The 144,179-nt window shown below is 41.7% G+C and overlaps 2 protein-coding genes and 4 non-coding genes across 7 annotated transcripts; 2 read left to right on the forward strand and 4 right to left on the reverse strand.

Annotated features, from left to right (window-relative positions):
- The first annotated feature begins 15,420 nt into the window (after nt 1-15,420).
- LOC141580725 (protein FRG2-like) lies at nt 15,421-17,023 on the forward strand. 2 transcript variants are annotated; one of them, XM_074383186.1, is made up of 4 exons: nt 15,421-15,598; nt 15,858-15,935; nt 16,152-16,229; nt 16,524-17,023. In XM_074383186.1, exons 1-4 carry the CDS (start codon nt 15,421-15,423, stop codon nt 17,021-17,023), a joined length of 834 nt encoding a protein of 277 aa, XP_074239287.1. The 2 variants fall into 2 exon arrangements, with proteins under 2 accessions (XP_074239287.1, XP_074239288.1); XM_074383187.1 differs by having other exon boundaries at nt 15,861-15,935.
- An 18,877-nt stretch (nt 17,024-35,900) lies between these two features.
- Nucleotides 35,901-108,089, reverse strand: LOC141580508 (uncharacterized). Its single transcript, XM_074381577.1, has 8 exons — nt 107,791-108,089; nt 102,826-102,940; nt 102,492-102,665; nt 98,331-98,437; nt 96,577-96,714; nt 93,347-93,432; nt 36,347-36,465; nt 35,901-36,059 (listed from the first exon to the last, which is right to left on the reverse strand). The coding sequence occupies exons 1-8, from the start codon at nt 108,087-108,089 to the stop codon at nt 35,901-35,903; spliced, it is 1,197 nt and encodes a 398-aa protein (XP_074237678.1).
- Nucleotides 55,734-55,840, reverse strand: LOC141580749 (U6 spliceosomal RNA). The gene has a single exon (XR_012513042.1). It is a non-coding gene; the product is annotated as a U6 spliceosomal RNA (small nuclear RNA).
- On the reverse strand, nt 77,762-77,868 carry LOC141580752 (U6 spliceosomal RNA). Its single transcript, XR_012513045.1, has one exon. It is a non-coding gene; the product is annotated as a U6 spliceosomal RNA (small nuclear RNA).
- On the reverse strand, nt 94,520-94,623 carry LOC120363131 (U6 spliceosomal RNA). The gene has a single exon (XR_005578813.2). It is a non-coding gene; the product is annotated as a U6 spliceosomal RNA (small nuclear RNA).
- A 22,619-nt stretch (nt 108,090-130,708) lies between the features above and the next one.
- On the forward strand, nt 130,709-130,815 carry LOC141580750 (U6 spliceosomal RNA). The gene has a single exon (XR_012513043.1). It is a non-coding gene; the product is annotated as a U6 spliceosomal RNA (small nuclear RNA).
- The last annotated feature ends 13,364 nt before the right edge of the window (nt 130,816-144,179 follow it).

Below are 144,179 nucleotides of genomic sequence, written 5' to 3' on the forward strand. Positions count from 1 at the left end.
ATGGGTGACTGCATATGCAATGGAGACCCATTGAGGTCTTTGTTTGTTTTGACAGAGGGTCTCACTCTGTCACTCAGGATGGAGTGCGGTGGTGTGAACATGGCTCACTGTAGCCTCGACCTCCTGGGCTTGAGTAATCCTCCTGCCTAGGACTCTGAAGTAGCTGGGACTTACAGGTGTGTACCAGCTGTAATTTAAAAAACATTTTCTGTGGCTCATGCCTGTAATCCCAGCACCTTAGGAGACTGAGGTGGGCAGATCACCTGAAGTCAGAAGTTCAAGACCAGCCTGGTCAACATGGTGAAACCCTGTCTCTACTAAAAATCTAAGATTAGCTGGGTATGGTGGTGGGTGCCTGTAATCTCAGCTACTGAGGAGGCTGAGGCAGAATTGCTTGAACCTAGGAGATGAGGGTTGCATCGAGCCAACATGGTCCCACTGCACTCCAGCCTGGGCAACAAAGTGAGACTCCATATCAAAAAAGAAAACTATAGTAAGAAAAAAAAGGCTAGGTGTGATGGCCTGCCCCTGTAATCCCAGCTACTTGGGAGGCTGAGGCAGGAGAATCGCCTGAACCCAGGCGGTGGAGGTTGCAGTGAGCCGAGATCACACTGCTGCACTCCAGTCTGGGTAACAGAGTAAGACTCTGTCATAAAAGAAAAAAAAAATATGCGCCTAGATAGAGCAGCAACAACAAACAAAACTCCCGAAACTGTAAGAACAATGGTTTCCAAGACGTTTCCTCATTAATTAGTTAATCAATAATTTTTTTGAGACCAAGTTTTCCTCTTGTTGCACAGGCTAGAGTGCAGTGGTGCAATCTCGGTCCACTGCAACCTCCATCTCCCGGGTTCAAGCAATTTTTTCGCTTTGGCCTCCCAATTAGCTGGGATTAGTGGCACACCCCACCACGCCAGACTATTTTTGTATTTTTAGTAGAGACGGGGATTCTCCATGTTGGCCAGGCTGCTCTCCAACTCCTGACCTCAGGTGATCTGTCCACCTTGGCCTCCCAAAGTGCTGGGATTACAGGTGTGAGCCACCGTGCCCGGCCGCAGCACGCACCTTCTTATGGACAGTTTCTTTGTGGATTCTTCCTAAGCTTCTGATTTCTAATCCTTCCTAACCCAGCTCACTGCCCCCAACCCTGCGCCCTCTATTCTGCCCCACTTTCTCCTTTCCTGATGCCCTCCATTTCCCACAATCAGTCCTGGCCTCAGATTCCCGCCCTTCGGGTTCCAGTGTTCCTTGGGTCCTCCCTCTCCCCTGACCCTCTCTGCCTGGGGTGGGGGTGTGAGCTTTAATTAAAGCCAGCCTTTACGGGAGCTCTGGGCCTGATTCCGCATTGTGCTCCGCTGTGTCATTGCACCTTCTGGTTTCTGCTTTTTCTGCTGCTTCATCCTCTTCATGCTCTAACCCCGCCAGCGGATGCCGACCCCGCCCGTGAAGCGTGCTCCTTCCCCGCTGCTGCTTCTCCATCTCCATCTCTCCATCTTCTGCTCCTGGCCTTTCCTGGCATGGGACCCGAGCTCTGAGCGCTTGCACTTTTCTACGGTGCCATCCCGCTCCTCCTCATTAGCTGCGGGCAGTGGCTGTGGGCTTGTTCTCCGGCTGCCTGGGTCAGTGTGGCGGGCCGACAGCACAGTTCCTGCACCAGTGTGGTGCGGGCAGGTGCAGCCCTGTAGGCTGGTGTGGGCGCCCCCTGGAGGCTGGTGTGGGCGCCTCCTGGAGGCTGGTGTGGGTGCTGCCTGGAGGCTGGTGTGGGCGCCCCCTGGAGGCTGGTGTGGGCGCCGCCTGGAGGCTGGTGTGGGCGCCCCCTGGAGGCTGGTGTGGGTGCCGCCTGGAGGCTGGTGCGGGGCCTCCTGGCGGTTGGTGCGGCGACCCCTGTAGGCTGGTGTGGGTGCCGCCTGTAGGCTGGTGTGGGCGCCCCCTGGAGGCTGGTGTGGGCGCCGCCTGGAGGCTGGTGTGGGTGCCGCCTGGAGGCTGGTGCGGCGCCCCCTGGAGGCTGGTGTGGGCGCCGCCTGTAGGCTGGTGCGGCGCGTCCTGGTGGTTCGTGCGGCGCCCCCTGTAGGCTGGTGTGGGTGCCGCCTGTAGGCTGGTGTGGGTGCCCCCTGGAGGCTGATGTGGGTGCTGCCTGGCAGTTGGTGCGGCACCTCCTGGAGTCTGTGGGCGCCCCCTGGAGGCTGGTGTTGGTGCTGCCTGGCAGTTGGTGCAGTGCCCCCTGGAGGCTGGTGTGGGCGCCACCTGGAGGCTGGTGTGGGTGCCCCCTGGAGGCTGATGTGGGTGCCGCCTGGAACCTGGTGTGGGCGCCGCCTGGAGGCTGGCGTGGGTGCCGCCTGGTGGTTGGTGCGGCGCCCCCTGGAGGCTGTGGGCGCCTCCTGGAGGCTGGTGTGGGTGCCACCTGGAGGTTGGTGCGGCGCCCCTGGAGGCTGGTGTGGGCGCCCCCTGGAGGCTGGTGTTGGTGCCGCCTGGAGGCTGGTGCGGCGCCCCCTGGAGGCTGGTGTGAGCGCCCCCTGGAGGCTGCTGTGGGTGCCACCTGGAGGTTGGTGTGGCGCCCCCTGGAGGCTGGTGTGAGCGCCCCCTGGAGGCTGGTGTGGGTGCCGCCTGGAGGTTGGTGTGGCGCCCCCTGGAGGCTGGTGTGAGCGCCCCCTGGAGGCTGGTGTGGGCGCCCCCTGGAGGCTGCTGTGGGTGCCGCCTGGAGGCTGGTGTGGGTGCCCCCTGGAGGCTGGTGTGGGTGCCCCCTGGAGGCTGGTGTGGGTGCCGCCTGGCGGTTGGTGTGGCGCCTCCTGGAGTCTGTGGGCGCTCCCTGGAGGCTGGTGTTGGTGCTGCCTGGCGGTTGGTGCGGCGCCCCCTGGAGGCTGGCGCGGCGCCCCCTGGAGGCTGGCGTGGGCGCCGCCTGGAGGCTGGTGTGGGCGCCCCCTGGAGGCCGGTGTGGGTGCCGCCTGGAGGTTGGTGTGGCGCTGCCTGGAGGCTGGTGTGGGCGCCCCCTGGAGGCTGGTGTTGGTGCCGCCTGGCGGTTGGTGCGGCGCCCCCTGGAGGCTGGTGTGGGTGCCGCCTGGAGGTTGGTGCGGCGCCCCCTGGAGGCTGGTGTGGGTGCCGCCTGGAGGTTGGTGCGGCGCCTTCTGGAGGCTGGTGTGGGTGCCGTCTGGAGATTGGTATGGCGCCCCCTGGAGGCTGGTGTTGGTGTCACCTGGAGGTTGGTGTGGCGCCCCCTGGAGGCTGGTGTTGGTGCCGCCTGGCGGTTGGTGCGGCGCCCCATGGAGGCTGGTGTGGGTGCCGCCTGGAGGTTGGTGCGGCGCCCCCTGGAGGCTGGTGTGGGTGCCGCCTGGGGGTTGGTGCGGCGCCCCCTGGAGGCTGGTGTGGGTGCCGTCTGGAGATTGGTGTGGCGCCCCCTGGAGGCTGGTGTGGGTGCCGTCTGGAGGTTGGTGTGGCGCCGCCTGGAGGCTGGTGTTGGTGCCGCCTGGCAGTTGGTGCGGCGCCCCCTGGAGGTTGGCGTGGGCGCCGCCTGGAGGCTGGCGTGGCAGTCGATGGTGCCCAGCGCGCTGCCCGGGGCTTCCTGGCTGCGTCGCTGCTGCTCCCTCCCGGGGATGCGGGGCCCTGTTCCACTGGCTGCATCTTCTCGGGAGGCGCCTTTGCTCCTCCGGAAGTGAGCGGAGCAGCTGCGGCGGCCTCTGCTGCTCAGGTCGCCACGTTCCCCGCGGGGAGCAGCCTAGCGCTCCCCTCGGGTCCCCCACCTCGCTCTGGCCGCCGCGGCCTCTCCCTTCCCACGGCGGGAGGAGGCGATGGAGCGACTTCCAGGCACGGGGCAGCCGGCGCTCCCGCTGCGGTCGGCAGGGCAGAGGAGAAAGACGCCGGGAAGCAGGAGGCCCTCGCCGGCAGGAGGGTCGCCCCAGGGCTGCGCCCGTGTGTCCTGCCCGCAAGCAGCCGCCGGGTCCCTCCCTGCCATGCTGCTCCCCGGACAGCGCTCTGGCTCTCGGACCCGCGGGGAGGGACGCTCTCCTCCTCCTGTGAGTCTGCAAACTCGGGGCCGGGCCTTTCCCGCATAGTCTTAGACAGGAGGCTTCGGCCACAGGTGGACGACGGAACCACTTACGGATCATCGCCTGAGGATAATGAGAACATATGAGCAGAAAACAAGAAATTCATGAATAGGTTCCACACTTAGGAGGGATCAAGTAGGGAGAAAAAACAAACGCTTCCATCCACCTCTGTTCACAAGAGCTTGCTTTGCTAAATCAGTGTAAATTATAGATAACATGAAAAAAATTCCTTAAATCTAGAAAACAAAACAAGTAAAGGGTGGGCACGGTGGCTCACACCTGTGATCCCAGCACTGCGGGAGTCCCCGGCGTGGGGAGGGACGGAGGGAGGGAGGGGTGGGAATCGCCTGAAATCAGGAGCTTTCAACCAGCCTGGCTGACGAGGTGAAACCCCATCTCTATTAAAAATACCAAAATTAGCTCGGCGTGGTGGTGAGTGCCTGCAGTCCCAGCTGCTTGGAAGGCTGAGGCAGGAGAATCACTTTAACTCAGGAGGTGGAGGTTGCAGTGAGCCAAGATTGCGCCACTGCACTCCAGCCTGTGTGACGAAGTGAGACTCCATCTCAAAAAATAAAAAATAAAAGTAATAAATCAACATTGTTTTAACTACGTGTTATAAAGACATTATCTTAATTTTTTTTTTTTTTTTTTTTTTTTTGAGACGGAGTTTCGCTCCTGTTACCCAGGCTGGAGTGCAATGGCGCGATCTCGGCTCACCGCAACCTCCGCCTCCTGGGTTCAGGCAATTCTCCTGCCTCAGCCTCCTGAGTAGCTGGGATTACAGGCATGCGCCACCATGCCCGGCTTTTTTTTTTGTTTGTTTGTTTGTTTGTTTGTTTGTTTGTTTTTTAGTAGAGACGGGGTTTCACCATGTTGACCAGGATGGTCTCGATCTCTTCACCTCATATCCACCCACCTCGGCCTCCCAAAGTGCTGGGATTACAGGCATGAGCCACCGGGCCCGGCTGACATTATCTTAATTTTATGGATTTTTTTGTTTTGCTTCATCTTGCTTAGCAGTTTTTTGAACAGTTAAGTTTCCTTATTAGAGTTCTAGAAATTTTTTTGTTTATTTACTTTTATTTTTATTTTTGAGATAGTGTCTCACTTTGTCACCCAGACCGGAGTGCAGTGGCACAGTTTTGGCTCACTGCAAACTCTGACTCCCAGGTTCAAGCAATTGTCATGCCTCGACCTCCCTAGTAGCTGGGATTACAGGCATGCACCACCATGCCTGGTTAATTTTTGTATTTTTAGTAGAGATGGGGTTTCACCGTATTGGCCAGGCTTGTCCTGAACCCCTGACCATAGTGATCTACCCGCCTTGGCCTCCCAAAGTGCTGGGATTACAGGCATGAGTCACTGGACCTGGGCCTTTTTTTTTTTTTTTTTTAATTTATTTTTAATGTATTAAGAGGGTGCATGTGTGAGTTTCTGACATGCTTATATCACATAGTGGTGATGTCTGGGTAGTTCATTGTTATGAGTTATCAGAAACCTGTGTTCAAGAGGACTTGGTAGGCTGGGTGCAGTGGCTCACGCCTGTAATCCCAGCACTTTGGAAGGCCAAGGCGGGTGGATCACGAGGTCAAGAGATCAAGACCATCCTGGTCAACATGGTGAAACCGGTCTCTACTAAAAACACAAAAAATTAGCTGGGCATGGTGGCACGTGCCTGTAATCCCAGCTACTCAGGAGGCTGAGGCAGGAGAATTGCCTGAACCCAGGAGGCAGAGGTTGCTGTGAGCTGAGATCGTACCATTGCACTCCAGCCTGGATAACGAGTGAAACTCCATCTCGAAAAAAAAGAAAAAAAAAAGAACTTGGTAGAGTTTTATTCTATGAAAAGCAGATTTGGGAGCTAGGCATGCTGGCTCACAGCTGTAATCCCAGTGCTTCGGAAGGCTGAGGTGGATGGCGGATCATGAGGTCATGAGTTGGAGACCAGCTTGGACAACATGGTGAAACCCTGTCTCAACTGCCACCAATTAGCTGGGCGTGGTGGGGGATGCCTTTAGTCCCAGCTACTTGGGAGGCTGAGGCAGGAAAATCACTTGAACCCAGTGAGCAGAGATGGCAAAACTGCACTCCAGCATAATTGACAGAGCGAGATTCCATCTTAAAAAAAAAAAAAAGAAAATTTGAATTTGGACTGTTGCTGATTACAGATATTTTTAGAGACGAATTCAAAACAGTAAATGTGAATGATGGAATCAATAGTTATGATGAAAATCTGCTGAACATTCCCAATTCACAAGGAAATGTAGTTAGTAGTCTTATGTGCAGCATTTTAAGAGAGTAACCAGAATCCTGACTGACAGCATCACATCAGGACCACCAGACTTTTATAAATTTCATATAATCCTCCGAATACATTAATAACTTATTTTGATGTTCTTTTTTGAGATGGAGTCTTGCTCTGTTGCCCAAGGTGGAATGCAGTGGCACAATCTCACCTTACTGCAACCTCCACCTCCTGGGTTCAAGAAGTTCTCCCATCTCAGCCTCCCAAGTAGCTGGGTCTGCAGGCATATGCCACCATGCCAGGCTAACTTTTGTACTCTTTGTTTTTGTGATGGAATTTCACTCTTGTTGCCCAGGCTGGAGTGCAATGGGCATGATCTCAGACCACTGCAACCTCCGCCTCTTGGGATCAAGTGATTCTTCTGTTTCAACTTCCCAAGTAGCTGGGATTATAGGTTCCTGACACCACGCCTGGCTAATTTTTGTATTGTTAATAGAGATGGGGTTTCACCGTGTTGGTGAGGCTGGTGTTGAACTCCTGATCTCAGTTGATCCACCTGTCTTCATCTCCCAGCATGCTGGGATTACAGGAGTGAGTGACCATGCCCAGACATCAATAACGTGTTTATACAAATAGAACTTTAGCAGATATTTAGCATAACAATCAAACTTGTAAATCATAACAATCAATTTGTATAAATGTATATAATTTTTGGAACATGTATATCAACAACACACCCATTAACATAACTGAGATGAGATTTAATGTCACCTCATTAGACGATGCCTTCCCACGCAGTATCACCACATTTGGCCATGCCCACCCATACAATCTACCAACTACATTGAATCGTTTAATGTCTTTTACAAGATGACAGACACATTAGACTCCCTGAGGGACCCAGCTGAAAAATTCCTTAATTTTAAGCCAAAAAACTCGATTTAGGAGTTTGATACTGGAGAAACCCCTCAAAGATGACAAGTTTGAAAACACTTGATCAAAATAAAATCACAGGTCACTATTTTTTTTTTTAGTTTTTTTAATTTTATTTTTCATTGTATTTTAGGTTTGGGGGTACATGTGAAGAACGTGCAAGATTGTTGCATAGGTACACACATGGCAGTGTGATTTGCTGCCTTCCTCTCCATCACCTATATCTGGCATTTCTCCCCATGCTATCTCTCCCCAACTCCCCACCCTCTGCTGTCCCTCCCTTATTTCCCCCTGACAGACCCCAGTGTGTGATGCTCCCCTCCCTGTGTCCATGTATTCTCATTGTTTAACACCCGTTTATGAGTGAGAACATGTGGTGTCTGATGTTCTGTTCTTGTGTCAGTTTGCTGAGAATGATGGTTTCCAGGTTCATCCATGACCAGGGTCACTATTAGAAGAATATTCATTTAACTAGAGACTTCAAAAGCAATACAGAAAGTTCCATGGATATAAAAACCTTAACCCTTTATATACATATCACACATGCACACACCCACACACACATGCACACACACATGCACACGCACACACACACACGTGTGCACACACACGTGTGCACGCGCACACACACACACACATATACATACATACATACATAGATATGCACAGAGTCTTGCTCTGTCACCAGGCTGGAGTGCAGTGGGATAACCTCAGCTCACTACAACCTCTGCATCCATGGTTCAAGCAATTCTCCTGCCTCAGCCTCCTGAGTAGTTAGGAACACCGGAAAGCACCACCACACCCAGCTAATTTTTGTATTTTTAGTAGAGATGGGGTTTCACCATGTTGGCCAGGATGGTCTCAATCTCTTGACTTCGTGATCCACCCACCTCAGCCTCCCAAAGTGCTGGGATTACAGGCATGAGCCACCACACCCAGCAAAACCTTAACTCTTTTAAAGCTCGGTTTTGCTAAGTAATCAAAAAGGGTACTTGAATTTCATCAGAAAAAGGAGGAGTGTGTATGGTTTATGGGTGTACACACATGATGACATTGGTCATATCTCCACTGGCCACATGATTACACATTAGAATGGCATCTTTAGTGCCCAGAAAGCCAGTGTTATAGAAGGCATAGGAGGCACTCTTGGACTTGAGACAAGAACGTTGTTGTGTAGAAATGTCATTGGTTGTGTTAAAATTATTCTCCATGGGCCGGAGAATAACATAGCATGGCCTTTAGAATGAGATGGGCTTTGATTGGATGCAAGGTCTCAACACTTACTAGCTGAGTCACATTGGACAAAGTGCTTCATCATTCTGAGACTCAGTTTTTTTGCTTGTTTTTTGAAATGGAGTTTTGCTCTTGTTGCCCAGGCTGGAGTGCAATGGCATGATAGCTCACTGCAACCTCCGCCTCCCAGGTTTAAGTGATTCTCCTGCCTCAGCCTCTTAAGTAGCTGGAATTACAGTGATGTGCCACCATGCCCGGCCAATTTTGTATTTTTAGTAGAGACAGAGTTTCTCCTTGTTGGTCAGGCTGGTCTCTAACCCCTGACCTCAGGTGATCCACCCACCTTAGCCTCCCAAAGTGCTGAGATTACAGGCATAAGCCACCATGCCCAGCCTAAATAACATGTTTTTAAAAGTCACATTGTTCTACAATATTCATTTCTCTTGCATATTTAGGAAATTGATTTTTTTTTTGTTTTTACTAAAACATGCTGACATATGGGAAATAGGATGCAAAATGTGCAGAATGTTTTAGACACAGTTCGAGGTTTCCAAAAGATTTTGTGCTAGGAAGGCTGCTTGCTACAAGCTCCCAAAGCTCTGGGAGGACATAGTATTCATCCTCCCTTAGCAGAGGCCGTGAGGTGAGAAGCCCTGGGGAGTACCCAAGCCTTGGGCTTTTAGCATAGTGTTCAGGTCTTTGTAGTTTGAACCTGTGACACAGAGAGATCACGGGTCTCTGGCTTCCTGTGAGTTTTGCCTTCCTTGCCAAAAGAAAATGTGATTCTCCAAAGCAAGAAACGAGGGTATGGGTCACCCCACCCCTGGCATCTACCCAGAACATGAGAAGGAAGGAACAGTGGTCCTCCAGCGACGTCACAGGGCTGGCACAGGTGGTCATTGCCCTGTGTGGATCACCCTCTGTGTTGGGCACCCTGAACCCCATCTGCGGTAGTGTGAGGAGAAAAATACAAAAGTCTTTATGTGAGCACTGAGAAGGCAGATGCAGCAGAAACCTCCAGGAGGTAACTACTCAGTCTTGGACCTGTGGTGAAGGGAGAGCATATTGGTGATCATGTGTATTTACACTTTAGGGTCAACAGGAGGCACTATGACCTCATCTGTGGCTCTGAAAAGGACGCTTTGGAAGGAGTTCATCACAGCTAATATTTAACAAGCCCCTACTATTTGCCAAATTACTCACCCCCGGCAACAACCTAAGGAGCTGGGGATTCTTATTATATATCTTTTATAGAGAAGGACACGAAGACATAAAGACATGAATTATCTTGCTCACATCACCTGAGTGGTAGAGGCCGAGGAGAACCTAAACAGTGTGGCTGCAGAGCCCACATGCATTGATTGAACAAGTGTTTGTTGAGCACCTGCCATGCACAAGGCCTTGTGGATTAAACACAGTTATGATTAATAATATAACGATGATAAATCACTGACACTTTTTAGACGTAAGATTTTCTTTTTTGTAGGTTTCAGGCACAGAACTGTGTATCCAATAATAGTGAAATTGATCCCACTAGTTATGACAGAAATGATGATACATTTAAATGAGTTGGGTGTTTTAGAATCCTTGACAGAAACTGAATGAGGAATGCAATTGTTTCCATTTCACACAAAAGGAAACTCAGGTGAAGAGGGGTAAATTAATTTTCCATGGCATGAAATAGAAATTCAAAGTACAGGAATTTGAATTTGGTTCTGACCTTTTCTGAGGCCCCCATGCTCTTGACCACTATAGACTCAAGCATCCCCTTGTTTTTCCACTCAAGAAACTTTTTAAAACATTTAATTATCTAATAGGTTGGCCCTCATCATGAGCTTCTGTTCCCATTCTGCAGGTGGTGAAGCCCTCTATTGTTCTGACCCCACAGTTCCTGTTCCATGACCAGGGCCAGCTCACCAAGGAGTTGCAGCAACAGGTAAAGTCGGTGCCATCCCCCGCCATGCGAGTACCCGAGGAAGGAAAGTGAGCGCAGACAGACGGGACCTGGTGCCCTTGAACAGTTCCTGGTCTCGGCTGCCCCACGTCTCACAGGGGGCCATGCTGGGGGAAGCATAGGCAGTCACAGTACTGGCTTTTTCCTCCTTTTTCCTTCCATGCAAGTAGCTTAGGGATGGAGTAGAGTAGTTGAATTATTTGGATAAAAACCACTTTTTAATCCAAATAATTTTTGTCAGGAAGTCAAAAGGAATAATTGCTGGCATGTTATCCTAAACAAAAACAACCAGACAAATGTCCTGTGATACTTCAAAAGGCTATTTCTTTTTTTTTTTTTAATTGCATTTTAGGTTGGGGGTACATGTGAAGAACATGCAAGATTGTTGCATAGGTACACACATGGCAGTGTGGTTTGCTGCCTTCCTTCCCCTCATCTGTATCTGTCATTTCTCCCCATGCTATCTCTTCCCACCTCCCCACCTCCCCGTCCTTCCCCCATTTCCCTCCAACGGACCCCAGCGTGTAGTGCTCCCTTCCCTGTGTCCATGTGTTCTCATTGTTCAACACCCGCCTATGAGTAAGAACATGCGGTGTTTGATTTTCTGCTCTTGTGTCAGTTTGCTGAGAATGATGGTTTCCAGGTTCATCCATGTCCCTACAAAGGACGCAAACTCATCATTTTTGATGGCTGTGTAATATTCCATGGTGTATATGTACCACATTTTCCCTATCCAGTCTATCACCGTTGGGCATTTGTGTTGGTTCCAGGTCTTGGCTATTGTAAACAGTGCTGCAATGAACATTCGTGTGCATGTGTCCTTATAGTAGAATGATTTATAATCCTTTGGATATATACCCAGTAATGGGATTGCTGGGTCAAATGGGATTTCTATTTTTAGGTCCTTGAGGAATCGCCACACTGTCTTCCACAATGGTTGAATTAATTTACACTCCCATCAACAATGTAAAAGTGTTCCTATTTCTCCAGATCCTCTCCAGCATCTGTTGTCTCCAGATTTTTTAATGATCGCCATTCTAACTGGTTGAGATGCTATCTCAATGTGGTTTTGATTTGCATTTCTCTAATGACCACTGAGGATGAGCATTTTTTCATATTTTTGTTGGCCTCCTGTATGTCTTCTTTTGTAAAGTGTCTGTTCATATCCTTCACCCATTTTTGAATGGGCTTGTTTGTTTGTTTGTTTGTTTTCTTGTAGATCTGTTTTAGTTCTTTGTAAATTCTGGATATCAACCCCTTGTCAGATGGGTAGACTGCAAAAATTTTTTCCCATTCTGTTGGTTGCCGATTCATTCTACTGACTGTTTCTTTTGCCGTGCAGAAGCTTTGGAGTTTGATTAGGTCCCATTTATCTATTTTGGCTTTTGTTGCCATTGCTTTTGGCATTTTGGTCATGAAGCACTTGCCTACGCCTATGTCCTGAATGGTTTTGCCTAGATTTTCTTCTAGGGTTTTTATAGTGTTAGGTCTGATTTTAAGTCTTTAATCCATCTGGAGTTAATTTTGGTGTAAGGTGTCAGGAAGGGGTCCTGTTTCTGCTTTTTGCACATGGCTAGCCAGTTTTCCCAACACCATTTATTAAACAGGGAATCCTTTCCCCATTGCTTGTTTTTGTCAGGCTTGTCGAAGACCGGTTGGTTGTAGATGCGTTGTATTTCCTCTGAGGCCTCTGTTCTGTTCCATTGGTCTATATCTCTGTTTTGGTACCAGTACCATGCTGTTTTGATTACTGTAGCCTTGTAGTATAGTTTGAAGTCCGGTAGTGTGATGCCTCCTGCTTTGTTCTTTATTTTGTGCATGTGTGTGTGTGTGTGTGTGTGTGTGTGTGTGTGATATAAGATGCGTGCTCATTGAAGGTAAAATCTCGGCTGAGCACAATGGCTTAAGTCTGTGTAATTCCATCACTTTGGAAAGACAAGGCAGGAGGATCATTTGAGGTTAGGAGTTTGAGAACAGCCTGGGCAACATAGTGAGATCACATCTTTACTAAAATTTTTTAAATTAATCAGGCATGGTGGTACATGCCTATATTTCCAGCTACTTGGGATGTTGACCTAGCAGGATACCTTGATCCTTAGAGTTTGAGGCTTCAGTGAGTTGTGATTGTGCCACAACACATCAGCCTGGGTAACAGAGTGAGACTGTTTCTAAAAAAGGAGAAGTGTTCAATCTTAACTAGGTTTTTACAAAGAAACACACCCATATAAACAATCCCTCTTTTAACAGAAGTAGTACAAAAATTAAAAATCATTAATGTGAATCCACTTCTAACTCAGACTTTATCTTTTAATTAGTTTTTTTATTTTTTTGAGATAAGATATGCACTCATTGAAAGGTCTAATCTTGGCTGGGCTCACATTCGTAACCCCATCACTTTGAGAGCCAGAGCTCAGGAGTTTGAGACCAGCCTGGACAATATAACAAGACCTCACTGGGGCAACATAGTTAGACCTCATCTCTACAACGATTTTTAAAAAATTAGTTGGACATGGTGGTGCACATTTGTAGTCCCAGCTGTTTGGGAGGTTGACATGGGAGGATCACTGGAGTCTGGGAGGTCAAAGCTGTCACTTGAGTGACAGTGTGAGGCTCTGTAAAAAAAAAAAAAAGGTACAGTCTTAACTGTATGTGTTTGACACATCAGCACATCCATATAAACAATCCCTCTCTAAAAAGTGAAAGTACCCAATTTCACAATTATTAATATGCATGAGAATTATCTAGAAATTTTTTGTTTGTTTTGATTATTTGAAATCTAGATTTTGATAAAAATAGGTCTGAGTTTTTTTCTCTTTTCAAGACAGAGTTTTGCTCTGTCACCGAGGTTAGAGTGCAGTGGTGTGATCTTGGCTCACTGAAACCTCCTCTTCCCAGGTTCAAGTGATCCTCCTGCCTCAACCTTCTGAGTAGCTGGGATTACAGACATGCACCACCACACCCAGGTTTTTAAATGTATTTTTAGTACAGACTTGGTTTCCTTATGTTGGCCAGGCTGGTCTCAAACTCCTGACCTCAGGTGATCTACCCAACTTGCTCTTGCAAAGTGCTGAGATTATAGGTGTGAACCACCATGACTGGCCAGGCCTGAATTTTGCCTGATAATTTGTCTTTCTAACACAGTACAGCATATGACAGCTACAGGGTCTCTTTTATCTAAAATAAATAGAATTTAATAAATAAAAATTGAAGAAATTGACTTAGCTAAGGTTAAAGGACAAATCAAAACACCGAATTTATGTGTTATCTGTAGAAGTATATTTTAACAATGACAAACTATTAATAAACAATAAATGTTATAATAAAATTTATTAACTAAAATAAAATTCTAATGATATCTATGAAAATGGTTTCTTTCAGTAAAATATTCTCATATCTTGAGAGGGCATTGATTAAAAACAGCAAAGATTTGGAAGTTGATGTCTCATTAAGTAAGTAGCAGACCTCTCTTCACACCTTTTACAGAGTTAGCTAAAAAGCAGTCATTTACACAAGAGCAGATAATTTCCCTAGCTTTCTATCAAGTTTATACATTAATGTTGTTACAAAATTTGACTCAATTTTTAAATAAAATTACCTGACAACATTTTATATAATGTTATATTGTAATCTTTCAAAAGGCATTTATAGGTCAAATAAATTTTATATATCATATTATAATACATAATGTTGCTATGATATGTTCCATTTACATTCAGACAATTTCATTAGGTAGTGTCTGTCTACCACTAATTTTTTTTTTTTTTTTTTTTTTTTTTTTTGTTCTACTACTTGCACAGCTGGGAAAACAGAGACTCACCCAACACAGTCTCTTCCCCTGTCTTTCTCCTCCTCAGAGAATCAGTTCATCAGTCAATCAAGTCATTTGGGACTGGAGGCTGAGTACTCCCTAACATAGAATGTCTCAGAGAGGGGGAGACAAGAAGGTCCTTTTAGGGAACACTTGCTGGGACATAGACTAAGCCTTCTATAGTTCGAGGGCTCTGACCAGCAGAGGCAGACTCTGCAGTAGGAAGTGATGCAGCAGCTGTTCTGAACCTGGAGCTCCACCACACCTTGTCCTGTCTCGCTGAGGCAGTTTTGAGAGGCTGCTCTGGAGTGTACATTGAAGGTGGATATTAAGAAACAATGTGGGCTCTGATGGGATTCAGGTGGTGTCTGCTGTGTGAAAACAGAAGCTGAATGTTTTTCTTGTGATCAGTTGAGTTACCATTAGGAACCAAGCCCGTTTATACCAGGGAGGCTGAATAAATTCCACAGAACACAGTGGTGCTCCCGGGGGGACCGAAGAAGGGTGAGAAAGGGGGCAAGATTTTCCACATAGACTTTTTGCTACCTCAGAAATCAGGGGCTGATTAGGTTAGCTTTGGCTCTAACCTAATTATTCAATTTTCTTGCATGTAATCTAATTATCTTCCTCATTTTTAAGGTAGGTAGGGTCATTTTGTTTGGTATTTAGTTTTTCTCTGCATTTGCATTTTATCACGTTTGTGTGAATCTAATACAATCAACCAAAATTTGACATTTGTTGTTTCCAAGCATTAAAGAAATGATAACATCCAAGTATATAATTTTAACACTATGTATAATAAATTCTCTTTCTGTGCAAAATATATAACATGTGTCAATATAAGTATGTCTAATTCTGCATTTTGAATGATGAACAGGGTCATAAATACTTGCAATAGGAACTGAGACAGAAATCAGAAGGAATAATTCCCCGATCTTGTGATCCCTGTGCTCCTGGTTCTTTGTTTTCTTGACACTATGACAGGATTCTGAAAATGTCTCCCTTTAACTGTGTCTAGGTCCCCTGCAGAACTACAGTAAGAAACTTCTTATTGAGGCTCTAATAAGTAATAGAAAGGAGAAAACTGTTCAGCCAATAAGAGTAAGCCACGCCCAGCCGAGGGAGGTATAAAAGGCAAGTTCAGTCAGCTAACCCACACTCCGCATTTGGACGTGTAAGAGAGAGCACCTTTCACTTGAGCTTCAACATGGGAAGGGGAAATGAAGACTCTGATCTCCACTGCTCCTCTATCCAAAGCTCCACAGTCCAGCCCCATTTCCAGCAGGTCTCCTTTACAGAAAAGGGCTCAGATGAGAAGAAACCATTCAAAAGAAAAGACAACACCGCCTCCTCTCAATCCAATGAGAAGCACATACAAACGCAAGGTAAGCCCTTGGGCTGTTTCTATGGAGGCTGGAAGGAGGGCTGGAATCAGAGATACTGAGCTGTGTGTCTTTGTTAGGGTTTTATTTTTAGATTGGGGATGGGAAATGGTTTAGTATCCTCAGAGGGCTTTGAGAAATGTGTTCATTCATGACATTGGCAGAAGAGCTTCACTTGGAAGACTGTCCGTACACATGCATCAGAGATAGACTATGGGACTCTGTCTAGGGAGAGGTGAGTTACTTAAACTTTCTTTTGCAGTAGAATCGGAGCCCAATCCAAATGAGGAGAATTCTGAGAAAACCACGCTGAAAGCCGGAAACAACACTGCTGGATCAGGTAAGATCTGACTCTTTCAAGGTGGGAAGGGACAGGGCAGCACCACAGGCTTCCCTGGCAAGGAAACAGGGAGCTCCTTGGCAGCCAGAGCCGGACAGATTTACTGAAGAACAGTGGGGTTTGGTGGTAACCTGAGCTCCTGAGTGTCCAGGATGGACTATGAATTTCAGGGTGTTCAGTTGGAGGCACTTTCTCAAACTCTCATTGTATCCACAGAACCAGAGTCCAGCTCATGTCAGGGAAATTGCAGGAAAAGAACAATCAGTTCCAAGGAGAGCTGCCAAGACAGAGCAGGTAGGATCCTGGTGTTTTTTGTTGGTGGTGGTGTTTGTTTTGTTTTATTTTTCCCCAATGGGCAAATAATTAGAAAACTTTTATACGAGGCTTGAGCAGGAAGGGAATTACTTAGTGACAAGAAAATTTTTGAGATCTTAGCATCCAGAATATATCTGGGGACTCAGAAGGGGTTCAGCCTCACTTTATTCCAGGGGGAGAGACAAGTGGGGTTTACCTGAGCACACAGGAGTTTCCAGAAATGAGGGTCTGTGGGAACTGTTCTGGCGAGTCTCTCACATGCTTTCTCTGTAGGGAACTGTCCAGAAGAGGAGTGCAGCTCAACAATGAAAAAAAAGTCAAAGTCCTCCACTGCTGTGCACAACAGTGAAATCCAGGAGACCTGTCATACCCACCATAGGAGACATTCGAGGGCTCGCACTGGACACAGCAAGTGGCACAGGTCTCAGGCACTAGGAGTTCAACCACCGTCACTTCAAAAAAGCTTGGTGACCTCCGTGCGAGCTATATCGGAGGCTATTTATCAAGACCTAGCCCAGGTGTGGGCACAGCTCGTCCATTCTCCACTGACCTGGGAGCAGTTCACATGGCTCACTCAGCTCCGGGGGGCTCTGTGTGCTCATGTGCAGACCTTCTATGCCATGGCCATGCAGGCAGCTTATGCCTTCCCTGCTGAGGACTGGCTTGTCCCAGACACACTGCCTGATCCTGGGGATTCATCCCTAGATAGAGAAGTCCACCCTGTCCCTGGCCAGGAGATAACTGAGCCTGTCAGTGGATCAGATGAGGCTTGAGCTGCAAGCACCCTGACCCTGTTCAGGAGAGGATGCAGCTCTGGGAATGAGAACAAGGACCTGCTACTTCTGACTCTTCCAGATGACCAGCAGTGGCGATTTTAGATGCACGGTGTTAATACATGACAGAACCTGAAGCAGTCACAGAAAAGAAACTTGAACAATATACTCATAATGGTAAGCCCTGCATTTTGCAGAGGGCTAAGGCTGCAGACTGATATTATACTTCATGTTAGACATTTGGTGCCTTTTGGATATCTGATGACAGTCATGCATTTATATGTAATCAGGAAAATATGATAATGTAATCATATTATTTGCATATTTTAGATTTTAGGAAAGTAAATATAAAATTATATGCCTTCTTTTTTGAGACGGTGTCTTGCTATGTTACTCAGGCTGAAGTGCAGTGGCACAATCTTAGCTCACTGCAACCTTCGTTTCCTAGGTTCAAACAATTCTCATGCCTCAGCCTCCCAAGTTGCTAGAACTAAAGGCATATATATATATATATATATATATATATATATATATATATATATATGTATATTCTTGTATTGCTAGTAAAGACAGAGTTTTGGCTAATTTTTTTCCTTATATTGTTAGCAGAGACAGAATTTTGTCATGTGGGCCAGGTTGGTCTTCAACACAAGTGATCCGCCAGCCTTGGCCTCCCAAAGTGCTGGGACTACAGGCACAAACTGCCTTACCAAGAAATTGCTCCTCTTTTAATTCAGAAATGGTTGTAGGTTCTTACTCCTCCAGCCTGAACCCAAGGAGTCCTAATATCCCCAAACCAAGACTAGCATTACCTGTGGGAAAATGTTTATACATTTTTAGTTTGATATAATTGTAGTAAAATTACTATGTAATTGGTTTACTTTTAATATTTTATGTACAATTTAAGTCAAGATATATTAAACGGTAAATGGTTGTATTTATTTTTTCACCTGCCTCATGTATTTTTATTTTAAACATCCTAAATTTAAATTAAATTGTATTTTACACATTTCAATTGATCATACTGTGTTACAGAGTATGAAGACTTCATAATATACTTCAATACAGTATATTTTGTTGTATTTGACATATATTGTACTTGTATTTTACACTGACATACAATCTTTCACTGTGTAAGTGTATTATTTGGTTGCTTTATAACTTTCATTTAAATGTAATAATGAAATAAACATTAATGTTGTTTGGAATTTTAGATTTTAAGATAATTTGTCTCTCTTCCATATGGAATTTGTATTTACCATAGATGTGAAAATGAGACTGTCTTATCTTCACTTTTGCATCATCCTAACCCTGACCTCCCCACAGCCCACAGCTCTCAGGGAATAGTATTCTATCCCTCCTGTAAATGGGGCCAATTCAGTGATAATACACAGATATCAATTGGAGATATAGGGCTTTTGTTCTTCACCACTGCAATAGAAAAGAATCACAGTAATGTGACTCACGCAATTTTTGGGTTGACACTGCTTGTAAAAGTTATGCTTACACTATGCTGTAGAATAAATAATAAACAAATGCACACACATAAATAAGGTGTCTAAATAACAATGTACATACATTAATGAAAATAAACTTTATTGCTAAAAAAGTTGACACACACGATTGGATCATATAATGTTGAAAAAATAGAGATAGAGTAACAGAGACAGAGAAAGGTAGGGAAGGAGAGAGAAAAGGACAGAGGGACAATGGAAAGAAGAAAAGGGGGAGAGAGGAAGAAAGGGTGGCAGCGAGAGAGGGAGGAAGGGGAGGACAGAGGGAGAAAAACAGCAAGAGACAGCGGGAGGAAGGCAGAGAGAAATCCATCCTCAGGCTGTGATGCAGGAGACTTTTCTTTGTGGTTTCACTCTCGCTTCTGCGTGAAAATGAGCAAGACCCACGCACCTGGAGTGTGAGACTATCACGGCAAACGCGACACCAGTAACCATTGCTGCCTTCCTGGAGAGAGGACCTGAAAAACTCAAGACTGTCTTGGAGGTTCATTTCCGCATTCCACACTTCCAGGGTGCTTTCTCCCTGCAAGCGTGTGTGAGCCCAGAGAGAGGCTTCCAGTTTCCGTGGAGTCCCTGGAGAACCACAGAGAGCCAGCCCCGGAAGCGCCCCTTCCCCTTCGTCTCTGACCCCACCTTCACCCACCCCACTGGCCCTGGTCCCTGTGGTTTTCCGCTTCAGAGGCAGGGCTACCTGGGCCCCCAGGGTCTCGGAGTTCATGTATATTCATGAATGCGGGGAGCCGGTAAGTCTTTATAGGAGCCGCTGGAGGTGCCAGCCTCCTGGCTGGACCTGTGTGCAGTGCCAAGGTTGACTGAGGGGCAACGAAGCCCGCCAGCGTCTCTCTACTGGTGTCTGACCGTGAAATTCTGGCCAAGTCTCCCCGCGATGGCTCTCCCCACGCCTGCAGACAGCCCTGTCCCCGTGGAAGCCCGAGAATGGCGGAGAGACTCCTTTGGACCCAGAGCCGAAGGGATGCCCTGCGAAGGTGCTTGGAGCGGAGCCCTACCCAGGCAACTCCACCAGAGAACAGTGGCCCAAGCGACAGGCACTCCGGAGCCCAGGGTCCAGATTTGGTTTCAGAATGAGAGAGCAGGCCAGCTGAAGCAGCGGTGGCGGGCATCTGGTCCCCGACCTGTAAAACGCAGCGCAGAAGAAGGCAGTGAATGCGGACGGCAGTCGCCCAATCCCAGACCGCCAGGCTCCTCCGAACCCTTGAGAACGGTCGCTTTCCAGGCATTCGCCACCGGAAAGGAACTGGCCAGAGAGATCGGCCTTTCAGAGTCCGGGATTCGCACAGGGGACTTTCGTGACCAGGGAGCAAAGGCGGTCCCTCTGCTCCAGCCCAGTCAGGCTTCGCAGGCAGAAGAAATCTCCCAACCTCCCCCGGCACCGGGGACTTTTCGGTTCGCTGCGCTGGCTCCTCCGGAAGTGGCGTTCGCACCCTAAGACTCCTCAGTGAGCTCCGCACCCGAACAGATTTGGGGAACCAGGACCCGCAGTACGGCGGCCTGCTGGGCTCGGGCTCAGTGGGACAACTTGGGCCCGCTCAAGCTGAGTCACAGGGCTCCACAGACAGAAGGCCAGGCTTCCCGACCAGCCCAGGCAGAGGACTCGTCCCTTTTTCCGCGGCGGTCTTCAGTGGGGTGGACGGAGACGCCAGTCCCGCGAAACACCAAGACCCCGCAGCAGCCTGGCTTGCTCTTTTTTCCGCAGCTCGCCTTCTCTGCCTTCCCTCTCCACCGTCACTCTCCCCGCAGTGTCCCACCAGCCTACTCGCCATCACCGTGAAGCGCCTGGCAGCAAAACGTAGACCCTGAGACCCCGCGCAAACCCGGGTGCAGCCCTTTCCAGGCGGGAGGGAAGGCAGGCAGAGATGGGGAAAGGAAGAGAAATGGAGAGGGAGGGAGGGGTGGAGAGAGGAAAGGACGGATGAATAGAGGGACCCTGAGACGGAGAGAGGGAGGGAAAGAAAAAGTGGGGACTGAGGGAGGGAAGGAGGAAGAGAGGGAGGGAGAAAGTGAGGAAGTGAGGGAGGGAAGAACTGAGGGAGGAAGGGAAGGAAAGAGGGAAGGAGAAAGGGAAGGAAGGAGGGAAGGAGGGAAGGAGGAAGGGAAGGAGGGAGGGAAGGAGAGAAGAAGCGATCCTGTGGACTATTTCCCCGAGCTCTGTGGGGACACAGAGACTTCCAGGGAAGCGTGGAAAATCAGCATTGTGCCAGTGCTCCCTTTTCCTGTTTCCAAACAGGCCATATTGGAAACTCCCCGTGCTGCAGGGAAACAGTATTCATTCTCTGTGGTTTCACTCTAATTTCCTACATGAAAATTAAAGAGATCCACACGCCGGCGTGTGTGAGACTATCACCGCAACTTCGATGCCAGCTCTGGCAATAGAGCAGGCAGCCTGATCTTGGGAAAAGGGGACTGATGGACATCCAGACACCCCCCACTCCCCACCACCACCGCGAGCAAACCCTCCTCCCCCCACACACAGACACACACAGGTGCACACGCAGACACAAAGACAAAGACACAGACAAAGCTTGAAAGAGAGTAAGGGAGAGAGGGATGGAGAGATAAAAATGGAGGGAGAGAGAGAGACAGCGATAGAGAAAGAAAGAGAGGGAAGAGAGAGAGGGAGATGCCACAGAGTGTGCCAGATGGAGAGGGAAGAAAAAGAGAGAAGGTGAGGAGCCAGAGAGCCAGAGCATAGAGTCTTGGAGAAGGAGCGCTCTGCCTTGGTAGACAGAGCCTCTTTGAGCAGGCTGGGTAGGGTGGAAGGTGCTTGGGCCGGGCCGGAACAGAGTGGCAGGGCTGCCCACGCAGGACGACCAAGGGAGCCCCGAGATATGCTTTTTCTTGGATTGATTGGTTGCTTTGGTAGTGCGTTTTATAGATCCTTGCTTTATTGGCTCCTCCTTGCCGTCTTGGTGCAGTGGGCCCCGAGATTTGCAGAGTGTGACAGTCCTCGTGAGAGCCACGGTGCAGAGCATGACCACGGGCCCTGAGGCCTGGTTGTCTCTTGTGTCTTCAAGACTGAAGTTTACACGAAGCCGGTGGCAATGGGAATTCGGGTGCACAGGGAGGGTTTTTCATGGTGGCTGGCTAAGGCAGTAATCTTTCCCCGGGGAAAGCAGCCCATGCGTTCTGGAGCGGAGGTCTTGGCTGGCATCTGTGGAAACTGCTGCCCCTGCCCGCCCCTTTACCCGGCTTGAATGGTTGCAGTGGCGCCAGATGAGTGAATTGAACTGCCTGGGCATCCCAGGAACAGGTAAACACCAGGAGTGGCTGGGAATCTGCGCCTGCACTTTCTTCATCGGGTCCCAGCCTGCCCCGCCAAGTCCAGGCTGGTGCTGAACTTCTGGTGGGGCTGCGGCAAGGCGGAAGAAGTTGGATGCTGCTGCCTGGCGGCCAGTTAGCAGCGGACCCCCACTAAGAGGTCCTGGGCTGAGGCGGGGGAGCAGGCGGGTGGAAAAGGGGTAGCAGAGTCAAGGGGCGGTTGGAAGCCAGACGACAAAAGGGGAAAGGAAGGAGGCAGTGGGAAGCCAAAATCCAACAGCACCCGGTTTTCCCAGGTGGCCTCCCAAGCCAAGTGCTAATCAGGCCGAACACTGCTTAGCTTCAGAGATCAGAGAAGATCCGGCACCTTTAGGGTGGTCTGGCCAGAGATGCCAGCTGTGCACCGTGGCAGCCACAAGAGCCCCACGTGGCCATGCCCACCATACTCCAAGTGTCACTGCCACCCCAAAGCCTCGAGGCTCGGATCAGGGACCTTCCAGCTCTCCCCGCGGCCGGGCTGCTCTCCCCTCCTACAACCTGAGCACTGCCAGCACCCCACTGCGCCTTCTGGCGATCTCCAGGAGCCTCCAGCGGTCGCTGGCAGGCAGAAGGAGCAGGCGGCCACCGCTGTGCAGCCCTGTTGCCGTGCCAAGATGCCAAAGGCCTCCGTCTCCTGCCCAGGCTCTGGCTTCTCCGGGAGGTTTTTTTTCTGTAGACCCTTCAGGCCTTCTTCCCGCTCCCGAGCTCCCGAGCTTCCACCACATGGGGCGCTCAGGACGGGTTGTGCTCTGAGCTCAGGGCTCACGGTCCTTGGATCCCCTCGGGTCTCCTGCCTTGCCGCGGAGGAATTTAGATCCCCCCCAACCCTCCTGCAAGGCCCTCTTTTGCCCCATTCACCCAGATCTGCCAGGGCTGCCCAGGGGGAACAGCCTGTCCAGCCCAGCAGGCCCTTTTCCTCACAACGCCCCCACCACTGTCGCTTGTCTCTAGGAGAACCCGGCCCCTGGGCACCTGGGTGGCTGGGCTCTGCTTTTCGTGGCGCTAGCTAGAGCCTGATTCCGGAAGAGGGGCTGATGGACACCCAGACACACGCCACCACAACCAGGAGCAAACCCACCCCCGACACACACACAGACCCACAGGGGCACGCGAGCGCAGGCGTCTGTTGGGCCCTCTGCCCCTGCCTGTCCCTTCACCTGGCTTGGACGGTTACCGTGGCACAGATGAGAGAATTGAATTGCTGGGCGTCTCGAGAGCGGGTACACACCCAGGACGGCAGGACACTCGCCCTTGTGCCTTTGGATGGGCTCTCGGCCCGTCCCGACCCGCTAGGCCGGGCTCCTGGTGGGGCATCAAGGAGGTGGAAGAGGTGGGATGCTGCTGCCTGGTGGAGCTGTAGCTCTGGACCCCCACCAGGTTTCGGTCTGCGGCGGGGGATGCCCGTGACGAAAAAGGCGGAGCAGAGTCAGGGGTAGGTTAGAAGGCATGGGGAAAAAGGAGGGAGAGAAAAGCCAAAAGCCTACAGCACCCAGCATTCCCAGGCGATCTCCCACACAAGGACTACCCAGGCTCAACTCTGCTTGGCTTCCGGGATCAGACGCGATCTGGTGCACTGGGGCGTGGTCCGGGTGGTGTGGCGCTGGAAAATGGCAGGGGCTCCTAGCTGCCGCAAGAACGTGGCCCAGCCACAGCCGCCGGACTCCAGGCATGGCCGCCGTTCCCGGGGCCCAGGGGCTTGGATTGGCGACCCCGGAGCCACTGGCCCCCCGAGGGGCTGGGCTGTTCTCCTCCCCTAGGCCGGAGCACTTCCGGCGGCTGTCCTGCCCTTAGGTTGGCTTCGCCCATCCTCCTACCATTGCTGGAGGCCAGGCCAGAGACGGACCTGCTGCGCGCGGGGTGCCAGAGACCTCAGTCCCAGGCCCAGGCTCGGCGCTCTCTGGGCCTCCCTTTTGCGGAGGCTCCGGCTCTTCCCTCTGGCATCTGTGCTCTGGAGCACGCACCACATCAGCCCACTAAGGACGGGGTGTGATTTGGAGCGCCAGGGCCCAGTGCCCGCGGTCGTGATCCGGTCCTCCGCCATGCCGCGGAGGGATTGTTTTGGATCCAACGCCGCCCCTCCTGCAAAACCCCCATTTTGACCCAACTGCCCAGAGCTGCCAGGGCTGCCCAGGGGCGAACAGCTGGCTCAGCACCGTGGGCCTTTTTTTTTTTTTTTTTTTTTTTTTTTCCCCCCCACAACGCCCCTACCACTGTCGCTTGTCCTGATGAGGACCCGGGCAGTGGACAAGGGGGCGTAGGGGTGGGGACCTCCTTTGCCAGGAGCTGGCACTACAGCCTGCAGCCTAGTCCCGGGAGGGAGGGGCTGAGCGACACCCAGACACACCCCACCACCACCACGAGCAAACCCATTCCCACACACAGCCACACACGGGTGTATGTGCGCAGGCAGACACACACAGACAAAAACACAGACACAGCTTGAAGGAGAGCAAGGGAGAGAGATGGAGAGATGGAAACGGAGGGAGAGAGAGAGAGAGCAATAGAGAGACAGAGGGAGGTGGAAGAGAGAAGGGGACAGAAAGAGCTCGAGGTGGAACAAGAAGACGTGAAAGAGGGAGGGTGAGGGAGCTAGAGAATGAGAGCCTTAGAGCCTTGCAGAGGGAGGCTGTGCTCTGGCAGACAGGGCCCCTGTGAGAAGGCTGGGGCAGGGTGAAGGTGCTTGGGCCAGGCCAAGATGGAGGAGAGGGTTGCCTAATGTGGGAGGACCAATGGAGTCCTAAGAAACGTATTTTCTTGGTTTGGTTGGTGGCCTTGGGAGTGCGTTTCCTAGGGCTCTTTCTTGGTTGGTTCCTCTCTGCCCTCTTGCTGCCCTGGGCCCCGAGATTTGTAGAGTGTGCCCTTCTGTCTGGCGGGGGCAGTGGCTCCTAGCCTGCGCACCGGCTGAGGCTGAGGCCTGGGTCTCTCTCTAGTCCTTGGGACTGGAGTTTACACGAAGTCGGTGGCATCGGGAATCCATGTACACAGAGTCGGTTTTCCCGTTGGCTAAGAAGGCAATTTCCTTCCCCCAGAGAAAGCAGCCCATGCATTCTGGAGTGGAGATTATGGCTGGCCTCTGTACGACCCGCTGCCCCTGCCCGCTCCTTCTCTGGTCTTGGACAGTTGCGGAGGCGCCGCATGGGTGAATTGAATTGCCTGGGCCTTTCAGGAGCGGGAAGACCCCCGAGACTGCAGGAAACACGCGCCTGCGCCTTCAGAGTCGGTCCCGGCCCATCCTGCCCCAGCCCGAGCGGGGCTCTCAGTGGGACTGGGGCCAGGTGGAAGAGGTGGGATGCTGCTTCCTGGAGGTGCTGCAGCGGCGGGCCCCCAGGAGGATGTCCCGGGCCGCAGCGGGGGCCCAGGCGGGCAAAAAAGAGGGATTAGAGTCAAGGGACAATTGGGAAGCCTGGCGACACAAAGGGGGAAAGAGGGAGGGAGCGGGAAGCCAAAAGGTTGCATCACTAAGTATTCAATAGAGTGCTGATTTTAGATCTTTCCTCGCTTCTCTGGTGGGCATTTATTGCTATAAATTGCCTTCTCGACACTGCTTTAAAAGTGCCCCGGAGATTCTGGCATGTTGTGTCTTTGATCTCATTTGTTTCAAAGAACATCTTTGTTTCTGCCTTCATTTCATTGTTTATCCAGTCGACATTCAGGAGCCAGTTGTTCTGTTTTCATGAAGCTGTGCAGTTCTGAATTAGTTTTTAAATTCTGAGTTCTAATTTGATTGCATGTGGTCTGAGAGACTGTTATGATTTCCTTTGTTTTGCATTTGCTTAGGAGTGATTTATTTCAAATTATGTGGTCAATTTTAGAGTAGGTGCTGTGTGGTGCTGAGCAGAACGTATATTCCGTGGATTTGGGTTGGATATTTCTGTAGATGTCTATTAGGTCTGCTTGGTCTAGATCTGAGTTCAAGTCCTGGACCTCCTTGTTAATTTTCTGTCTTGATTATATGTCTAATAGTGACAATGGAGTGTTAAAGTCTCCGAATATTATTATGTAGGGGTCTAAGTCTCTTTGTAGGTCATTAAGAACTTGCTTTGTGTGCCTGGGTGCTACCTGGGTGCACCTGTATTGAATGCATATATATTTAGGATCATTGGCTCTTCTTGTTGCATTGATCCTTTTACTTTTATGTAATGCCCTTCTTTGTGTCTTTTGATATTTGTTGATTTAAAGTCCATTTTATCAGAGACTAGGATTGCAGCTCCTGCATTTTTTTTTCTCTTGATTTGCATGACACTGCATCCCTTTATTTTTAGCCTACATGTGTCCTTGCATATGAGATGGGTTTCCTGAATACAGCACACAGATGGGTTGTGACATTTTATGCAATCTGGAGGTCTATGTCTTTTGATTGGGGCATTTAGTCCATTTACATTTAAGGTTAATTTTATTATGTGTGAATTTGATACTGCCATTTTGACGCTAGTAGGCTGTTTTGTCCTTTAGTTGACACATTTTCTTCATTGTGTCAATGGTCTTTACCATTTGGTACAGTTTTGGAGTGGCTGTTACTGATTGTTCCTTTCCTTGATTAGTGCTTCTTTCAGGAGCTCTTGTAAGGCAGGCCTGGTGGTGAGAAAATCTCTCAGTAATTGCTTGTCCATAAAGGATTTTCTTTCTCCTTCAAATGTGAAGCTTATTTTGGCTGGATATCAAATTCTAGGTTGACAGTTCTTTTCTCTAAGGATGTTGAATATTGGCCCCCATTCTCTTCTGGTTTGTAGGGTTTGTGTGGAGAGATCCGCTGTGAGTCTGGTGGGCTTCCCTTTGTGGGTAACCGGACTTTCTCTTTTGCTGCCCTTAGCATTTTTTCCTTCATTTCAACCCTGGTGAATCTGACGATTATGTGCCTTGGGGTTGCTCTTCTTGAGGTATATCTTTGTGGTGTTCTCCATACTTCCTGGATTTGAATGGTGGCCTGCCTTGCTAGGTTGGGGAAGTTCTCCTGGATAATATCTTGAAGAGTATTTTCCAGCTTGCATTCATTCTCTCTGTACATTGAGGTATGCCTATCAAACATAGTAGATTACGTCTTTTCACATAATCCCATATTTCTTGGAGGCTTTGTTCATTTATTTTCACTCTTTTCTCTCTATTCTTGCCTTCTCATTTTACTTCATTGCATTAATTTTCAATCTCTGATATTTTTTCTTCTGCTTGGTCAATTCAGGTATTGAAACTTGTGTATGCTTCATGAACTTGTCGTGCTATGTTTTTCAGCTCCATCAAGTCGTTTCTGTTCTTCTCTAAGCTGTTTATTCTAGTCAGCGTTTCATCTAACCTTTTTTTCTAGGTTCTTAGTTTCTTTGCATTGGATTAGCACATGTTCTTTTAGCTCTGAGAAGTTTGTTATTATCCACTTTCTGAAGCCGGTTTCTATCAATTCATCAGATTCATTCTCCATCTATCTTTGATCCCTATCTGGTGAGGAGTTGTGATCCCTTGGAGGAGGAGAGGCCTTCTGGTTTTGGGTATTTTCTTCTTTTTTACACTGGTTTCTTCCCATCTTAGTGGCTTTATCTACCTGTGGTCTTTGTACTTGGTGACTTTCAGGTGGGATCTGTAAGTGGACATCCTTTTTATTGATGTTGAAGCTATTTCTTTCTCCTTCTTACTTTTCCTTCTAGCACTCAGGCCCCTCTGCTGCAGGATCACTGGATGTCCACTCCAGATCCCACTCACCTGGGAATCACCCGTGGGGCTGCAGAACAGCAAGGGTTGCTGACAGTTTCTCCCTCTGCTATTCTCATCCCAGAACAGTACCCGTCAGATGTTGGCCTCAGCTTTCCTTTATGAGGTGTCTTTTTGGGGATATGGGGCTCAGAGAGTTGCTTGAGGAAACAGTCTGTCCCTTATAAGAGCTCAAGTGCTGTGCTGGGAGTTCTGTTGTTTTGTGCAGAGCTGCTGGGCTGGTACCTTTAAGTCTGCTGCAGCTGAACTCATAACCTCCTGTTTTCCCAGGTGCTCTGTCCTAGGAAGGTCAGCTTTATTTATAAGTTCCTGTAGTGCTGCTGCCTTTTTTCATAGATGCCCTGCCTGGCACGAAGTAGTCTGCATTGGTAGTGGCAGACTGCCTTGGTAGTAGGGGATGCCCTTCCCCCCATGGAGCTGGGCCATCCCAGTTCCAGCTGTGCTTGTTGTGAAACTCTTAATCCAGAGTGTTTCAGATTTCTTGTCTCATGGGGGTGGTACCCGTCAAGCGAGATTACCTGGTTTCCTGTCTCAGCTCCCTTCCTTTCTATTGAATGGGCAGCTCTGTCTCCCAGGCATTCCAGGCACCAGTTGAAATGGCCACCCAAACTTTTGTGAGTTTCTTTGTGCTGACCCAGCATTGGCTGAAAGCACTGAAATTAAAACTCATGGTGCTTTTCTGCTCAAGAATCTCCTGGTTTGTGGGCAGTGAAAGCTTGTTTGGAAATGTAGTGAGCACTCACCTTCTGCACTGTTCTCGCTGGGAACTGCACTCCAGAGATACTCCTATTTGGCCATCTTGGATCCTCCTTAATATCATAATTTCTAAGAAAAACTTTATAAGTCGTATGTTATTTATAATTCATATTTTGAATTAAAGGCTTCTTTTGTATTACATGTTTACACCAGACATAACTGTGATTTTCTGGAGGATCACTTGAAGTAGCATCAGACAACATAGGGTAAATTCTTCACAATATACTATATACATCTGTGTGTGTGTGTGTGTGTCTGTGTGTGTGTATACACACATATATGTATAAATATACAAACACACATATACATATATATACACACACACCTATATATGTATATATATGTGTATACACATACACACACACACATGCACACGTTTATTTTTTATTTATTTATTTATTTATTTATTTCTTCTTTTTTTTTTATTGCATTTTAGGTTTTGGGGTACATGTGATGAACATGCAAGATTGTTGCATAGGTACACACATGGCAGTGTGCTTTGCTGCCTTCTGTCCCCTCACCTGTATCTGTCATTTCTCCCCATGCTATCTCTTCCCACCTCCCCACCCCCCGTCCCTCCCCCATTTCCCCCCAACAGACCCCAGTGTGTAGTGCTCCCCTCCCTGTGTCCATGTGTTCTCATTGTTCAACACCCGCCTATGAGCGAGAATATATGGTGTTTGATTTTCTGCTCTTGTGTCAGTTTGCTGAGAATGATGGTTTCCAGGTTCATCCATGTCCCTATAAAGGACGTGAACTCATCGTTTTTGATGGCTGCATAATATTCCATGGTGTATATGTACCACATTTTCCCTATCCAGTCTATCATCGTTGGGCATTTGGGTTGGTTCCAGGTCTTTGCTATTGTAAACAGTGCTGCAATGAACATTCGTGTGCACGTGTCCTTGTAGTAGAATGATTTATAATCCTTTGGATATATACCCAGTAATGGGATTGCTGGGTCAAATGGGATTTCTATTTTTAGGTCCTTGAGGAATCGCCACACTGTCTTCCACAATGGTTGAATTAATTTACATTCCCACCAACAGTGTAAAAGTGTTCCTATTTCTCCACATCCTCTCCAGCATCTGTTGTTTCCCGATTTTTTAATGATCGCCATTCTAACTGGTGTGAGATGGTATCTCAATGTGGTTTTGATTTGCATTTCTCTGATGACCAGTGATGATGAGCATTTTTTCATATGTTTGTTAGCCTCCTGTATGTCTTCCTTTGTAAAGTATCTGTTCATATCCTTTGCCCATTTTTGAATGGGCTTGTTTGTTTTTTTCTTGTAGATCTGCTTTAGTTCTTTGTAAATTCTGGATATCAGCCCCTTGTCAGATGGGTAGGCTGCAAAAATTTTTTCCCATTCTGTTGGTTGCCGATTCACTCTACTGACTGTTTCTTTTGCCGTGCAGAAGCTGTGGAGTTTGATTAGGTCCCATTTGTCTATTTTGGCTTTTGTTGCCATTGCTTTTGGCGTTTTGGTCATGAAGTCCTTGCCTACACCTATGTCCTGAATGGTTTTGCCTAGATTTTCTTCTAAGGTTTTTATGGTATTAGGTCTGATGTTTAAGTCTTTAATCCATCTGGAGTTAATTTTGGTGTAAGGTGTCAGGAAGGGGTCCTGTTTCTGCTTTCTGCACATGGCTAGCCAGTTTTCCCAACACCATTTATTAAACAGGGAGTCCTTTCCCCATTGCTTGTTTTTGTCAGGTTTGTCGAAGATCAGATGGTTGTGGGTATGTTGTATTTCCTGTGAGGCCTCTGTTCTGTTCCATTGGTCTATATCTCTGTTTTGGTACCAGTACCATGCTGTTTTGATTACTGTAGCCTTGTAGTATAGTTTGAAGTCCGGTAGTGTGATGCCTCCCGCTTTGTTCTTTTTGCTTAGAATTGACTTGGCTATGCGGGCTCTCTTTTGGTTCCATATGAAGTTTAAGGTGTTTTTTTCCAGTTCTGTGAAGAAGGTCATTGGTAGCTTGATGGGAATAGCATTGAATCTGTAAATTACTTTGGGCAGTATGGCCATTTTCACGATGTTGATTCTTCCTAACCATGAACATGGAATGTTTCTCCATCTGTTTGTATCCTCTCTTATTTCGTTGAGCAATGGCTTGTAGTTCTCCTTGAAGAGGTCCTTTACGTTCCTTGTTAGTTGTATTCCTAGGTACTTTATTTTCTTTGTAGCAATTGTGAATGGCAGTTCGTTCTTGATTTGGCTCTCTTGAAGTGTATTACTGGTGTATAGGAATGCTTGTGATTTTTGCACGTTGGTTTTGTATCCTGAGACTTTGCTGAAGTTGTTTATCAGTTTCAGGAGATTTTGGGCTGAGATGATGGGGTCTTCCAGATATACAATCATGTCATCTGCAAATAGAGACAATTTGATTTCCTCCTTTCCAATTTGGATACCCTTTATTTCTTTTTCTTGCCTGATTGCTCTGGCTAGAACTTCCAGTACTATATTGAATAGGAGTGGTGAGAGAGGGCATCCTTGTCTAGTGCCAGATTTCAAAGGGAATGCTTCCAGTTTTTGCCCATTCAGTATGATATTGGCTGTTGGTTTGTTTTAAATAGCTTTTATTGTTTTAAGACACATTCCGTCAATACCTAGTTTATTGAGGGTTTTTAGCATAAAGGGTTGTTGAATTTTGTCAAAAGCCTTCTCTGCATCAATCGAGATAATCATGTGGTTTTTGTCTTTGGTTCTGTTTATGTGGTGAACTACGTTTATGGACTTGTGTATGTTGAACCAGCCTTGCATCCCCGGGATGAATCCTACTTGATCATGGTGGATGAGCTTTTTGATATGCTGTTGCAATCGGTTTGCCAGTATTTTATTGAAGATTTTTGCATCTATGTTCATCATGGATATTGGCCTGAAATTTTCTTTTCTTGTTGAGTCTCTGCCGGGTTTTGGTATCAGGATGATGTTTGTCTCGTAAAATGATTTGGGAAGGATTCCCTCTTTTTGGATTGTCTGGAATAGTTTCAGAAGGAATGGTATCAGCTCCTCCTTGTATGTCTGGTAGAATTCAGCTGTGAACCCATCTGGACCTGGGCTTTTTTTGGGTGGTAGGCTCTTTATTGCTGCCTCGACTTCAGACCATGTTATTGGTCTATTCAGGGTTTCGGCTTCTTCCAGGTTTAGGCTTGGGAGGTTGCAGGTGTCCAGGAATTTATCCATTTCTTCCAGGTTTACTAGTTTATGTGTATAGAGTTGTTTGTAATAATCTCTGATGATGGTTTGGATTTCTGTGGAATCTGTGGTGATATCCCCTTTATCGTTTTTTATTGCATCAATTTGGTTATTCTCTCTTTTCTTTTTTATTAATCTGGCTAGTGGTCTGTCTATTTTGTTGATCTTTTCAAAAAACCAGCTCCTGGATTTTTTGATTTTTTGAAGAGTTTTTTGTGTCTCTATTTCCTTCAGTTCTGCTCTGATCTTAGTTATTTCCTGTCTTCTGCTAGGTTTTGAGTTTTTTTGATGTTGCTCCTCTAGCTCTTTCAATTTTGATGATAGTGTGTCAATTTTAGATCTCTCATTTCTTCTCATGTGGGCACTCATTGCTATATATTTTCCTCTAGAGACTGCTTTAAATGTGTCCCAGAGATTCTGGTATGTTGTGTCTTCCTTCTCATTGGTTTCCAAGAACATCTTTATTTCTGCCTTCATTTCATTGTTTATCCAGTCAACATTCAAGAGCAAGTTGTTCAGTTTCCATGAAGCTGTGCGGTTCTGATTTAGTTTCTGCATTCTGAGTTCTAACTCGATTGCACTGTGGTCTGAGAGACTGTTTGTTATGATTTCTGTTCTTTTGCATTTGCTGAGGAGTGATTTATTGCCAATTATGTGGTCAATTTTAGAGTAGGTGTGATGTGGTGCTGAGAAGAATGTATATTCTGTGGATTTGGGGTGGAGAGTTCTGTAAATGTCTATTAGGTTTGCTCGTTCCAGGTCTGTGTTCAGGTCCTGGATATCCTTGTTGATTTTCTGTCTGGTTGATCTGTCTAATATTGACAATGGGGTGTTAAAGTCTCCCACTATTATTGTGTGGGAGTCTAAGTCTCTTTGTAAGTCATTAAGAACTTGCCTTATGTATCTGGGTGCTCCTGTATTGGGTGCATATATATTTAGGATCGTTAGCTCTTCTTGTTGCAGTGATCCTTTTACCATTATGTAATGTCCTTCTTTGTCTCTTTTGATCTTTGTTGCTTTAAAGTCTATTTTATCAGAGATGAGAATTGCAACTCCTGCCTTTTTTTGCTCTCCATTTGCTTGGTAGATCTTCCTCCATCCCTTTATTTTGAGCCTTTGTGTATCCTTGCATGTAAGATGGGTTTCCTGGATACAGCACACTGATGGGTTTTGGCTTTTTATCCAATTTGCCAGTCTGTGTCTTTTGATTGGGGCATTTAGTCCATTGACATTTAGGGATAGTATTGTTATGTGTGAATTTGATGCTGTCATTTTGATGCTACCTGGCTGTTTTGTTGGTTAGTTGATGCAGATTCTTGATTGTGTTGCTGCTTTTTTACCATTTGGTGTGTTTTTGGAGTGGCTGGTACTAGTTGTTCCTTTATATGTGTAGAGCCTCTTTCAGGAGTTCTTGTAGAGCAGGTTTGGTGGTGATGAAATCTCTGAGTGCTTGCTTGTTCACAAAGGATTTTATTTTTCCTTCACTTATGAAGCTGAGTTTGGCTGGATAGGAGATTCTGGGTTGAAAGTTCTTTTCTTTAAGGATGTTGAATATTGGCCCCCAGTCTCTTCTGGCTTGTAGGGTTTCTGCTGAGAGATCTGCTGTGAGTCTAATGGGCTTCCCTTTGTGGGTAACCCGACCTTTCTCTCTGGCTGCCCTTAGCATTTTCTCTTTCATTTCAACCCTGGTGAATCTGATGATTATGTGCCTTGGGGTTGCTCTTCTTGAGGAATATCTCTGTGGTGTTCTCTGTATTTCCTGGATTTGAATATTGGTCTGCCTTGCTAGGTTGGGGAAGTTTTCCTGGATAATATCCTGAAGAGTATTTTCCAGCTTGGATTCATTCTCTTCATCACATTCAGGTACACCTATCAGACGTAGATTAGGTCTTTTCACATAGTCCCACATTTCTTGAAGATTTTGTTCATTCCTTTTTGTGCTTTTTTCTCTGTTCTTGCCTTCTCTTTTTATTTCATTGAGTTGGTCTTCGACCTCTGATATCCTTTCTTCTGCTTGGTCAATTCGGCTGTTGAAGCTTGTGCATGCTTCACGAAGTTCTCGTGTTGCGTTTTTCAGCTCCATCAATTCACTTATTCTCCTCTCTATGCTGTCCATTCTCGTCAGCAGTTCGTCCAATCTTTTATCAAGGTTCCTATTTTCTTTGCGATGGGTTAGAACATGTTCTTTTAGCTCATTGTAGTTTCTTACTACCCATCTTCTGAAGTCTGATTCTGTCATTTCATCACCCTCCTTCTCCATCCGGTCTGGTTCCCTTGCTGGTGAGGAGTTGTGATCCCTTTTAGGAGGAGAGGTGTTCTGGTTTCGGGAGTTTTCATCCTTTTTACGCTGGTTTCTACCCATTTTTGTGGGTTTATCCACCTGTTGTCTGTCTCTGTCCCAGGGAGTTGGAGCTTTATGAGTTTCCGTTGCACTACTGCCTTTTTTGATTTTTTTTTTCAGGTCGGACCCGCCCAGCTAGCAGCACGCCTAGCCTCTGCCTGCCCGCAGGGGCTTTGCTGAGCTGCTGTGGGCTCCGCCCAGCTGCCCTGAGCTCTTCCCTGTAGTCCTTTTTATATGGGCGTAGTTAGAACTGTCTGGGCAATCGTGGCCCCGCCTCTGTTATGGCGGACTCTCTCTGTTGTGGCAGGTTGCCTCGGCAACGGCGGGTTGCCTCGGCAACGGCAGCCTGCCTCCTTAGCGGTGGAGAGTCTCAGTAATGGCGGAAGCCCCTCCCCCACGGAGCCGGACCGTCCCGGTTCAGCTGTGCTTGGTTTGAAGGGCTCAACCCAGAGGGTTTCCAATTACTGTTTTTGTTTTCGTTGTTGTTGGGGGTGGAGGGGTGGGACCAACCGAGCCTGATCACCTGGCTCCCTGACTCAGAGTCTTTTCTTTTAAGTTGAACGACCCCGCGTTCCCGTCGCTTGTTGAAAAGGCACCGGGATCTCCCGTGCTGCGACTCACGGAGTCGGCTCGAACCGCGGCGCCGGCTCCTGGCGGATTTTTTGCCTAGGAATCTCCTGGCCTGGCTCGCTATTTCAGATGAATGGGCTATTCTGCCGTCTCAAGGCTCTGCTCGCCAGCTAAGAGGGCTCCCAGACCAGTGGCTTTTGTACGGAGAACCGCAGCAACAGGGAGTGGTCACAGCAGCCGCGCGGGCGGAATCAGCCCCGCAGGGGCCAAAACAGCCGCACCAGCTGGGACTGCGACGCTGGCGACCCCTCTGCCTGGGTATCTCCTGGTCTGTGGGCAATAAGAGTTCGTCTGGAAATGCGGCGTCCACTCACCCTCTGCACTTTCACTGGGAGCTGAAGTCCTGAGCTGTTCTTAGGCGGCCATCTTGAAAGTCGGATCCTCGCACACGTTTATTTTGAAACAGAGTCTCACACTGTCTGTCGCCCAGGTTGGAGTGCAATGACATGATCTCAGCTCATAGCAACCTCCACCTCCTGGTTCACTTGATTCTCCAACCTCAAACTTTTGAGTAGCTGGGATTACAGATACACGCCACCATATTTGAATAATTTTTTTTTTATTTTTAGTAGAGATGAGTTTTCTCTATATTGGCCACACTGGTCTCGAATTTCTGACCTCGTGATCCATCCACCTAAGGGCAAAGAAATTTTTGGAGGACATTGAAAGTGTGAAAGGAAAGAATGCTAATGTTCTAAAGGCTATAAAATTGGATAAGGAAGAATGAACAAAGACAGTATTTAAGGACAGTGGACAGCTTAGCATTTTGACAACGAAGAATAAAATGGTCAGTTCTGAATTGGAGAATGTAAGATACAACTAGGAAACACTGGAAATGGAAATTCAATCATGTCATTGTAGACTGGCTACTGCTCTACATGACTGTGACCAAAGCCAGATAGCAGAAAGAAACTTCTTTCCAGAGAACAAAACCTGAACAGGTTTATTTACAGGAGACAATGAATTCTCATACATCTAACCTGAAAAAGAACAGCAAGATTCTTTCTGAACAACTGTCATGCTTATTGTAAAATTAACAGCCTAAAAATTCAGCTCCATCACACAAGATAAACTGTGAGAGAAAGGACAGGGCAGGTTGTCATCTTTCCTGTTGGAGGAACTTAATTATTCCAGCCTGCGGGCATTGGAGACTACAAACCCACTAGGGGCAGAAGAGTTCCCACAGCACAGCACAGCTGCTTTACCAAATCATGGCCAGACTGCTTCTGTAAGCAGGCTCCTGATCCTGTTCCTTCTTACTGAACAGGACCTCCCACCTGGGGCTTACAGTTACCCTCACAGGTGTTCCGTGGCCAGTGGAGATTTGAGACATTCCTTAGACAGAGCTCCCACAGAGAGGGGTGGGCCACCAACTTTGCTGTTTGGGTGACTAGCTGTTCTGACCTGTGGGCTTTGGATAGCTTAAGCTGAACAGGCCTCGAAGTGGTAGCGCAGCACAGCAGGGCCACCTTGCAAAAACATGGCCAGACTCTTGTTTAAGTCAGTCCCCAACCACATTTCTAATTCCTGGGTGGAGCCTTTCAACAAGTTTATCTGGCTGCCTTCACTGCTGTTCTCTGGCTGACAGATGTTTCAAGGCCTCCCTGAGTCAGAGCTTCCAGGGGGAGGACCAGACTGTCATCTTTGCTGTTTAGGCCACTCAGCCATTTCAATCTTGGGGCTTCAGAGTGTCTGAGGCAACCAGGTGCTGAAGTGAACCCTCAGCACTGCACAGCTGCTCTACAGAAACATGGCCAGACTTTTGTAAAAGCAAGTCTCTGTTCTTATTCCTCCCGACTAAACAAGACTTCGGACCTTGTCTCCAGCCACTTCCTATAGTTGTGTTCAGATTGGCAACAGGATTGTACCTCAGTGGTACAGAGCTCCGAGAGGAAGAGACACACTGTCATCTTTGCCTTTTTTGCAGCCTTCACTGCTGATACCAAACCCACCGGCTGCTGCAGCTTCTCGGAGCGGAGAGTGTCCGCTGGGATGATTCTGAAACCGGGTGCTCAGTTCTGGAACTGGAAACCCCACAGCCTCCTGGGTTTAGACCCCAAAAGTATTTATTAACAGTAAACATATTAATTATTTAAAACATCTCTTTAGTTATTAGAGAAGTTGATAGTTACAATATAATGTTGCCTCACATTGGTTTTTAATTTTAACTGTGTCAGGCTGAATTTATGTCAGTTTTATGTATTGAAAACTGGACTCATTATAGACAGAATTCAGAGTTGACATGATATTTCCTCCAGGGCACAAGCTACTCTAAAGGACTAGATAAGGTTAGTTGACATACCTTTGATTTTTTGAAAAAATGCATATATTATGTTACTGTTTACTATTAATGAATACATGAGAGATACTGACTTAAAAGCCAGGAAAATAAATCTTTATTAAAACAACTAATTCTGTTCCAGATAATTTTCTAAGTACATTAAACATATTCAATTACTATGGACATCTGTTAACTTATGTACTATTACTTCATTAATTTTACAAATAATAAAATAGGCCTCAGAGTAATAAAGTAACTTGAAAAAGATCACACAGCTCATAGATAGTGATTTCAACACATATGAGGAGGTGATTAGCCTAACTTTGAATGCTGCTTTAATCTCTATGTTTTACTCATCTCTAACTGGGGAAAGTGACAATAATCTACCTCACAGGACTGATGTGAGGTTTGAGGTATGAGAGCTCTGTAGAAATCTAAATTTAAGTAACAGTTTTCATTTGTGTACTCTTGCAGGAAGGATTAAATTAGTTAGAAGTCCTTAAGTAATTGCAAGATAATACAATAGGAAAAAATACATCAAACTAGTTACAGAGATAACTGAGCCCTAGATCAACAGTTTCTAGCTTTAGAAGAGTCATTTCCCTTTTTATTATTTCTTCACTTATAAACAAGACACAACACCTACCTTCCCTACTTCATAGGTTGACAATACAGAATATGTAATGTATATACGTACATGTACACACACACCACATAATGTATATTACATACAATTAAATAGTATATAATAGAGCAAATAATGAGAATATGAATATTCAAATATAAATGTTTATGATAAATACATAACATAGTATTTTAAATATTACTTATCTTGAGATGTGTCTGTTCATATCCCTTGTCCATTTTTTGATAGAATTGGGTTTGTTTTGTTTTGTTTTTCTCTTTGTTCTTGTTGTTTGTTTGCTTATTGATTTAAATTCCTTACAGATTCTGGGTCTCAGACCTTTATCAGATGCATAATTTGTGAGTATCTTCTCTTATTGTGTGGATTATCTGTTTACTTTGTTGACAGGTGTCTTTTGCTGTGCAGAAGTTCTTTAATTAGGTACTACTTACTTGTTAATTTTTTAAATTTCAATTGCTTTGAGGGAATTTGCCAAGAGTTCTTTGCCAATGACAATGTCAGAAAGAGTATTTCCCCGATTTTTTTCTAAGATTTTTATAGTTAGAGGTCTTTAATCCATCTTGAGTTAATTACTGCACATGGTAAAATGTGAGTATCTAGTTTCTTTCTTCTCCCTATGGCTAGCCAGTTATTTCGGCATCATTTATTAAACAGAGAGTCTTTTCACCATTGGTTGGATCAAGTGGTTGTAGGTGTGTGGCTTTATTTCTGGGTACTCTATTTGGTCCCTTTGGTCTACATGTTTGTTTTTGTGTCACCACCATGCTGTTTGGGTCACTTCTGCCTTGTAGTACATGTTCAAGTGGGGCAGTATGATGCCTCCAGCTTTGCTCTTCTAGCTTAGGATTCTTTGGGCCATTCTGGCTCTTTTCTGCTTCCATATGAGTTTTAGAATATTTTTTGTAATTAGGTGAGAAATTATGTTGGTAGGTTAATAAGAAATAACATTGAATCTGAAGATTGTATTGTAGTTCTCCTTCAAGAGCTCTTTCACCTCCTCGGTTAGCCACATTCTTGGGTATTTCATTTTATTTGTGACTGCGGTATATGTGACTGCTGTATTTTTTATTTGACTCTCAGCTTGCATGTTATTGATGTACAGAAGTGTTACTAATTTCTATGCATTGATTTTGTATCTTGAAATATTATTAAAATCATTTGATATTTCAAGGAACCTTTTGGCAGAGTCTTTAGAATTTTATAGATATAGAATCATATCACAGCGAAGAGAGATAGTTTGACTTGTGTTCTTCCTGTTTGGATGACTTTTATTTATTTATCTTGCCCAACTGCTCTGGCCAGGACATTCAGTACTATGCTGAATAGGAGTGGTGAGAGTGGACACTCTTGCATTGCTTCAGGCCTCAAGGAAAATGGCTCATTGTTTGCCTGTTCGGTATGATGCTGCCTGTGGGTTTGTCATAGGTGGCTCTTACTGTTTTGAGGTATGGCCGTTTGATACCATGTCTGTTAAGGATTTTATCAGTAAGTAATGTTGGATTTTATCTAAAGTTTTTCTGTGTCTGTTGAGATTGTTTTATGGTTTTGCCTTTAATTCTGTTTATGTGGCGAATGACATTTATTGATTTGCATATGCCAAGCCAGCCTTACATTCTGGGAATAAAGCCCACATGATCATGACAAATTAGCATTTTAACATGTTGCTGGCTTTAGTTTGCGCATATTTCCTTGAGAGTTTTTGCCTCTATGTTTTTTAGGGATACTGACCTGAAGATTTACTATTTTGTTTTATCTCTACCAGATTTTGGTATCAGGTAGATGCTGGCTTCTTAGAATGAGTTAGAGAGGAATCCCTCTTTCTCATTTTTTTGGAATAGTTTCCATATGATTAATATCAGTTATTCCTTGAACATCTGGTAGAATCCAGCTGTGAATCCATCTAGTCCAGGACTTTTTTAGTTGGCAGTTTTTCTATTACTGATTCAAATTTAAAATTTGTTACTGTCTTTTTCAAGTTTTCACTTTCTTCCTGGTTCAATATTGGGATGTTGTATGTTTCCAGAAATTTATCTATTTTCTCTAGATTTTTTAAAATTTGTCTGCATAGAGGTGTTCATAATAGTTCCTAAGGATCTTTTTTTTATTTCTATGAGATTGGTGGCATTTTCATCATTGTCATTTCTCATTGTACCTATTGGTTCTTCTCTCATTCTTTTTTGTTAAACTAATCTAGTTAAAGCTACCTATTCCTGATGTGTTGTTATAGTTGCAAAAAGAAAGGAAATACTGCATATTAACTTCTAAGTTGATTAGCTGATTGGAGAATGTAAGGATTTCTAACTTTATATTATTATTATTATTGTATCTAATTATGTTCCATCCTGAGAGTTGTGGTGAGAAACCTTTAGAGTAATAATATTTTGGCTTTTTCTGGTGTTCTGCTTTGACTTTTTAATTCTTACATTGCTTTGTGCAGTCAGACAGAGAGTGCCAATGAACTAACTATGGGAGTTGATGCCATTTGATAACTACAAGGCATGCTTCATAACAGATAGGTTATTATAAAAGCAGAAAACAAATGCCTTCTAAGAAGCTAAGTATAGTTAATTAAATTTTAAAACTGCTTACAGTATTTCATTGCAATGGAACTGAGAAGCCAAATGGTAGTTAGAAATCGTTGCTTGGGCCCCAGGCACAGAACATTTTAAAGATTCCATAATATAAGAAGTATTCTCATTCAAAGTATGATAAATATATCTTTGTTCACTTGTAAACTTAGTGGTTGGTGTGAAATCTTTGTTCAAACATTTAGACTGTTCTGTGGACTAAAGGGGAAAAGGTTACGGGCATAGATCAAATTAGTGGAGATGTCAATTTGTGAAGCTGAGAGCTAGTAATAGAAGACTGCCGATTCTGGACACATCACCAACTGTTAGCATTTGTTCTAAAATTTTTGTATATAAATAGCAGTCTAAACTCAATATTACTTATAAGGGAGTCATCCATAAGAACTCTGTAGTTCAGATCTATTATCAGCTATTAGTTAGAAAACAGAGGTTTCTGCCTGAACAATTTAATGTAAGAAAATAATTCGTTATTATTTTCTCATATCTCTTATAATTCCTGCTTCATAGTGGTTACTTAATAAATAATGATAATAATAAAGATAATGATTAATGATAAAATTGATAGCAATAGCTACTTTTTATTGGTCACATATCGAGTGCCAGGAACTCCAAAGACATTACCTTATTTAATTCTGAAACACACTCTACAACGGTATTATTTATCCTTTTCTTATTGTGAGAATAGTAAGATATAAAGAAGTTGAGTAGTATACCAAAAGTCAAATAATTATCATGCTAAAATCGCCAGATTTAAAAAGAAACATGCCTCTAAACCCAGGTTTCTTCTTCTCCCGAAAAATGTAAACTGATTCTTTTGGGTGACAGAGTCGATGGAGGGACGGATATATAAGTTCTCAATTTTTATCTAGACTAATCCATGAGTTCTAATGTTTACAGATACACAACACACACACATGCACACAGTGTTACTACATAATACTGAAGAAGTGTTCAGGGCCGGCGTGATGGCTCATGCCTGTAATTCCAGCACTCTCGGAGGCCGAGGCGGGTGGATTATTTCAGATCAGGAATTCAAGACCAACCTGACCAACATGGTGAAACCCAGTCTCTACTAAAAATACAAAAAAATTAGCTGAATGTGGTGGTGCATGACTGCAACCCCAGCTACTTGGGAAGCAGTGGCAGGAGAACTGCTTGAACTTGAAACTCAGAGGCAGTGAGCCCAGATCCTGCCACTGCACTCCAGCCTGGGTGACAGAGCAAGACTCCATCTCAAAAAAAAAAAAAAAAAAAAAAGTGTCTATAAGAAGTACAGTAATCTAAGAAATCTAAGAGAGAAGTAATAGTCATTGTCATTTTCCAGATATTTTCACACTGTAATAATTTTATGTGTTATTTGTGACTTCGCTGCTCAACCTCTACCCACACAATAGTCCACTCTTCACAAGCTCTTTTCCTCTGAGTAGCAGTGCCCTCCAGGTGGCTTTCAGGGAAGTTTCTTTTAAGAAGTCACTACTCAAACACTTGTCCATGTTGCCTCTTGTGGTCTGTGCCTGGTCAATTAGAAATAGGCATGTACTTCTTGTTGCCTCCTCTTAACAATATAGTAACTTGTACTTCTGTTTGCTTATCATTTATTGCAAAAATTTGAAAACACTGCTTGTTTTAGTTTCAATAAAATTTTCTTTAAATTTCATTTGACCTAAAAAAGAATATCACAGTGAAGCTTGTCAGCCCCAACTATTCCACACATTTATCACTGTCAGCAACAGTGATAAATGGACATCAGGTGGGTACAGTAAGAGCAACAACTACTGGATCTATTTTGTGTATTTTTAGGTGTTGTGGGTGATGTTTATAAATAAAAAAACTCTCTAATTGCCTTTAAAATAATGAATGCTTAAATCAAATTAATTTTTTCAGAAAAATAAAAACTCTAATACCATTTGCTTCACGTGACTTTAGTAATATTTGAGAAATAAAGACAGTTTTAAAGTTTATTGGCAAAATAAAGACATTAGGTCTAAATTAGGCAGGTCAGATATTAGGTTTGTAAAACGCTTTAAAGTAATAAACTGCTTTTTTTGACTTTTAAAATTTGTTCAACTTACCTGCTTTGGAGTCACTAGATTCTAGGTAAGGTCTGAGAACATGTGGAGTTAGTCGTGCTCCCTGGCTATGCTTGAAAAAGTCAGACTTTATATGCACTTGTGTCTGGTGTCCTAGGCTCCATACCTAGTACAAAATTAAAATAACTTACCTGACAGGTGTTTCACCAAAAAAAAAAAAAAAAAAAAAAAAATTGCTAAGAGCTAACATTGGAACATATAATTGAGACTACTGAAAAAGGTTTTACATGGAAGCTTTGTGGAAAAAGTGAAATGTGCTTTCAGTAAAACATTATAAGGCATTAGAATGTAAATTTTTGCTTCATTCAGAAGGTTAAAAATTGTTTTGACTTAAATAGAATGAAGCTAAAGGATTGAGCAAGTTGGGGGAGGTTTGTGAAATAGTCATCTTGTAAAAGAAACACCGTGTGAACACACTGGCTAAATTTAAGGGAGTATTGTTCAGTTTTTCCATAAATTGAACATTGGAATAAAAACACAACAGGGCTTTCATCGAGCACTAATTTTGCTTTAATACAAATTTGTAAAAGGTTATCAAAAGCTTATAAGAATTTCAACTTATAGTCAAACTGATGAAGACTGGATGAATTCATCTTTAAGGTTTTATTAAAAATTTGAGTTGACATTAACAGTACACTAATGCAAGAGTGAAATTTGGCTTTCTTTCTTGAATATGATTTTAACATAATATTAAAGAATAAAAAATATTTCTGTCTCTCCTCAAATAAATTACAGGAAAAAGAAGGGAAAGACACACATTGCTTGAAAAGCTGAGTCTTCTATAAATGAATAAAGGCTTTTGCCTTTAAACGTTTTTTGAGTTACCATTTTGGCTAAATGAATGACTTACTGTGACCTGGCATTCCACTTTATATCAAGTGTTTTAGGCCTTTAGTATATTTATATGAATATTAATATATTTGATACACTTCCCCAAATCCAATTTTATCTTCAAAATTAAGTCTTTTTGACTTCTTAATTTGGAATGCAAAAGAAGGCACTGAAAAATCCAAAAGAGAAGTATATGGAATTATTTCACATGTTGTTACATGAGGAGCACTGTCAAAATAAGAAATATTTGACTTTCTTTGGATTGTATTCCAGGCAATGTTAATATATGTTTGAAAATTGTATGAAATTCCTAAAATTCTAATATGCCAAAATATGTGCTATCAATTATATTGTTTCCATGATAAATTGTAGACCACAGAAATGAACAAACTTTCTTGTCAATCATGTAACTATAACTATTTAACATCATTTCCACACTTAAGTGCTTAATACTGATGCAGTTTCTGAAAACTTCACAAGCACAAAATGTCCTAGAATATGGTGTCTTTTAGGAGGTTCCTGAAATAATGGAAAGACCACGAAAAAGAGCTCTTGAATACAGATTTCTGGAAACTTTAGAATCACATCCTTTGTCAAATTATCCCAAATACTTTAAGGACTGTGTAAGATTTCCTGGCATTTTAATGAAAAGACTTACTTGTTTTTAAAACTCCTACCCCAGTAGAAGAAAACTTAATTGAATACCAAGAAAACATTTTGTCAGACTGTCATTCTAAATCAGCCAATACTGAAACTGTTTATATATGCAGTTTGAATGAACTCCATGGTATAAGTCAAGTTACCTATGACAACCCATCAGTTACAACTACTATGAACTTAAATTGGAGAAACAATTGATATTTAAAGGAATATAAGTTCAATGTTAAGCATGGACTCACGGAGAACCAAGACAGCTGCCTTGTCCTTCCTGGGTCCATACTCAAAGTTCTTCTTAAAGGAGAACTACAAACCATTGCTCAAAGAAATATGAGACGTCACAAACACATTTTAAAAATCCATGCTCATGGATACAAAAAATCTATATTATAAAAATGGCCCCATGGTTCAAACTAATTTATAGATTCAATGCTATTCCTATCAAGCTACCATTTACTTTCTTCACAGAATTGCCAAAAACTACTTTAATTTCATATGGGATGAAAAAAGAGCCTGCATCGCCAATCAAAAAGAACAACACTGGAGACATCATGCTACCTGACTTCAAACTGTACTACCAGACTACAGTAACCAAAACAGCATGGTACTGGAACCAACACAGATATATAGAGCAATGGAATGGGACAGAGCCCTCAAAAATAATGCCACACAGCTACAACCATCTGATCTTTGACAAAGTAGACCAAAAATAGCATCAGGAATGGATTACCTATTTAATAAAAGGTGTTGGGAAAACTGGGTAGCCATGTACAGAAAACTGAAACTGGACCCCTTACTTACAACTTATACAAAAATTAACACAAGATGGATAAAAGACTAAAAGTGAAGACCTAAAATTATAAAAAACCCTAGAAAAAAACCTAGGCAATACCATTCAGAACATAGGCATGGGCAAAGACTTTATGACTAAAACACCAAAAGCAATGGCAATAAATGTCAAAATTGACTAATGCTTCTGCACAGAATTAAACTAAACTAAAAAGCTTCTGCACAGAAAACTAAAATGAAACAAAACACAACTATCATCGGAGTGAATGGGCAACCCACAAAATGGGAGAACATTTTTGCAATCTATCCATCTGACAAAGGACTAATATACAGAATCTACAAAGAACTTAAATTTACAAGAAAAAACCAACTCCATCAAAAAGTAGGCAAAGAATATAAACAGACACTCCTGGAAAGAAGACATTTATGAAGCTAACAAACATATGATGAAAAGCTCATCATCACTTGTCATTTCAGAAAAACAATAATTAAAAAAGTCAGAAAACAACAAATGCTGGAGAGGATGTAGAGATATGGGAAATCTTTTACACTGTTGGTGGGAGTGTAAATTAGTTCAAACATTGTGGAAGACAGTGTGGTGATTCCTCAATGATCTAGAAATAGAAATGCCATTGGACCCAGCAATCCCACTACTGGGTATATACCCACAGGATTATAAATCATTCTACCACAAAGACATATGCACACATATGTTTACTGCAGCACTGTTCACAACAGCAAAAACTTGGAACCAACCCAGATGCCCATCAATAATAAACTGTATAAGGAAAATGTCACACATATACACCCACAGCCATGAAAAAGAATGAGTTCATGTCCTTCTCAGGGACATGGATGAAACTAGAAACCATCATTCTCAGCAAACTGACACAAGAACAGAAAACCAAATGCCACGTGTTCTTACTCATAAGTGGGAGTTGAACAATGAGAGTACATGGACACAGGGAGGATAATATCACACACCAGGGCCTTTTGCGGATGGGCCTAGGGGAGGGATAGCATTAGGAGAAATACCTAAGGTAGATCATGGGTTGATGATAATAATAATAAAAGAAATATGCTTTTAATTATAAAGCTCTTAAAGAAAATCCTTTGGAATCTCTTACTACCACATCATAGCTGGGACAAACTGCTGATATTTAAAAAGTAACAAATATCAAACCAGAAAGAATTAGATTTAGGAACCAAACTCAGGTTGCTGTAGGGAACAGGGCAGAAAGTTAGGATTGAAAGGTCACCACTGCTCCTTCAGTTTGGCCTTGGCTGATAAAAGATGGCCTAATGTGGACAGAAACTCTTAGGTTAAAAAAAAAAAGAAGAAGAAATTTCTGCAAACTAAAAAATACATACTTGGAAGCTACAAGAGTTTTAGCCAATTCAGATGACTTGCTTCCCAAAATATGGAACATTCCCTTGGATTTGACCAAGTCAGAAAGATATGGTTGTACTTGATGGAAGAAAAGTGAAATAGGAATGCTGGGAAGATGGCCGCCTAAGAACAGCTCAGGACTTCAGCTCCCAGTGAAGGTGCAGAGGGTGAGTGGACGCCGCATTTCCAGACGAACTCTTATTGCCCACAGACCAGGAGATACCCAGGCAGAGGGGTCGCCAGCGTCGCAGTCCCAGCCGGTGCGGCTGTTTTGGCCCCTGTGGGGCTGATTCCGCCCGCATGGCTGCTGTGACCACGCCCTGTTGCTGCGGTTCTCAGGACAAAAGCCACTGGTCTGGGAGCCCTCTTAGCTGGTGAGCAGAGCCCTGAGACGGCAGAGTTGCCCATTCATCTGAAATAGCGAGTCAGGCCAGGAGATTCTTAGGCAAAAAATCCGCCAGGAGCTGGCGCCAAAGTTCGAGCTGACTCCGTGAGTCGCAGCACGGGAGATCCCGGCGCCTTTTCAGCAGGCGACCTGAACGCGGGGTCGTTCAACTTAAAAGAAAAGACTCTGAGTCAGGGAGCCAGGTGATCAGGCTTGGTTGGTCCCATCCCTCCACCCACAACAACAACGAAAACAAAAACAGTAATTGGAAACGCTCTGGGTTGAGCCCTCCAAACCAAGCACAGCTGAACCGGGACGGTCCGGCTCCGTGGGGGAGGGGCTTCCGCCATTACTGAGACTCTCCATCGCTATGGAGGCAGGCTGCCGTTGCCGAGGCAACCCGCCATTGCCGAGGCAACCTGCCACAACAGAGAGAGTCCGCCATAACAGAGGCGGGGCCACCGTTGCGGAGACAGTTCTAACTACGCCCATATAAAAAGGACTACAGGGAAGAGCTCAGGGCAGCTGGGTGGAGCCCACAGCAGCTCAGCAAAGCCCCTGTGGGCAGGCAGTGGCTAGGCGTGCTGCTAGCTGGGCAGGTCAGACCTGAAAGAAAAATCAAAAAAGGCAGTGGTGCAATGGAAACTCATAAAGCTCCAACTCCCTGGGACAGAGACAGACAACAGGTGGATAAACCCACAAAAATGGGTAGAAACCAGCGCAAAAAGGATGAAAACTCCTGAAACCAGAACACCTCTCCTCCTCAAAGGGATCACAACTCCTCACCAGCAAGGGAACCAGACCGGATGGAGAAGGAGGGTGATGAAATGACAGAATCAGACTTCAGAAGGTGGGTAGTAAGAAACTACAATGAGCTAAAAGACCATGTTCTAAACCAACGCAAAGAAAATAGGAACCTTGAAAAAAGATTGGACGAACTGCTGACGAGAATGGACAGCATAGAGAGGAGTATAAGTGAATTGATGGAGCTGAAAAACGCAACACGAGAACTTCGTGAAGCATGCACAAGCTTCAACAGCCGAATTGACCAAGCAGAAGAAAGGATATCAGAGGTCGAAGATCAACTCAATGAAATAAAAAGAGAAGGCAAGAACAGAGAAAAAAGCACAAAAAGGAATGAACAAAATCTTCAAGAAATGTGGGACTATGTGAAAAGACCTAATCTACGTCTGATAGGTGTACCTGAATGTGATGAAGAGAATGAATCCAAGCTGGAAAATACTCCTCAGGATATTATCCAGGAAAACTTCCCCAACCTAGCAAGGCAGACCAATATTCAAATCCAGGAAATACAGAGAACACCACAAAGATATTCCTCAAGAAGAGCAACCCCAAGGCACATAATCGTCAGATTCACCAGGGTTGAAATGAAAGAGAAAATGCTAAGGGCAGCCAGAGAGAAAGGTCGGGTTACCCACAAAGGGAAGCCGATTAGACTCACAGCAGATCTCTCAGCAGAAACCCTACAAGCCAGAAGAGATTGGGGGCCAATATTCAACATCCTTAAAGAAAAGAACTTTCAACCCAGAATCTCCTATCCAGCCAAACTCAGCTTCATAAGTGAAGGAAAAATAAAATCCTTTGTGAACAAGCAAGCACTCAGAGATTTCATCACCACCGAACCTGCTCTACAAGAACTCCTGAAAGAGGCTCTACACATATAAAGGAACAACCAGTACCAGCCACTCCAAAAACACACCAAATGGTAAAAAAGCAGCAACACAATCAAGAATCTGCATCAACTAACCAACAAAACAGCCAGGTAGCATCAAAATGACAGTATCAAATTCACACATAACAATACTATCCCTAAATGTCAATGGACTAAATGCCCCAATCAAAAGACACAGACTGGCAAATTGGATAAAAAGCTAAAACCCATCAGTGTGCTGTATCCAGGAAACCCATCTTACATGCAAGGATACACAAAGGCTCAAAATAAAGGGATGGAGGAAGATCTACCAAGCAAATGGAAAGCAAAAAAAGGCAGGAGTTGCAATTCTCATCTCTGATAAAATAGACTTTAAAGCAACAAAGATCAAAAGAGACAAAGAAGGACATTACATAATGGTAAAAGGATCACTGCAACAAGAAGAGCTAACGATCCTAAATATATATGCACCCAATACAGGAGGACCCAGATACCTAAGGCAAGTTCTTAATGACTTACAAAGAGACTTAGACTCCCACACAATAATAGTGGGAGACTTTGACACCCCATTGTCAATATTAGACAGGTCATCCAGACGGAAAATCAACAAGGATATCCAGGACCTGAATACAGACCTGGAACAAGCAAACCTAATAGACATTTACAGAACTCTCCACCCCAAATCCACAGAGTATACATTCTTCTCAGCACCACATCACACCTACTCTAAAATTGACCACATAATTGGCAATAAATCACTCCTCAGCAAATGCAAAAGAACAGAAATCATAACAAACAGTCTCTCAGACCACAGTGCAATCGAGTTAGAACTCAGAATGCAGAAACTAACTCAGAACCGCACAGCTTCATGGAAACTGAACAACTTGCTCTTGAATGTTGACTGGATAAACAATGAAATGAAGGCAGAAATAAAGATGTTCTTTGAAACCAATGAGAACGAAGACACAACATACCAGAATCTCTGGGACACATTTAAAGCAGTCTCTAGAGGAAAATATATAGCAATGAGTGCCCACATGAGAAGAAAGGAGAGATCTAAAATTGACACCCTATCATCAAAATTGAAAGAGCTAGAGGAGCAAGGTCAAAAAACTCAAAACCTAGCAGAAGACAGGAAATAACTAAGATCAGAGCAGAACTGAAGGAAATAGAGACACAAAAAACTCTTCAAAAAATCAATAAATCCAGGGGCTGGTTCTTTGAAACGATCAACAAAATAGACAGACCACTAGCCAGATTAATAAAAAAGAAAAGAGAGAATAACCAAATTGATGCAATAAAAAACGATAAAGGGGATATCACCACAGACCCCACAGAAATCCAAACCATCATCAGAGATTATTACAAACAAATCTATGCACATAAACTAGTAAACCTGGAAGAAATGGATAAATTCCTGGACACCTGCATCCTCCCAAGCCTAAACCCGGAAGAAGCCAAAACCCTGAATAGACCAATAACATGGTCTGAAGTTGAGGCAGCAATAAAGAGCCTACCACCCAAAAAAAGCCCAGGTCCAGATGGGTTCACAGCTGAATTCTACCAGACATACAAAGAGGGGCTGATACCATTCCTTCTGAAACTATTCCAGACAATCCAAAAAGAGGGAATCCTTCCCAAATCATTTTACGAGACAAACATCATCCTGATACCAAAACCCGGCAGAGACTCAACAAGAAAAGAAAATTTCAGGCCAATATCCATGATGAACATAGATGCAAAAATCTTCAATAAAATACTGGCAAACCGATTGCAACAGCATATCAAAAAACTCATCCACCATGATCAAGTAGGATTCATCCCGGGGATGCAAGGCTGGTTCAACATACGCAAGTCCATAAACGTAATTCACCACATAAACAGAACCAAAGACAAAAACCACATGATTATCTCAATTGATGCAGAGAAGGCTTTTGACAAAATTCAACAACCCTTTATGCTAAAAACCCTCAGTAAACTAGGTATTGACGGAACGTATCTCAAAACAATAAAAGCTATTTATGACAAACCAACAGCCAATATCATACTGAATGGGCAAAAACTGGAAGCATTCCCTTTGAAATCTGGCACTAGACAAGGGTGCCCTCTCTGACCACTCCTATTCAATATAGTACTGGAAGTTCTAGCCAGAGCAATCAGGCAAGAAAAAGAAATAAAGGGTATCCAAATTGGAAAGGAGGAAATCAAATTGTCTCTATTTGCAGATGACATGATTGTATATCTGGAAGACCCCATCATCTCAGCCCAAAATCTACTGAAACTGATAAACAACTTCAGCAGAGTCTCAGGATACAAAATCAACGTGCAAAAATCACAAGCATTCCTATACACCAGTAATAGACTTCAAGAGAGCCAAATCAAGAACGAACTGCCATTCACAATTGCTACAAAGAAAATAAAGTACCTAGGAATACAACTAACAAGGAACATAAAGGACCTCTTCAAGGAGAACTACAAGCCATTGCTCAACGAAATAAGAGAGGATACAAACAGATGGAGAAACATTCCATGTTTATGGTTAGGAAGAATCAACATCGTGAAAATGGCCATACTGCCCAAAGTAATTTACAGATTTAACACTATTCCCATCAAGCTACCAATGACCTTCTTCACAGAACTGGAAAAAAACACCTTAAACTTCATATGGAACCAAAAGAGAGCCCGCATAGCCAAGTCAATTCTAAGCAAAAAGAACAAAGCAGGAGGCATCACACTACTGGACTTCAAACTATACTACAAGGCTACAGTAATCAAAACAGCATGGTACTGGTACCAAAACAGAGATATAGACCAATGGAACAGAACAGAGGTCTCAGAGGAAATACAACATACCCACAACCATCTGATCTTCGACAAACCTGACAAAAACAGGCAATGGGGAAAGGACTCCCTGTTTAATAAATGGTGTTGGGAAAACTGGCTAGCCATGTGCAGAAAGCAGAAACAGGACCCCTTCCTGACACCTTACACCAAAATTAACTCCAGATGGATTAAAGACTTAAACCTCAGACCTAATACCATAAAAACCTTAGAAGAAAATCTAGGCAAAACCATTCAGGACATAGGTGTAGGCAAGGACTTCATGACCAAAACGCCAAAAGCAATGGCAACAAAAGCCAAAATAGACAAATGGGACCTAATCAAACTCCACAGCTTCTGCACGGCAAAAGAAACAGTCAGTAGAGTGAATCGGCAACCAACAGAATGGGAAAAAATTTTTGCAGCCTACCCATCTGACAAGGGGCTGATATCCAGAATTTACAAAGAACTAAAGCAGATCTACAAGAAAAAAACAAACAAGCCTATTCAAAAATGGGCGAAGGATATGAACAGATACTTTACAAAAGAAGACATACAGGAGGCCAACAAACATATGAAAAAATGCTCATCATCACTGGTCATCAGAGAAATGCAAATCAAAACCACATTGAGATACCATCTCACACCAGTTAGAATGGCGATCATTAAAAAATCGGGAAACAACAGATGCTGGAGAGGATGTGGAGAAATAGGAACACTTTTACACTGTTGGTGGGAATGTAAATTAATTCAACCATTGTGGAAGACAGTGTGGCGATTCCTCAAGGACCTAAAAATAGAAATCCCATTTGACCCAGCAATCCCATTACTGGGTATATATCCAAAGGATTATAAATCATTCTACTACAAGGACACGTGCACACGAATGTTCATTGCAGCACTGTTTACAATAGCAAAGACCTGGAACCAACCCAAATGCCCAACGATGATAGACTGGATAGGGAAAATGTGGTACATATACACCATGGAATATTATGCAGCCATCAAAAACGATGAGTTCACGTCCTTTGTAGGGACATGGATGAACCTGGAAACCATCATTCTCAGCAAACTGACACAAGAGCAGAAAATCAAACACCGTATATTCTCACTCATAGGTGGGTGTTGAACAATGAGAACACATGGACACAGGGAGGGGAGCACGACACACTGGGGTCCGTTGGGGGGAATGGGGGAGGGGCGGGGGGGTGGGGAGGTAGGAAGAGATAGCATGGGGAGAAATGACAGATACAGGTGAGGGGACGGAAGGCAGCAAACCACACTGCCAAGTGTGTACCTATGCAACAATCTTGCATGTTCATCACATGTACCCCAAAACCTAAAATGCAATAAAAAAAAAGGAAAGTGAAATAACAAAATCTCAAACATAAATAAATAAAAAAAGTTAAGCAAAATTTAAAAATGCACAATAAATATGATTACTGAGTGTCTTAATGTTAAGGAGAAATTAAAACTAAGTGGTTGGTAATCTTAAGTTTTGGTCATTAAGGAAAAATTTTAAGACAAATCTCTAATTTAGCCACTTCTCTGGAAATAAGGCTCAGGCTGATGACTGTTCTCTACCATCTTAGAAACAGGAAAAAATTCACACTCACCTTTCCTGTCAGAAGCAAGCTGAAACTCAAGAAAGGAAGTGCCTCCTCTCCATCATCATGGAAGCAGAACAACTTGTCTTCCTTACCGGAAATAAGAAAAACTTCACAAAAGGAGCTGTAAAGCAAAATCAACCTTAGCTCTGAACCAAATTTTGGGAGATCTGGGACTCTCCAGAGGGCAGAAGCTCCCAAACCTCAGCAAATCATCTATCCCATTGGTTTGAACAATAAGGATAGCCCAGGTTGGTATCAAGCAATAATGACATTTATCAAAGGTCAGGGCCACGTTGGTAATGTACTTCTCTCTTTTTTTTTCTTCTTCTGGGTAGAGTCTCGCTCTGTTGCCAGGCACCAGACTTGAGTGCAGTGGCGCAATCTGAACTCACTGCAACCTCTGTCTCCTGGGTTCAAGCAATTCTCCTGTCTCATCCTCCCAGGTAGCTGGGACTACAGGTGCATGTCACCACGCTCAGTTATTTATTTATTTATTTTTGTACTTTTAGTAGAGATGGGGTTTCACCATGTTGGCCAGGATGTTCTTGACCTCTTGACCTCATGATCCGCCTGCCTCGGCCTCCCGAAGTGCTGGAATTACAGGCTTGAGCCACTGTGCCAGGCCCATGTCCTTCTCTTTTTATCTTTATTCGTATAGCCTGTTTTGTCAGAAACCAGGATTGCAACACCTACTTTTTTCTGTTTCCCATTTACTTAAAGGATTTTTCTCCATTCATTTTGAGCCTATGTGTGGGAGTTCATTTGAGATGGGTCTCTTAAAGACAGCATACTCAAATGAATCTTGGCTCTTTATCTATCTTGCTGCCCTATGTCTTTCAATTGGAGCATTTAGCCCATTTACATTTAAAGTTAGCAATGATATGTAAGGATTTGATCCTGTCATCATGCTCCTAATTGATAATTTCACAGACTTGTGTATGTGGTTGGTTTTTTAGCATCACTGGTCTGTGTAATTTAGTGCATTTTCGTAGTGGCTGGTGATGATCTTTTCTTTCCGTATTAAGTTCTACTTTCAGGAGCGCTTGTAAGGTAGTTCTGCTGGTAATGAATTCACTGAGCATTTGCTTGCCTGAAAATGATCTTATTTCTCCTTCACTTATGACAATTAGTTTTGCTGGACTTGAAATTCCGGGTTGAAATTTTTTTCTGTAAGTAGTTGAATATCTCTTCTGGCTTGTGGGGTTTCAGCTGAGTGGTTCACTGTTAGTCTGAAGGGATTCCTTTTCTAGGTGACCTTGTCTTTCTCCCTAGCTGCCCTTGACAATTTTTATTTCATTTTGACCTTGGAGAACCTGATGAGTATGTGTCTTAGAGATTTTTTTGTGTGTGGCATATCTGAGGTTCTCTGGATTTCCTGAATTCAATGTTATTCTGTCTGGCTAGGTTGGGGAAATTGTCATAAATGATATTCTGAAATATGTTTTCCAAGTTGGTTACATTTTTGTCATCTCTTTCAGGTACATTAATAAGGCATACATTTCACCTTTTTACATAAACCTTTATTTCTCAAATGTTTTGTTCATTCCTTTTTATTCTTTTCCCCCATTCTTGTCTCTTTTCTTTCAGAAAGCCAGTTTTCACGCTCTTAGACTTTTTCCTCTGCTCGTCAATTGTACTAGGTAGTCTTGCACATGAGATGGTGCTGATCTGACCTCAGCACTCCTTAGTCTTCTTGCCTCTCCCAGGACCCCAGTCTGGCCACACCTGCTTACAGGGCACCCTTGGGTGCACACACACATTACAAGAATTTTTATAATACAATCACAATTACCATGTGGCTGCATTATAAAAATTCATGTAGTGTGCTTTTCAGCTCTATCACACCAGTTTATTCTTTTTTTAAAAAATTGTACTTCAGGTTATAGGGTACATATACAGATCATGCAGAATTGTTGCATAGGTACACACACAGCAATGTGGTTTCCTGCCTCCATCCCGTCACCTACATCTGGCATTTCTCTTCATGTAATCCCTCCCTGACCTCCCTACCCCCTGGTGTCCCCCGGTTGGCCACCCCCAAAAAGACCCCAGTGTGTGATGCTCCCGTCCCTGTGTCCATGTATTCTCATTATTCATCACCCGCCTATGAGTGAGAACATGCAGTGTTGGATTTTCCGTTCTTCTGTCAGTTTGCTGAGAATGATGGTTTCCAGATTCATCCATGTCCCTACAAAGGACACAAACTCATTGTTTTTTGTGGCTGCATAGTATTCCATGGTGTATATCTGTCACATTTTTCCTTGTCCAGTCTATTGTCGCTGGACATTTGGGTTGTTTTCAGGTCTTTGCCATTGTAAACAGTGCCACTGTGAACATACGTGTGCATGTGTCTTTATAATAGAATGATTTATAATCCTTTGTGTATATACGCAGTAATGGGATTGCTGGGTCAAATGGAATTACTATTTCCAGGCCCTTGAGCAAGTGCCACACTGCCTTCCACAATCGTTCAACTAGTTTACACTCCTAGCAATAGTGTAAAAGTGTTCCTATTTCTCCACATGCTCTCTGGTATCTGTTGTCTCCAGATTTTTTTAATGGTCACCGTTATAACTGGCATGAGGTGATCTCTCAATGTGGTTTTGATTTCTCTAATAATCAGTGATGATGAACATGTTTTCACATGTTTATTGACCACATATATATCTTCTTTTCAAAAGTGTCTGTTCATATCTTTTGCCCACCTTTGAACGGGTTTGCTTGTGTTTTTCCTTGTAAATATGTTTTACTTCTTTGTAGATTCTGGATATCAGCCATTTGTCAGATGGGTGGATTGCAAAAATTGTTTCTCATTCTGCTGGTTGCCGGTTCACTCTAATGATTGTTTCTTTTGCTGTACACAAGCTCTGGAATTTAATAAGGTCCCATTTGTCTATTTTCCTTTTTATTGCCAATTCTTTTGGTGTTTTAGTCATGAAGTACTTGCCTATACCTATGTCCTGAATGGCTTTGCCTATTTTTTTTTCTAGATTTTTTATGGCATTAGGTCTTATGTCTACATCTTTAATCCATCTGGAGGTAATTCTACTGTAAGGTGTCAGGAAGAGGTCCAGTTTCTGCTTTCTGGACACTGGTAGCCTGTTTTCCCAACAACAATTTTTAAACAAGAAATCCTTTCCCCATTGCTTGTGTTTGTCAGGTTTGTCAAAGATGAGATGGTTGTAGATGTGTGGCATTGCCACCAGGACCTCTGTTCTGTTCCATTGGTCTATTTCTCTATTTTAGTACCAGTACCATGCTGTTTTGATTACTGTAGCTTTGTATTACAGTTTGAAATAGGGTAGCATGATGCCTCTGGCTTTGTTCTTTTTGCTTAGCATTGTCTTGGCTAGCACACTCTCTTTGGTTCCACATGAAGTTTAAGGTGGGTTTTTCCAGTTCTGTGAATAAGGTCATTGGTAGCTTGAGGGGGACAGCATTGAATCTATAAATTACTTTGGGCAGTATGGCCATTTTCACGATGTTGATTCTTTCTAAAAATATGGAATGCTTCATGAATTTTTAGGTCATCCTTGAGCAGGGGCCATGCTAATCTTCTCTGAATCATTCCAGTTTTAATATATGTGCTGCCAAAGTGAGCACCAGTAATGTTATTTATACTGGCTACATTGCCTGTTAGCTCCTGCGATGTTTTACAATGATTTTTGGCCTCCTTGCACTGGATGATGACATACTTCTTTCACTCAGTGAACTTTGTTTCTACCCACATTCTGAATTCTACTTGTATCATTGCAGACATGTCAGCCTCTGGCCAGTTCTGAAAACTTGAACAGGCTGAACAGTTATTGTAATCATCTGGAAGAAAGAAGGCATGCTGACTTTTTGAGTTTCAGTGTTCTTGCACTGATTCTTCCTCATCTTTATGAGCTTATTCACCTTCAACCTTTGAGGTTGCTAACCTTTGCACAAGGTATTTTTCTTTTATCATATTTGATGACCTTGAGGGTTTGATTGTGGTGTAAGGTAGAATCAGGGAACTGCCTTTGGTTTTGGAGGATTTCAGGGGGCCAATATTCATCTTCCAATTCCTGGACTGTGTGCTGTAACACTGGCAAACTTATATTGGGTCTCAGCTTTGTTCTCTGGCTCCTCAAAGTTTGGAGTCTACTTCACTGAAGGCAGCAAAGCGTGGCAGCTGTGGCAGAGTGCTAGCAGATGCAAAACTGCGTACTTCCCTGTTGGCATGTGACCAGTGGTGGAAGTGGTGGAGGCAAGACAGCTTGGTGGGGACCAGGGGCCCCTTCTGTGTGTGCTGTTGCACTTGAGGTAGTGTTGGTTCAGGCTGGGGCACTGGCCTGTGCATGTCTGGGTGCCTTCTCTGTGACCCCCTAAGAAGCAGCAGTCACTCAATGTATATTAGTGCCCCATTTTCATGCACAGAATTAGCACAAGGGCAAGGTGTTGGCAGAGGTGGTGCTTTTGGTTCTCTGCCTACCATGGCTGTTTCTTCAATGGGATTTGGTGTGGGTTGAAGTGCGTGCTACACTCCCATGTACTGGTAGGGCAAGTACCGCAAAATCCACTCATGTAAACACACACCAGCAAAGCGATATAGGACAGTTGTGTATAAAGAGCTGCAGTATGGAGAGGCAATGTAGAGGCTGGTGCATGCCTGAAGGATCCGCAGTGCCGCATCTCTTCACTGCTCAGGCATGGTTCACTGGCACAGAAACTAAGGTGTGGGCACATGAGAATGCCCTGTAGGCAGGTGTGGCCAGGCTGGGGCCCTGGGAGAGGCAAGCAGGCTAAGGAGTGCTGAGGTCAGACCAGCTTCATCTCATGTGTAAGAATGCCCAGCAGAGATCAGGCCTCAGAGAACTCTCTGAAAAGTGAGGCCCCAGCACAGCACAGCTGCTCTACAAAAACGTGGCCAGACTTCTTTTTTAAGCAAGTCTCCTTTTATTAAGAAGGAAACTCTCACACCTGATCTCTGCTGGGCAATGTTCACATGAGATGTGGCTTATCTGAACTCCACACTCCTAAAGTGCTGGGATAAAGTGTCTCATAAGACCAAGTAGAGCCTAGAGAGATAGCTGTGCCTGCCCTCTGCGCTTCACATGAGCTGGTTTCCTGCTCCACCACTTTGTTTGTCTCCTGGGGGCTCTACCCAGAGAGATGTGAGTTAGCCATCACTTAGTGTAATCAGCCCAGGATGGAGGGTCTGTGCTGTGGGCCCAAGCCAGGGTTCCCTGTCCAGTGATAAGCAGTGGGGGCTATGTGGTACCACAAGATATGGACTGCCTTCTTCCTTGGGTCAACTGCAGCTTGCTAGAGTTATCAATATGGCACTTAGGGTCTCTGCTTTCTTGATATTCTGAAGGTAACAAGGGCAGATCCACTGCAGAGGCAGTGGCAGAGAGGATTTTGGTTGATCCCTGAAGCTCCATCCAAGGTATTGCCAAGTTGCTACTGGTTTGATAGATTCAGTGGGGGCCTGGATAAAGACCCAAACTGGGAGGACCTGCTCATCGAGGAGATATGGAAACCAGCACCCACATAATGGTTCAGCCACTTTCCCATAAGGCTGCTGTGGTATACTGGGGGTCCACTCCAGTCCCTAATTGTCTCATATCTTCCAGTGCCTCAAGGTATCACTAGTGAGCTGTAAAAAGGCAGAGATAATAGCCTGCCTCTTCCTCTGGGACCTCTGTACCACTGAGGAACAATCCGGTGGCCAATCTGGACACAACTATGGGAGGTGGCTGGAGACTAGTTCAGAAGTCTTGTCTAGTTAGGAGGAACAAGAACAGAGACTTGCTTTTTAAAAAAGTCTGGCCATGTTTCTGTAGAGCAGCTGTGCTGTGCTGGGGGATCACTTCAGACCCTGGTTTTCGCAGACACTCTGAAGCTCCAAGGTTGAAATGGCTGAGTCGCCTAAACAGCAAAGATGACAGTCTGGTCCTCCCCCTGGAAGCTCTGACTCAGGGAGGCCTGAAACACCTGTCAGCCAGAGAACAGCAGTGAAGGCAGCCAGAGACCCTGTTGAAAGGCTCTACCCAGTGATTAGAAATGTGGTTGGGGACTGACTTAAACAAGGGCCTGGCCATGTTTTTGCAAGGTGGCTCTGTTGTGCTGAGCTACCACTTACACCCCTGGTCAGCTTGGGTTCTACAAAGCCCTGGGGCCAGAACCTAGTCATCCAAACAGCAAAGTTGGTGGCCCGCCCCTCTCTGTGGGAGCTCTGTCTAAGGAATGTTTCAAATCTCCATGGGTCAGGGAACACCTGTGAGGGTAGCTGTAAGCCCCAGGTGGGAGGTCCTGTTCAGTAAGAAGGAACAGGATCAGGAGCCTGCTAACAGAAGCAGTCTGGCCATGATTTGGTAAAGCAGCTGTGCTGTGCTGCGGGAACTCTTCTGCCCCTGGTTGGTTTGTACTCTCTAATGCCCGCAGCCTGGAATAATTAAGTTCCTCCAACAGGAAAGACGACAGCCTGCCCTGTCTTTTCTCTCAGTTTATCTTGTGTAATGGAGCTGAATTTTTAGGCTGTTAATTTTACAATAAGCATGACAGTTGTTCAGAAAGAATCTTGCTGTTCTCCTTCTGGTTAGATGTATGAGAATTCATTGTCTCCTGTAAATAAACCTGTTCAGGTTTTGTCCTCTGGAAAGAACTTTCTTTCTGCTATCTGGCATTGGTCTCAGTCATGTAGAGCAGTAGCCAGTCTACAAGGACATGATTGAATTTCCATTTCCAGTGTTTCCTAGTTGTGTCTTACATTCTCCAATTCAGAACTGACCATTTTATTCTTCGTTGTCAAAATGCTAAGCTGTCCACTGTCCTTAAATACTGTCTTTGTTCATTCTTCCTTATCCAATTTTATTGCCTTTAGAATATTAGCATTCTTTTCTTTCATACTTTCAACGTCCTCCAAAAGTTTCTTTGCCTTTTGCAGTTTCTGCTGTTTAATTGTGTCTAGTTCCAGTCTTAACATGGCAATTTTTTTCCCACAAAATACTATTTTCATGCAAGAGATCTTTTCCTTTCTTATGGCTAAGAGAACTCTAAGTCAACAAAGGAACATTTTAGTTAGCACACAATAGAATAACATATCATAATTTCCTCTGAATTTAAACCATAACATGTATATTTGTATAATGAAAGAATTCCCATGGTGAATATGTTATTGAAAAAAAGTTGAACAAAACTTCAAACCTAATAGAGTGTAAAGTCCAGAAAGTTTCAATATTAATTTAAACACCATGAAAAATAAATCACTAGAGGATTTTAAAGAATTTCGGAATTGGAAAAGCCTTTCTCTGAATTACAAAATAACCATAGGCATAAAATATAAGATTAATACATTTGACTACGTTTTTAAAATTGGATTTATACTCTGATATCTGTCCTATAAACCACACCATTGTAAGAGCCTTAGCTATGCATATATTTGGACAGAAGCAGTACGCTAAGGTTTTAAGTTCCTTTTTCTGAAGAAGGTTTTTATCAATATATGACTTTTCTAATACTGTTATAGTCAGTTATAAGAATTACATTTATTCATACCTGTTAAATCTACGTATTGTATCCTTCTATATGTACACATCTGCATCTAAGCATTGTGCCTCTACATACAACTCTGAACTCATTTAAGATCAGGATTCTTAAAAAAAGAAATAAAAAAATATATGCAGCTGGATACTGTGGCTCACACCTGTAATCCCAGCAGCATGTAATGTTCAGTGTTGTATGTAGTACTGTACTTCTACCTGTGGCTGGGAGCAGTCACTCAGACCTACAATCCTAGCTGCTGAGGTGCGTGGATCACGAGGTCAGAAGTTCGAGGCCAGTGTGGCCAGCATAGGGAAACTTCATCTCTACTAAAAATAAAAAAATTAACCAGGTATGGTGGTGTGCACCTGTAATCCCAGCTACTCAAATGGTAGGTAGGAGAATCATGTGAACCAGGAGTTGGATTTTGCTGTGAGCTGAGATCATGCCATTGCACTCCAACCTGGGCAACAGACTGTGTGAGACTCGGTTTCAAAATAAACGTGTGTGCGTGTGTGTGTGTGTGTGTGTGTATATATATATATATATATATATAGGTGTGTATATATACATGTGTGCCTCTGTGTGTGTATTTATATATACATGTGTGTAATACACATGGATGTATATAGTATATTGTGAAGAATTTTCCCTTTGTTGTCTGATGCTAGTTCTAGTGATCCTCCAGAAAATCACCATTACGTCTGTGGTGTAAACATATAATACAAAAGAAGCCTTTAATTCAAAATATGAATAATAAATAAGATACGACTTATAGAGTTTTTCTTAGAAATCATGAGATTAAGGAGGATCCAAGATGGCTAAATAGGAACATCTTCGGAACGTAGTTCCCAGCAAGAACAGCACAGAGGGTGAGTGCTCTCTACTTTTCCAAACAAGTTTTCACCGACAACAGACCAGGAGATTCCTGAGCATAAAAGCACCATGAGTTTTCATTTCAGCAGTTTCAGCCAGGGATGTGTCAGGACAAAGAAGCTCACAAAAATTTCGGTGGCTATTTCAACTGGTGCCTGGAATGCCTGGGAGACAGAGCTGCGCATTCAACTGAAAGGGAGGGGGCTGAGACAGGAAACCAGGTGATCTGGCTTGATGGGTACCACCCCCATGAGACAAGAAATTTGAAACACTCTGGATTAAGAGTTTCACAACAAGCACAGCTGGAACTGGGATGGCCTAGCTCCGTGGGGGTGAAGGAATCCCCCACTACCAAGACAGTCTGCCACTACCGATGCAGTCTGCCACTACCGATGCAGACTACTTTGTGCCAGGCAGGGCATCTATGAAAAAAGGCAGCAGCATGACAGGAACTTATCAATAAAGCTGACCTTCCTAGGACAGAGCACCTGGGAAAACAAGAGGTTATGAGTTCAGCTGCAGCAGACTTAAAGGCACCAGCCCAGCAGCTCTGCACAAAACAACAGAACTCCCAGCACAGCACTTGAGCTCTTATAAGGGACAGAATGTCTCCTCAAGCAACTCTCTGAGCCCCATATACACAAAAAGACACCTCATAAAGGGAAGCTCAGGCCAACATCTGGTGGGTACCATTCTGGTATCAGGATAGCAGAGGCAGAAACTGTCAGCAACCCTTGCTGTTCTGCAGCCCCACAGATGATCCGCAGGTGAGTGGGATCTTGAGAGCACCTCCAGTCATCCTGCAGCAGAGGGGACTGACTGTTAGTAGTAAAACTAAGTGGAAAGAAATAGCTTCAACATCAATAAAATGGACGTCCATTTAGAGACCCCACCTGAAAGTCACCAACTACAAAGAACACAGGTAGATAAAGCCACTAAGATAAGAAGAAACCAGTGCAAAAATGAAGAAAACAACAAAAACCAGAAGACCTCTTCTCATCCGAGGGATCATAACTCTTCACCAGCTAAGGATCGAAAATAGATGGAGTATGAATCTGATGAATTGACAGAAATCAGCTTCAGAAGGTGGGTAATAACAAACTTCTCAGAGCTAAAAGAACACGTGCTAACTCAATGCAAAGAAACTAAGAACATAGAAAAAAGGTCAGATGATAAGCTAATTAGAATTAATAGATTAGAGAAGAATAGAAACGACTTCATGGAGCTGAAAAATACAGCACAACAACTTCATGAAGCATACACAAGTTTCAATAGCAGCACTGACCAAGCAGAAGAAAAAATATCAGAGATCAAAGATCAATGCAATGAAGTAAAATGAGAAGGCAAGAATAGAGAGAAAAGAGTGAAAATAAATGAACAAAACCTTCAAGAAATATGGGATTATGTGAAAAGACGTAATCTATGTTTGATAGGCATACCTCAGTGTACAGAGAGAATGAATGCAAGCTGGAAAATACTCTTCAGGATATTATCTAGGAGAAGTCCCCCAACCTAGCAAGGCAGGCCACCATTCAAGTCCAGGAAGTACGGAGAACACCACAAAGATATACCTCAAGAAGAGCAACTCCAAGGCACATAATCATCAGATTCAGGGTTGAAATGAAGGAAAAAATGCTACAGGCAGCAAAAGAGAAAGTCGGGTTACCCACAAAGGAAAGCCCACCAGACTCATAGAGGATCTCTCCACACAAACCCTACAAGTCAGAAGAGTGGGGGCCAATATTCAACATCCTTAGAGAAAAGAACTGTCAACCTAGAATTTGATATCCAGCCAAAATAAGCTTCACATTTGAAGGAGAAAGAAAATTCTTTATGGACAAACAATTACTGAGAGATTTTCTCGCCACCAGGCCTGCCTTACTAGAGCTCCTGAAAGAAGCACTAATCAAGGAAAGGAACAATCAGTAACAGCCACTCCAAAACTGTACGAAATGGTAAAGATCATCGACACAATGAAGACAATGTGTCAACTAAAGGACAAAACAGCCTACTAGCGTCAAAATGGCAGTATCAAATTCACACATAATAAAATTAACCTTAAATGTAAATGGACTAAATGCCCCAATCAAAAGACATAGACCTCCAGATTGCATAAAATGTCACAACCCTTCTGTGTGCTGTATTCAGGAAACCCATCTCATATGCAAGGACACATGTAGGCTAAAAATAAAGGGATGCAGTGTCATGCAAATCGAGAGCAAAATAAATAAATAAATAAATAAATAAATAAATAAATAAAGCAGGAGCTGCAATCCTAGTCTCTGGCAAAATGGACTTTAAACCAACAAAGATCAAAAGAAACAAAGAAGGGCATTACATAAAGGTAAAAGGATCAATGCAACAAGAAGAGGTAACAATCCTAAATATTTATGCACTCAATACAGGAGCACCTGGGTAGCACCCAGGTACATAAAGCAAGTTCATAATGACCTACAAAGAGACTTAGACTCCCACATAATAATACTGGGAGACTTTAACACTCCATTGTCACTCCTAGACATATCATCGAGACAGAAAATTAACAAGAAGGTCCAGGATTTGAACTCCAATCTGGACCAAGCAGACCTAATAGACATCTACAGAAATATCCAACCCAAATCCATAGAATATACATTCTCATCAGCACCACACAGCAGCTACTCTAAAATTGACCACATAATTGGAAATAAATCCCTCCTAAGCAAATGCAAAACAACAGAAATCATAACAAACAGTCTCTCAGACCATATGCAATCAAATTAGAACTCAGAATTAAGAAACTAACTCAGAACTGCAGAACTGCATGAAAATAGAACTGGCTCCTGAATTTCGACTGGATAAACAATGAAATGAAGGCAGAAATAAAGATGTTCTTTGAAGCAAATGAGAACAAAGACACAACGTGCCAGAATCTCCAGGACACTTTTAAAGCAGTGTCGAGAAGGCAATTTATAGCAATAAATGCCAACTAGAAAAGCAAGGAAAGATCTAAAATTGACACTCTATTGTAAAAATTGAAAGAACTAGAGAAGCAAGGTCAAAAAAACTCAAAAGCTAGCAGAAGACAAGAATTAACTAAGATCAGAACAGAACTGAAGGAGACAGAGACACAAAAAGTCCTTCATAAAATCAGTAAGTCCAGGAGGAGATTTTTCAAAGAGATCAACAAAATAGACAGAGCCCTAGCCAGATTAATAAAAAAGAAAAGGGAGAAGAATGAAATAGATGCAATAGAAAACGATAAAGGGGATATCATCACTGACTCCACAGAAATACAAACTACAATCAGAGATTACTACAAATAACTTTATGCATATAAACCAGTAAACCTGGATGAAATGAATAAATTCCTCGACCCTTGTATTCTACCAAGACAAAACCAGGAGGAAGTTGAAATCCTGAGTAGACCAATAACAAGGGCTGAAGTAGAGGCAGGAATCAATAGCCTACCAACCAAAAAAAAAAAGGCCAGGTCCAGAGCGTTCGCAGCTGAATTCTACCAGAAATACAAAAAGAAGCTGGTTTCATTCCTTCTGAAACTATCAATCAATAGAAAGAGAGAGAATCCTCCCTAACTCATTTTGTGAGACCAACATCATCCTGATACCAAAACCGGGCAGAGACTCAACTAAGAAAGAAAACTTCAGCCCAATCTCCATGATGAATATCGATGAAAAAATCTTCAATAAAATACTGGCAAACTGACTGCAACAGCACATCTAGAAGCTTATCTGTCACAACCAAGTAGGCTTCACCCCAGGAATGCAAGACTGGTTGAACATATGCAAATCCATAAATGTAGTCCATCACATAAAGGAACCAAAGTCCAAAACCACATGATTATCTCAATAGATGCAGAGGTCTTTGACAAAATTCATCAGCCCTTCATGCTAAAAACTCTCAATAAACTAGGTACTGATGGAATTTATCATAAAATGATAAAAGCTATGTATGACAAGCCTACAGCTTGTTCAGTACAATAGCATACTGAATGGCCAAAAGCTGGAAGAATTCCTTTGAAATCAGGCACTAGACAAGGATGCCCTCTCTCACCACTCCTATCCAACATATTATAGGATGTTCTAGCCAGAGCAATCAGCCAAGAAAAAGAAATACAGGGTAATCGATTATGAAATAAGGAAGTAATAGTGTCTCTATTTGCAGATGGCATGATTGTATATTTAGAAGACCATCGTCTCAGTCCAAAATCTTCTCAAACTGATGAGCAACTTCAGCAAAGTCTCAGGATACAAAATAATTGTGTAGAAGTCACAGGCTTTCCTATATACCAACAGACAAACAGAGAGCTAAATCAAGAGTAAACTCCCATTCACAACTGCTACAAAGGGAATAAAATACCAAGGAATACAACCAACAAAGGATGTAAAGGACCACTTCAAGGAGAACTACAAACCACTGCTCAACAAATAACAGAGGACACAAACAGATGGAGAAATATTCCATGCTCAGGGTTAAGAAGAATCAGTATCATGAAAATGGCCATACTGCCCAAAGTAATTATAGATTCAATGCTATCCCCATCAAGCTACCAATGAACTTCTTCACAGAACTAAAACAAAAAATAAAAACAAAAAAAACAAAAAACAAACAAACAAAAAACTTTATACTTCATACAGAATCACAAGAGATCCCACATAGCCAAGACAATTCTAAGCAAAAAGAACAAAGCCAGAGACATCACATTGCCAGACTTCAAACTATACTACAAGGCTATAGTAATCAAAACAGCATGGTACTGGTACCAAAACAGAGACATAGACCAATGGAACAGAACAGAGACCCCAGAAGAAACACCAGACATCTGCACCCATCTGATCTTTGACAAACTTGGCAAAAACAACCAATGAGGAAAGGACTCCACGTTTCATAAATGGTGTCGGGAAAACTGGCTAGCAATATGCTGAAAGCAGAAACTGGACGCGTACCTGTCACCTTACACTAAAATTAACTCCAGATGGATCGAAGATTTAAACATAAAATCTAACACCATAAAAACTCTAGAAGAAAATGTAGGCAAAACCATACAGGACATAGGCATAGGCATGGACTTCCTAACTAAAACACCAAAAGCAATAGTAATAAAAGCCAAGATAGACAAATTTGATCTAATTAACCCCCACAGCTTCTGTACAGCAAAAGGTCACCATTAGAGTGAATCAGCAACCAAGAGAATGGGAAAAAATGTTTGCGATCTACCCATCTGACAGAGGGCTAATATCCATAATCTACAAGGAACTAAAATAGATGCACAAGAAAAAAACAACCCCATGTAAAAGTGGGAAAAGGATATGAACAGACACTTTTCAAAAGAAGACACATATGAGGCCAACAAACATATGAAAAAATGCTCATCATCAGTGGTCATTTCAGAAATGCAAACCAAAACCACATTGAGATATCATCTCATGCCAGTTAGAATGGCGATCATCAAAAAAATCTAGAGACAACAGATGCTGGAGGCAATGTGGACAAATAGGAACACTCTTACACAGTTGGGGGAGTGTAAATTAATTCAACCATTGTGGAAGACAGTGTAGCGATTTCTCAAGGATCTAGAAATAGAAATTCCATTTTACCCAGCAATCCCATTATTGGGTATATACCTAAAGAACTATAAATTGTTCTACTATAAAGACACATGCACACGTATGTTCATTGCAGTTCTGTGTACAATAGCAAAGACCTGGAACCAACCCAAATGCCCATCAATGATAGACTGGACAAAGAAAATGTGGTACATATTCACCGTGGAATAGTAAGTAGCCATAAAAAACGATGAGTTCATGTCCTTCATAGGAATTTGGATGAATCTGGGAACTATCATTCTCAGGAAACTGACACAAGAACAGAAAGCCAAACACCACATGCTCTCACTCATAGGTGGGTGTGGAACAATGAGAATACGTGAACTCAGGGAGAAAAGCATCACACACTGGGGGCAGTTGTGGGGATTAGGAGAGGGACAGTGGGGGGTGGGAGGGAGTAAAGGGTGTGGAAGGATAACATGGGGAGAAATGCCAGATATACTATGCACTTAAAGTAAAATTTAAAAAATTCTTAAAAAATGATGATAATAGAATCACCAGTTGGTTTCATTCTCCTTAAATATTTTCTCAATTTAGGGTGAAAGTATTTGATAAATGGGTCTTTAAAACTATATTATTGTGTTGTGAGAACTTTGAGAGACTGTTTTCACAGTAATGAGGAATGTCACTATTCACAGTCATTTTTCCCTTATCCCACTAAAATTAAAACATATGAGGACATGGCTTGAAAGGATAGTAAACACTGGCATTTGTTTTGATTATCTCTCCAAAATCTAAACAGAAAAGCTACTTCTCTTATCAATCAAATATTATTAATAAAATATATTGGCTTAGTTGATGATATGGAATATCAATTTCAGTGAACTAGCTGCTTTTCATTGCTGATGGGTTGAGTGTTCCCCTTAAATAACGCATTTCTATTGGGTGATACTAATTATTGTAGATAATGTTTTTTAAATAAAATTATTACAGCCATTAGTTCTCTCTCTTCTCCTTCCCCCCACACTGGTCTCCTCCATTTTCTTCTGTCTCTTCTTCCTTTTTCCTTCTGCCTTCTTTCTCAAATTCTTTTCCTTATCTATCATTCGTTCATTTAATCTATATTTACTAGCAGTTAAAGCTTCTTTAGAAGCTTCCATACTTCTGCCAAGATGGCAGAATAGGAACTGCTCTGGAGCACAATTCCCAGTGAGAGTAATGCAGAAGGCAAGTGACCTCGGCATTTCCAACTGAGGTACCAGGTTCACCATAATGGAATTGCTTGCACAGTGGGCATAGCCTAAGGGGGGCAAACTGAGGCAGGATGGAGCACTGACTCACCTGGGAAGTGCAACTGGCTGGAGGATGTCCCTCCTACCCAACAGAGGCCATTGGGGAACTTCTAAAGTCACTCCTGCACTTCAGTTCAGATACTGCACTTCTCCCATCATCTTTATATCCCGCACCAGGAGATTTTAGCTGGGCCAAGAAGCGCTGTGGCTGACCAGCATGAATATAAGAGGCCACTTCAGCCAGTGCCATGAGTTTTCAGCACAAATCTCAGTGGCCGTTTTGGCTGGCACCTGGAACGCCTGCAAGACAGAGCCTCCCACTCCCCAGAAAAAAAGGGGAGCTGAAGGCAGGGAGCCAAGTGGCCTTGAGTGGCAGGTGTCCCACAACAAAGACCAGCCAACTGAAGCACACTGGCATGACAGTTTTGCAGTCAGCAGAACAGTTTGAGCTCAACCCAGGATGATGGAGCTCAGTGGGGGGAAGGGCATCCACCGATGCTGAGGCAGTTCTAACCTTACCTGTGTAAACAAAAGCAAAGTTTACACAGCATCTGGACTGAGCGCGCAGCAGCTCAGCAGTGCCTCTACAGGCTGACTGTGACTAGACTCCCTCCTTGCTGAGCAGGACACCTCTGACAAAAAGGCAGCAGCACATCAGAGACTTATAAATAAAATCCCAACTTCCAGGGACAGAGCACCTGGGAAAAGGGTAGCTGTGACTTATGCTGCAGCAGACTTAAATGTCCCTGCCCAGCAGCTCTCAATGGAGCACACTTGAGCTCAGATAAGGGAGAGACTGACTCCTCAAGTGGCTAGCTGACCCCCGTATATCCAAAAAGATACCTCATAGAGGAGAGCTCTGGCTGATATCTGATGGGTACCCTTCTGGGATGAAGCTACCAGAGGAAAGAACAGGCAGCAATCCTTGCTGTTCTGCAGCCCCACAGGTGATTCCCAGGTAAACACAGTCTCCAGTGAACCTCCAGTAGTCCTATAGCAGAGAGGCCTGTTAGAGGAAAAACTAAAAAAAAAAAAAAAAACTAAAAAAAAAAAAAGAGAAAGACGTAGCTTCAACATCAACAGAAAGAATGTCCACTCAGAGATCCCATCCAAAAGTCACCAGCTTCAAAGACCAAACTTAGAAAAGTCCACAAAGATTGGAAGAAAAAAATAAACAAAAAATGAAATTGCCACAGACCAGAACGACTCTCCTCCTCCAAGGGATCACAACTCCTAACCAGCAAGGGAACAAAACTGGATGGAGAATGAATTTGATGAATTGACAGAAGCAGGCTTCAGAAGATGTGTAATAACAAACTTCTCTGAGATAAAGGAACATGTTCTAACCTAATGCAAAGAAGCTAAAAACCTTGAAAAAAGGTTAGATGAAATGCTAACTAAAATAATCAGCTTAGAGAAGAACATAAATGACTTCACGAAGCTGAAAAACACAGCACAAGAACATTGGGAGAAGTGCCTCATGTAGGTGATGGGGGGATACAGGCAGCAAACCACCATGACATGTGTTTACCTATGCATCAATCCTGCAAGATCTGCACATGCACTTCAGAACTTAATTACAAAAAAAAAAAAAAAAAATTCCTGACCATGGGAAGGGAAATCAGGAAAAGTGAAGAGAAATAGATCACGATCCCCAAGGATTCTCCTTTACTTTCAGGGAAGCAACGGTGTACAATAATAAAAATGAGGATTATCTGTCCCCAACTAGGAGCCTTCCTCTCTGGAAGCTTTCCTGAGAGCCAATTTCAACATTGGGTACTAATTCCCTGAGTCTAATCTTATAAAGAAAGTCTTTCTAATCCTACGTTGGAAAGACATGGAAGAACAAGGGGCATAATTAATAAAATTTGAACTGGAATTTATTTCCTAATGAAGTACTAAAAACAAACAATTTCAAGGTAACTAGAGCTTTGTTTTACTGAGCTCTTCTAAGCATTATAATATGTTACAAGATAGTGAGTCGTCAAATTAGAATGAATAATTTAGTTCCTCTGACTTAAGTGCTTCAGAAGATAGGAGAATGAATACATTTAATATTTATAGTCTTCACCTCTGAGATATGTGTAATCTTTACAAATATGAGTAACATACTAAAAATATTATATAGAGAAATGTTACAGTACACAAATGCAAAATTAGAAGTGACATAGAAGATAAATACTATGAATCCTTGCCTAAATATATATTTTCTTCAAATTAGAATACTGTTAAAATGTGTTCTATAATCTCCTGTTAAATTGAAACCTTTGATGACAATCTATGTATATGAATATCATCAGTTCATTGTGAAAAAAAAAAAGAGAGAAAAGAAAACCAAAAACTGGCAAATGAAAAATCTTACAACTACTGGATCTATTCTGTGTATTTTTATGTGTTGTGGGTGATGTTTATAAATAAAAAAGCTCTCTAATTGGCTTTAAAATAATGAATGTTTAAATAAATTATTTTTTTCAGAAAAATTAAAACTCTAATACCTTTTACTTCACATGACTTTAGTAATATTTGAGAAATAAAGACAGGTTTAAAGTTTATTGGTAAAATAAAGACATTAGCTCTAAATTAGGCAGGTCAGATATTAGGTTTGTAAAATGCTTTAAAGTAATAAACTGCTTTTTTTGACTTTTAAAATTTGTTCAACTTACCTGCTTTGGAGTCACTAGATTCTAGGTAAGGTCTGGGAACATGTGGAGTTAGCCGTGCTCCCTGGCTATGCTTTAAAAAGTCATACTTTACATGCACTTGTGTCTGGTGTCCTAGGCTTCATACTTAGTACAAAATTAAAATTACTTACCTGCCAGGTGTTTCATCAAAAAAAAAAAAAAATTGCTAAGAGCTAACAGAGTAACATGTAATTGAAACTAATGAAAAAGTTTTACATGGAAGCTTTGTGGAAAAAGCGAAATGTGCTTTCAGTAAAACATTATAAGACATTAGAATGTAAATTTTTGCTTAGTTCGGAAGGTTAAAAATTGTTTTGACTTAAATAGAATGAAGCTAAAGGTTTGAGCAAGTTGTGGAAGGTTTGTGAACTAGTCATCTTGTAAAAGAAACACCGTGTGAACACACTGGCTAAATTTAAAGGAGTATTGTTCAGTTTTTCCATTAATTGAACATTGAAATAAAAACACAACAGGGTTTTCTTAGAGCACTAATTTTGCTTTAATACAAATTTGTAAAAGGTTATCAAAAGCTTATAAGAATTTCAACTTATAGTCAAACTGATGAAGACTGGATGAATTCATCTTTAAGGTTTTATTAAAAATTTGAGTTGACATTAACAGTACACTAATGCAAGAGAGAAATTTGGCTTTCTTTCTTGAATATGATTTTAACATAATATTAAAGAATAAAAAAGATTTCTGTCTCTCCTCAAACAAATTACAGGAAAAAGAAGGGAAAGACACACATTGCTTGAAAAGCTGAGTCTTCTATCAATGAGTAAAGTCTTTTGCCTTTAAACATTTTTTGAGTTACCATTTTGGTTAAATGAACGACTTACTGTGACCTGGCATTCCATTTTATATCAAGTGTTTTAGGCCTTTAGTATATTTATATCAATATTAATATATTTGATACACTTTCCCAAATCCAATTTTATCTTCAAAATTAAGTCTTTTTGACTTCTTAATTTGGAATGCAAAAGAGGGCACTGAAAAATCCAAAAGAGAAATATATGGAATTACTTGACATGTTTTTACATAAGGAGCACTGTCAAAATAAGAAATATTTTACCTTTTTCAGATTATATTGTAATCAATATTGATATATATTTGAAAATTGTATGAAATTCCTAAAATTCTAATAGGTCAAAATATATGCTATCAATTATATTGTTTCCATGATAAACTGTAGACCACAGAAATGTACAAATTTTCTTGTCAGTCATGTAACTATAAGTATTTAACAACGTTTTCACACTTAACTACTTAATACTAATGCAGTTTCTGAAAACTTCACAAGCACAAAATGTCCTAGAATATGGTGTCTTTTAGGAGGTTCCTGAAATAATGGAAAGTCAACGAAAAAGAACTCTTGAATACAGATTTCTGGAAACTTTAGAATCACATCCTTTGCCAAATAATCCCAAATACTTAAGGACTGTGTAAGATTTCCTGGAATTGTAATGAAAAGACTTATTTGTTTTTAAAACTCCTACCCAAATAGAAGAAAAATTAATTCAATACCAAGAAAACACTTTGTCAGACTGTCATTCTTAATCAGCTGTCATTCTAAATTGTTTATATATACAGTTTGAATGAACTCCATGATCTAAGTCAAGTTACCTATGACAACCCATCAGTAACAACTACTATGAACCTAAATTGGAGAAACAACTGATATTTAAATAGATATAAGTTTAATGTTAAGCATGGACTCATGGAGAACCAAGACAGCTGCCTTGTCCTTCCTGGGTCCATACTTAAAGTTCTTCTTAAAGGAGAACTAGAAACCATTGCTCAAAGAAATAAGAGAGGTCACAAACAAATTTTTAAAATCCATGCTCATGGATACAAAGAATCAATATTATAAAAATGGCCACATAGTGAAATTAATTTACAGATTCAATGCTATTCCCATCAAGCTACCATTGTCTTTCTTAAGAGAATTGGCTAAAACTACCTTTAATTTCATATGGGATGAAAAAAGAGCCTGCATAGCCAAGCAAAAAGAATAACGCAGGAGACATCACACTACCAGACTTCAAACTATATTATCAGCTTACAGTAACCAAAACAGCATGGTACTGGAACCAAAACAGATATATGGACCAATGGAACAGAACAGAGGCCTCAAAAATAATGCCACACATCTACAACCATCTGATCTTTGACATACAAGACCAAGTAAATAAATAAATAAATAAATAGAAAATAAACCAATGGGGAATAGATTCCCTATTTAATAAATGGTGTTGGGAAAACTGGCTAGCCATATGCAGAAAACTGAAACTGGACCCCTTAATTACACCTTATACAAAAATTAACACGAGATGGATTAAAGCCTAAAACAGAAGACCTAAAACTATAAAAACCCTAGAAAAAAAACCCTAGGCAATACCATACAGAACATAGGCATGTGCAAAGACTTTATGACTAAAACACCAAAAGCAATGGCAGCAAATGTCAAAATTGACAAATGAGATCTAATTAAACTAAAAAGCTTCTGCACAGAAAACTAAAATGAAACAAAACACATCTATCATCAGAGTGAATGGGTAACCCACAGAATGGGAGAAAATCTTTGCAATCAATCCATCTGACAAAGGGCTAATATGCAGAATCTATAAAGAACTTAAGTTTACCAGAATAAAACCAACTCCATCAAAAGGTAGGTAAACAATATAAACAGACACTCCTCTAAAGAAGACATTTATGAAGCCAACAAACACATAATGAAAAGCTCATCAGCACTTGTCATTTCAGAAAAACAATTATTGGAAAAGTCAGAAAACAACAGATGCTGGAGAGGATGTAGAGATATGGGAAATCTTTTACACTGTTGGTGGGAGTGTAAATTAGTTCAACCATTGTGGAAGACAGTGTGGTGATTCCTCAATGATCTAGAAATAGAAATGCCATTGGACCCAGCAATCCCACTACTGGGTATATGCTCAAAGGATTATAAATCATTCTACGACAAAGACATATGCACACATATGTTCACTGCAGCACTGTTCACAAGAGCAAAAACTTGGAACCAACCCAAATGCCCATCAATAATAAACTGGATAAAGAAAATGTCACACATATACACCCATAGCCATGAAAAAGAATGAGTTCATGTCCTTCTCAGGCACATGGATGAAGCTAGAAACCATCATTCTCAGCAAACTGACACAAGAACAGAAAACCAAACACCACATGTTTTCACTCATAAGTGGGAGTTGAACAATGAGAACACATGGACACAGCGAGGGGAACATCACACTCCGGAGCCTGTCGGGGTTGGGCCTAAGGGAGAAATAGCATTAGGAGAAATACCTAAGGTAGATCATGGGTTGATGGGTGCAACAAGCTCCCACGGTATGTGTATACCTATGTAACAAACATGCATGTTCTGCACATGTACCACAGAATTTAAAGCATAATAATAATAAGAATAAGAAATCTACTTTTAATTATAAAGCTCTTAAAGAAAATCCTTTTGAATCTCTTACTACCACATCATAGCTGGGACAAACTGCTATTTTCAAAGTAACAAATATCAAACCAGAAAGAACTAGATTTAGGAACCAAACTCAGGTTGCTGTAGGGAACAGGGCAGAATGTTAGGATTGAAAGTTCACCACTGCTCCTTCAGTCTGGCCTTGGCTGGCAAAGGATGGCCTGGGCTGACAAAAGGTGGCCTAATGTGGACAGAAACTCTTAGGCTAAGAAAAAAAAAAAAAAAAGGAATTTCTGCTCACTAGAAAATACATACGTGGCAGTTACAAAGTTTTAGCCAATTCAGATGACTTGCTTCCCAAAATTTGGAATATTCCCTTGGATTTGACCAAGTCAGAAAGATATGGTGATACTTGATGGAAGAAAAGTGAAATAACAACAAAATCTAAAACATAAATAAAAAAGTTAAGAAAAATTTAAAAATGCACAATAAATATGATTACTGAGTGTTATAATATTAAGGAGAAATTAAAACCAAGTGGTTGGTAATCTTAACTTTTAGTCATTAAGGAAAAATTTTAAGACAAATCTCTAATTTAGCCACTTACCTGGAAATAAGGCTCAGGCTGATGACTGTTCTCTACCATCTTAGAAGCAGGAAAAAATTCACACTCACCTTTCCTGTCAGAAGCAAGCTGAGACTCAAGAAAGGAAGTGCCAGCTCTCCACCATCATGGAAGCAGAAAAACTTGTCTTCCTTACCAGAAATGAGAAAAACTTCACAAAAGGATCTGTAAAGCAAAATCAGCCTTAGCTCTGAACCAAATTTTGGGAGATCCGGGACTCTCCAGGGGGCAGAAGCTCCCAAACCTCAGCAAATTATCTATCATATTGGTTTGAACAATAAGGATAGCCCAGGTTGGTATCAAGCAATAATAACATTTATCAAAAGTCAGCGCCACATTTGTAATGTCCTTTCTCTCTCTCTCTCTCTCTCTCTCTCTCTCTCTCTCTCTCTTTTGAGGCCGAGTCTCTCTCTGTTGCCAGGCCTCAGACTGGAGTGCAGTTGCGAGATCTCAGCTCACTACAACCTCTGCCTCCTGGGTTTAAGCAATTCTCCGGCCTGAGCATCCCAGGTAGCTGGGACTACAGGCGCATGCCTCCAAGCCCAGCTATTTTTTTTTTTTTTTTTTTTTTTTGTATTTTTAGTAGGGATGGAGTTTCACCATGTTGGCCAGGATTGTCTTGACTTCTTGACCTCAAGATCCACCCGCCTTGGCCTCCTGAAGTGCTGGGATTACAGACTTGAGCCACCGTGCCAGGCCCATGTCCTTCTCTTTTTATCTTTATTCGTATAGCCTGTTTTGTCAGAAACTAGGATTGCAACATCTGCTTTTTTCTGTTTCCCATTTGCTTGAAGGATTTTTCTCCATTCATTTTGAGCCTATGTCTGGGAGTTCATGTGAGATGGGTCTCTTAAAGACAGCATACTCAAATGAGTCTTGGCTCTTTATTCATCTTGCTGCCCTATGTCTTTCAGTTGGAGCATTTAGCCCAATTGGTTAGCACTGATATATATGGATTAGATCCTGACATCACGCTCCTAATTGATAATTTCACAGACTTGTGTATGTGGTTGGTTTTTTAGCATCACTGATCTGTGTAATTCAGTGCATTTTTGTAGTGGCTGGTGATGATCTTTTCTTTCCATATTAATTTCTACTTTTAGGAGCTCTTGTAAGGTAGATCTTTTGATAATGAATTCCCTCAGCATTTGCTTGCCTGAAAATGATCTTATTTCTCCTTCACTTATGACACTTAGTTTTGCTGGCCTTGAAATTCTGGGTTGAAATTTTTTCTTTAAAAGTTGAATATCTCTTCTGGCTTGTAGGGTTTCAGCTGAGCAGTCCACTGTTAGTCTGAAGGGATTCCTTTTGTAGGTGACCTTGTCTTTCTCCCTAGCTGCCTTTGACAACTTTTATTTCATTTTGACCTCGGAGAACCTGATGATTATGTGTCTTAGGGATGTTCTTCCCGTGGCATATCTGAGGTTCTCTGGATTTCCTGAATTTGAATGTTGTTCTGTCGTGCTAGGTTTGGGAAATTCTCATGAATGATATTCTGAAATATGTTTTCCAATTTGGTTCCATTTTTGTCATCTCTTTCAGGTACATTAATAAGGCATACATTTTGCCTTTTTACATAATCCTTTATTTCTCAAATATTTCGTTCATTTCTTTTCATTCTTTTCCCCCATTCTTGCCTCTTTTCTTTCAGAAAGCCAGTTTTCACGCTCTGAGACTCTTACCTTTGCTTGGTATATTCTACTAGGTGGTCTTGCACATGAGATGGTGCTGGTCTGACCTCAGCACTCCTTAGTCTGCTTGCCTCTTCCAGGACCCCAGCCTGGCTACACTTGCTTACAGGGCACCCTTGGGTGCCCACACACATTACAAGAATTTTTATAATGCAATCACACACAATTACCATGTGGCTGCATTATAAAAATTCATGTAGTGTGCTTTTCAGCTCTATCACATCAGTTTATTCTTTTTTTAAAAGCTGTACTTCAGGTTATAGGGTACACATGCAGATCATGCAGAATTGTTGCATAAGTACACACACGGCAATGTGGTATCCTGCCTCCATCCCATCACCTACATCTGGCATTTCTCTCCATGTAATCCTTCCCTGACCTCCCCACCCCTTGGTGTCCCCCTGTTGGCCACCCCCAAAAAGACCCCAGTGTGTGATGCTCCCCTCCCTGTGTCCATGTATTCTCATTATTCATCTCCCGCCTATGAGTGAGAACATGCAGTGTTTGATTTTCTGTTCTTCTGTCAGTTTGCTAAGGATGATGGTTTCCAGATTCATCCATGTCCCTACAAAAGACACAAACTCATCGTTTTTTGTGGCTGCATAGTATTCCATGGTGTATGTATGTCACATTTTCCTTGTCCAGTCTATTGTCGCTGGACATTTGGGTTGTTTTCAGGTCTTTGCCATTGTAAACAGTGCCACTGTGAACATACGTGTGCATGTGTCTTTATAATAGAATGATTTATAATCCTTTGGGTATATACGCAGTAATGGGATTGCTGGGTCAAATGGAATTACTATGTCCAGGCCCTTGAGCAAGTGTTACACTGCCTTCCACAATGGTTCAACTAGTTTACACTCCTAGCAACAGTGTAAAAGTGTTCCTATTTCTCCACATGCTCTCTGGTATCTGTTGTCTCCAGATTTTTTAATGGTCACCATTCTAACTGGCATGAGGTGATATCTCAATGTGGTTTTGATTTCTCTAATAATCAGTTATGATGAGCATTTTTTCATATGTTTCTTGGCCTCATATATATCTTCTTTTCAAAAGTGTCTGTTCATATCATTTCCCTAATTTGAATGGGTTTGCTTGCTTTTTTTCTTGCAAATCTGTTTTACTTCTTTGTAGATTCTGGATATCAGCCATTTGTCAGATGGGTAGATTGCAAAAATTGTTTCCCATCCTATTGGTTGGCGGTTCACTCTAATGATTGTTTCTTTTGCTGTACAGAAGCTCTGGAGTTTAATAAGGTCCCATTTGTCTATTTTCCTTTTCGTTGCCAATACTTTCGGTGTTTTAGTCATGAAGTACTTGCCTATACGTATGTCCTGAATGGTTTTGCCTGGGTTTTTTCTCTAGATTTTTTATGGCATTAGGTCTTATGTCTAGGTCTTTAATCCATCTGGAGGTAATTCTACTGTAAGGTGTCAGGAAGAGGTCCAGTCTCTGCTTTCTTCACACTGGTAGCCAGTTTTCCCAACAGGAAATCCTTTCCCCATTGCTTGTGTTTGTCAGGTTTGTCAAAGATGAGATGGTTGTAGATGTGTGGCATTGCCACCAGGACCTCTGTTCTGTTCCATTGGTCTATGTCTCTGTTTTGGTACCAGTACCATGCTGTTTTGATTACTGTAGCCTTGTAGTATAGTTTGAAATCAGGTAGCATGATGCCTCTTGCTTTGTTCTTTTTGCTTAGCATTGTCTTCGCTATGCAGAGTCTCTTTTGCCTCCATATGAAGTTTAAGGTGGGTTTTTCCAGTTCTGTGAATAAGCTCATTGGTAGCTTGATGGGGACAGTAGTGAATATGTAAATTACTTTGGACAGTATGGCCATTTTCACAATATTGATTCTTCCTAAAAATATGAAATGCTTCATGAATTTGCATGTCATCCTTAAGCAGGAGCCATGCTAATCTTGCCTGTATCATTCCAATTTTAATATATGTGCTGCCATAGCAAGCACTGGTAAGGTTCTTTATACTGGCTCTATTGCCTGTTAGCTCCTGCGATGTTTCACAATGACTTTTGGCTTCCTTGCATTGGATGATGACATACTTCTTTCACTCAGTGAACTTTGTTTCTGCCCACATTCTGAATTCTACTTGTATCATTAAAGATATGTCAGCCTCTGATCAGTTCTGAAAACTTGAACAGGCTGAACAGTTGATGTAATCATCTGGGGGAAAGACGGCATGCTGACTTTTTGAGTTTCAGTGTTCTTGCACTGATTCTTCCTCATCTCTATGATCTTATTCACCTTCAACCTTAGAGGTTGCTGACCTTTGCACAGGATATTTTTCTTTTATGATATTTGATGATCTTTTTGGTTTGATTGTGGTGTAAGGCAGATGCAGTCAGCTGGCTTTGGTTTTGGAGGATTTTAGGGGGCCAATATTCATCTCCCAATTCCTAGACTGTGTCCTTTAACTCTGGGAAATTTATATTGGGTCTCAACTTTGTTCTCTGGCTCCTCAAAGTTTGGATTCTACTGCACTGAAGGCTGCAAAGTGTGGCAGCTGTGGCAGAGTGCTAGCAGATGCAGAAGTGCCTGCCTCCCTGTTGGCGTTCAACCAATGGTGGAAGTGGTGGAGGCAAGACCACTTTGTTGGGCCCAGGGGACACCTGCTGTGTGTGCTGTTGCACTGGAGGTGCAGGCTGGGGTGCTGGCCTGTGCAGGTATGGGTGCCTTCTCTGTGACCCCCTAAGCAGCAGCAGTCACTCAACGCATATTAGGGTCTCTTTTTTGTGCACAACATTAGCACAAGGGCAAGTTGTTGGCAGAGTTGGTTCTTTTGGTTCTGTGCCTACCATGGCTATCTCTTCAATGGGAATTCAGGTGGGTTGAAGTGTGTGCTACAGTCCCATGTGCTGGTAGGGCAAGTACAGCAAAATCCACTCATGTAAACACGCACCAGCAAAGCGATGTAGGAAGTTGTGTATAAAGAGCTGCAGTATGGAGAGGCAATGTAGAGGCTGGTGCATGCCTGAAGGGTCCACGTTGCTGCATCTCTTCACTGCTCAGGCATGGTCCACTGGCACAGAAACTAAGGTGTGGGCAGCTGAGAGTGCCCTGTAGGCAGGTGTGGCCAGGCTGGGGCCCTGGGAGAGGCAAGCAGACTAAGGAGTGCTGAGGTCAGACCAGCTTCATCTCATGTGCAAGAATGCCCAGCAGAGATCAGGTCTCAGAGAACTCTCTGAAAAGTGAGGCACCAGCACAGCACAGGTGCTCTACAAAAACGTGGCCAGACTTCTTTTTTAAGCAAGTCTCCTTTTATTAAGAGGGAAACTCTCACACCTGATCTCTGCTGGGCAATCTTCACATGAGATGTGGCTGATCTGACCTCCACACTCCTAAAGTGCTGGGATAAAGTGTCTCATAAGACCAAGTAGAGCCTAGAGAGATAGCTGTGCCTGCCCTCTGGGCTCCACATCAGCTGGCTTCCTGCTCCACCACTTTGCTTGTCTCCTGGGGGCTCTACCCCAGAGAGATGTGAGTTAGCCATCACTTAGTGTAATTAGCGCAGGATGGAGGGTCTGTGCTGTGGGCCCAAGCCAGGGTTCCCTGTCTGGTGATAAGCCATGGGGGGTATGTGGTATCCACAAGAGATGGACTGCCTTGTTCCTTGGGTCAACTGCAGCTTGTTAGAGTTATCAATATGGCACCTAGGGTCTCTGCTTTCTTGATATTCTGAAGGTAACAAGGGCAGATCCACTGCAGAGGCAGTGGCAGAGAGGATTTCAGTCAATCTGTGAAGGTCTGTCCAAGGAATTTCCAAGTTGCTACTGGCTTGATGGCTTCAGTGGGGCCTGGATAAAGATCCAAGCTGGGAGGACCTGCTCATCGAGGAGATATGGAAACCAGCACCCACGTAACGGTTCAGCCACTTTCCTATAAGGCTGCTGTGGTATACTAGGGGTCCACTCCAGTCCCTAATTGCCTCATATCTTCCAGTGCCTCAAGGTATCACTAGCGAAGCCTGCAAAAAGGCAGAGATAATAGCCTCCCTCTTCCTCTGGGACCTCTGTACCACTGAGGTACAATCCTGTTACCAACCTGGACACAACTATGGGAGGTGGCTGGAGACAAGTTCAGAAGTCTTGTCTAGTCAGGAGGAACAAGAACAGAGACTTGCTTTAAAAAAAGTCTGGCCATGTTTCCGTAGAGCAGCTGTGCTGTGCTGAGGGTTCACTTCAGCCCCTGGTTGCCTCAGACACTATGAAGCCCCAAGGTTGAAATGGCTGAGTCGCCTAAACAACAAAGATGACAGTCTGGTCTTCCCCTTGGAAGCTCTGATTCAGGGAGGCCTGAAACATCTGTCAGCCAGAGAACAGCAGTGAAGGCAGCCAGAAACCCTGTTGAAAGGCTTTACCCAGTGATTAGAAATGTGGTTGGGGACTGACTTAAACAAGGGTCTGGCCATGTTTTTGCGAGGTGGCTCTGTTGTGCTGAGCTACCACTTACACCCCTGGTCAGCTTGGGTTCTACAAAGCCCTGGGGCCAGAACCTAGTCATCCAAACAGCAAAGTTGGTGGCCCACCCCTCTCCGTGGGAGCTCTGTCTAAGGAATGTTTCAAATCTCCATTGGCCAGGGAACACCTGTGAGGGTAGCTGTAAGCCCCAGGTGGGAGGTCCTGTTCAGTAAGAAGGAACAGGATCAGGAGCCTGCTTACAGAAGCAGTCTGGCCATGGTTTGGTAAAGCAGCTGTGCTGTGCTGTGGGAACTCTTCTGCCCCTGGTGGGTTTGTACTCTCCAATGCCCTCAGCTGGAATAATTAAGTTCCTCCAACAGGAAAGATGACAGCCTGCCCTGTCTTTTCTCTCACAGTTTATCTTGTGTCATGGAGCTGAATTTTTAGGGTGTTAATTTTTACAATAAGCATGACAGTTGTTCAGAAAGAATCTTGCTGTTCTCTTTCAGGTTAGATGTATGAGAATTCATTGTGTCCTGTAAATAAACCTGTTCAGGTTTCGTTCTCTGAAAAGAAGTCTCTTTCTGCTATCTGGCTTTGGTCACATTCATGTAGACCAGTAGCCAGTCTACAAGGACATGATTGAATTTCCATTTCCAGTGTTTCCTAGTTGTGTCTTACATTCTCCAATTCAGAACTGACCATTTTATTCTTCGTTGTCAAAATGCTAAGCTGTCCACTGTCCTTAAATACTGTCTTTGTTCATTCTTCTTTATCCAATTTTATAGGTTTTAGAATATTAGCATTCTTTCCTTTCACACTTTCAATGTCCTCCAAAAATTTCTCTGCCCTTAGTGGGTTCTGCTGTTGAATTGTGTCTAGTTCCAGTCTAAGCATGGCAATTTTCCCCCACAACATGCTAATTTCATGCAAGAGATCTTTTTTTTTCTTATGGCTAAGAGAACTCTAAGTCAACAAAAGAACACTTTAGTTAGCACACAATAGAATAACATATCACAATTTCCTCTGAATTTAAACCAAAACATGTTTATTTGTACAATGAAAGAATTCCCATGGTTAATATGTAACTGAAAAAAAATTGGACAAAACTTCAAACCTAATTGAGTGTAAATTCCAGAAAGTTTCAATATTGATTTAAACACCATGAAAAATAAATCACTAGAGGATTTTAAAGAATTTCGGGGTTAGAAAAGCCTTTCTCTGAATTACAAAATAGCCATAGGCATAAAATATAAGATTAATACGTTTGACTACGTTTTAAAAATTGGATTTACACTCTAATATCTATTCTATAAACCACACCATTGTAAGAACCTTAGGTATGCATACATTTGGAAAGAAGCAATTCTTCAAAGTTTTTAAGTCTCTTTTTCTGAAGAAAGCTTTATCAATATATGACTTTTCTAATACTGTTATAGTCAGTTATAAGAATTACATTTATTCATAACTGTTAAATCTAAGTATTGTATCCTTCTATATTTACACATCTGCATCTAAGCATTGTGCTTCTACATACAACTCTGAACTCATTTACGATCAGGATTCTTAGAAAGAGAAATAAGAAAATCTGTGTGGCTGGGTACTGTGGCTCACACATGTAATCCCAGCACAGTGTAATGTTCAGTGTTGTATGTAGCACTGAACTTCTACATGTGGCCGTGTGCAGTGGCTCACACCTATAATCCCAGCTCCTGAAGCAGGTGGATTACGAGGAAAGAAGTTCAAGACAAGTGTGGCCAACATAGGGAAACCTCATCTCTACTAAAAATTAAAAAATTAGCCAGGTATAGTGCTGTGCACCTGTAATCCCAGCTACTCAAAAGGTTTAGGTAGGAGAAACATGTGAACCAGGAGGTCAAGGTTGCCACCGATTCAACTGAAAGGGAGGGGGCTGAGACAGGAAACTAGACGATCTGGCTTGATGGGTACCACCCCCACAAGACAAGAAATCGGAAACACTCTGTATTAGGAGTTTCACCATAAGTGCAGCTTGACCCGGGATGGTCCAGCTCGGTGGGGGGAAGGGCAGCCCCCACTACTAAGGCAGTCTGCCACTACCAATGCAGTTCATGCAGTAGATGGGCAGAGCCTGCGGCCGCTCAGCATTACCTCTGCTAACAGACTTTGACTAGACTACTCTGTGCCGGACAGGGCATCTATGAAAAAGGGCAGCAGCATGACAGGAACTTATAAATAAAGCTGACCTTTCTAGGACAGAGCACCTGGGAAAACAGGAGGTTATGAGTTCAGCTGCAGTAGACTTAAATGTATCAGCCCAGCACCTCGGCAAAAAACAACAGAACTCCCAGCACAGCACTTGAGCTCTTATAAGGGACAGACTGTCTCCTCAAGCAACTCTCCGAGCCCCACATACCCAAAAAGACACCTCATAAAGGAAAGCTCAGGCCAACATCTGGTGGGTACCCTTCTGGGATGAGGACAGTAGAGGGAGAAACCAGCAGCAACCCTGGCTGTTCTGCAGCCCCTGCAGGCGATCCCGAGGTGAGTGAGGTCTGGAGTGGATCTCCAGTGGTTCTGCAGCAGAGGGGCCTGACTGTTAGAAGGAAAACTAAGAAGCAGAAATAAATAGCTTCAACATCAATAAAAAGGATGTCCACTTAGAGACCCCACCTGAAAGTCACCAACTACAAAGACCATAGGTAGATAAAGCCACTAAGATGGGAAGAAACCAGCATAAAAAAGAAGAAAACACTAAAAACCAGAAGGCCTCTCCTCCTCCAAGGGATTATAACTCTTCACCAGCTAGGGATCAAAGATAGGTGGAGAATGAATCTGATGAACTGACAGGAACAGGTTTCAGAAAGTGGGTAAAAACAAACTTCTCAGAGCTAAAAGAACATGTGCTGACGCAATGCAAAAAAATTAAGAACCTAGATGAAAGGTTAGATGAGATGCTGACTAGAATAAACAGCTTAGAGAAGAATAGAAATGACTTGATGGAGCTGAAAAACAGCACAACAACTTCACGAAGCATCAAGTCTTAATAGCTGAATGGACCAAGCAGAAGAAAGGATATAAGAGATTGAAGATCAACGCAATGAAATAAAATGAGAAGGCAAGAATAGGATGAAAAGAAATGAACAAAGCCTCCAAGAAATATGGAATTCTGTGAAAAGACGTAATCTACATTTGATAAGCATACGTGAATGTGACAGAGAGAATGAATGCAAGCTGGAAAACACTCTTCAGGATATTATCCAGGAGAACTTCCCCAACCTAGTGAGGCAGGCCACGATTGAAGTCCAGAAAGTACAGAGAACACCACAAAGATATACCTCAAGAAGAGCAACCCCAAGGCACATAATCATCAGATTCACCAGTGTTAAAATGAAGGAAAAAATGCTAAGGGCAGCAAGAGACAAAGGGAAGCCCACCAGAGTCACAGCAGATCTCTCCACACAAACTCTACAAGTGAGAAGAGAGTGGGGACCAATAGTCAGCATCCTTAGAGAAAAGAACTGTCAACCTAGAATGTGATATCCAGCCAAACTAAGCTTCACATTCGAAGGAGAAAGAAAATCCTTTCTGAACAAGCAACTACTGAGAGATTTTCTCACCACCAGGCCTGCCTTACAAGAGCTCCTGTAAGAAGCACTAATCAAGGAAAGGAACAATCAGTAACAGCCACTCCAAAAATGTACCAAATGGTAAAGACCATAGACACAATGAAGAAAATTTGTCAACTAAAGGACAAAACAGGCAGCTAGCATCAAAATGGCAGTATCAAATTCACACATAACAGTATTAAACTTAAATGTAAATGGACTAAATGCCCCAATCAAAAACACAGACTGCCAAATTGGATAAAAAGTCAAAAGCAGCCGTGTGTGGTGGCTCAAGCCTGCAATCCCAGCACTTTGGGACGCCAAGGTGGGTGGATCACGAGGTCAAGAGATCGAGACCATCCTGGTCAACATGGTGAAACCCTGTCTCTACTAAAAATACAAAAAATTAACTGGGCATGGTGGCACATGCCTGTAATCCCAGCTACTCGGGAGGTTGAGGCAGGAGAATTGCCTGAACTCAGGAGGCAGAGGTTGTGGTGAGCCGAGATCGCGCCATTGCACTCCAGCCTGGGTAACAAGAGTGAGACTCCATCTCAAAAAAAAAAAAAAAAAAAAAAAAAAAAAAAAAATCAAAACCCATCTGTGTGTTGTATTTGGGAAGCCCATCTCATGTGCAAGGACATGTGTAGGCTAAACATGAAGGGATGGAGGAAGACATATCAAGTAAATGGAGAGGAAAAAAAAAAAGCAGGAGCTGCAATCCTAGTCTCTGATAAAATGGACTTTAAACCAACAAAGATCAAAAGACACAAAGAAGGGCATTACATAATGGTAAAAGGATCAATGCAACAAGAAGACCTAATGATCCTAAACATATACACACACAATACAGGAACACCCGGGTAGCGCACCCAGATACATAAAGCAAGTTCTTAATGACCTACAAAGAGACTTAGACTCCCACACAGTAATAGTGGGAGACTTTAACACTCCATTGTTAATATCAGACATATCAACGAGACAGAAAATTAACAAGGATGTCCAGGACTTGAACTCAGATCTGGACCAAGCAGACCTAATGGACATCTACAGAAATCTCCACCCCAAATCCAACAGAATATACGTTCTGCTCAGAAGCTGGTTTTTTGAAAGGATCAACAAAATAGACCCCTAGCAGAGTTAATTAAATAGAAAAGGGAAAAGAATCATATAGATGCAATAAAAACTGACAAAGAGGATATCACCACTAATTCTACAGAAATTCAAACTACAATCAGAGTTTACTACAAATACTTCTATGCACATAAACCAGTAAACCTGGGAAAAAAAGGATAAATTCCTGGACACTTACATCCTCCCAAGCCTAAACCAGGAACAAGTTGAAACCTTGAACAGACCAATAACAAGGGCTGAAGTTGAGGCAGCAATTAATAGCCTACCAACCAAAAACAGTACAGGCCCAGAGGTGTTCACAGCTTAATTCTACCAGACATACAAAGAGGAGCTAGGACCATTCATTCTGAAACTAACCCAAACAATATACAAAGAAGGGATCCTTCCTAAATCATTTTATGAGACCATCATCATCCTGATACAAAAACCCGGCAGAGACTCAAAACAAACAAACAAAAAATGGTCAGGCCAATCTCCATGATGAACACAGATGCTAAAATCTTCAATAACATACTGTCAAACGGATTGCAACAGCACATCAAAAAGCTTATCCATCATGATCAAGTAGGCTTCACTCTGGGGCTGCAAGGCTGGTTCAACATACTCAAGTCTATAAATGTAAACCACCGCATAAACAGAAACAAAGACAAAAACCACATAATTTTCTCAATAGATGCAGAGAAGGCCTTTGACAAAATTCAACAGCTCTTCATGTTTAAAAACAAAACAAAACAAAACTCTCAATAAACTAGGTATTGATAGAATGTATCATAAAATGATAAAAGCTATATATGACAAACCTACAGCCAATGTCATAGTGAATGGGCAAAAGCTGGAAGAATTCCCTTTGAAATCAGGCACTAGACAAGGATGCCCTCTCTTACCACTCCTATTCAACATAGTATTGGAAGTTCTAGTCAAAGCAATCAACCAAGGAAAAGAAATAAAGTGTATTCAATTAGGAAAGAAAGAAATCAAACTGTCTCTATTTGCAGATGACATGATTGTATATCTAAAAGTCCCCATCGTCTCTGCCCAAAATCTTCTCAAACTGATAAGCAACTTCCACAAAGTCTCAGGATACAAAATAATGTGCAGAAATCACAAGCATTCGTATACACCAATCACAGACAAACAGAGAGCCAAATCAAGAAGGAACGCCCATTCACAATTACTACAAAGAGAATAAAATACCTAGGAATATAACTAACAAAGGATGTAAAGGACCTCTTCAAGGAGAACAACAAACGAAATAAGAGAGGAGACAAACAGATGGAGAAACATTCCATGCTCATGGTTAGGAAGAATCAATAGGTCAAAATGGCCATACTGCCCAAAGTAATCTATAGATTCAATGCTATCCCATCAAGCTTCCAATGACCTTCTTCACAGAACTGGAAAAAAACACTTTAAACTTTATATGGAATCACAAGAGACTCCACATAGTCAAGACAATCCTGAGCAAAAAGAACAAAGCTGGAGGCATCACACTGCCAGACTTCAAACTATATAGAGGCTACAGTAATCAAAACAGCATGCTACTGGTACCAAAACAGAGACATAGACCAATGGAACAGAACAAAGACCCCAGAACACACATCTAAAGCACCACACATCTAGAACCATCCGGTCTTTGACAAACCTGGCAAAAACAAGCAATGGGGAAAGGACTCCATGTTTCATAAGTGGTGTTGGGAAAACTGGCTAGCAATGTGCAGAAAGCAGAAACTGGACCTCTATTTGTCACCTTACACTAAAACTAACTCACGAAGGATCAAAGATTTAAACATAAAACCTCACATGATAAAAACACTAGAAGAAAACAGGCAAAACCATCCTGGACATAGGCATAGGCAAGGACTTCATGACTAAAACACCAAAAGCAATGGCAATAAAATCCAGGATAGACAAATGGGATCTTATTAAACTCCAGAGCTTCTGTACAGCAGAAGAAACCAGCATTGCATGAATCAGCAATCAAGAGAATGGGAAAAAATGTTTGCAATCTACCCATCTGACAAGGGGCTAATATCCAGAATCAACAAAGACCTAAAACAGATATACAAGAAAAAAACAACCCCATTCAAAGTGGGAGAAGGATATGAACAGACGCTTTTCAAAAGAGGACATATTTGAGGCCAACAAACATATGAAAAAATGCTCATCATCACTGGTCATTAGAGAAATGCAAATCAAAACCACACTGAGATATCATCTCACGCCAGTTAGAATGTTGATCTTTAAAAAATCGGAGACAACAGATGCTGGAGACGATGTGGAGAAATAGGAATACTCTTACACAGTTGGTGGGAGTGTAAAATAATTCAGCCATTGTGGAAGACAGTGTGGAAATTTCTCAAGGATCTAGGAATAGAAATTCCATTTGACCAAGCAATCCCACTATTGGGTATATACCCAAAGAACTATAAATTGTTCTACTCTAAAGACACATGCACACATATGTTGATAGCAGCCTGTGTACAATAGCAAAGACCTGGAACCAACCCAAATGCCCATCAATGATAGACTGGACAAAGAAAATATGGTACATATACACCATGGAATACTACAAACTCATAAAAAATGATGAGTTCGTGTCCTTTGTAGAGACTTGGATGAATCTGGAAACCAACATCTCAACAAACTGACACAAGAACAGAAAGGCAAACACCGTATGTTCTCACTCATAGGTGGGTGTTGAACAACAAGAACACATGGACTCAGGGAGAGGAACATCACACACTGGGGGCAGTTGAGAGGGGTAGGGGAGAGACAGTGGAGGGGGGAAGGTGGGAAGGGCTAACAAGGGAAGAAATGCCAGATATAATATGCACCTAAAATTAAATAAAGAATAAAAAAGAAAAAGAAAAAGAAAAAGTCATGAGGGGCCGGGCACAGTGGCTAGTGGCTGAAATCCCAACATTTTGTGAGACCAAGGCAGGCAGATCACCTGAATTCAGGAGGTTGATACCAGCCTGGCCAACATGGGGAAACCTTGTCCCTACTAAAAATACAAAAATTAGCTTGGCATGCTGGCATGCACCTGTAATCCCAGCTACTCAGAAGGCTGGGGCAGAAGAATCACTTGAACCCAGGAGGCGGAGGTTGTAATGAGCCAAGACTGCACCACTGAACTCCAGCCTAGGTGACAGAGCAAGACTCCATTTCAAAAAAAGGAAAAAAAAAGTAACGAGAAAAGATTGAGGACTGAACCCTAGGAAACAACAATGTGCAAAAGGAGAAAGTTGAGAAGCAAGTAAACAGACCATGACAAAAGGACTAGAAAGGCAGGAGGCCTGAGGGAGTGAGGTCCTTCAGCGGGCTAATTGAAGTTGCTGTTAGGGAGGAGATGTCCTCCATTTGGTTTAATATTGCTGCCAGATTACATAAAATGAGGCATTAGAAAAAATCCCTAGATTTATTAGAGAGAAACGTAAGTGATAACCTTGAGAAAAATAACCTTGGGGAGTGTTGAATTTGAAGGCTTACTGGCATGAGATCAAGACTGAATGGAAAGAAAATCTGAGTTCATGAGTGTCGATAGTTCTTTTAAAGAGATCATAATTGGGAGTCAGTCATGGAAATGTGATAGGCAAGAAACAGTAGTTTTCAAATTTTATATAGCAATGATATATTTTAAAGGTTATAAAAATTATACACTTATAGTGTTAAAAAATCCTAGACTGAGGTATTAAATTCTTAAAATTATAGAACTAAAAGACCCCTTGAACATTTCTAAATTACAAAAGCTGGTTATCATATTCATGCTTACACATAAAGACCAAGGAATACTAAAAGTTTCAAAGAGAGTATTTCTTGCTTGATAAAAATCAGCCAATTCTAGGATAGTTGATACTCATCAAATATACAAAGTAATAATCACAGAAAAATACTGAATGCTATTAACAAGAATAAAATAGAAGAAAAGCAGAAAAGAATCATATTTTATAAACGAAATGTTAAAAAATTATATGAAGTTACTGTTGAAAAATGTGGTGAGGTGACTACTTAAATATATCCTTATTTCAAAGGAAGAAGAATGCCACACATGCAGAGCACTTTTACAAATAAGATTCACTGCATTCGCAGCACCTTCCTTTTAGCACAAGGATCAGCAAGTTAGCATTTGTGGGCCAAATCCAGCCCACTGCCTGTTTTTCTAAGTAAAGTATTTTGGAGCACAGCCATGCTTATTCACTTTATAGTCCGTAGAGTCCATTAGCTGGCTGTGATGTTGCACACCTGTGGTCCCAGCAAGTAGAGAGGCTGAGATGGGAGGATCACTAGAGCCCAGAAAGTCAAGACTGCAGTCAGCCATGATCATGCAATTGCACTCCAGCCTGGGAGACAGAGTGAGACCCTCTCTCCAAAAAATAAATATATATAGCCCACAAAGCCAAAAATATTTACTAACTGAGTCTTTGCAGAAAAAGCTGGCCAGCTCCTGGTTTAGTGGATCAAAGATCCTTTGATGTATTTTCATAAAAGTTTTACCCAATGTACTGAAATGTTTATATTAAATATAGATTTCTATCTAGTTTTCCCATCCCATCCCTAAATTCTAAGTATAATCCTGGTACTCACTCCCAAGTTTATGTTAAATGCTAGCCTATACAAAAAATACTCTTTCTCTTACTTTCTTCTTTTTGTTATTTACATGTTGCTTTGTTTCAAGAAAGAATACAAAAATGCCCTACTAAAGGGATTCTGTTTGTTCACATGCTGCAAGAGGGGAAAAACACAAAGCACATTTTACAGAAAATAATTTGTTACAAGTCAGAACTAAGACATGAAGCCAAGCAGGACACTCCAGCACTGAATCTGCTGTCTTCTTTAATAGGCTTCTTGCTCTTTTTCTTTCCTGGCAGCTGTGAGTCCCACAGGTAATAGAGTGTCAGTCCCTAAGAGAAACACAACTCCGACATTCATCTTTATCTATTAAGTTCATCTGTCCCAATTCTGTGGATGCTGACTTTCGGTCATTGATGATGATACACATGGACATTTATCATCAACTTTCAGATTCTTGGATCTTTGACAATTCTTATTATTAAGAGTCAAACTAGTAGGATGCAAGTTATAAATGCTGATTATCCAAATACCTACTCAAAATACCCTGTATGAATATTCCATTAAATATGCATAGAAAAAAATTAGTCATTCCTGCTACTGTTTACTCTTCTGTATTCACCAGAAAATTTCCTACTCCTTCCTCATGTCCAGGTTAAATGCTAGTGTACAATCTGGAAACCAGTGCATCATCTGAGCTTTCTCTCTATCCCCCAAACTTTTCTTATTCAATTATCACTAAATCATATTAACTATAACTCTCTTCTGTCTCTGCTTTATATTCCCACTGCCATTTGGGACATAAACATTTAGAAAATGGCTTTTATTTAAATAAAAATGGCCAACTATTAATGTTATTTCTTACATAAAAAAACTTAAGCAAAACAAATGAAAAAGACATAACACCACAAAAAAGGCCAACATTTTTAAATGAGTAACTGAGATTCCTAAGATTCTTTTTTTTCACCATGCATGGGTGAAAACCTCTCACTACATTGACACTAGTTCAAGGATGTGTGACAAGGAAACTATAGCTGACTACTACTGCAAAAGCTTCCTTTGTCTCCTGGTTTCTTTACATGGTTACCTTCCATCTTTATGAGGGGTCAGCAAACTACAGGCCACAGGCCAAATCCAGTCTGCCTTATGGCTTTGTAAATAAAGTTTTCTTGGATCTCAGTCATGCCTATTTGCTTACATGTTATCCGTGGTGGTTTTCACACTACAACAGCAGGGTTAACTAGACACAACAGAGACCACATAGTCTAAAATATTTCCCACCTCATCCTTTACAAGAAAAGCTTGCTAACCACTTTTACACCATAACCAGAATGCCTTAATACTCAAATTTAATCTTGTGTCTCCCTTACTCAAATTTCTCCAATGAGCCTCTGCAGCAAACACTGCTGGCTCCCTACCAATAGCCTTTCCTTATTCTTTCTTGCAGAAGAAACACAAGTCTATTGGGATGTTTATTATCCCAATTCCCCTCCTCAGCTTCAGAAAGAGAAATGAGTATTCTAAGCTAATCACGTATCTGCTTTCCCAGTGCCTGGTTTTGGGATGTGCATGTGGTTTGACCCATCCAATGAAATGTCACAGGAAGCCCCTTGCATGCTTCTAAGTTTTCTACCCATTTAAAAGACACTGTGAAGAAAAGCAGCCCTTGCGATGTTGCGTTGTGAGAACAAGATGTTTGGAGCTGTTGCGGATTAGCCAACTATGAAAGGAGACATAATAAAACACTGCCAACAACACAGCTGAAAGAGGGACAAGTGGGATCCTGGGATATCACTGAGCAACCCAAACAACTCTGATTCCTACTGTTTTAGCCACTGCTCATCTAGTATGCGCAGTCCAAAGCATTCTACTGGTAAAATTCCCATGGCCCACCAGATAAGAGCTATTCATTTCATTCATTCATTCATTCATTCATTCATTCATTCATTCCTTTATTTATGGAGATAAAGTCTTACCCTTTTGCCTAGGCTGGTGTGCAGTGGCACAACAGCTCACTGCAACCTCTAGCTCCCAGGTTCAAGTGATTCTTGTGCCTCAGTCTCACAATTAGCTGGGATTACACATGCTGGCTACCACACTCGGCTAATTTTTGTATTTTTAGTAGAGATGGGGTTCCACCATGATGACCAAGGCTGAAGACCTACTCGTTTCTATAGTATTAAAAAGTCTATTATAAACTTGCCTTAGCTGAGTATTCACCTCACTCCCAACCTCTCATATCTCACACTTTCGGTACTAGCAAAAGTGAACTGCTCACAAACCCTGCAAAGCTCACTCAAGCATCTTGTCTTCTGCACTTGCTGCTCTTCCTCCCAGATGGAATCGTGTTAGAAGTTCCTTCCGGCAGACACACAATCTTGTTACATCTTCCTTCTGCCAATCATCATTCATCTGCTTCTTTACCTTGAAACATTCTACTCAGTCTGCATGCTTGCCTTCAATCCTACCTACCTTTATTCAAAAAGCTTTCATTCCTCATCAGTTATGTCTGGCACATAATCAATATAATAAATAATCATAATTATAAGTTTCCAGTGGGCATCTAGCACACAGCAAGCACTGAATAAATTAGCAAAATAATAAAAAATGATAATCATAATAACGAGCTCCTCTGTTTGTATTTTTATTTCTGTTCTGTAGCATTAGAAAAAAATGTACCTAAAAAACATTTCATAGTTATTTGTTAAGTGGACAAGTTAAAACATAAATAAAAATGTTTTCTTTGTCAATTCTGTTGAAAAAGCACAGAAATGAAATAGAGACAATTGTGTTATGAGCACCTTAAAGATCAAAATTACATCAATTTCATCTTTGTCTCCTTGTTATCAAAAGCTCTCTGATAAATAGATGGCTAAATTAAAGGTGTCCTTATACAATCTGGATTGTACAATGTATTAGGTGTCCACATCCAGGTAGCATACTAGCATTTTTGTTATTGTGAAACATTTTCTACTTTTATTATCATCTGCTGAGCCTAGAGTTGTGCAATTTGTATATTTATTATGACAATATTTTGATGAATGGTAGCCGAGCATCTTGTTCTAACAAAATTACTGTTATCATGACAATTAACTCACGGATAGAAGAACACATCTTGTTCCAACAAAGTAAATATATCTCTTTTCATTTCAAATTAGGAGGAGTGAAGTCAGCAATAGTGAGACCTTGCTGGTACAAGCATGTGTTTCCTGACCAGTGCCTCACAGATTGGTACCAGTCCATGGCCTATTAGGAACCTCACTACACAGGAGGAAGTGAGCAGGAGGCAAACCAAGGAAGTGTCATCTGTATTTACAGCCACACCCTTGGCTCATCTTACTGCCTGAGCTCTGCCTCCTGTTAGATCAGGGACAGCATTAGATCCTCACTGAAGCATGAACCTTGTTGTGAACTGCCCACATGAGGAATCTAGATCATGTGCTGCTTATGAGAATCTAATGTCATATGATCTGTCACTGTCTCCCTTTGTCCCAAGATCGGACCATCTATTTGTAGGAAAAGAAGCTCAGAGCTCCCACTGATTCTACATTACGGTAAGTTGCTAATTATTTCATTATATATTACAATGTATTAATAGTATAAAGTAGCAAAATAAATGTAATGTGATTGAATAATCCTGAAACCACCTCAACATTTCCCTAGTCCATGGAATAACTGTCTTCCACAAAACCGGTCCCTGGTGCCAAAAAGCCTGCTGACAACTGACCTAAAGTAACTCACTATCAGAAGTCTTACCTGGATTGCTGTTTTCAGAAAACTTTTTTGACATCTGTTTTTCTCTGTAGTCTGAAAGTAATTGGCAAATTCTGTGTATAAAAATGTAATAAATAAAAAGACTTTTAATACTGAGATAAAAAAATACTTACCAAATGTGAAATGCTTAGAGTAATTCAAACAATATCAGAATATCAGAACTTAACAATATTATTCCATCCACCTATGTGTACATTCTACAAACTTATCATAAACAAGAAAAAGAGTAAAGTGAAATAGTCATAAATCAAGGGCACTATGACCCAGTAAGTTAACTCGCATGAGTCTGACATAATGTGTACCAACTCTGCATAAGTCCTAGCTGCATAATGAACAGCTATTTGTTCTTGGACAAGTTGCTCCTCTTGGGCTCAATGTCGTCTTCTACAAAATAAAAACTTTGCTGCCTTATTTCACTAGATTGTTATAAAGATTTAACAAGATAACATTTTTTAAAAGCTCACAGAAATATTAAAGCAATGGAATAATCTGTTCCTAAATTTTATGACTGAAATCATGTTGGAATTTCAAATAAAAACCAATCTGTATTTTGTGCATACGTTCCAATATGAAAAGGTTGCTGTTTTCAGGAAATGTTATTAAGTACTAATTTTGCTTATTAGTTGTCCTACTCTTTGTGGCTCATAGTTCAGGGCATCTCAACTATTTCACAGTTTGTAACTAAATTTATTGATAAATAACTCCTTAAAGTAGATGACATGATTGTCCACTATTATGGAGTCTATCAATCACACTAAGGACAGAAAAACCAATGGATGTTAAGACCTGGCTGGGACCAATGATCCTTCCCTATAGAATCAAACTCTCAAACAGCAGATGTTTGTCAGGATGATGCTTTATATCCACGTTCATCTCCAGCTGACATGAGAGACCAAAACCCTACTTTCATTTATTTTTAGGTTCCATGAAGAAGTTGCAAGATACATACTAACAACATATTTTGCACACAACACCACACACATTATTCAGTTCCAGTGTTATCTCATAGACCACCTTACATGACTATTTTTGCAGTACAAATAACAGCTTCAATATTTTGGTGACACCCATTTTGCTTTGAATCACTCTGTTGCATTATAGCTAGTCAGCAAACAGTCAAATGACCTTCCAGTGACAGTGCACAATATGGAATGCTTCAAAAATCTGTGTGGCCTCCTTACGCAGGAAGCCATGCTATTTTTCTCTTTATTGTTTCAATTTGAGAATGTGTGCTGCCGAAGCAAGCAGAAAGTTCTACTTTTACACGTGATTATAAAGAACTTACAGAGTACCTACATAAATTGGTTATGAGTAACATATAAGCAGGGAATAATACACTGCAGAAGGCCACAGGAGGCCTCTAAGGAGGAAGGCCTCTTCATGCCTCATGTTCCAGTTCAGGGTGACCTTGGCTCTGTTACCATAAACATTGTGCTCAAGGCTGTAAAAACCCTTCGTAGAACTATGATGTAGCCAGACTTGTGGGCTCCTTGTAAGGTCTGTGTTCCATCAGCTGTACTTAGATAACAAGCTAAAGATAACCACATGTTCTTCTTTTGTGAAACCCCCAAACTGCCACTGTTATCAATCCTTAGAATGGCACACCACTTCCCGTTCACTGATTCAGTTCTGGCTCTCTGGTTCACTCCACCATCATCCTCTCCGCACCATTACTCCACCCCTACCCTGTAGATCAAAGTGATTGTAACCAATAAATAGAGTGGATGGTCAGAGCTCAGGGCCTTCACTGTCACCTCCAAAGTAATAAGTGATGACCCTCTGGTCCCATCGTCTCTCTTAATCTTTCTTTTTCTCATTCCTTTGTTGCCACCGAACTCAGGGTACCCACAGGTGATGTAGGGGTGGCTCCCTACATTCTGGTGCCCAATGTGGGGTTCATGGAGCCCTACATTCTGGCACCCAACGTGTGGGGCTTATGGATCCCTATGTTCTGGCACCCAATGTGTGGGGCTCATGGATTCCCTACATTCAGTGATGAGACATGGACAAGGTATGGCTCTGTTAAGTCCAACTAACCTACTTGAGATTCTGAGAATTCTCTTCAATGGCTTCCTGTGAGGTAGAATTTGAAAATATTTTTAAATATTGAGGTAGAGTTGCAAGTAGCTTGGGCAATTTTCATTATTATTTAAAACAGATCAGTCAAGGGGCCAATCACAACTGGGAGTCCGCCGCTTCTGGGAAGGTAAATATGGGACTTTCTACTGCCTCAGGTATTATACAGGATATAAAGGCGCATGAGGGTACAGAACTGGTAGCAAAGAAGAAAGAAACACTCATCTCTTCTTGCCACATTATTTCAACCTCTCCGACCATTTAGAACAAGCCCAATGAATATCTGCTACAGAAAAGACCAACAAAGGCCTGAAAGGATCTCCTACCATGAAGGTCTCAGCTAAGTCTAGGCTGAATATGGGGGTGATGGTCAATTAGCTCATTTTGTGTGTGGATAAAGTCACATTGCCAGAGCATGGTGCTGGTGCTTTGGGAATAATGGCTGAGCATATAAGCATAGGTATGTGAATTTAAAAAATGCTGTAACTTCAACATCTTTGTATGAATCACCATGAAGACCTGAGGGATCTGAATCAGTAAGGGCATCTTGGTGTCAAACATCAACCATTACCAGGCAGCAGGACCAGTTTCAGGGGCAAAAATGCAACAGAATCAACAGAAACAACAGAATGATCGGAATGCCCTTTGTTTCTAGTCCTTCTGATTTGATAAAAGGGATTGTCTTCCTTGGATTTAGTAAATCCCTTTGGTTCTTGAAAAATTCAAAGAGTATGTAAGAGATAGTCTTCAGAAGACAGTAAATGACTTTGTGATAAACTGGACATTTCAAGACCCAAATAACTAATCAAAAAAAAAAATGAAAGATGTGACACTATTTTTTATCTCATGCATAGGTGTTATACTTGGATGAAATGAACAATGTTGGAATCTGTAAACATAAAGGTCTTACAAGTCCTGAGATAAAGAATCCTGCACACACTGGTACTTCTAACCAGTCTACCCTTTGCTTTATTTCTAGCTGACGCAGGGGACTAACTCATTGCCACTTTAAAACTACCCAAACCAAACTACTACATCTCACTTGATATATAAGATGCAATCGTTGTAGTTATTTTAAGCCTTAATTTAGTGTTAACTAGACTTTTCATGTAAACACTTACATATTATGTTGACTAGACACAGCATAATCCCTGGCAGTTTTTCCAGATTTATCTTGACAAAACACATCAATATCTTGATCAAGTAGAAGGCCAACCATACTTGCTGATCCACAACATACGGCAAGTATAAGGACAGTCCTAAAATGACAGAGAGGTAATTTTTCCCTAACTGTAATAAAGTTGTAAGCTAATCTGGCATACTTTACCCATTTAGTATCTTGCCTGTCAATGCAGAATTAAACATTTGCATGCACTAAAAGACATAAGCATCTTGGGTGCTCAAGTGTTAATCTCTGTAAAATACCACCAAGGTTAAAAGGAAGGGACAAAAAGAAAACCTCTTATCTCAGTGGGTGTTAAATAGTAGAAGCTGCTAATTTAAAGGCCTTTGATGGGCAAGAAACTATGCTAGGGCCACTTATCTGAAGTGAACAAAGATTTAAGTAAAGATTTCCTTCCCGCTTCCGGAGACTGATATACGGTAACAGAAAATCAGCTGTGGGGTCACATAAGAGCTATCTGCACACTGAAAGCAGTAATATTAATAATAATGGTGAAAACAGTAGTCATAATAGTTTCAGTTAATGATGCCAATAAGCATGTGCTGGGCACTGAATTAAATGTCGCACACACACATCTTTCTTACTTATGCATAGGAAATTTGGAAGGAGATATTCTCCTCCTTTTCATATATGACAACACTTTTGGTGGTAAACAACATTGCCAAGGTCACACACTTCTCAAGTAAGAAAGCTAGGAATTTAACCCAGTCTTGTGTGAATCCGAAGCCTAGCTCTTTTCTCTTATCACCCACCTACACCTTGCCTTCATTAAAGGAACAGTGTACCCACTTAAAACTATCTCTACTTCCTCTCTCCATACCAATTAAAAATAAGGCCAGGCACAGTGGCTCACACCTGTAATCCCAGCACTTTGGGAGGCTGAGGCAGGCGGATCACAAGGTAAAGAGATTGAGACCATCCTGACCAACGTGGTGAAACCCAGTCTCTACTAGGAAATACAACAATTAGCTGGGCATGGTGAAGCGTGCTTATAATCTCAGCTACTCAGGAGGCCGAGGCAGGAAAATTGCTTGAACCTGGGAGGTGGAGTTTGCAGTGAGCAGAGATGGTACCACTGCGCTCCAACCTGTTGCCTGGTGACAGAGCGAGACTCTGTCTCAAAAATAAACAAACAAACAAATAAATAAATAATAAATAATCAAAACATCAAAACACACTGGAATTAAAACAAAAGCTGATGAACTTACAGTATGTGGGAATAGCAATTAATTGTCTTGGAGGCATAAGCTAACATTAATATTCTTCAAAGAAAGCAACTTATCACAGAGTTAGTTATTCAAAAGACAAAATGATTATCAACTCCTATTTATGTTTAATAAAGTGTATTAGTGGAAAAGCATATAAGACATAGAGATTAAAAACTACTAGAAAGAGTTAAGTTCAAAACTGAGTCATAAACTAAAAGTTACAGTTCACACTTCATGAGACAAATATGAAATCCATTTAGCTAACATAAATCATATAACCAAAAATGTCACATAATAACATCAGTCAGTGTAGTAAGAGGAATCCCACTAAAACTGTTCTTTATGTTGCCCAGTCTAATTGTTTTTCTACTTAACTGATTTGTTGATCCTGATCACTATGTTGCAATAAGTTAATCTTATAAATGTTTATGACTTGAGTGACTGCTATCATTCTACAACACAGAGATTAAAAAAAAAACTATACCTTCCAAATTTATCAATTGCATGTACATTAGCTTTTTTCTTGATTAAAAATTTCATCATTTTCTCTTTTTGTCCGTATTCAGCAAGTGAAAGTGGCGTGAGGCCACACTGTAAAACAATAAAAGCAAAAATGATATTTGATTAAAAAAATTACATACTTCTCAACTGAACTGGAAACTATATAGGATCCTATAAACTTACACTCACAGAAAGTAAACAAATCATAGTCACTTCCTTCTTACTCTTCGGTGCTTTCTCACACACTGCTCTTTCCCTTGGAGACACCTCTCTTCTGCCTCAACACATTAACTCTGATCATCTCAAAAACTCACTTTAAACACTTACTGGTTCCAGGAATCTTTGCTTCTATGCCAGCATTTGGCATGGTACTATTGGATGATAATATTTTTTCCATCTAAACAAAGAGCTGTATCTTTTAGCTCTATACTCTCAAACTCTAAGACAAATTGTTGTGTATAAAGCAAGAATTTGTAAAATATTTCTTTAGTTTCATGTTTTACCAAAAGATCAAGCTCCAACATGCAATAAATATTGCTACTAAGTCTCATACTGCCCATTTCAACAATTTTTCCAACATGTATTCATTTAAAATCAATTTGAATTTAAGTTTTCCAGATTGATAACTAAATAAATAATCAGTTCGTAGAACTACTGAAACCAAATTTACAGAATCCCTATATGTAGTCTTAATAACTCCATGGTTTTCAGTGTTTAAAACTGCCATCCTGATTAAGCAAATGCTCTACAAACATTTTATTATTTATTATTTATTTTACTTTAGGTTCTGGGGTGCATGTGCAAATCATGCAGGATTGTTGCATAGTTACATACATGGCAAGGTGGTTTGCTGCCTTCATCCCCCTATCTCCTCTATCTTGTATTTCTCCCCTCATTATCCCTCCCTACCCTCCCCATGCCCCTGCTGTCCCTCTCCTAGACCCACTCAACCGACCACAGTCTCTGATGCTCCCCTCCCTGTGTCCATGTGTTCTCATTGTTCAACACCCACCTTTGAGTGGTAATATGTGGTGTTTGGTTTCCTGTTCTTGTGTCTGTTTGCTAAAATGACGGTTTCCAGATTCATCCATGTCCCTACGAAGGACATGAACTCATCATTTTTTATGGCTGCATAGTATTCCATGGTGTATATGTGCCACATTTTGTTTATCCAGTCTATCATTGATGGACATTTGGGTTGGTTCCAGGTCTTTGCTATTGTAAACAGTGCCACAATGATCATATGTGTGCATGTGTCTTTATAATAGAACAATTTATAATTCTTTGGGTATATACCCAGTAATGAGATTGCTGGGTCAAATGGAATTTCTATTTCTAGGTCCTTGAGAAATTGCCACACTGTCTTCCACAATGGTTGAACTAATTTGCAATCCCACCAACAGTGTAAAAATGTTCCTATTTCTCTACATCCTATCCAGCATCTGTTGTCTCCAGGTTTTTTAAAGATCACCATTCTAACTGGTGTGAGATGGTATCTCAATGTGGTTTTGATTTGCATTTCTCTAATGACCAGTGCTGATGAGCATTTTTTAATACGTTTGGTGGGCTCATATATGTCTTCTTTTGTAAAGTGTCTGTTCATATCCTTTGACCACTTTTGATTGGGTTTGTTTGTTTTCTTATAAATCTGTTTTATTTCTTCGCACATTCTGGATATTAGTCTTTTGTCAGATGGGCAGATTGCAAAATGTTTTTCCCATTCTGTTGGTTGCCAGTTCACTCTAATGATTGTTTCCTTTGCTCTGGAGTTTAATTAGATTCCATTTGTCTATTTTGGCTTTTGTTGCCATTGCTTTTGGTGTTTCAGCCATGAAGTCCTTGCCTACGCCTATGTCCTGAATAGTTTTGCCTAGGTTTTCTTCTAGGGTGTTTATGGTGTTAAGACTTACGTTTAATTGTTAATCCATCTGGAATTAATTTTAGTGTAAGGTGTCAGGAAGGGGTCCAGTTTCTGCTTTCTGCACACTGCTAGCCAGTTTTCCCAACACCATTTAGAGAGATACTGGATAGTCTATAATAAAGCTTCAATTGATCAAAGAAGTTTAGAATTTGCTACAATTCTAACTGAGAAAACTCTGATCTTACTAATAACTTACTGAGCTAAGCACTTGAATGGTAACAAAGAGACACAAAATCCTGAGAGGACCATCCTCTACTTATTGAAGACTACTCACTGCAAATTTCTAAAGACCTTCTGAATGGCAGTGAATAACTGATGTTAGGAGAAGGTATTATTCCATAAGCTGATTGATACTGCCAATAATATTCATTTTAACATCCCAACCACAGAGATAAAAGTCAGATTAGGCCAGCAATGGTGGCACACACCTGTAATCCTAGCATTTTGAAAGCCTGAAGCAGGTGAATCACTTGAGCCCGGGAGTTCAAGACTGGCCTGGGTAACATGGCAAAAAACTCATCTCTACTTCAGAAAAAAAAAATACTAAAACTGAGGTTGAAGGACCACCTGAGCTTGGGGAGGTCAAGGCTGCAGTGAGCTGTGATCACACTACTGCACTCCAGCCTGGCAGAGACCTTGTCTCCCACCCCCCAAAAAAGTCAAACTAGTATTATGGGAAATGAAAGATATAAAGGAATTAGCACATATCCAACTCCAACTGCAACTATTCTAGAGATCTTAAGTTTCTGAGATGTAAGAATTTATATATTACACTTATTTATTCAGTGATTCCTCAGCAGGAGTGTATCCAGATTTTGAGGAATTTGTCATCATTGTTTAGAGAAAGGTCTCATTATGTTGCCCAGGCTAGACTCAAACTCCTGAGCTCAAGCAATTTTCCCCCTCAGCCTCCCCAGCAGCTGAGACTACAGCCATTCACCACCATACCTGGCTTCAAGGAAACCTTTTGAAACATACATGTCCAGGATTTATTAGACTTACTTTATGAAAATCTTCAGGGGAAAGCCTAGACTTGTAGATTATTTAAAATTTTTCCTCAGGTTACTGAGATGCACAATTCTAGCTGAAAACTAGTGCAATAGATAATTACTTCAGTGTCCTCTTTTAGCCACATGACCAATTCCCTTTATCATTTGAGGATTTGGCCAAAAAGAGAAAAGGGTAGGAGAGAGATTCATTTGCTGAAAACACCACATAATTTTCCCAGGTAAGAGAAGAACAGGGTCTAGTAAACTCAAAATCCAACTTGATCTTGTTATTTATAAGCTCCTTATCTCCCACCTTCCCATCAAAACATTCTAGATTAGAAAGCAGAATTGAGACTCTAGTTGTCTATTTCTACCAGAAGAGGATCATGAGTCAGTTAAGTACCTGTTATTCCCTCTGCTCAAGGGTTTCCCACTACATTACCACCTATTCACTGCCAATCTGGTTCCTCAGAGGCCTCCTAACATTGATCTCCAGGCAATTTATAACTAACTCCCTCTCCCAAACTGAAAACTCATTCTCTAAAATTGAAGAGAACTCTGTCTCACCATACAAAAGAAACGAATGAATACCACCACACACACACACACACACACACACACACACACACACACACAACCGTTTCATGGTCTTTCCCCTCCATTACCTAATTTCCAAACTAGCCTTGATATTTCTGATTGCTCTCTTCTCCCCTTTCCATTTCTCCCTCATGAGCAATCAGAGCTACCCTAAGCCTTGCCACTCAAGATACATCACTTCATATCGATTACTTTTCTTAGAAATTTGCCAAAGCAGCAGGATTTCTATTCAATGAAACATGTTTTTGTTTTCTTGGAGTTTTAATGTAAAACTTATTTCCAGGGCAAATTTTACTATTTTATAGTCATTAGGAAAAACAAACAAACAAACAAACAAACAAACAAAAAACCTGGGAAAGAAAAATTGGAAAAAACAATAAGTATTACCTTTTACAATGTCAGTGTTTTCAAAAAAAGAAATTTACCACAAGTACATTTTTTAAAAACCTGTACCCTCTAATTCTTCTTTAAATTTAACAATAGTTAAAATAAAATCTTAGACAATTAAGTCATTTCAAAATATTTTCATTCAGGTATGCTTGAGCTTCCAAATACAGAAAACTAACCCTTACACAGGAGGTCGGTGTTAAAACAATCGCATTTCAGTATTTTGAAAATAAAATTTATAGATCTATACCTTGTTTTTTGCTTCAATATCAGCACCGTATAAAAGCAGTGCTTTGGCCAGTAATTTGTCTTCATTGTAGACCGCATAGTGTAGCGCGGTATTGCCATACACATCCGGAAGGTTTGGGTCAGTGCCGTGTTCTAGCAACGTTAACACACATTCATCTTCTTGGCACTGTACGGCCTGTCAGTATTAGACCAAAAACAAATCATAAATCCTAGGAACTCAAAAGAAATATTCCACACGTTTCACCAACTAGCTATATTTAAATGAGAAAACTCATCTTTATTCTACATATTGAAATCAAATCCATCTCGTGCCGATACAGTCGGCTACTTCATACCTTTATTAGAGCTGTCCTCTTTTTGCTGTCAAAGGCATGAAGTTCACATCTTCTGTACAGCAAGAGTTTTACTATTTCTGAATTCCCATTGGCAGAGGCCAAATGGAGGGCAGTTCTATAGGAGTGAGAAGACTTTTTAGGAAATTGTAGTGCACTATCTACAGCCACCTCAGCAATTCATGTCATTGCAAACACTGAACAGTCTGCTATTACTCTGCCTTCAAAACAAACATTGCATTTTCCTTTGAAGAAAGTATACTATTTATTACCCCTCCTTACTCACTGTATGAGTGAAAGAGCAGCCTATTTGAACAGAAAGAGCATAGCCCTTGGATTCCATTCAACTTGAGCTGGAATCCTCTTTCCGCTCTGTCACTTCCTAGATGTTGCTTAGCCTTTTTGTATCTCAATTTCCTCAACAATAAAATGGGAATGAAAAAGTAACTTCTCAGAGAAAACCACTGTAATACTTAATGAGACTCTACACAAAAGACAGAGAATAGTTCCTAACACAACAGCTCAATTGCTAGATATTATAATTTTTACTACTACTACTGGAGACATGTGAATTGAGTGAGATAATACAATTATACCTACACTTTGAGGTATTTTTTAAGGATTACAGGTAACATTCTATTTTAGTGATTCTAAGATGATTCCACGTTTGAACATTTCTTACACTGGAATGTCACTTGTAATTCATGATTTACTATAACTGTAATTAGCAGCATTTAAATAATTCTCTTATTGGGACGTAAAATAATGAGGCATCTTACAATCCCTGGTGCCTTACATTAGGTAGGCCATGTTATAATATAAGAGGTCTGGCACAGTTCTAGTCCAATGACTGGCATTTAGATGAAATAAGAAGGCTGAGGTGAAAACAAAAACAAATTTCTAAAATAAACTAATTCTTACTTTGGTTTTCAAAAAACTTTAAGCCAAGGAAAACTTGAGATTTAAATGACTAAGTATGTCTCCTTTTTTTTTAATACTCAGAATTACAGAATGTATGTAAATCAGGCATTTCCAATCATTAATATTAGAATTTAAGACTATTATCAATTTTCTTTTTTAAAAAAGGATTTGGAAAACTATTTGTGGAGTTTCTTCAACGTTTACATCCAGTGATACCTGTGCAGGATGCGCAGTTTTGTTACATAGGTAAATGTATGCCAAGGGGGGTGATACAGATTGTTTCGTAACCCAGATATGAAGCCTACTACCTGTTCCTTCTATTTCCTGCTGCTTTCCCTCCTCCCAACCCCCACCGTCTGATAGGCCCAGTGTGTGCTGCTCCCCTGTAGGTGTCTGTGTGTTCTCATCATTTAGCTCTCACCTGTAAGTGAGAACATGTGGTATCTGGTGTTTTCTGTTCCTGTGTTAGTTTGCTAAGGATAATGACCTCCAACATCATCCATGTCCCTGTAAAGGACATGCTCTCATTCTTTTATTGTGGCTGCTGTTTATGTATCCCATTTTAGTTCTTAAAAGTACTAAAACAGTCTTTATCCAAGATTGTTATAAATTTTAAAGGACAATTAAAGGTTATCTTTTTACTATTTCTACCTTCAGAAATGCTTTTGTTTGAAAGGAGAGAGGAAAAGCTTCAATTGAGATTAAGTTCTAATACCCCAATTTGAAATCTCTCAGTTTGCCCAGCCCCAGCATGTAAACATGAAGTTTTCAAAGATGAAGGACACTGTGAGGGAGTAAAACATGCCTGCCACGTAATAGATGTGAGACAGTAGAATATGCCTGCCACAAAATAGGTGTCTGGCTTATGTTTGATGAATAAATAGATTGAAAGGATACAGCTGGTGAGTTCAATATTTTAAAAAAAACTCCTGTAGAGGAATACATTTGTAATAGTAATAATCAGTTATGTTTGCTATTTTAATTTTCATATATAATTAAAGTAAACCATTAATCCAGAGTTTTTACACATTATATATAAGGAGAAGATAAATATATAATAAAATGTATATACAATAAAATCTGCAGGAACAGGTAAACAGATTCCCTCTACTTCTGGATAGGGTAAAAGTTTACAGAAGATACCCATCCACAGAAATAAAAATAAATAACAGAATGTGAGAAATTATTTGTATCTATGCAAGTAGCATATTTCTTCTCTTCCCAAGGATTATTTCATGACTACTGAAACTTAGCTAAAACTTTTGATATGTTCATTGCAGAAATCACAGATAAGAGAAGGGGGAAAAACTTCACTCACAAATCCCCAGAAATAAATTTGATCATATTTTCTACATCTTTTCAGCTAACACAAAAGCAGATTGTTGGTGTATATGTAAAACAGATTTTTTTTCCTCACTTTATATACCAAATTACATCTTTGCATGTCAACATATCTCTATCTATTGACACCCTCAATGGTTACATATTATTCCATGCCATGGATGCACTGAAATTTGTTCATAAAATCTTCATATGAGTTCTTCTCAATACATTGCTATTATAAGCAATACTAAAAAAAAAAAAAGCGTATACATTTTTTAAAGCTATTTCCGAATAATGAAATTGATGAGTAAAAGGCATATACATTTTAAAAATAGAGTTCTTACCACCAAAGTATCTATTTGAAAAGTCACAGCAACTTAAACATTAAGCAACTGTGTAAATACCACTGTTCTTCATCCTCACACATTTTGTGGATAGAAAACCATATTCCATTCCTTTTTTTTTTTTTTTTTTTTTTTTTTGAGAGGGAGTCTTGCTGTGTCCTCAGACCAGAGTGCAGTGGCACAATCTTGGCTCACTGCCACCTATGCCTCCCAGGTTGAAGCAGTTCTCCTGCCTCAGTCTCCCAAGTATCTGAGATTACAAGTACTCGCCACCAGGCCCAGGTCCAGCAAAGTTTTGTATTTTTAGTAGAGACAGGCTTTCACCATGCTGGCCTGGCTGGTCTCAAATTCTGAAATCATTATCCACCTTCCTTGACCTCCCAAAGTGCTGAGATTACAGGCATGAATAACTGCACCTGGCCTGTCATTCCTCTTTTAACTTAAATTAGAATTAGAAAACAGTATTTTCTAATTCTGTTAGAAATTAGAAAATATTTTCTAATTTCTAAACAGTATTTTCTAATTTCTGTGAAATAGAAAACAGTATTTCATTCCTCTTCTAACTTAAATTCCTTCTCTTACCAGAACACTATGTTTTCCTAAGTGTGTAGATCACTGGTAGACATACAAAGATATTACTTTGCCCAATTTTAAATTGAGTTTATTTAGTTGTCTTTTGGTTGACTTGAAAGAATTCTCTTTAAAATGAAAATACATGTTTTGTAAAGATGTTGGAACTCTGTTAATGTTTTTCTTATATACGGATGTTTTTTATTTTGCCAAGCCAACCTTCAGAATACTTGCTTTGGGAGGTTCTTAGGAAGGTCACTGTGAACATAAAAATACATCTGCATATATAGGCCAGTCACAGTGGCTCACACCTGTAATCTCAGCACTTTGGGAGGCCAAGGCAGGTGGATCACAAGTTCAAGAGTTCAAGACCAGCCTGGCCAAGATGATGAAACCCATCTCTCCTAAAAATACAAAAACAAATAGCCGGGCATGGTGATGGGCACCTGTAATCCCAGCTACTCGAGAGGCTGAGGCAGAGAATTGCTTAAACCTGGGAAACAGAGGTTGCAGTGAGCTGAGATCACACCATTATACTCCAGCCTGGGGGACAAAGACTTCACCTAAATATTTATATATGCATATATAAATAGGCATTTGTGGTTTTTTTTCTGGTACTTTTCAACTTTTGTGTATTTAAAGTTTTTTACTCTATACTCCAGGAATTTATTTTTATCACATAAAAATCTAGCTAGGTTTCTCCAAAGAGCATGCATTTCACTTAGGAATAATTCAGTTTTTTACTAATATAAAACATCACCTTTATCAAGGACTAAATTCTTACATACATTTGACTATTTCTGGATTTCCTATTCTGTTCTGCTCGTTTATGTCTTTTCAGCTGTTAGTAAACAATTTGTGGAAATAGCACATGCAAATTTTGACATCTGGAAAGCAAATCTTTTTCTATTCTGCTACAAAAAAATTAATTTATCACCATAACAGACAGCATGCCTAATTTAAAAATGCTAAAACTTTGCTATTTTCATTTGGTTTAGGTCAAAGTGATAAATACAGAAAGAGCTCATATCGTTTTTTTTTTTTTAATTTTTTAATTGCATTTTACGTTTTGGGATACATGTGAAGAACATGCAAGACTGTTGCATAGGTACACACATGGCAGTGTGATTTGTTGCCTTCCTTCCCCTCACCTGTATCTGTCTTTTCTCTCCATGCTATCTCTCCCCACCTCCCCAACCCCCGTCCCTCCCCCATTTCCCCCCAACGGACCCCAGTGTGTAGTGCTCCCCTCCCCATGTCCATGTGTTCTCATTGTTCAACACCCGCAGAAAGAGCTCATATCTTGAGAGAAATGAGTCTTCCTATTCAAAGACACAAACCATCTTCCCATTTATTTTCCTTCTAAGGTTTCTCAGTAAATAACATATTTACATAGGATACATTGACATGAAACACATATTGAATTTTATTTGAAGAATATTTAGCCAGAAGTTGATATACTATGGAACTTAGTTCTCAATATATACCTTTCTATAATGTATATGACATTGTTTTAAAATGTGTACATTAAAAATAATCCACTGCAACGATTTAGTTTTGCGAGGTACATCACTTTAAGACAGTCTATTAGTGTTCTACGAGGGAAATTATAATTTGATTGGAAATCAGTTACAGTTTTGTTTTCACGTTGCTGCTCATAAAGAGGCCTGTGCCCTGACCCCTCTGAGGTTTCCACAGCCAGGATGGTGTGGGGCCTACAGAGACGATAAAGCCGGGCACCCTGCCACCACCCCCACACCAGTAGGGCACATCCCCACCATCCCGCCTCCTCTCAGCGAGGCCCAGTTACCTTTTTTCCTTGTCAGTCTCGTTCACATCAGTGCCCCTGAGCATGACGATGAGATCGGCTCTGGGGACTTTACCCCACCAGGCGGCTCTGTGGAGCTTGTCCAGGTCTTCTCGCCGGACCTGGTACCTTGGCTCCTCGAAGGCACTGTCGTCATAGTCTGCCCAAGTGCCCACGTTGCTCTTGCCGCTCCCCCTGCAGCAGGAGAAGCAGTGGCAGCACCATTTGCCCATCTTGCTCCTGAGACCAAAGGGCTTCTTCATAGTGGAGGCAGCCGGCTTTGAACAAACCTCAGCCATCATCTGCTTTTAACAGCCAGGGGAGGCCAGTAGTAGCGGGCAGATCGCCTCTGCGAACCAGCTTGACCGACTAGCAGGAAACTCCGGGTTTCCAACCTGGTTGAAGAGAAAGGTCAATCCCAGCCCGAACCTGCCCACCCCAGGAGGGGAGCCCAGCCCAGCTCAGCCCACCCAGGGAAAGCCCACGCCCACCCGGGGAGAGCCCACTCCAACCCAAGGAAACACCCAGCCCAGCCAGGGGAATGCCAAGCTCAGCAGATAAAAGGTCAGGCCCAGCCAAGGAATGCGAGGGAGGAAACGTCAGTCAAAGCTAGGAACACGAAGCCAAGCGAGGAACACCACGCTAAGCCAGGAACAGCAAAGCGAAGCCACCGCGGCAGGCAAGCCAAGCCGTTATGCGCGTGCGGTGTGCTCGAGGCCACGCTTCTACAGGCGAGCCACAGCGTGCGGCGTGCGCGTCGCCCAGCCTCTGCTGGTGAGCCACAGCGTGCGGCGTGCGCGTGTCCCAGCCTCCGCAGGCGAGCCACAGCGTGCGGCGTGCGCGTGTCCCAGCCTCCGCAGGCGAGCCACAGCGTGCAGCGTGGGCGTGTCCGAGCCGCCGCAGGCGAGCCACAGCTTGCAGCGTGCGCGTGTCCCAGCCTCCGCAGGCGAACCACAGCATGCAGCATGCGTGTGTGGCGTGCGCGTGTCCCAGCCTCTGCAGGCGAGCCACAACGTGCAGCGTGCGCGTGTCCCAGCCTCCGCAGGTGAGCCACAACGTACAGCGTGCGTGTGTCCCAGCACAGGTGAACCACAGCGTGCAGCATGCGTGTGTGGCGTGCGCGTGTCCCAGCCTCTGCAGGCGAGCCACAGTGTGCAGCGTGCGCGCCTCAGGTGCCATCACTGCACGTGGCTCAGTGACCGACGTGTGCAACCCATGCGCGCCAGTCCTGGAGCCACCAATGTTAGGGACAGCCTTGTGTTCCCCGTAAATTTCGTGGGAATTGATGGAGGTTTCAGGCCATTGAGAAGAGAAGGCCGCCCCTGAGAAAAAGCCTCTTGAAGCAGTGCTGGGTCTAGAGCCCCTGCAACTTGAGGATGCTGACAGCCTCCTCTGAAGAAAGCCCCCAAGACAGTCTGGGCGGTGCTGGTGCAGGTGGCTGCGGCTGCAGCTTGGAGCTCGGGCTGTCGGAGCTTGTTGCAAATGGCCTCAATATTGTGAGCACAAGCAGCTCACCCAGCCCAGACCCTGCCCGAGGCACTTTTGCCACCCGTCTGCACCCACATGGCTATTGGCGACGGGGCACTCTGGAGCCACAGGATTGGAGCTGGGCGGCCAGCTCCCGCTCTGGTTCCCCAGGCCCAGTGTCCAAGCTAGGGCTAACCACTGTGGGGCTTCTGGTCTGGAGGGCTCTGCTGGAGTGCAGTAGGGGTGTGCTTCAGGCCGCTGTCTCCAGGCCAGCAGGAGGGGGCTTGGAGGAGCGCTTACCTGATGGCGAGATGCAGAAAGGCACCCCCATGTGCAGATCCAGGTAACAGGATGCTATGAACTCCAGGGAACCAGACTGGGGCATCCCTGGTAGCCTCTGAGCTGGGCCCCAGGCAGTGGCACCTTGACTTGCTTCAGGCTGCTTCACCCAAACCGCAGGCGCTTTGGTGTGAGAAGACATTTATGCAGCCAACAAACATATGAAAAAAAAGGCTCATCATCACTGGTCATTAGAGAAATGCCACATTGAGATAACATTTCACGCCAGTTAGAATGGCTATCACTGAAAAATCAGGAGACAACAGATGCTGGAGAGGATGTGGAGAAATAGGAACACTTTTACACTGTTGGTGGGAGTGTAAATGAGTTCAACCATTGTGGAAGACAGTGTGGTGATTCCTCAAGGATCTTGAACTAGAAATACCATTTGGCCCAGCAATCACATTACTAGGCATATACCCAAAGGATTATAATCATTCTGTTATAAAAACACATGCACACGTATGTTTACAGCACTGTTCACAATAACAAAGACTTGGAACCAACCCAAATGTCCATCAATGATAGACTGGACAAAGAAAATGTGCCAAATATATGCCATAGAATACTATGCAGACACAGAAAAGGATGAGTTCATGTCTTTGCAGGGACATAGATAGAGCTGGAAACCATCATTCTTAGGAAACTGACCCAAGAACAGAAAGTCAAACACCACATGTTCTCACTCATAGGTGGGAGTTGAATGATGAGAACACATGGACACACGAAGGGGAACATCACACACTGGGGTTTGTTGGGGGGTGGGAGCTAGAGGAGGGATAGCAGGGGTGGGGAGGTTGGGAAGGAATAGCATTGGGAGAAATGCCTGATGTAGGTGATGGGGGTTGGTGGCAGCAAACCACCATGGCATGTGTGTACCTATGCAACAATCCTGCAAGATCTGCACATATACTCCAGAACTTAAAGTATAATTTAAAAAAAGACAGATTTTTTGAAAGTGGTGGACAAGCCATGTGCAGACATTTTCCATGAGAAATTTTTATGTCCAGTCTTATGGTGCATCTGGTGCTGACTATAAGCTCCTTTTATCTGCTTAGAACTGCAGTAAAGACTTTAAGTAATTTGTTTCTCTGTAAATATAATAGAAAGGGGTTGGAGCTATGTTCCATCAGTGCCAAGATGTGAATAATAAGAAATAACAGCAAGCATGGAGCAGAGAATGATTCGGCGATGTTTGGAAGTCATGGCTGCAGGTGATTATGAAAACATAAGCCTCTCCAAGAATTCACAGTGCATGGGTAATGGCAGCAAAATTCTGGATACTATGGGGAAAAAAAATCCACAAGTACAGGTACATTTATTGGAATGACTCATCACAGAAACTTACTGTTGTGGAGTGATTACTATATGCTAATGTAGGTTTGTACAAAACCTTTTGGAGTACCCCCATGATAGAATGACTTATTGAGTTGAAGAGAAAGGAATTTGCCCTACATACCTAAATTTGGTGGAATGACCACTTGCCCAATATAGACCATTAAGGATGACTAGAGCAGGTAGTTCTTGCTAGACAAGCTTTCCTTCAAATTCTCAATATAACATTCCTGCTAGAGGGCAAGTACCACTTGCTTATGAGAGCCAGTGCTGGAGTACCCAAAGGCTGTTCTGTAATTGGGTTCTTCTCCCCTTGTCCTCTCTGAACTCTCCCCTGCACTAGACGGTTTCAATGTTGGAGCATCTGAGTGCCAGCCAGGTAGACAAGTACGAGAATTTTGCTTTCATGTAGGGTCGTGAAGCATTCAGGGACCTGAAGTAAGTCCAGGAGGATCAAAGGGTGGCCCAGGAGGCAAATTCCTAATTAGTATTGAGTTAAAGCCAGTAAAAATCAGCTCACATGTCCAAGAATATGAGCTGAGCCAAATCAGGTTGAGAAATCTAGACCAGAAAGAAAGAAGAATTGTAATAAAATGGGAGGATTTTAGGGGATAGGACAGAGGAGACTGTCTCTGTTAAGCTGGTGGGTCCCAGGTTTACAAATATTTGCTCTCAGGTATTTGGTTTGGGTTTCTGGCTGTGTTGATTTAACTTAAACGTACAGGTTTAGGACAAGTTGTGCAAAGAAAAACGCACAGAGGACTCAATGGTAGCTGAGTCCTCACGAGAGTGATAGAACCCAGAATGACTCAAACGTTCTGGCTAATTCACCAAAGCAATGATGAAGGTTTTGTTGTATAGTTGAAAGAACATTAAATTCAAAAGAAAGCAACAATGAGTGATTCCCAACTTGATGAACAAATTTACTAGTTTTCCTTTTTTTAGTTCAGGAGACCTGTTTCATGCTTCTGAGCCTATACAAATTAAAATATAAAAAAATACTTACCTTGGGCTGGGTGCCCTGGCTCATGCTTATAATCCTAGCACTTTGGGAGGCTGAGGTGGGTGGATTTCCTGAGCTCAGGAGTTCGAGACCAGCCTGGGCAACTCAGTGAAACCCCATCTCTACTAAAATATAAAAATTAGCCAGGCACTGTGGTGGGTGCCTGTAATCCCAGCTACTTGGGAGGCTGAGACAGTAGAATCACTTGAACCCGGGAGGAGGAGATTGCAGTTAGCCGAGATCACGCCATTGCACTCCAGCCAGGGTAACAGAGCAAGACGCCATCTCAACAAACAAACAAACAAACAAAAAAACCCCAAAATAAAACAAAACAGAACAAAACAAAACAAAACAAAACAAAACAAAAACATACCTTACCAGGCTGTCTGTGAGGATCAAATAAACTACAACTGTGAAAATAAATCACACAGTGTTTAGCAACTATTTTTTGGCATCTTTTTCTCCCTGCCTCTTTTCTTCTCTTTCTCCCTTTCTTTCTCTATTCTTCCTCTTCATCTTCCACAGTAGTCACCTTAGAAGCATCCCTGCCTGAGAATCAGACCCACCAAGCTGTTCACTGCAGTCTGACTTTCTGACATCGCCACGGTGACCTTCAAGTGCATTAATTTGTTGGTTTCCTGCCATGCCGTCTCAGCTGGGGGATGCTCTATGCCCACATAGAAGTAAGCAGAGGGTAACTGAAGCCTTGAGTCAGGGTGCCTCAGAGTAGATGAGCGGAAGCCTCAGCAAATTCAAAGCATGTGTTTTATAAATCAGGAGAGCACACAAGGGCACACTGTCTGTCAGTTGTTTCCACAGGTGAGTAAGGAGGCTTTACTGACATCACCCCACCAGTCAGTGTTCACACCTCTTCAGCAATGACACATATCCCTCTGCCCTGTAGCAAATTTGTCTTATTAGCTGGAATGATGCCAGTTTAGAAACATTCTCTACAAAGCAGTTACCTACAGAGTTACAAAGCAGGGCTTAGGCAGACCACATATATATTCATGTGACCAAAATTGTACATTATTTGTTTTGTAAGCAGATGAAAAAAGGCAACTGTAACCTGGGGGGAAAGTTTTGGAGGTATCTATAAGCAGGTGATAGCTGAAACCGTGCAACAGGGTGAGATCACTCAGGGAGAGAGTGGAAAGCAATAGTTAAGGAGCAGACAGACATTAGCCGAGCATGGTGGCAGGTGCCTATGATCCCAGCCACTCCGGAGGCTGACGCAGGAGAATTGCTTCAACCCCAGTGGGGGTGGATGTTGTATTGTGTCCAAATCACATCTTTGCATTCCAGCCTGGGCAACGAGAGCAAAACTCCCTCTCAAAAAAATAGGAGCAGACAGAGAAAAATGAAGTTGAAAAAGCAAAGCCAGAGTAATGGGAACACAGTCAGAATAAAGTAGTATCTCTAAAGAATCAAGGCTAAGAATGTCAAGGTGTTGGAGGGCTAGCAAGTTAGGCATACAGATTGATATACAGGTTGGGGACAAGGGAGGAGCCTTTCAGTGGTGTCCTGTTTCTGCTAGGATAAATTCCTAGGATAAGTTCCTAATTGAGCTCACAATGCCCAAATTGCCCTTCAACCTCATGTCACATCATTCCCATTCTCCCACTGCCAATTCTCTGGCTTTCTTCTCCTTTGCCCAGTGCACCATGTTCACTCCTACCGCAGAGCCTTTGGATGGGCTATTTCTCTGCCTGGAATACTCTTCCCTTAAGGTGCACTTTAATTCATCATTCCAAACACAGATGAAGCATCATTTCCTCACTAAAGCCCTACCTGGCTAATCCAGGTCAAGCCAAATTATTTATTTATTTATTTTTATTTTTGAGATAGAGTCTCACCCTGTCACCCAGGCTGGAGTGCAATGGCACGACTTGGATCACTGCAACCTCCACCTCCGGAGTTCAAGTGATTCTCCTGTCTCAGCCTCCTGAGTAGCTGAGATTACAGGCATCTACCACTACGCCCAGCTAATTTTTGTATTTTTAATTTTTAACAGGGTTTCACCATTTAATAGAAACAAGGTTTCACAATATTGGTCAGGGTGGTTTCGAACTCCTGACCTCAGGTGATCCACCTGCCTTAGCCTCCAAAAGTGCTGGGATTACAGATGTGAACCACTGCACCTGGCCAAGCCAAATTATTTAATTTTATAGAATCATGTCTCTTTCTATTCCGGCACTCTTCCCAATTTATAATTATGCCTGCACACGTGTTTTTTGGTGACTATGTGTCATTCACTGGATTGTAGACTTTATTAGAGTGAGACTTGAGAAATTCTTAGCACAGCAATATTTTAACTAAACACCAATGGAATAAAGTTTCCCACTGGAATAAAGTTTGATGTTGAAACAGACATCCTGTACTTTCTTCCCATTAGTGCATGCCTAAACAACCCCGTCAGAATAGATGAACCTGGAAATCATCATTCTCAGCAAACAGACACAAGAACAGAAAATCAAACACCACGTGTTCTCACTCATAGGCAGGTGTTGAGCAATGAGAACACATGGACAGGGAGGGAGCATCACACACTGGGTTCTGTGGGGGGGGAACTAGGGGAGGGACAGTGGGGGTGGGGAGTTGGGGAGGGATAACATGGGGAGAAAAGCCAGATATAGGTGATGGGGAGGAAGGCAGCAAACCACATTGCTATGTATGTACCTATGCAACAATCCTCAATGTTCTTCACATGTACCCCAAAATATAAAATGCAATAAATTATCTATTTTTAAAAAAGAATTACTTTAGTGTTTCTCCATGATCTGGCACTCAAGACAACATGGCCAGTCTCAAGTATACAAGCTTGTTGATTAGGTTGGTATGGGATAAGCCATTATGAAGAGTTTACAGTCAACAGTTCCTAGTCTTTGGAAGGGCCACAGACATCTTTACGAATCCAATGAAAGCTAGATTCTGTCATGGGTTGAATTGTTTTTCCCCTAAGAGATGTTGAAGTTTTAACCCCGGTGTCTATGAATGTGACCTTACTTGGAAATAGAATCTTTGCAGATGATTAACTTAAAATAAAGTCATTTGGGAGGGCCCTAATTCAATATAACTGATGTCCTTATATAATGGGGCAATATGGACACAGAGATGAGTATGTATGGAGGAGACACAAGGAGATCGCCATCTATAAGCCAAGGTGGCCTGGCACTACCAGAAGCTGGGAGAGAAGGATGGAACAGGTTCTCCCTCCCAGCCCTCAAAGGAACCAGTCCTGCTCACACCTTGATTTCAGACTTCTAGCTTTCAAACTCTGTGGCAATAAGAGTATGTTGTTTAAGCCACTCAGTTTGGTAGTTTGTTAAAGCAGCCCCAGGGAGCTAACAGAGACACTTGAGAGCATACCCAACTTTCCATGTAATTTCTGAGTGTTGACAGATCCACTGAGGCCCAGGTTCATCATTTTACAGCATCAAAGATGCTATAAAATTTCCAAACTAAAATCCCTCAGGATAAAGGCAAAGGAAAGAAGAAAATTGTCAACAGCTACTATTTGCTCTGCTTGACCCTTGCCTAAGCACCTGGCATATATTACGTCACTGAATCCTCATAACCACTCTATGAAATAAATGGAAATACAGACCCAGAGACATTGAACGTCATGCAGAAATTCACACATCTAGAGACTGACTGTGCTGGGAATAGGACATGAGTTTTCTTTTACTCTGAAACCAGTGCTTTTTCTGTTCTTGCCCTGCCTCTGAGTGACCTGTGAGAGCCAAAGCACATGATATGTGGCTTCCTGGACTGTGAGGTTACAGCGAGACCAGGGTTGTGTGAATGTCAGTAGCTTAAAGGGAAATTGGAGAAGAGTTTTCTTCAAAAAGTTAAGCTGGGCATGGTGGCTCATGCCTGTAATCCTAGGGCTTTGGAAGGCCGAGGTGGGTGGATTATGAGGTCAGGAGGTCAGGAGACCAGCCTGGCCAACATGATGAAACCCCCGTCTCTACTAAAAATACAGAAAATAATTAGCTGGGTGTGCTGTCAGGTACCTGTAATCCCAGCTACTTGGGAGGCTGAGGCAGGAGAATTGCTTGAGCTGGGGAGGCAGAGGTTGCAGTGAGCGGAGATCACAGCACTGCACTCCAGCCTGGCACCAGGCCTCTGTTTAAAAAAAAAAATCTGTGAAGTCATTATCAGGATCCTTGATTACATATGGATGAAAAATGAGGTTCAGAAAGGTCTATAGCACAGACCAGACCGGAATTTCACAGGGGTCATTTGACCTGAAAGCCCGTGGCTTCCCGGCATCCCCTGCAGTTCAGCTGCATCGAGCCGACAGCGCCGCATAGTGGTTAGAATCTGACCAGCGTAAATCCCAGCTGTGTCACTTCCTGGCTGACACTGGAAATGCTACTTAATCTCTCTGTGCTTCAGATTTCTCAAATATAAAAAAATAAAATAAAATAGCACTGTTATAAATTAAATGAATTAATACTTGTCAAATACTTAGAACAGTGCTTTGTGATTTGTGAGTGCTATGAACAAGTTAGCCATCATTATTACTATAACTGGAAAGGATACCACAGTCCTAAGTTCATCAGGGGAACATAGGATATTGCCCAATGTCTGGGATAAAAGTAAATCCATATATAACTACATAAATATATTTTTAAAAAAGGAGACAATGAACATTTAATAGCTAATCTCTACAGCTTTTTCCAAGAAACCTTCCCAAAAGAAAGAAAAAGAAAGAAAGAAAGAAAGAAAGAAAGAAAGAAAGAAAGAAAGAAAGAAATCTTTGAGGCTGATATTTGAGAAATGTTGGCTTTAAAAAATTGTTTTCCAGGAAGAGCGAATTCCTTTATTTACATCTATCTCACTCCCCTTCTCTTGCCCTGCAACCTTATTAAGAACTGGCATGAACTGAATAATACCACACTTGTCCCATGATTACCATTATTATTGGTATCCCAAAATAAAGCCCATCTAGGGACTCTGAGGAGCTTTATCGCCATTAAAATCTTCAACCTCGAAGTTTATTCAGCTTATGAGCTATAACTGCGATAACGGAAAGATAGGGATTTAGTGACAGTCTTTAACTGGACTACACACTAAATCCTAAATTCTACCTATTTCGGATTTAGTGTTTAGCTGCTTACAGGTCCAGAACTTTCTATGGACTCTGTCTTCTCAGCGTATGTTTGATTTGTGAGTTCAGTTCAATTAGCAAATCTCTAGCGATTCTTTACTTGTGCAAATAACCATGGAGAATTCCAAAAATGTTTAAGATGGGAATTTGCCCTTGAGGAAAATAAAGCCTAATTGGAAAACCAAGGGCTGATTCACATTAAAAAGTAGTAAGTGACTGTCTGAGTCTGGCTAGGATATCTCTCACACACTGGTTGATACTTACTTGAAATTGTTCTATCATAGTTTCATGTTTTTAATTCAAACTTTTGCTCCCTCAAAAACCAAGTGACTGCCCGTCCCGCTCACCTTAGAAACACTTTCCTCTAGGCCAGTGGTTCTCCACCGACATCAGCGTCACCTGGGAGCTCATTAGAAATGTTAATTCCCAGGCCCTGCTCCAGATCTACTGAATCTGAAACTCTGGGAGCCAGGGAACCAGCAACCTGTTTTACCATCTGTCTCAGGTGGTTTCAAGTCCTGCTGCAGCTTGAGATTCACTGGTCTAGGAATTTTACTCTAATCCCCAAAATTGGACTAAAGACTTGTGGAGGACACAATGTAGTTTTGCCCAAGCATGTGCATTTCAAAGGAATGAGAATCAAAAGATTCAATGGCTGGTAAAAAGAAGACCCTCAAGGTTTCAATAGCCCATTGGCTTGAATTAATACCCTTTAATGAAAGACTAAAACTGATGGATAAAAGATTGCCCCAACTCTCAACGATGAATTGACGAAAGGCCAATGTTTTCTTTAAAAGTAGTGTGGAGGTGATTCCAAAAAATGGTCAAATGATTCATTAGAACTTAAAAGTTCTGGCCAGGAGCGGTGGCTCACACCTGTAATCTCAGCACTTTCAGAGGCCGAGGTGGGTGGATTACAAGCCTGGTCTATGTGGTGAAACCCTGTCTCTACTAAAAATACAAAAATCAGCTGGGCATGGTGGCACATGCCTGTAATCTCAGCTACTTCAGAGCCTGAAGCAGGAGACCCGAGAGGCAGAGGTTGCAGTGAGCCGAGATGGTGCCACAGCACTCCAGCACTCCAGCCTGGGCTACAGAGTGAGACTCCATCTAAACAACAACAACAACAAAGAACTTAAATGTTTTACAGCACACTTCCAGACTGCCAGAATTTAGCTGGATATATGGTTAAAGTTAGCAATATTTAAATGTCCTTCTTACTAATTGTACTCTCGTAAGAAAACCTATCCTTATACAGCTTTAGGACGTTTCACTATAAAATGTTAAATTCATGTTTCTGTTTCAAGATCATTACACTCAGCAGTTTAGCTGTGAGTTCTAGAGTCTGTGCAGCTTTCTAGGAACACATTGTTTTGAAATGCATTCAAAACAATGTTATGAAATACCCAGCATTTCACAGAGAGCATTGATACTGCCCTTCCTTTTTTTACCCTAATCTCAACTGTTTCTTTTTCCAGATGAACTTTGAAATTATTTTGTCAAATTGCAAAGAAAATCATTTTGGGATCAGAATTAGACATTTTAAGCCTTCATATTAAACTGAAAAACTCATATTTCTGTAAAATATTTAGTAGATAGATTCAAAAATTGGTTAAAAATTATTATGTATTGCTGTCCATTTACAAAGTGTACGCATTTTTAAGTAGAGGTTACACAAATTTCTTCTGAGGATTATTCCTGACAGTCTGTTTTTCTAATGCAGGTGTAAATATAATTTTATTGTTTTATTTCTAATTATTTCTGGTATTTAGGAAACTATTAATTTTTAAAATATTTATCTTCAATTTTTTTCTGTCTAAGCAGATGCTCAGGTGAGTAGCAAGATGTGGGTCTCGCCAGAGGACACACAAACATCCTCAGTTTGGGCCAGGGCTGGCAGGCCTGCTGTTTGGAAGCTGTGTGCACCCGGTGAGACTACTCCCTTCACCCTCCTCAGCTTGCAGGAAGGGAAGGAGATAACGCAGGAATTAGTGGTAGAGTCAAGTCTTCTTTAGTGCCTCTCAGTACCAGCAAGAGGTGGCTGCTTGGCTTTGGACCATGAAAATAGAAAAAATCTATTTGACATTCTGTTACATAGCATCACAGACAGACACAAGCACACATATATACACATTATTTCATAAGTTAATAACATTTTCTCCACAGTTCTAATAGCGCATAGACACATTAGCCCCCTAGATACTAGCTTGAGAGATTTCTTCCTGCCACTGTTATCCAGTTCTCTGAATATTACATCAATTTAATCATGACCAACACTGAACTGGATTTCCTCAACTCCTTCCTCCCTCAGCTTGCACAGCTAATCCATCAACAAGTCCCACTGACTCTTCTTCCAAACATCCCCTGACCCTGGTGCCTTCTCCCCACTCTTCTGCAGCCTCCCCCATGCAAGCCACATGGTCTCTCTCCCAAGCTGCCGCACTGCTCACCAGTGCTCTCCGTTTCTGTCCCACACCCCTACCATCCATTTCCACACAGCGGACGGGAGGATCTTGTGAAATAGAAATCAGATTTTGTGACTCATCACTGAAAACCTTCCAACAACTTCCCACTAACCTTGGAATAAAGTTCAGACTTGTTGCTGTGGCCATCCCGGTATGTGAGGTCTGGCCTCCCCTGTCTCTTTTGCCTCATCCCAGTCACTCTCTTTGAAGGTCTCAGCCACGAAGCTCCAGCTACTCGACCTGTGCATTTCCTCCAACAACATGAACTCCTTGCAGTCTCAGCCTTTCCTTTCTCTATTCCCTCTACCTAGAATGTGACCCACTGGAACTTCCCCTGACCAGCTTCTTCCACAAATTCACAGTATTGCATTGTACGGATGTACTGGGATTTATTTAAATATGCCCCTCTTAATGCGTATTATTTCTTCCTTTCTTGTTACTATGGTAAATAATGCTGAAATCGAGTTTTTTTTTTTTTTTTTTTTTTAAGAGATGAGATCTTGCTATGTCGCCCAGGCTGGTCTCCAACTCCTGGCCTCAAACAATCCTCCTGCCCTGGCCTCCCAAAACACTGAGATTACAGGCGGGAGCCCCTGAGCCCGGTTGAAATCAATGCTCTTACACAGATACTTGCACAAATGCATCCCACTGTCCCCCTCCTAACCCCCACAACTGCCCCCAGTGTGTGATGCTTTTCTCCCTGAGTTCACGTGTTCTCATTGTTCCACACCCACCTATGAGTGAGAACATGTGGTGTTTGGCTTTCTGTTCTTGTGTCAGTTTCCTGAGAATGATGGTTTCCAGATTCATCCAAGTTCCTATGAAGGACATGAACTCATCGTTTTTTATGGCTGCTTACTATTCCATGGTGTATATGTACCATATTTTCTTTGTCCAGTGCATCATTGATGGGCATTTGGGTTGGTTCCAGGTCTTTGCTATTGTACACAGAACTGCAATGAACATACGTGTGCATGTGCCTTTATAGTAGAACAATTTATAGTTCTTTAGGTATATACCCAATAATGGGATTGCTGGGTAAAATGGAATTTCTATTTCTAGATCCTTGAGAAATCGCCAGACTGCCTTCAACAATGGCTGAACTAATTTACACTCCCCCAACTGTGTAAGAGTGTTCCTATTTGTCCAAATTCTCTCCAGCGTCTGTTGTCTCTAGATTTTTTTGATGATCGCCATTCTAACTGGCATGAGATGATATCTCAATGTGGTTTTAGTTTGCATTTCTGAAATGACCACTGATGATGAGCATTTTTTCATATGTTTGTTGGCCTCATATATGTCTTCTTTTGAAAAGTGTCTATTCATATTCTTTTCCCACTTTTACATGCGGTTGTTTGTTTTTTTCTTGTATATCTATTTTAGTTCCTTGTGGATTCTGGATATTAGCCCTTTGTCAGATTGGTAGATCGCAAACATTTTTTCCCATTCTCTTGGTTGCTGATTTGCTCTAATGGTGATCTCTTTTGCTGTACAGAAGCTGTGGAGGTTAATTAGATCACATTTGTCTATCTTGGCTTTTATTGCTATTGCTTTTGGTGTTTTAGTTAGGAAGTCCATGCCAATGCCTATGTCCTGTATGGTTTTGCCTACATTTTCTTCTAGAGTTTTTATGGTGTTAGGTTTTATGTTTAAATCTTTGATCCTTCTAGAGTTAACTTTAGTGTAAGGTGACAGGTAGGGGTCCAGTTTCTGCTTTCAGCATATTGCTAGCCAGTTTTCCCGACACCATTTATTAAACGTGGAGTCCTTTCTTCATTGGTTGTTTTGCCAGGTTTGTCAAAGATCAGATGGTTGTAGATGTGTGGTGTTTCTTCTGGGGTCTCTGTTCTGTTCCCTTGGTCTATGTCTCTGTTTTGGTACCAGTACCATGCTGTTTTGATTACTATAGCCTTGTGGTATAGTTTGAAGTCTGGCAATGTGATGTCCCTGGCTTTGTTCTTTCTGCTTAGAATTGTCTTGGCTATGTGGGATCTTTTGTGATTCTATATGAAGTATAAAGTGCTTTTTTTTTTTTTTCATTTCTGTGAAGAAGTTCATTGGTAGCTTGATGGGGATAGCATTGAATCTATAATTACTTTGGGCAGTATGGCCGTTTTCATGATACTGATTCTTCCTAACCCTGAGCATGGAATATTTCTCCATCTGTTTGTGTCCTCTGTTATTTTGTTGAGCAGTGGTTTGTAGTTCTCCTTGAAGAGGTCCTTTACATCCTTAGTTGTATTCCTTGGTATTTTATTCTCTTTGTAGCAGTTGTGAGTGGGAGTTTACTCATGATTTGGCTCTCTGTTTGTCTGTTGGTATATAGGAATGCCTATGACTTCTACACAATTATTTTGTATCCTGAGACTTTGCTGAAGTTTCAGAAGATTTTGGACTGAGACGATGGTCTTCTAAATATACAATCATGTCATCTGCAAATAGAGACACTATGACTTCCTTATTTCATAATCGATTACCCTGTATTTCTTTTTCTTGGCTGATTACTCTGGCTAGAACATCCAATAATATGTTGAATAGGAGTGGTGAGAGAGGGCATCCTTGTCCAGTGCCTGATTTCAAGGAATTCTTCCAGCTTTTGCGCATTCAGTATGATATTGAACTGAACAAGCTGTAGGCTTGTCATACATAGCTTTTATCATTTTATGATAAATTCCGTCAGTACCTAGTTCATTGAGAGTTTTTAGCATGAAGCGCTGTTGAATTTTATCAAAGAACTTCTCTGCATTTATTGAGATAATCATGTGGTTTTGGACTTTGGTTCCTTTATGTGATGGACTACATTTATGGATTTGCATATGTTCAACCAGTCTTGCATTCCTAGGGTGAAGCCTACTTGGTCGTGACAGATAAGCTTCTAGATGTGCTGTTGCAGTCAGTTTGCCAGTATTTTATTGAAGATTTTTTCATCGATATTCATCATGGAGATTGGGCTGAAGTTTTCTTTCTTAGTTGAGTCTCTGCCCGGTTTTGGTATCAGGATGATGTTGGTCTCACAAAATGAGTTAGGGAGGATTCTCTCTCTTTGTATCGATTGACAGTTTCAGAAGGAATGAAACCAGCTTCTTTTTGTATTTCTGGTAGAATTCAGCTGTGAACCCTCTGGACCTGGCCTTTTTTTGGTTGGTAGGCTATTGATTCCTGCCTCTACTTCAGCCCTTGTTATTGGTCTACTCAGGGTTTCAACTTCCTCCTGGTTTCGTCTTCATAGAGTACAAGGGTCGAGGAATTTATTCATTTCATCCAGGTTTACTGGTTTATATGCATAAAGTTATTTGTAGTAATCTCTGATTGTAGTTTGTATTTCTGTGGAGTCGGTGATGATATCCCCTTTGTCGTTTTCTATTGCATCTATTTCATTCTTCTCCCTTTTCTTTTTTATTAATCTGGGTAGGGCTCTGTCTATTTTGTTGATCTCTTTGAAAAATCTGCTCCTGGACTTATTGATTTTATGAAGGGCTTTTTGTGTCTCTGTCTCCTTCAGTTCTGTTCTGATCTTAGTTAATTCTTGTCTTCTGCTAGCTTTTGAGATTTTTTTTGACCTTTCTCCTCTAGCTCTTTCAATTTTTACGATAGAGTGTCAATTTTAGATCTCTCCTTGCTTCTCTAGTTGGCATTTATTACTATAAATTGCCTTCTCGACACTGCTTTAAAAGTGTCCCGGAGATTCTGGCACGTTGTGTCTTGGTTCTCATTTGTTATGATTTCCTTTGTTTTGCATTTGCTTAGGAGTGATTTATTTCAAATTATGTGGTCAATTTTAGAGTAGGTGCTGTGTGGTGCTGATCAGAATGTATATTCTATGGATTTGGGTTGGATATTTCTGTAGATGTCTATTAGATCTGCTTGGTCCAGATCTGAATTCAAGTCCTGGACCTCCTACTTAATTTTCTGTCTCAATGATATGTCTAACAGTGACAATGGAGTGTTAAAGTCTCCCAATATTATTATATGGGAATCTAAGTGTCTTTGTAGGTCATTATGGACTTCCTTTATGTACCTCGGTGCTACCCTGGTGCTCCTGTATTGACTGCATAAATATTTAGGATCGTTAGCTCTTCTTTTTGCATTCATCCTTTTACTTTTATGTAATGCCCTTCTTTGTGTCTTTTGATCTTTGTTGTTTTAAAGTCCATTTTATCAGAGACTAGGATTGCAGCTCCTGCTTTTTATTTGCTCTCAATTTGCTTGACACGTCTTTCTGCATCCCTTTATTTTTAGCCTACATGTGTCCTTGCACAAGTGATGAGTTTCCTGAATACAGCACACTGATGGGTTTTGACATTTTATGCAATCAGATGGTCTATGTCTTTTAATTGGGTCATTTAGTCCACTTACATTTAAGGATAATTTTGTTATGTGTGAATTTGATACTGCCATTTTGACGCTAGCAGGCTGTTTTGTCCTTTAGTTGACACATTGTCTTCATTGTGTCGATGGTCTTTACCATTTGGTACATTTTTGGAGTGGCTGTTAACTGATTGTTCCTTTCCTTGATTAGTGCTCCTTTCAGGAGCTCTCGTAAGGCAGGCCTGGTGGTGAGAAAATCTCTCAGTAATTGCTTGTCCATAAAGGATTTTCTTTCTCCTTCGAATGTGAAGGTTAGTTTGGCTGGATATCAAATTCTAGGTTAACAGTTCTTTTCTCTAAGGATGTTGAATATTGGCCCCCACTCTCTTCTGGCTTGTAGGGTTTGTGTGGAGAGATCCACTGTGAGTCTGGTGGGCTTCCCTTTGTGGATAACCTGACTTTCTCTTTTGCTGCCCTTAGCATTTTTTCCTTCATTTCAACCCTGGTGAATCTGACGATTATGTGTCTTGGGGTTGCTCTTCTTGAGGTATATCTTTGTGGTGTTCTCCATACTTCCTGGACTTGAATAGTGGCCTGCCTTGCTGGGTTGGGGAAGTTCTCCTGGATAATATCCTGAAGAGTGTTTTCCAGCTTGCATTCATTCTTTCTGTACATTGAGGTACGCCTATCAAATGTAGATTAGGTCTTTTCACATAATCCCATATTTCTTGGAGGCTTTGTTCATTTCTTTTCACTCTTTCCTCTCTATTCTTGCCTTCTTATTTTACTTCATTGCATTGATTTTCAATCTCTAATATTTTTTCTTCTGCTTGGTCAGTTCTGCTTTTGAAACTTCTGTATGCTTCATGAAGTTGTCGTGCTGTGTTTTTCAGCTCCATCAAGTTGTTTCTATTCTTCTCTAATCTATTTATTCTAATCAGTATATCATCTAACCTTTTTTCTAGGTTCTTAGTTTCTTTGCATTGGGTTAGCACGCGTACTTTTAGCTCTGAGAAGTTTGTTATTACCCACCTTCTGAAGCCGATTTCTGTCAATTCATCAGATTCATTCCCCATCTATCTTTGATCCTTAGCTGGTGAGGAGTTATGATCCCTTGGATGAGAAGAAGTCTTCTGGTTTTTGGTGTTTTCTTCCTTTTTGGGCTGGTTTCTTCCCATCTTAGTGGCTTTATCTACCTGTGGTTTTTGTACTTGGTGACTTTCAGGTGGGGTCTCTAAATGGATGCCCTTTTTATTGATGTTGAAGCTATTTCTTTCCACTTAGTTTTCCTACTAACAGTCAGGCCCTTCTGCTGCAGGATCACTGGAGGTGCTATCAAGATCCCACTCACCTGGAGATCACCCATGGGGCTGCAGAACAGCAAGGGTTGCTGCCGGTTTATGCCTCTGCTCTCTTCTTATACCAGAATGGTACCCACCAGATGTTGGTCTGAGCTTTCCTTTATGAGGTGTCTTTTTGTGTATATGGGGCTCAGAGAATTGCTTGAGGAGACATTTTGTCCCTTATAAGAGCTCAAGTGCTGTGCTGGGAGTTCTGCTGTTTCGTGCACAGCTGCTGGGCTGGTACCTTTAACTCTGCTGCAGCGGAACTCATAACCTCCTGTTTTCCCAGATGCTCTGTCCTAGGAAGGTCAGCCTTACTTATAAGTTCCTGACATGCTGCTTCCTTTTTTCATAGATGCCCTGCCTGGCACAAAGTAGTCTGCATCAGTAGTGGCAGACTTCCTTGGTATTGGGGGATGCCCTTCCCCCCACGGAGTTAGGCCATCCCAGTTCCAGCTTCGCTTGTTGTGAAACTCTTAATCCAGAGTGTTTCAGATTTCTTGTCTCTTGGGTGTGGTACCCGTCAAGCCAGATCACATCACCTGGTTTCCTGTCTCAGCCCCCTCCCTTTCAGTTGAATGGGCAGCTCCTTCTCCCAGGCATTCCAGGCACCAGTTGAAATGGCCACCCAAACTTTTGTGAGTTTCTTTGTCCTGATGCATCCCTGGTTGAAACTGCTGAAATGAAAACTCATGGCACTCAGGAATCTCCTTGTCTGTTTGCAGTGAAAACTTCTTTGGAAATGTAGTGAGCACTCACTCTCTGCGCTGTTCTTGCTGGGAACTACATTCCAAAGATGTTCCTATTCAGGCATCTTGGATCTTCCTTAATCTTATGATTTCTAAGAAAAACTCTATAAGTCGTATCTTATTTATTATTAATATTTTGAATTAAAAGCTTCTTTTGTATTATGTGTTTACACCACAGACGTAACATTGATTTTCTGGAGGATCACTAGAACTAGCATCAGACAACATAGGGAAAATTCTTCACAATATACTATATACATCTGTGTGTATTACACACATGTACATATAAATACACACACACACACACACATATATATACACCTATATACTATATATATATATATATATATATACACACACACACACACTCACACACGTTTATTTTGAAACAGCGTCTCACACAGTCTGTCACCCAGGTTGGAGTGCAATAGCATAATCTCAGCTCACAGCAACCTCCACCTACTGGTTCACATAATTCTCCTACCTAAACCTTTTGAGTAGCTGGGATTACAGGTGCACACAACCATTCCTGGCTAATTTTTTTTTTATTTTTAGTAGAGATGAAGTTTCCCTATGCTGGCCACACTGGTCTCGAACTTCTGACCTCGTGATCCATGCACCTCAGCAGCTAGGATTATAGGTGTGAGCCACTGCACCCAGCCACATGTAGAAGTGCAGTACTACATACAACACTGAACATTACATGCTGCTGGGATTACAGGTGTGAGCCACAGTATCCAGCTGCATATATTTTTTTATTTCTCTTTTTAAGAATCCTGATCTTAAATGAGTTCACAGTTGGATGTAGAAGTGCAATGCTTAGATGCAGATGTGTACATATAGAAGGATACAATACTTAGAGGTAACAGTTATGAATAAATGTAATTCTTATAACTGACCATAACAGTATTAGAAAAGTCATATATTGATAAAATCTTCTTCAGAAAAAGGAACTTAAAAACTTAGAGAAACTGCTTCTGTCCAAATATATGCATAGCTAAGGCTCTTACAATGGTGTGGTTTATAGGATAGATATCAGAGTGTAAATCCAATTTTAAAAACGTAGTCAAATGTATTAATCTTATATTTTATGCCTATGATTATTTTGTAATTCAGAGAAAGGTTTTTCCAATTCCAAAATTCTTTAAAATCCTCTAGTGATTTATTTTTCGTGGTGTTCAAATCAATATTGAAACTTTCAGGAATTTATACTCTATTCGGTTTGAAGTTTTGTCCAACTTTTTTCAGTAACATATTCACCATGGGAATTCTTTCATTATACAAATATACATCTTATGCTTTAAATTCAGAGGAAATTATGATATGTTATTCTATTGTGTGCTAACTAAAATGTTGCTTTGTTGACTTAGAGTTCTCTTAGCCATAAGAAAGAAAAAGATCTCTTGCATGAAAATAGCATGTTCTGGGAAAAAATTGCCATGCTTAGACTGGAACTAGACACAATTCAACAGCAGAACCTGCTACGGGAAAAAAAATTTTTTGAGGACATTGAAAGTGTGAAAGAAAAGAATGCTAATATTCTTAAGGCCATAAAATTGGATAAGGAAGAATGAAAAAAGACAGTATTTAAGGAGAGTGGACAGCTTAGCATTTTGACAACGAAGAATAAAATGGTCAGTTCTGAATTGGAGAATGTAAGACACAACTAGGAAACACTGGAAATGGAAATTCAATCATGTCCTTGTAGACTGGCTACTGCTCTACATGACTGTGACCAAAGCCAGATAGGAGAAAGCAACTTCTTTCCAGAGAACAAAACCTCAACAGGTTTATTTACAGGAGACAATGAATTCTCATACATCTAACCTGAAAGAGAACAGCAAGATTCCTTCTGAACAACTGTAATGCTTATTGTAAAAATTAACAGCCTAAAAATTCAGCTCCATCACACAAGATAAACTGTGAAAGAAAAGACAGGACAGGCTGCCATCTTTCCTATTGGAGGAACTTAATTATTCCAGCCTGTGGGCATTGGAGAGTACAAACCGACCAGGGGCAGAAGAGTTCCTGCAGCACAGCACAGCTGCTTTACCAAATCATGGCCAGACTGCTTCTGTTAGTAGGCTCCTGATCCTGTTTCTTCTTACTGATTAGGACCTCCCAACTGGTGCTTATAGCTACCCTGACAGGTATTCCCTGGCCAATGGAGATTTGAAACATTCCTTAGACAGAGCTCCCACAGAGAAAGGCAGGCCACCATCTTTGCTGTTTGGATGACTAGGTTCTGGTCGTAGGGCTTTGTAGAACCCAAGCTGACCAGGGGTGTAAGTGGTAGCTCAGCACAGCAGAGCAACCTTGCAAAAACATAGCCAGACCCTTGTTTAAGTCAATCCCCAACAACATTCCTAATCACTGGGTACAGCCTTTCAACCAGGGTCTCTGGCTGCCTTCACTGCTGTTCTCTGGCTGACAGATGTTTCAGGCCTCCCTGAATAAGAGCTTCCAGAGAGAGGACCAGACTGTAATCTTTGTTGTTTGAGCAACTCAGCCATTTCAACCTTGGGACTTCAGAGTGTCTGAGGAAACCAGGGGCTGAAGTGAACCCCCAGCACAACACAGCTGCTCTACAGAAACATGGCCAGGCTTTTTTAAAAGCAAGTCTCTGATCTTGTTCCTCCTGACTAGACAAGACTTCTGAACTTGTTTCCAGCCACCTCTCGTAGTTGTGTCCAGATTGGCAACAGGATTGTACCTCAGTGGTACAGAGCTCCCAGAGGAAGAGGCAGGCTATTATCTTTGTCTTTTTGCAGGCTTCGCTAGTGATACCTTGAGTCACTGGAAGATATGAGGCAATTAGGGACTGGAGTGGACCCCCAGTATACCACAGCAGCCTTATGGGAAAGTGGCTGAACTGTTATGTGGGTGCTGGTTTCCATATCTCCTCGATGAGCAGGTCCTCCCGGCTTGGATCTTTATCCAGGACCCCACTGAAACCATCAAGCCAGTAGCAACTTGGCAATTTCTTGGACAGAGCTTCACAGATCGACTGAAATCCTCTTTGCCACTGCCTCTGCAGTGGATCTGCCCTTGTTACCTTCAGAATATCAAGAAAGCAAAAACTATAAGTGCCATATTGATAACTCTAACAAGCTGCAGTTGACCCAAGGAACAAGGCAGTCCATCTCTTGTGGATACCACATACCCCCCACTGCTTGTCACTGGACAGGGAACTCTGGCTTGGGCCCATAGAACAGACCCTCCATCCTGGGATGATTACACTAAGTGATGGCTAACTCACCTCTTTCTGGGTTAGAGCCCGCAGGAGACAAGCAAAGTGATGGAGCAGGAAGCCAGCTGATGTGAAACCCAGAGGGCAGGCACAGCTATCTCTCTAGGCTCTACTGGGTCTTATGAGACACTTTATCCCAGCACTTTAGGACTGTGGAGGTCAGATCAGCCACATCTCATGTGAAGATTGCCCAGCAGAGATCAGGTATGAGATTTTCCCTCTTAATAAAAGGAAACTTGCTTAAAAAAGAAGTCTGGCCACGTTTTTTGTAGAGCAGCTGTGCTGTGCTGGTGCCTCACTTTTCAGAGAGTTATCTGAGGCCTGATATCTACTGGGCATTCTTGTACATGAGATGAAGCTGGTCTGACCTCAGCACTCCTTAGTCTGCTTGCCTCTCCCAGGGCCCCAGCCTGGCCACGCCTGCCTACAGGGCACTCTCGGCTGCCCACACTTTTCTTTCTGTGCCAGTGGACCATGCCTGAGCAGTAAAGAGATTCAGCAAAGCGGACCCTTCAGGCACGCAGCATCCTCTACATTGCCTCTCCATACTGAAACTCTTTATACACAAACGTCCTACATCACTTTGCTGGTGTCTGTTTACATGAGTGCATTTTGCTGTACTTGCCCTACCAGCACATGGGAATGTAGCACACACTTCAACCCACACCAACTCTCATTGAAGAAAGAGCCATGGTAGGCAGAGGAACAAAATCACAACCTCTGCCAACACCTTCTCCTTGTGCTAATTCTGTGCACGAAAAGGGAATGCTAATATACGTTGAGTGGTCGTTGCTGCTTAGGGGGTCACAGAGATGGCACCGAGACATGCACAGGCCAGTACCCTGGCCTGAACCAACACTACCTCCAGTGCAAAAGCACACACAGCAGGGGTCTTCTGTCCGCCACCAAGCTGTCTTGCCTCCACCACTTCCACCACTGGGCAAATGCCAACAGGGAAGCAGGCAGTTTTGCATCTGCTAGCACTCTGCCACAGTTGCCACACTTTGCTTCCTTCAGTGCAGTAGACTCCAAACCTCGAGGAGCCAGAGAACAAAGTTGATACCCAATATAAGTTTCCCAGAATTAAAGCACACAGTCCAGGAATTGAGAGATGAATATTGGCCCCCTGAAATCCTCCAAAACCAAAGGCAGCTGCCTGATTCTACCTTAAACCACAATCAAACCCTCATGATCATCAAATATGATAAAAGAAAAATACCCTGTGCAAAGGTTAGCAACCTCAAAGGTTGAAGGTGAATAAGCTCATAAAGATGAGGAAGAATCAGTGCAAGAACACCGAAACTCAAGAAGTCAGCATGCCTTCTTTCCTCCAGATGATTACAGCAACTGTTCAACCTGTTCAAGTTTTCAGAACTGGCCAGAGGCTGACATGTCTGCAATGATACAAGTAGAATTCAGAATGTGGGTAGAAACAAAGTTCACTGAGTGAAGGAAATATGTCATCATCCAATGCAAGGAGGCCAAAAATCATTGTAAAACATCGCAGGAGCTAACAGGCAATATATCCGGATAAACAACATTACTGGTGCTCACTTTGGCAGCACATATATTAAAATTGGAATGATTCAGAGAAGATTAGCATGGCCCCTGCTCAAGGAGGACCTAAAAATTCATGAAGCATTGCATATTTGTAGAAAAAATCAATATCGTGAAAATGGCCATACTACCCAAAGTAATTTATAGATTCAATGCTGTCCCCATCAAGCTACCAATGACCTTATTCACAGAACTGGAAAAACCCACCTTAAACTTCATATGGAAGCAAAAGAGAGTGTGGATAGCCAAGACAATGCTAAGCAAAAAGAACAAAGCCAGAGGCATCATGCTACCCGATTTCAAACTATAATGCAAAGCTACAGTAATCAAAACAGCATGGTACTGGTACTAAAACAGAGAAATAGACCAATGGAACAGAACAGAGGTCCTGGTGACAATGCCACACATCTACAACCATCTCATCTTTGACAAACCTGACAAAGACAAGCAATGGGAAAAGGATTTCTTGTTTAATAATTGTTGTTGGGAAAACAGGCTACCAGTGTCCAGAAAGCAGAAACTGGACCTCTTCCTGACACCTTACAGTAGAATTACCTCCAGATGGATTAAAGATATAGACATAAGATCTAATGCCATAAAAAAAATCTAGAAAAAAAATAGGCAAAGCCATTCAGGACATAGGTGTAGGCAAGTACTTCATGACTAAAACACCAAAAGCATTGGCAACAAAAAGGAAAATAGACAAATGGGACCTTATTAAACTCCAGAGCTTATGTGCAGCAAAAGAAACAATCATTAGAGTGAACCAGCAACCAGCAGAATGAGAAACAATTTTTGCAATCTACCCATCTGACAAATAGCTGATATCCATAATCTACAAAGAAATAATGCAGATTTACAAGGAAAAAAACAAGCAAACCCGTTCAAAAGTGGACAAAGGGTATGAACAGACACTTTTGAAAAGAAGATATATATGAGGCCAATAAACATGTGAAAAAATACTCATCATCACTGGTTATTAGAGAAATCAAAACCACATTGAGATATCACCTCATGCCAGTTAGAATAGTGACCATTAAAAAATCTGGAGACAACAGATACCAGAGAGCATGTGGAGAAATAGGAACACTTTTACACTGTTGCTAGGAGTGTAAACTAGTTGAACCATTGTGGAAGGCAGTGTGGCCTTGACCCAGCAATCACATTACTGGGTATATACCCAAAGGATTATAAATCATTGTATTATAAGGAAACATGCACACGTATGTTCACAGTGGCACTGTTTACAATGGTAAAGACCTGAAAACAGCCCAAATTTCCAGAGACGGTAGACTGGACAAGGAAAATGTGACACACATACACCACGGAATATTATGCAGCCACAAAAAGCGATGAGTTTGTGTCTTTTGTAGGGACATGAATCAATCTGGAAACTATCATTCTCAGCAAACTGACAGAAGAACAGAAAATCAAACACTGCATGTTCTCACTCATAGGCAGGTGATGAATAATGAGAACACATGGACACAGGGAGGGGAGCATCACACACTGGGGCCTTTTTGGGGGTGGCCAACAGGGGGACACCAGGGGTTGGGGAGGTCAGGGAGGGATTACCTTAAGAGAAATGCCAGATGTATGTGACTGGATGGAGGCAGGAAACCACATTGCCATGTGTGTACCTATGCAACAATTCTGCATGATCTGCATGTGTACCCTATAACCTGAAGTACAGCTTTAAAAAAAAGAATAAACTGATGTGATAGAGCTGAAAAGCACACTACATGAATTTTTATAATGCAGCCACATGGTAATTGTGTGTGATTGCCTTATAAAAATTTTTGTAATGTGTGTGGGCACCCAAGAGTGCCCTGTATGCAGGTGTGGCCAGGCTGGGGTCCTGGGAGAGGCAAGCAGACTAAGGAGTGCTGAGGTCAGACCAGCACCATCTCATGTGCAAGACCACCTAGTAGAATAGATCAAGCAAAAGTAAGAGTCTCAGAGCTTGAAAACTGGCTTTCTGAAAGACAAGAGACAAGAATGGGGGAAAAGAATGAAAAGGAATGAACAAAACCTTTGAGAAATAAAGGATTATGTAAAAAGGTGAAATGTATGCCTTATTAATGTACCTGAAAGAGATGACAAAAATGTAACCAAATTGGAAAACATATTTCAGAATATCATTTATCAGAATTTCCCCAACCTAGCCAGACAGAACAACATTGAATTCAGGAAATCCAGAGAACATCAGATATGCCACAAGAAGAACATCTCTAAGACACATAATCATCAGGTTCTCCGAGGTCAAAATGAAATAAAAATTGTCAAAGGCAGCTAGGGAGAAAGACAAGGTCACCTACAAAAGGAATACCTTAGACAAACAATGAACCACTCAGCTGAAATCCCACAAGCCAGAAGAGATATTCAACTACTTAAAGAAAAAAATTTCAACGTGGAATTTCAAGTCCAGCAAAACTAAGTGTCATAAGTGAAGGAGAAATAAGATCATTTTCAGGCAAGCAAATGCTGAGGGAATTCATTACCAGCAGATCTACCTTACAAGAGCTCCTGAAAGTAGAGCTTAATATGGAAAGAAAAGATCATCACCAGCCATTACAAAAATGCACTGAATTACACAGACCAGTGATGCTAAAAAACCAACCACGTACGCAAGTCTGTGAAGTTATCAATTAGTAGCGTGATGACAGGATCAAATCCTTACATATCATTGCTAACTTTAAATGTAAATGGGCTAAATGCTCCAATTGAAAGACATAGGGCAGCAAGATAGATAAAGAGCCAAGAATCATTTGAGTATGCTGTCTTTAAGAGACCCATCTCACATGAACTCCCACACTTAGGCTCAAAATGAGTGGAGAAAAATCCTTCAAGTAAATGGGAAACAGATAAAAGCAGGTGTTGCAATCCTGGTTTCTGACAAAACAGGCTATACAAGTACAGATAAAAAGAGAAGGACATGGGCCCGGCACGGTGGCTCAAGCCTGTAATTCCAGCACTTTGGGAGGCCGAGGCGGGTGGATGATGAGGTCAAGAGTACAAGCCAATCCTGGCCAACATGGTGAAACCCTATCTCTACTAAAAATACAAAAAAAAAAAAAAAAAAAAAAAATTAACTGAGCGTGGTGACATGTGTCTGTAGTCCCAGCTACCTAGGAGGCTGAGGCAGGAGAATTGCTTGAACCCAGGACACAGAGGTTGCAGTGAGTTGAGATTGCACCACCGGGAGAGAGATCCAAGATGGCTGATCACTAACAGCTCGGGATTGTAGCTCCCACTGAAAGAGCAAAGAATGAGAGGACGCCACACCTTCACATGAATTCTTGTTGCTCACGCACCAGGAGATTCCCAGCGGAGGAGCCCCACGGGTCGTCAGCGTGACTCTTGTGACTGGCGAGGCGGTTTTGCCGGCGCCTCGGAGCGACGGTTCTTGGTGCAGAGTCGGAAAAGCACCATCAATCTTAACGCCGCTGATTGGGTCGGTGCAGTGGGTTGCTCAGATTTCGGCGCTGAGAATGAGTAAGTTGGACGTCCACTCAGAAACCTAATTACAAAGACGGTGAATTCAAAGACCACAGATGGATAAATTTATAACAAAGGGAGGAAAACGGCCAAAAAAGGCTGAGAATGCCCAAGATCAGAACGCCTCTCCCTCAGCGGGGGATCACAGTTCCTCATCAGCAATGGAGGCTTGATGGAGAACGAGTGTGTTCCAATTACAGAAGCAGGCTTCAAAATGTGGATAATGAGAAACTTCTGTGAATTAAAAGAACTTGTTTTAACCCAATCTAAAGTAACTAAGAACTTTGAAAAAAGATTTGACGAAATGTTAACAAGAATACACAATTTAGAGAGGAATATAAGTGAATTGATGGAGCTGAAAAACACAATAGAAGAACTTCGTGAAGTATGCACAAGTTTTAACAGCCGAATTGATCAAGCAGAAGAAAGGATATCAGAGGTTGAAGACCAACTCAATGAAATAAAACAAGAAGACAAGATTAGAGAAAAAAGGATAAAAAGGAACGAGCAAAGTCTCCAAGAAATATGGGACTATGTGAAACGACCTAATCTACGCTTGATAGGTGTACCTGAATGTGACGAAGAGAATGAATCCAAGCTGGAAAATACGCTTCAGGACATTATTCAGGAAAATTTTCCCAGCCTAGTAAGGCAGGATAATATTCAACTCCAGGTAATAAAGAGAACATCACAGAGATATTCCTCAAGAAGAGCAACTCCAAGGCACATAATCATCAGATTCACCAGGGCTGAAATGAAGGAGAAAATACTAAGGGCAGCCAGAGAGGAAGGTCAGGTTACCCACAAAGGGAAGCCTATCAGACTTACAGCAGATCTCTCAGCAGAAACCCTACAAGCCAGAATAGAGTGGGGGCCAATATTCAATATCCTTAAAGAAAAGAACTTTCAACCAAGAATTTCACATCCAGCCAAACTAAGCTTCACAAGTGAAGGAAAAATAAAGTTTTTTGTGAATAAGCAAGCACTCAGAGATTTCATCACCACCAGGCCTGCTTTACAAGAGCTTCTGAAAGAACCACTACACATAGAAAGGAACAAACAGTATCAGCCTTTCTAAAAAAAATTATCAAAAAGAGCATCAATATAATGAAGAATTTACATCAACTCATGGACAAAATAGCCAGCTAATGGCAGTATTAAACTCACATATATTATTATTAATTTTAAATTTAAATCGACTAAATCCCCCAATCCAAAGACAGGCAATTTGAATAAAAAACTAAAACCCATCAGTATGCTGCATCCAGATCCATCTCACATTCAAGGATACACAAAGACTCCAAACAAGGGATGGAGAAAGATTTACCAACCAAACAGAGAGCTAAAATAAATAAATAAAAAGCAGAAGTTACAATTAAGCAACAAAGATCAAAAGAAGCAAAGAAGGACATTATACAATGATAAAAGGATCAATGCAACAACAAGAAGAGCTAAAGATCCTAAATATATACGCACCCAATACAGGAATATGCAGACATACAAGACTTATAAAGAGACTTAGACTCCCACACAATAATAGTGGGAGACTTCAACATTAATATTAGACAGATCAATGAGACACAAAATTAACAACGATATTCAGGACCTGAACTCAGATCTGGAACAAGTAAATGTAATTAACATTTATAGAACTCTCCACTTTAAATATACAAAATATACACTCTTAATCAGTACCACATCATATCAACTTAGAAGTTTAAACGAAATGTTGGTTGGCTCCTTGTTTGTTATTCTCTTCACTCATTTTCTTTTATATCTCCATTATTAAGGACAATTATAGGCATACCCATATTTAGACTGCATTCTAGCCCGGGCAATAAAGCAATACCCCCATCCTCTCTCCCTCTTCCTCTTTCTCTTTCTTCCTCTTCTTTATTCTTTTTCAAAAAAAAAAAAAAAAAAGAATCTGCTTCATCTATGTCCTCTCCTAGAAACTTTCCTGTGTTCTGCATATAATAAATAAATAAATAAATAAAAATAAAAATAAAAATAAAAATATACAGTATTAACTATAGTCACCTTGATGTGCAATGAAACACTAGAGCTTATTCTTCCTAACTGTAACTTTATACTCACTGACCAATGTCTCCCTTCTTCCTGCCAATCTCTCTCCACCCCCACCCCAAAAAAAAAAAAAAAGAGAAGGACATTACCAATGTGGCCCTGACCTTTAATAAATGTCATTATTGCTTGATACCAACCTGGGCTAACCTTATTGTTCAAACCAATAGGATAGATGATTTGCTGAGGTTTGGGGGCTTCTGCCCTCCGGAGCGTCCCAGACCTCCCAAAATTTGGTTCAGAGCTAAGGCTGATTTTGTTTTACAGCTCCTTTTATGAAGTTCTTCTCATTTCTGGTAAGGAAGACAAGTTGTTCTGCTTCCATGATGGTGGAGAGCAGGCACTTCCTTTCTTGAGTTTCAGCTTGCTTCTGACAGGAAACGTGAGTGTGAATTTTTTCCTACTTCTAAGATGGTAGAGAACAGTCATCAGCCTGAGCCTTATTTCCAAGTAAGTGGCTAAATTAGAGATTTGTCTTAAAATTTTTCCTTAATGACTAAAAGTTAAGATTACCAACCACTTAGTTTTAATTTCTCCTTAACATTATGATACTCAGTAATCATATTTATTGTGCATTTTTAATTTTCTTAACTTTTTTTATTTATTTATGTTTGGGATTTTGTTATTTCACTTTTCTTTCATCAATTATGACTATATCTTTCTGACTTGGTCAAATCCAAGGGAATATTCAAATTTTAGGAAGCAAGTCATCTGAATTGGCTAAAACTCTTGTAGCTGCCAAGTACGTATTTTCTAATTCGCAGAAATTTCTTCTTCTTTTTTTTAACGTAGTTAAAAAAATTTTCTGTCCACATTAGGCCATCTTTTACCAGCCATGGCCAGACTGAAGGAGCAATGGTGACCTTCCAATCCTAAGATTCTGCCCTGTTCCCTACAGCAACCTGAGTTTGGTTCCTAAGTCTAGTTCTTTCTGGTTTGGTATTTGTTACTTTTAAAATATCAGCAGCTTTTCCCAGCTATGATGTGGTAGTAAGAGATTCAAAAGGATTTCCTTTAAGAGCTTTATAATTAAAAGCAGACTGGGGACAAGAGATCCAAGATGGCTGATCACTAGCAGCTCGGGATTGTAGCTCCCAGTGAAAGCGCAAAGAAGGAGAGGACACCACACCGTCACATGAATTCTTGTTGCTCACGCACCAGGAGATTCCCAGTGGAGGAGCCCCACGGGTCGCTATCGCGACTCTTGTGACCGGCGAGGCGGTTTTGCCGGTGCCTCAGAGCGTCAGTTCTTGGTGCAGAGTCAGAAAAGCACCATCAATCTTAACGCTGCTGATTTAGTCAGCGCAGTGGGTTGCTCAGATTTCGGCACTGAGAATCAGTAAGTTGGACATCCACTCAGAAACCCAATTACAAAGACGGTAAATACAAAGACCACAGATGGATAAATTTATATCGAAGGGAAGAAAACAGCCAAAAAAGGCTGAGAATACCCAAGATCAGAACGCCTCTCCCTCAGCGGGGGAATCACAGTTCCTCATCAGCAACGGAACTAGGCTTGATGGAGAACGAGTATGTTCCAATTACAGAAGCAGGCTTCAAAATGTGGATAATGAGAAACTTCTGTGAATTAAAAGAACTTGTTCTAACTCAATCTAAAGAAACAAAGAACTTTAAAAAAGGTTTGATGAAATCTTAACAAGAATACACAATTTAGAGAGGAATATAAGTGAATTGATGGAGCTGAAAAACACAATACGAGAACTACGTGAAGTATGCACAAGTTTTAACAGCCGAATTGATCAAGCAGAAGAAAGGATATCAGAGGTCGAAGACCAACTCAATGAAATAAAACAAGAAGGCAAGATTAGAGTAAAAAGGATAAAGTCGAACGAGCAAAGTCTCCAAGAAATATGGGACTATGTGAAAAGACCTAATCTACGCTTCATATGTGTACCTGAATTTGACGAAGAAAATGAATCCAAGCTGGAAAATATGCTTCAGGATATTATTCAGGAAAATTTTTCCAACCTAGTAAGGCAGGATAATATTCAACTCCAGGTAATACAGAGAACACCACAAAGATATTCCTCGAGAAGAGCAACTCCAAGGCACATAATCATCAGATTCACCAGGGTTGAAATGAAGGAGAAAATACTAAGGGCAGCCAGAGAGAAAGGTCAGGTTACCCACAAAGTGAAGCCTATCAGACTTACAGCAGATCTCTCAGCAGAAACCCTACAAGCCAGAAGAGAGTGGGGACCAATATTCAACATCCTTAAAGAAAAGAACTTTCAACCAAGAATTTCACATCCAGCCAACCTAAGCTTCATAAGTGAAGGAAAAATAAAGTTTTTTCTGAATAAGCAAGCACTCAGAGATTTCATCACCACTAGACCTGCTTTACAAGAGCTTCTGAAAGAACCACTACACATAGAAAGGAACAAACAGTATCAGCCTTTCTAAAAAATACTAAAAAGAGCATCAATAAAATGAAGAATTTACATCAACTAATGGGCAAAATAGCCAGCTAATATTAAATGGCAGTATTAAACTCACATATGTCATTATTAATTCTAAATTTAAATCGACTAAATCCCCCAATCCAAAGACAGACAGCCAATTTGAATAAAAAACTAAAACCCATCAGTATGCTGCATCCAGACCCATCTCACATTCAAGGATACACAAAGACTCCAAACAAGGGATGGAGAAAGATTTACCAACCAAACAGAGAGCAAAAATAAATAAATAAAAAGCAGAAGTTACAATTTTTGCCTCTGACAAAATAGTCGTTAAAGCAACAAAGATCAAAAGAAGCAAAGAAGGACATTATACAATGATAAAAAGATCAATGCAACAACAAGAAGAGCTAAAGATCCTAAATATATATGCACCCAATACAGGAATACCCAGACATACAAGACTAATAAAGAGACTTAGACTCCCACACAATAATAGTGGGAGACTTCAACATTATTATTAGACAGATCAATGAGACAGAAAATTAACAACGATATCCAGGACTTGAACTCAGATCTGGAACACATAAGCGTAATTAACATTTATAGAACTCTCCACTTTAAATACACAAAATATACACTCTTGTCAGTACCACATCATATCAACTTAGAAGTTTAAACGAAACGTTGGTTGGCTCCTTGTTTGTTATTCTGTTCCCTCATTTTCTTTTATGTCTCCATTATAGGACAATTGTAGGCATACCCATATTTAGATTGCATTCTAGCCTGGGCAATAAAGCAATACCCCCATCCTCTCTCCCTCTTCCTCTTTCTCTTTCTTCCTCTTCTTTATGCTTTTTCTTAAAAAAAAAAAAAAAAAAAGTAGCCGGGTGCGGTGGCTCAAGCTTGTAACCCCAGCACTTTGAGAGGCCAAGGCGGGTGGATCACGAGGAAAAAAAAAAAAAAAGCAGATTTCTTATTCTTATTATTTTTATGCTTTAAATTCTGTGGTACATGTGCATGTTTGTTACATAGGTATACACATACCATGGGGGCTTCTTGCACCCATCAACCCATGATCTACCTTAGGTATTTCTCCTAATGCTATTCTTCCCCTAGGCCCAACCGCAACAGGCCCCGGTGTGTGATATTTTCCTCCCTGTGTCTATGTACTCTCATTGTTCAACTCCCACTTATGAGTGAGAACATGTGGTGTTTGGTTTTCTGTTCTTGTGTCAGTTTGCTGAGAATGATGGTTTCTAGCTTCATCCATGTCCCTGAGAAGGACACAAACTCATCCTTTTTCATGGCTCTATAATATTTCATGGTGTATATGTGCCACATTTTCTTTATCCAGTTTATTATTGATGGACATTTGGGTTGGTTCCAAGTTTTTGCTGTTGTGAACAGTGCCACAGTAAACATACATGTGCATATGTCTGTGGTAGAATGATTTATAATCCTGTGGTTATATACCCAGTAATGCGATTGCTGGGTCCAATGGCATTTCTATTTCTAGATTGTTGAGGAATCACCACACTGTCTTCCACAATGGTTGAACTAATTTACACTCCCACCAACAGTGTAAAAGAGTTCCTATATCTCTACATCCTCTCCAGCATCTGTTGTTTTCTGACGTCTTAAATTATTGTTTTTCTGAAATGACAAGTGATGATGAGCTTTTCATTATATGTTTGTTGGCTTCATAAAGGTCTTCTTTAGAGGAGTGTCTGTTTATATTCTTTGCCTACTTTTTGATGGAGTTGGTTTTTTTCCGGTAAACTTAAGTTCTTTATAGATTCTGCGTATTAGTCCTTTGTCAGATGGATAGATTGCAAAAATTTTCTCCCACTCTGTGGGTTGCCCATTCACTTCGATGATAGTTGTGTTTTGTTTCATTTTAGTTTTCTGTGAAGAAGCTTTTTAGTTTAATTAGATCTCATTTGTCAATTTTGACATTTGTTGCCATTGCTTTTGGTGTTTTAGTCATGAAGTCTTTGCCTATGCCTATGTTCTGAATGGTATTGCCCAGGTTTTTTTCTAGGGTTTTTATAATTTTAGGTCTTCACTTTTAGTCTTTTATCCATCTTGTGTTAATTTTTGTATAAGGTGTAATTAAGGGGTCCAGTTTCAGTTTTCTGCATATGGCTACCCAGTTTTCCCAACACCTTTTATTAAATAGGTAATCAATTCCGATTGTTTTTTTGGTCTAGTTTGTCAAAGTTCATATGGTTGTAGATGTGTGGCATTATTTTTGAGGGCTCTGTCCCATTCCATTGCTCTATATATCTGTGTTGGTTCCAGTACCATGCTGTTGTGGTTACTGTAGTCTGGTAGTATAGTTTGAAGTCAGGTAGCATGATGTCTCCAGTGATGTCCTGTTTGCTTTGCTATGCGGGCTCTTTTTTCATCCCATATGAAATTAAAGGTAGTTTTTGGCAATTCTGTAAAGAAAGTCACTGGTAGCTTGATGGGAATAGCATTGAATCTATGAATTAGTTTGAACCATGGGGCTATTTTTATAATGCTGATTTTTTGTATCCATGAGCATGGATTTTTAAAATGTGTTTGTGACCTCTCTTATTTCTTTGAGCAATGGTTTGTAGTTCTCCTTTAAGAAGAACTTTGAGTATTGACCGAGGAAGGACAAGGCAGCTGTCTTGGTTCTCCGTGAGTCCATGCTTAACATTGAACTTATATCCCTTTAAATACCAGCTCTTTCTCCAATTTAAGTTCATAGTAGTTGTAACTGATGGGTTGCCATAGGTTGTAGCTTGACTTATACCATGGAGTTCATTCAAATTGCATATATAAACAGTTTCAGTATTGGCTGATTTAGAATGACAGTCTGACAAAATGTTTTGGTATTCAATTAAGTTTTCTTCTACTTGGGTAGGAGTTTTAAAAACAAGTAAGTCTTTTCATTAAAATTCCAGGAAATCTTACACAGTCCTTAAACTATTTGGGATTATTTGACAAATGATGTGATTCTAAAGTTTCCAGAAATCTGTATTCAAGAGCTCTTTTTCATGGTCTTTCCATTATTTCAGGAACCTTCTAAAAGACACCATATTCTAGGACATTTTGTGCTTGTGAAGTTTTCAGAAACTGCATCAATATTAAGCAGTTAAGTGTGGAAATGATGTTAAATAGTTATAGTTACATGATTGACAAGAAAATTTGTTAGTTTCTGTGTTCTACAGTTTATCATGGAAACAATATAATTGATAGCATATATTTTGACATATTAGAATTTTAGGAATTTCATACAATTTTCAAACGTATATGAACATTGATTACAATATAATCTGAAAAAGGTAAAATATTTCTTATTTTGACAGTGCTCCTTATGTAAAAACATGTCAAATAATTCCATATACTTCTATTTTGGATTTTTCAGTGCCCTCTTGTGCATTCCAAATTAAGAAGTCAAAAAGACTTAATTTTGAAGATAAAATTGGATTTGGGAAAGTGTATCAAATATATTAATATTCATATAAATATACTAAAGGCCTAAAACATTTGATATAAAATGGAATGCCAGGTCACAGTAAGTCATTCATTTAGCCAAAGTGGTAACTCAAAAAATGTTTAAAGGCAAAAGCCTTTACTCATTGATAGAAGACTCAGCTTTTCAAGCAATGTGTGTCTTTCCCTTCTTTTTTCTGTAATTTATTTGAGGAGAGACAGAAATCTTTTTTATTCTTTAATATTATGTTAAAATCATATTCAAGAAAGAAAGCCAAATTTCTCTCTTGCATTAGTGTACTGTTAATGTCAACTCAAATTTTTAATAAAACCTTAAAGATGAATTCATCCAGTCTTCATCAGTTTGACTATAAGTTGAAATTCTTATAAGCTTTTGATAACCTTTTACAAATTTGTATTAAAGCAAAATTAGTGCTCTAAGAAAACCCTGTTGTGTTTTTATTTCAATGTTCAATTAATGGAAAAACTGAACAATACTCCTTTAAATTTAGCCAGTGTGTTCACACGGTGTTTCTTTTACAAGATGACTAGTTCACAAACCTTCCACAACTTGCTCAAACCTTTAGCTTCAATCTATTTAAGTCAAAACAGTTTTTAACCTTCTGTACTAAGCAAAATTTACATTCTAATGTCTTATAATGTTTTACTGAAAGCACATTTCATTTTTTCCACAAAGCTTCCATGTAAAACTTTTTCATTAGTTTCAATTACATGTTACTCTGTTAGCTCTTAACAATTTTTTTTTTTTTTTTTTTTTTTGTGAAACACCTGGCAGGTAAGTGATTTTAATTTTGTACTAAGTATGAAGCCAAGGACACCAGACACAAGTGCATGTAAAGTATGACTTTTTAAAGCATAGCCAGAGAGCACGGCTAACTCCACATGTTCCCAGACCTTACCTAGAATCTAGTGACTCCAAATCAGGTAAGTTGAGCAAATTTTAAAAGTAAAAAAAAGCAGTTTATTACTTTAAAGCATTTTACAAACCTAATATCTGACCTGCCTAATTTAGAGCTAATGTCTTTATTTTACCAATAAACTTTAAACCTGTCTTTATTTCTCAAATATTACTAAAGTCATGTGAAGTAAAAGGTACTAGAGTTCTTATTTTTCTGAAAAAATTAATTTGATTTAAACATTCATTATTTTAAAGCCAATTAAAGACCTTTTTTATTTATAAACATCACCCACAACACATAAAAATACACAGAATAGATCCAGTAGTTGTAAGATTTTTCATTTGCCAGTTTTTGGTTTTCTTCTTTTTTCCTTTTTTTTTTTTACAGTGAACTGATGATATTCATATACATAGATTGCCATCAAATGTTTCAATTTAACAGGAGATTATAGAACACACTTTAACAGTATTCTAATTTGAAGAAAATATATATTTAGGTAAGGACTCATAGTATTTATCTTTTATATCACTTTTAATTTAGCTTTTGTGTACTGTAACATTTCTCTATATAATATTTTATGTATGTTACTCATATTTGTAAAGATTACACATATCTCAGAGGTGAAGACTGTAAATATTAAATGTATTCATTCTCCTATCTTCTGAAGCACTTAAGTCAGAGGAACTAAATTATTCATTCTAATTTGACGACTCACTATCTTGTAACATATTATAATGCTTAGAAGAGCTCAGTAAAACAAAGCTCTAGTTACCTTGAAATTGTTTGTTTTTAGTACTTCATTAGGAAATAAATTCCAGTTCAAATTTTATTAATTATGCCCCTTGTTCTTCCATGTCTTTCCAACGTAGGATTAGAAAGACTTTCTTTATAAGATTAGACTCAGGGAATTAGTACCCCATGTTGAAATTGGCTCTCAGGAAAGCTTCCAGAGAGGAAGTCTTCTAGTTGGGGACTGATAATCCTCATTTTTATTACTGTACACTGTTGCTTCCCTGAAAGTAAGGGAGAATCCTTGGGGATTGTGATCTATCTCTCTTCACTTTTCCTGATT

Source organism: Saimiri boliviensis, chromosome 12, assembly GCF_048565385.1.
Source record: "Saimiri boliviensis isolate mSaiBol1 chromosome 12, mSaiBol1.pri, whole genome shotgun sequence".
Taxonomy (NCBI): Eukaryota; Metazoa; Chordata; class Mammalia; order Primates; family Cebidae; genus Saimiri; species Saimiri boliviensis.

Excerpts from the sequence above, each read along its gene's own strand:
- LOC141580725 (XM_074383186.1), top strand. The coding sequence starts at position 15,421 with ATGGGAAGGGGAAATGAAGACTCTGATCTCCACTGCTCCTCTATCCAA. Across the intron at positions 15,936-16,151 it reads AAACAACACTGCTGGATCAG|AACCAGAGTCCAGCTCATGT; the intron begins GTAAGATCTGAC and ends TTGTATCCACAG. Across the intron at positions 16,230-16,523 it reads GAGCTGCCAAGACAGAGCAG|GGAACTGTCCAGAAGAGGAG; the intron begins GTAGGATCCTGG and ends CTTTCTCTGTAG.
- LOC141580508 (XM_074381577.1), bottom strand. The coding sequence starts at position 108,089 with ATGATGGCTGAGGTTTGTTCAAAGCCGGCTGCCTCCACTATGAAGAAG. Across the intron at positions 93,433-96,576 it reads GTGTCTAGTCAACATAATAT|AATTTGCCAATTACTTTCAG; the intron begins GTAAGTGTTTAC and ends TTTTATACACAG. Across the intron at positions 36,060-36,346 it reads CGGAGCTCTGTACCACTGAG|CCAGAGAACAGCAGTGAAGG; the intron begins GTACAATCCTGT and ends AACATCTGTCAG.